Source organism: Chelmon rostratus, chromosome 21, assembly GCF_017976325.1.
Source record: "Chelmon rostratus isolate fCheRos1 chromosome 21, fCheRos1.pri, whole genome shotgun sequence".
Lineage (NCBI taxonomy): Eukaryota > Metazoa > Chordata > Actinopteri > Chaetodontiformes > Chaetodontidae > Chelmon > Chelmon rostratus.
In genome coordinates, this window is record NC_055678.1 from 11819659 (window position 1) to 11939845 (window position 120187).

Below are 120187 nucleotides of genomic sequence, written 5' to 3' on the forward strand. Positions count from 1 at the left end.
TTTGAAGCACAGATGTGGTGTGACGCAGTATTGGTGGCTGCTAAATCATTCATTGTGGAAATGGCCCTTCCATGACAATAAACGGTTCACAACTGCATTACCAGATAAATAGTAACAGTAATTTGCATTACACTGCATTGCCATGTAGATTTTAAGACATAGCCTGATTATGAGCTGATCATTGTTGTTGCTGGAAGCTTGCAGCAACCACAGAACCCTCAACTATGTACAATAGAACAAGGTTCATCCTTATCTCCTGTATTTGAGGGAAGGACTGGGATCTTGTACAAAAGTTCTTAAGCAACAAATGAGATCCATACTCCATGCATTCAAATACTTTATTTATGTTTGTAACCTTCACCATACATGATTATTTCTTATATGAGAGACTGAGATTTAATGATAAGAATCATCACAGACAAGCTAAGGATACAACTGACAAACATCATACACAGCAAACACAACAAAGGGCAAGTGACTTCAACTTTAGACTTTAGTAAGATTTGTTTAGTATGCACATTGCTGTCCCCTACTGTACAGCCAAAATACAAAACACAAGGGCACAAGGTTGAGGCCTCTCAAATAGAAACACAATCCAAATGTAAATGTACAGTATGCTCAGTGATTTCCTGAGGATTCATATTTCACACATAAATAAAAATATCATGTTCATCATCACTAATGAAACATTGCTTTAATGCTAATAAAAATCACTGCAAAAGCCCGGAGGATACAACTCATGAACATTACTAAATATGAAAAGGTGAACAGGAAGTTTCATGAAACAAATGTATATTTGAGCTTATGGTGCCCTCTAATGTTGGAAAGAAAAACTTCACAACTTTAGATGGGACCGGGACAGGATGCATTTCCAAATATTCTGTATCATTTAGAACTTTTTTTGGCCTGCGCCATCACAAAAAAGATGTCTCATTCCACGTTTTATTGCAACACAACACAGAAAAACAACTGACCCTTCTTAAATCTAAGCACCGTAATTAAGCTACTGCTGATGGATTAATATGCTGTAGTGTAATATGCACATATTCATCATCGTCTTTGACCTCTCTAAGTCAGAGTTTTGGCCATCAGCAAACTGACAAGCAGGATCACCAGTGAACCAGTCAACTGACCTGAAGCACTTCTCTGTTTCATCATCATGTCTGCAAGAGAAGAACCAACATTGACACAAAATGTATCGATCAAGATGTATGTCACCTACGAGAGTACAAGAGTTCTGAAAAGTTCAGGGAGCTTTACCTGAGACATCTCTCCTCAGGAGGAGTGGTCCTACTGAGATGTCTGCAGTGGCATGGTAGGATACGTCCCTCTTAAATCGCCTGTGGTGACCTGGGTAGCAATGCTGCAGGAAAACAACATTAGAGGCTTCTGCTGAGGCACCTGTTGATAATCTATTGAACCTTGCTACAAACACACAAATTCAGTAATACTTACAGCTGAGCAGTTTTTATTGCTCAGAAGACACAGGTGGACCTGGCAGTGGATGTAGATGGATGAGAAGTTGGTAAAGGTGAACATCTTGAATGAGAATCGGGCCACAGTGGAGATGCCGTTCTGAACCAGCTCTACTGTATCATCTGATGGATTAGGACACCTGGAAGACAATGAAGGTTGTAGAGGTTATGTTGTTGTCAGGTGGGCTATAGCAGGGTTATATTGTAAAAGAGAGGATCAGTGGAGAAGCTTATTGTTTTTCAGACAATCAAGAACAAGAAATGAGCATGCGAATGCAAGGTGAAGTTTAAACATCTCCTTTACTGTGCACTAATGAGATCCCAGCGGACAGGGTAGTTGGCAATGTTGACCGGCGTGGCCCAACAAGAGTCCAGAACGGTGGAGATCTGCCTTTCATCGACTCCTTCTGTCCGGACCTCCACATAGAACCTCTGGTCAATTTCCATTTCTATGTTCCTGTCGCTGGTCAGGGGGAAGTGGAAGCCAGAATCCTGGTAGGGGATCATCCTCATATGATACAGCCCTTGGCCAGTTGGAAGCTTCTTCCTTACAATGCTATGAAAAACAACATACAACGTGACTACGCTTGAGATGGAACAATTCACTGCCAGGTTTTTGGCAACTTCCAAGCTCAATTTACTCATTAATTAAGATTTAACCGTTGTGCAGTGAAAACTCACTGGGAATCTTTGACAGATTGACATTTTCACTAACAGAACAGGGACAGACTCCACTGACTTATTTATTAATGAAGGTGCAAAATGCAAGTATGGGGCAATTATACGGAATTTCTGACAAGCAAGGGTACCTGTTTCCAATCTTTGTCATTACCAGCATCACAGCCAACCAATGCTTGTCAAAAGGACTGATATAATATACTGTTATTGGAATACGTAAATATTGAAACCTTATTATCATCACAAACACTGTGAGATTTCACCATGGACACATGGTCACAATAAGAACCACTGTAGTAATTTTTATTTAGTTCGCAACACCGAAGTCAAGAAATAAATTAAATACATAGATAGATGTGGTCACCTCTCTACAGGGTTGATGCCCACAGCCATAGACAGGGCCTGGGCCAGAGGGTATTCACAGCAGAAACTCAGATGAATGTTCTTCTGGCGGCTGATTAGACTTTTATGGGGGTCCACATCGTTCTGGATGGTGTTCTCATAGATGAAATGGGATCCGTTGCTCTTAAAATGGAAATGACAAAATGGTATAAGTTGATTATAGTTGTCATATGACTTATAGGGAACATTTATATCCAAAAATCTTGTTAAGTGTTTGTCAATAGTTTATGGACTGCACCCTGAGAACTGTCCCACACAGCTGGTCGTCATTGTCAAACTGGAACACCAGTCGTCCATCCTGGAGAGTCCCTTTGCAGGCGTCTTCCTGGAGGTGGAGGGAAGTAGAGTGGAAGCCGGCCTCAAAGAGCTGGCAGCGCGACAGGGACATGATGCCTGAACTACTGTGACAAGTGATGGACGAGTCTATGAAAGAGAAATGGGGAAAAAAAGTTTTTGTATAGCTTGTCTCATAATTAAAGCTGTAGACAGAATTTTAAGCTCTGTGACTGGATATTTTTTGCTGAAAAAAAAAAAACCTTAGCTGGTGAACATAGCAGAGCAATTAGCTAATAAAGAAAGAAAGATTTCATTTTCTGCGCTCTTGGGTTAGTTTATATTTTACACATGTCATTTTTATTCTTAATGCAATGCAATGTCTGTAACTCATACACATAGCCATTGTCACTTCAGTGATGTAAAAAAAAACAAAACAAAAAAAAACAGTGTTTCAAGAGGAGATGCCCTCACCGTAGCTCTCATTGTTGGGCCGATGGTGGTGCTCATCACAGAAGCAGCCGTAAACACCATTTTTCTCACCACACCACTCATACTCTGTGCAGTTCAGTTGTTCACAGGGGTCTGACTCAGCTATGGAAATAAAGGGGAAAGCATGAGACAAGGAGTGATGAAACTGAAACAAAACAAGAAACAGTCAATACATTTCTTTTTTTTACAAATGGCAAGCCCAAACTGAGGATTTATTTTCTCATGAATTATCTTGGCTCTCCATTAGCCCAGTGCAAACATACCACACTGCAAAGCCGAGCGCCACTCTGGGATGTTCACCCCCAGAACAGAGCAGGTTTTCTCATAGGCTGAGACAGCAGAGCACAGCATGCCGTTAGCTGGAGTGTAGAGGCAGAGATCGTAGACACAGGAACTGAAAAATGGCTCGGGGTCAGACTGCAGGTGACAGGCACTGAACGGGCCGCTGGTGTTGCTGATGACACTGCAGAGCTCAGAGTATTCTTCCTTAAATTGACAGTCATTCAATCCATCGCCACTCTCATCATCTGTGGATCCACATCTGGAAAGGACATATCATGCTGCCATTACTGTCTGCTGCAATAACATCCATGAAATTATCCACACTGCTTTTCATTACAGCTCACCCTGGATGGCTTGTGGGTGCCTTCCAGCTGTGTCCAAAGTGATTGTCATTTTGTGCCAACGTGCCATTGGGCAACACTTTGTCATCTGCAGGGTCACTGTTGAAGTTTCCACACATCCCGGTGACTCTGTTGTCACGGTTTTGACCGATTCTGACCAGCAAAGTACTCCGGCCATCAAACTGGACTATCAAGTCAATGGCATTGACCACAATGTAGCTTCCCTGCCTTTCTACCTGAGCTAATGTTCCTGCAGTGGTGGGAAGAGAGACCTCATTTCCATTTACCTGGAGGGAGGAGAGAGAGCGAGATGGAGAGGAAGTGAGGGCACTTCTTTCCAATGTTTACACCAGACAATTGTAGAAAGTTGTCCATCTTGAAAGTAATTAACAGGTTACCGTGACTCTTTTGTTGGTTCCAATTCTGATTTTTGCACTCTCTGGCTCATTTGAGAGGTATATATCCACTGCTGAGACAAACGACACACGGTTGTTGCCACGGTGATTATTGGTGGCTGCCACCTGAAAGTGGGTTTCATTGGTTCTGTGGTCCAAACTCTCAGTAATGATGTAAGAGCATGTTCCCTGGAAATGAGCCACTGCTCCGTCAAAGGTGATGTAGTGTGGGTCCCCCCACACGGTGCAGGTTGACATGGCATCAAAACAGCCCAGCTGGCCGTTTCTGATAGTGCACACTTGTGCAGGAGTGCAAGGCGCTGCAGAACAGCGCAGGTCATTGGGAGCGTGGCACTTACATTGCTGGGAGCAACCTTCTGTCCAGAACGACTCACCAGCCTGCAGCATAGAGACAAAGAGGTGCATGGAAAATTATGAAATTGAGCTTGTGCTACATTAAAGGGGAATGGGATAACTAAATGTTGGGTATCGCACATTTGTAGTCATGTGATATACCACATATTTCTGGAAAATTGGCTACATTGCTCAGAATAAGACTTCCATCCAAAGTTGTCACTGTTAGTCTGTCACTGTTGCTTGCAGCTAAAACTAATATTTGTGGAGTTCCTCTTTAACCCTTTAAAGTAGCAAATGTTTTTTCCAGGTTTTCCACACTGATGGTGATGGTTGGCAGAGGCAGGCAGATTAAACGAGACAGTGGAATTCTGACACCTATGATGTAGAAGAGCTGCATAATCGCCCTTGATCAAAGGAAACATGGGGGTTTTATTCATTCATAGGTATATGACTTACATTATAGTAGAAGCCATCATATTGGCAGCCACAGCTTTCTATGGGGATGCAACTTGCCCCACTCCTGGCAAAGCCTTCATCACAGAAACATCCCTCCGAGCAAACCTGCTCACAGGTGGCATCAGTGCTGCTGGCACAGGTGTGGCCACAGTCTGTACCACACAGCTCATAATGGCTGTTGGCTGGACAGTCAAGCCCTTCATAAGCAAGGAAAGAAATTATGTCAGTTTTTTCAAAAACACCCCTTTGACCATTCCTTAGACTTAACTGAGTTGTAGATAAACAACACACTGATGGGTGGACTTACTGCAGGTGGTGTTCTCTCTCCAAGGGTAGATTTGAACATTAGCAGACTGACAGGCACTGACATATGCCTGAATGGCCCTGCAGAGAAGATCTTGGCCCTCATTTCCCGACACACAAACATCAAACACGCAGTCATTGAAATATGGCGTTGGGTCCACCTGCTCATGGCAGAAGCTGAGAGGGCCGTCGGCTGCCTGAATCACCTCACATTGAGCTCTAGCAGGTAGATCGTTGGTACATTGCGGGCAGGAGGAACCACAGCCATCACTGCAGGTGTAGTTGCCTTCCACCTTCCAAGCTGTCCCAAACTCATGTGGAGTGGTAACCATCATCCCAGATGGGGTGAGGTACTCATCGTTTGGATTTCCATTGAAGTTTCCACAAAGCCCACATGTTTGTTCACTATTGATGGTAATAAAAAGAGAAAAATCCAGTGTCATTAATCAGATCATGAGTTTGGTCATTCAGTCAATCAACCTTTATTTGCATTGCACCTTTCATATGGGTTAGTGCAATTCAAAGTGATTTATGAATGCACATGGGAAATAAAAATGATCAAAATATAACAAAAGCATAAAAACAGATAAAATGGTTGGGTTTTAAGTTTTCATAAACCTGTAATTTGAAGGCACGGAGATAGACACTGTACTCCATCCATCGTACGTGACACTCAGGCCAAAATCAGTACTGACAAATGTGCGAGATCCACTTGTAAAGATGGACACTAGACCTCCATTCAAGAGAGCTGGTACATTTTTAGTTATTCCATTGACCTATACCATTGGAAAAACAAAATTGAAAGGACAAGACAGTGTTGTTGGTATTAGAACCTGATTGATACCATTATTGGTAAGAGCTTAATATATACCCCTATTCACAGAATTCAAGATTTTTTGTCTTTTCTTAAGATGAAGAATGTCATTGATGATTCAGAAATAATTCCGCTCACCTTGACCGTACCGCTGCTGCCCCTTGACATATGGATTTTATAGCCCCACACATCCACAAAAACTTCAGTTGTGATTGAAACTGGCAACCCATTCCACGGCTCATTCTTAGCTTCCACCGCAAATTCATGGAGTTCATCAGTGGCGTTACAAACTGTCGCCAGAACATAGCGGCAGGTTCCTTGGAAGTCGTAGGCCTTGCCATCAAAGGTGAGGTAGTGAGGGTCTCCAGAGGCAGAGCAAGTGCCATGAGGGTTGGGATGGCAGCCAAATTCACCCTCCACCACACGGCAGGACTCCTGGGGACCACAGGAGTTTGGGGTACAATAGACTGCCCCAGCAGTGCCATCACACGTACACAAGCTCTGACACTCCTCACCATCCCAGAACTGTTCGCCCCCTTGCCGATAGCGTCCTTGGTGATAGCATCCGCAGGATGTTGGTGGAACGCACTGGTTCCCATTGAGGACGAAACCGTTATCGCACTGGCAACCTTCCTGACATGCAGTGTCACAGGAGAAGGGAAAGGAAAGGCTGGGGCAGGCGGAAGGACAAGTGGTTCCACAGAGTTCATAATGGCTGTTTAGAGGGCAGTTTTGTTCTAGAGCAACACAAAAAAACATGATTCAGCAAGGTCACTGGATTTATTTATTTTATATCAAAGCCAGGGGGCAAAGTGCTTACCACAGCCTGTTGCATTCCTCCAGTGTTCAAGGGCAACGCCCTTCTCTTGACACATTAGTGCATAATCTCGTAGGGCTTCACACAGTGCTGATGCTGGATTTTTAGAGGCACTAATGATTTTCACACAGACATCCACTTGCTGCCATGGGTCCACCGTGGCCCAACACTGGGTAAATGGCCCATGCGGTGAGCCAAGAATACCACAGTACTCTGAAGAATTGTAATTTGTTGTTAAATTATCATTCCCACTTTCCACACAGTGTGCAGCAAGGGAGCCATCTCGCCAGCTGTCCCCAAAGACCTGAGAGCTGTTGACCAGGATGCCATTGGGAGTGCGGAAGTCATCATGTGAGTGACCATTGTAATTACCACAGAGTCCACCTAGTGAGCCATTGTAGATACCAGGTGCAGTGACACTCACAAAGTGAGGAAAAACTGTTTGCACAGTTACACCAAAGGAGGTGTGAAGGATGATGCTGTGAATGCTGCTGTGGTAGATTTGGATGTGATTGGATGCTGAGCTGAATGGTAGTCTGATCAGCTGACCGTCAACCTAAAGAGCCATTTAAACAGCTAGTGTCAGATTGATTGGGTGACAACATTTTCAGTTTCTATCACAAACAGAATCCTTTTTTTGGACAAAAGGTGTTTTTTATGCATTAATCAAAGTAAGATTGCTGCATTAAAGACAGAAATAATTATGTTTTTTAGCAAAACCATCCTCTTGTTGCAGCACTATTTTTGCCACATCAGTTTTTGAAATATTTATTTTAGTCACTGACCTGAACTGTGCTGCTGCCTGTCATGTCAATGGAGATTTGTGTGCCCTGTGCCTCAAACTTGAGCAACCGGGCAAAACCCTGCTGGCCTCTTGGGACTTTTTCTGCTGTCACCACAAAGTGCGGGTGATCAGACAATCCCATCACCTTGGCAAGGGTCAGTCGACATGCCCCGGGATACTGGTACAGCACTCCATCAAATGTGTGATATGACCCTGGGCCCCTTGTCCAGCATGTTGCGTAGCTGTTAGGTTTGCACCCTCTTTTTCCTTCCACCACACTGCATGATTCAAGCGGGCCACAATTATGGGTTTCACAGGTCATGGAGCCATAACTGCAGCTGCACTGTCTCCCACAGTCCTCATCTAGTATTACAGTTTGTCCAGAGCTGTAGTAGCGACCCTCAAAACTGCAGCCACAATCAGCATGAGGGACACAGACCCCAGCACTAAGGATGTAGCCTGAATCGCAGATGCAGCTCTCTTGGGGAGGGAGAGGGCAGTTGTGCGTAGAATTGGGGTTGACACAGGTAGCTGGACATCCGGTGCCTTGGGACTCAAAGTGGCTGTTGGACGGGCAGGGGATTTCTAGAGAAAAAAATTAAATCAGTACTGACATCATGGACCATTTACTCAAATAAAATTTTGAGGTTATGTTGCTCGACTGACAGACGTACCACAGAAGCCTTGTCTCCTCCAGCTTGGCAGCTGTATGCCTTTCTGTTGACACTGACTTGCATATGCATTTAGTGCTTGGCACAGAATGGGCTGGTACCCTCCTCCTACACACAGATCATACACACAACTCTCCACAAAGGTCTGTGGGGGAAGTTGTTGATGGCAAACAGCAAAAGGTCCAGAACTGTTCTGGAGGATACCGCAATGGACAGCATTGCTGTACAAAACTGTCTGATCCTCAGTGCAAGCAGCACACTCTAGACCTCCACACTGTGCCTCACAACCTGTCTCGTCGTCATCTGGTGCTTGCCAGCTGTTGGCAAAAACCACATCAGAGCTCACAATCTCGCCCTGACGGGTTCGAAAGTCATCCCCAGGGTGATTGTTGAAGTTTCCACACAGGCCACACGTTGCATTCAGGTAAGAATAGGGCACGCTGATCCTGACGTAATGATTCGTGTCGTAAGAAACCTCCAAGCCAAAGTCAGTGCTGACGATCACAGAAAAGCCTGACTGATAAACCTGGACAGTGCCGTTGCTGAGATATAATGGAGTGGCTGCAAAGTCTCCATTAACCTGTAAGCACACCAGCAAGCATGACATACTTGTAAAAACATGAACTAAATAAAAATATTGCAGTAGGTGGAGCAGTAGTCCATTTTGCTAACCTTAGCCTCACCAGGATGGCCCTTCACCAGCTCAATAGTTTCACCATAGACATACACTTTGACCAGTCGTGTCCAGGAAACATGAGTGCTTCCCCGGTGCTCATTCTTGCCCTCTACTCGATAGTAGGGCAGTTCTTGACCACATTGCTCTGAGAGAACGTAAGTGCAGGTGCCCTGAAAGTGAAACACTGTGCCATCAAAGGTGTAGTAATGTGGATCACCACTAATGGTACAGGAGCGTCTCTGCACTGTCTGGCAGGAGAAGTGATAGCCAGTTGGCTTGCAGATTTGGGAAAAGGAGCAGGGTTGGCTGTGACACTGCAGGCCATATGAAGTGCAGGTGCACTTGTGTGCACAGGTACTGTCAGCCCAGAATGAATCACCCATCTCCACGGGTTCACCTTTGAAAGATATACAAAGAAAAGTGGCATTGACTTTAACATGCAAACACTTACACATATTACTTATTATTTCAAAATCAAGCACGGATTTATCATCAGACTTGTCAGAATCTTCATGGAGTGGTAGTCATATATGTTCATTACTGTAAAGACGAACATATGGTGACCACCCTCTGCTTCTGGCCTTACCATTGAAAGTGCAGCCTGTTGTTCCATTGTCTAACCGGAAGACCCAGCGACCGGGTACATTGACATTGCTGGTCACGCGGAAACTTGAGTAATTGCCTGTTGCATTGTTAGAGAATGATCCAGGGATGGTAAAATGGTGGACGGAGTAGATTGTGTCATATCCTGCCTGCATGTCACATAGATGAAATTCATTTTTTGTCTTATGTATTTGTACATTTACATTACTGCATTTTAGTACATTTAAATAAGCCATGCCAACTTAAAAACACATTTTGCAGATCACTGCATATAATCTTAGTGACTCTGACCTGTACATTGTGATTTGATAAGGCTATTATCCCATAGTTCATCAGCACAAAAGAGTACTGGTCACCAGAGATCAAGACTGCTTGGATTGTAGTTTCCTGGAAAGAAAAAAAATTACTTTTGGTTTCTATAGTGAGTATGGCAATAGGTCAAATACACATACGCGTCCTATGTATTTGCTCATTTAGAACGAGGTGACTTACTGTTCCAGTTGTTGGAAAGTAGGCCACTTTATACCATGTTGCAACAAAGACCCAGGTGGCATTGAAGGTCAGTCCTGGAAAGTACTCATTAATGTCTCTTGTAGCCCGTTGGAGAATATTCCCACTGGTGTATTGGTTGTAGTAGACCAGACCATTGACTCTGTTATCCAAATCTGTCCAGAATGGAGCGATGACGTCTCTGTATCCATACATTGGAAACCTTTGTGGACGGTACTGATGCCATGGACTGTCAAAAGTCATGTGTCCATTGTGGTTCACCTGAAGACAAATAAAACAGTTGTTACCAACAAATAATTTGTAGCCATCGACTACAGTCATTAACAGCCGCATGTTATCAAACTTCAATATATTTATATATAATATTTTAGAACCACATCATAGATACATCAATACATTGACTATAACTAACTCCATTGATTCAACAATACCAGAAAGAATAATTTGGATTCCTCCATGAAACATACCAGATTTTTAAAAAGTCTTCAAAAGATCTGGATTTTGTATTTTGTTGAAATGGTTTTTACATACGTAAATCTGATAATAGGTCTTTCCGAAGTAAACAAAAGGCTGTTGCAAGAGGATTAGAGGCGAACTTCCATCATCTTCTCGCCAGGTTGTCATTCCAGCAATTGGGTAGAAGTTTCCTGGACAGAATAAAACATTGGCCTTATTGGCAAAAGTCATGTTGGCAAATGTCGGAGTGTTTTTTGCGTTTAACATTTTCTCAGTCACCACGCCTAACCATTAACAAACAGATTATATTTTGGCAGAGTGACACTGACATGACATCACTGCTGGGTGTAGCTACAGGTGCACCAGAGCACATTTCGGACCACATCCTAAGTGCATCATGGAGAGGACACTACTGTACTATTATAATGGAATTTATGTTTGGGACTGTGCATGTGAAACATACATGCTGGGGTATAATGATAATGACAAAGAAATTTTATGTGACATAAGTTTGACTGGACTAGATTCACTGAAGTGTTCAATATAATCTGATGCTGAAAAAAGACAAAATGTTAATAGTGTTCACTAACTAAGATAAGACTAAAATGCACAGACATGTACTCAACTAAAACTTGAATGAACAAACAAACCGGATGATGTTGAATAAATATGATAAAAACTAACAAGGAGATTTGACGAAGGACTAAGACTAAAAAAAACATAGTGGACAAAATTAACACTATCCTGAAGTAATAATTGCTTTGAACTACTGATTGAAATGATGAAACTGTGTGTGTGGCCTGTTAATAATATGAACAAATGAAAACTGAGAGGTTATCTAAGCTTCAACTTACCTGGAGTCACTGGAGAAGTCACCTGAGAAGTCCCTTGAGTAGTCGATTGAGTAGTCGATTGAGTAGTCCCCAGAGGAGTCCCTGTGTCTATGAAAACAAATGCATGAATGCAGTTGCATAAATTAATAGAAAACAACAGTAGACAAAAAGTCAGTTGTCAGTAATGTCAAACTATTTCTTCAAGTGGCTCTTAACACTGGCATGAGATCTAAACTGTGACAACACACAATGAGCACAGTCAGGGCTCAGTGAGTGTGTTTGTGTGTGTGTATTGGTAAATGCAATTTTCAGTTATACACTGGAGTTTCTGTGCGTGTGTGTGTGTGCGTGTGTGCATGTCGGTCTGTGTTGCAAGTCTCAGTTACATGCAGGGTGAAACTGTATCGGGGCAGACTGTTTGGAAAATGCTGATGTTTCAGATAGACTGCAGGTTTGTTGAAAGCATCAGTCGGAGCTTCAATCAAAAGCAAGCTAACAAGCTAAAATCCAGAAGGCTTGCAACTATAAACAGCCCAGTGTGCACTAACACCTGAGCAGCTAAATTACGGACTGATGTATTTATGTAGTTGGTGACATAAAAAAAATGTGTTAACCATCAAAATGAATTTGATTTGATTTGACGTCAAAATGAATCTGGATGTATTCCTTAAACCAGGCATCTCAAACCGGTTCCATAAAGGGCCGCGTGGCTGCAGGTTTTCATTCCAACCCAGGAGGAGTACATCAGGCCAACCAATCAACATCAAGGGATCACTTAGTTATCAGCTGAAGACTGAGATCAGCTGATTAATTGATTCCAGCCTGGTGTGTTCCTCCTTGGTTGGAATGAAAACTTGCAGCCACGCGGCCCTTTATGGAACCGGTTTGAGATGCCTGCCTTAAACTGATCCCACTAGACCAGACACTTTCTGCACAGCTGCATTCCTAATCATTCAACCAGTGTTTTTCATCAGATAATGAGAAGAAACTGACAAAATGAAAAAGAAAATTAATGAGCATTTGGCTAAATTAGATTGACTGATCTGATGATGAAAAAAGACGAAAATGTTCACAGTGTTCATTGACTACAATAAGACTAAAATGCACGTGTGCTCAGCTAAATACAGCTAAAAATGACATTGATTAATATGATTAAAAAAATAACTAGGAGATTTGATACAGGACAAAGACTAGATAAAAAAAAAAAAGGTCAGACAAATTTAACACTATCCTGAAGTAAAAACTGCTTTGGACTACTGATTTTGACATGATTGAACTGTATGTCTGACCTGTCAATAGTATGAACAAACGAGAACTAAGAGGTTTTCTAAGCTTCAGCTCACCTGAAATCCCTGGAGAAGTCACCGGAGAAGTCACCTGAGGAGTCCCCGGTGGAGTGCCCGGTGGAGTCTCATGAGGAGTCCCCTGAGGAGTCCCCTGAGGACTCACTGTTAATATGAAAACAAATGCATGTATACACTTGGATAAATCAGTAGAAAACAACAGACGAGATGTCAGTTAGTGAACATCACCTGAAGATCTTCTTTTGTCTAAGTGAACTTTACAACGTCAGTACACGACAACATCACCATTGGGTGTAGTTACAGGTGCGTGAGAAAATATTTTGGACCATGTCCCAGCTACAACCAGAGGGGGGCAGTGAAACACTCCTGTCAAACCGGTATTGAGTTGAGTGCCATACCAGGGCTATACCAGCGGCACACGCAATGGCACATTTGAGGCTTGGTGAGTGTGTGTGTGTGTGTATTGGTAAACGCAAGTGCCAGTTATATACTAAAGTGTCTGTGCATGTGTGTGTGTGTGTGCATGTCGGTCTGTGTCACATGTGTCAGTTACGTGCCAGGGGACGCTGTCGTGAAACTGTGTCGGGGTGGACTGTTTGGGAAATGCTGATGTAGACTAGAGTAGAGTAAAATATCTAAGTTTCAGCGTACCTGAAGTCACCTGAGGAGTCACCTGAGGAGTCACTGTACCTATGAAAAAAAACACATTACTCTTGAGTGTTGTTACAGCTCTCTTAAGTATGTAAGAAATTCAACAGCCTTCAAATTTGACAAGCTGCAGGTAACATCTTCTGTTCAAAGCTGCTCATTCCTGCTAACAAACAAACAGTCATACAACTAGTGGTCCTAAGCAAGTGGTATTAGTTACCTTACCTATGAAAAGAAATGCATAATTCATATAATCAACAAAATTCTGAGGCTGCCAACGTCAACACACAAACAGTCATTTTGTGATTTTACATAAATGCATCAACAGAAATAAAAGTAAATTCAAGTGAATTCAATCCAGTCGAATACTTACTTATCATCCCCAAAAGCAGCAGAGGCAACATGATTTGACTTGCCATCCTCCGAAGCCCAAATTTAAATCCTGCTGACCAAATATAACAAATTAAATTCTAGAAAAAAAATTGACAGTGCATTCCTTTATGTATTCCTATATTCCTTTATATTGCCTATATGGTTTTAATAGCAATTGATGTTTAGAGATTTCATTGCATGTTGATATAGATCATAAGAATGGAAATGTAATCTGCCAAAGATCCTGCATCCAGATCTGCACTAAGAACAAATCTTTTTTTTTCTATTTTTTGAATAGAAAAAAAAAATCTATTTCTTGAATATGTTATTACAATATATCTAACTTATAACCTGCTAATTAGCAAAGACTGTGTTTAATTAAAGGTAATTTATTTTAGCTCTCAGTCCAGTGTGTTTTGTCTGACTGATGCCTCCCATAACATTTAAATTCTGAATTAAAATAATACTATAATCCAGCTGGAAATAAGCGCCACCATTTATCCACCATACAAGTCTGAAGATAATGTCACACAAAAAAAAGAATTTACCTGTTTCTCTGGGCATCCTTTGTTCTTATGTCTCCCATCCATGTGGAACTGCAGGGGCTGCAACAAAACTTTATACGGTACAAACTGGCACAGTTCCATCAAATTGTTGTTTGACCAGTTTCGGGAATTCAGACGGAAAAAATCAAATTGCTTCCTTCTAGCCATTCCATTGTCCGTTAAGAGTAAGGAATTATCAGACTGCATTGAGCAGAAACAAAAAGGCAATGAAATATTCTACCAAAGGCTTTTGTACTTAAGTATGTTGTTTGTTAACTATTGAGGTGTCAAGATGCTTTTAAGATGTTTCATCACAAACAACAGTGGTACCCTTGTAGTCAAACATCGACTCATTTCTGCTTCAATAGAAATGAGACTAATCCCCCTTTGAAGAAAACTATTCAGTACTTGTCTTATAAAATGTCATCAAACAATAAAAAACAAATGATTAACTTGATTTCTGCAGCACTCGATGATTTTCTTTATATGCTGAGAATATATGAGCTGCGCTTTAAGTTATTACCTCAGCTGAAAACAGCATCACATGTTTGTAAGTTATCAGGGTATCTTAGAATTATCTCATCAAAAGACTGGTGTGACTGAATTACAAAGGAACATCGTGGTATCTTCATAGCTTTCATTTTGTTTGCCCGCATGTTTTGAGATATCTATTCAGAGATTTCTGCCTCCGCTCCAGTACAATGCTGGTGAATGGAATTCCTTTTGGGGTGTAGCCAGTATTTAAAAAATGTCTTTCAATGCTTCAATGTCCCTATTAACCTGGATAATCTGCACAACGTCAATGACCATTTATTTGGTTGCATTTTTTTAACCAATAAGGCGATCATTGCCTAACTTTCACCAAGAAGTTACTGACTAACAACTGCTTTGTAGGTCGTTTATAGGTGAGTGCTTTCTGTTGCGAGGTACTGTTGTTTTCTTTCTGTTTTGTTTCTGTTGAAAGGTTAAGAATGGTTCACATACTAAGTTGATTTTTGAATACGCACATCAATAGCATGGTGCAAAAGTGAAAATGGGCAAAGAAATTAGTTTTTCGTGTGAAAAACTTAATTATTATTATTGTAAAAAAAAAAAAAACTGTTGTTTGCCGTACTTTGGTTACTGCAAAATACTGAACTGCACTTTGTGGACTTTCTGAATGCGCATTGTTATTTAGAATTATACAGTATACATTTAAGAATTGAGTAGAAATTTGGTGAATTCAGCCACTCACTTTAATAACTCAGCAAGTAAGCTCAAGCTCAGATAAGATGTAACTTTATTGATCCCATGCCCAGGAAATTATGAAACACTGGGGAAATGATGTACGTTATGTATGTTTATTCATACAGCACAGGTCATAAAGTGAGGGCGTCTAAAATGCATATTACTGCATTCAAGTGCATTCAAACTCAACAGGAAATCTTGTTCCTAGAAATCAAGAAAAAAAAAAAGCTTAAGATTTTATGACTAGTATTATTAATTAGTAATTATAAACTTGAACCACAGACACACCTAAACGATAAATTAATTGTCTGCTGGTAAATCTTGAAAATGGGCGTGCATCAATCTGAAAATGAAAGTATGCCTTACTGAAAAGAAACAATCTGTAGAATGCGTAAGAAAATAAAAACAACTTAAGTTCCCATAACTGGCTTGCAGAACACTATGTGCTTCCTCATATTTAACCTGTTTATGGTGAAAACAGGCAGCTGGGAGGAACTTGTTGCATATGTTGATTGGTATTTGCAGCAGTCGATAGTGCTGAATGTGCATTAAGCAACCCCTCTTCCCCCCAGTTTCACCCAAATCCCTGAATAAATTTATCAAGTTATGTTTTTATTCAAGTTATAAAAATTAGTTCATGTACAGTCATCAGTGAGTCCAGGCCTCCAGAAATAGTCCGTTGTGGCGGCTTCATAAAAATTTAAGAAAGCGCCTACGTATGCAGGATCAGTCAATATGTTGTCAATGATTTTTTGTAAATGATTCCAAAATTACAACAAGAATACCTAAAAAAATGTCTTTTCCTCATTGTGGGGACAGATACTGGTGTAAAGGTGACATATAGCATGAGTTGTATGTGATGGACAACACGTAAATTGATTAATTGATTTTGACTTCATGGGAACTTTAAAGGAGCAATGCCACAGCTGTCTGAGGTGCTGTTACGGATGAAGAGCGGTGCAGTATGTGCAAGACTTTTCTCTCTTGCTGACTTTGCCAAACCTGTGTGGGAGCTCACTGACTGGCAGAAAGATAAAATTAGCATGAGATGTAGTGGCAGTACCGGCCTTATTCACCTATTGCAATACCAACAATTATTCCCTTGGCAAACCTTTAAAAACTTGAAGGGAGAAATCATAGTTCTAACACACACCCCATTAATGAGTAGATGATTTTATATATATATATACACACACACACACACACACAGATCATCATGGCTTAGTCTTGCTGTTAGGACACAGAATTTATTCTTTACCTTGTGTTTTATTTGTACATTGAAAATTATTAACAGCAATTATTTTATCCAAGTTGCATCATTTATGTATTTAAAAGGTTAATATTAAGAATGTCAACTGAAACGGAGACTGACATGAAATTTGTAACAACAACATGCCACAGTGATTGTTGTCATGCTGCCAGATTCAAGGCTTTAAATCTTCCATGACTCATCAGTGGATGACAGCACAGACAAACAAGATCCCGTAGATTGTCACTATAATCTGGGACAAATGGCATGAATAAGATGGCGTCCTCTGATAAAAACATTATGGTGGGGTTGTTGCAGTCATCAAAATGACAAGCCAGGTCATCAAGGAGGTTTCTTGTCTGCAAGAGACCAAAATATACACCATTACAATATCATCTATAAGAGTACAGATTATAAAATATATGAAATGTACATCGACCCAGCGTGGTCCACTCTGTGCAGTTCAGTCGTTCACAGGGATCTGACTCAGCTGCTGAAATAGTGGGAAAAGACTTGAGACATGGAGTGATGAAACAGAACAGGAGAAAAAAAAAACCTACAGCGTGAACGCTTTGCAAGTCCTATTAATGTCCTAAAGCTTAGGAACTTTTATGATCCGGCATCGAGTCGTGGTCAGCTGGCTTCTTCTACAGTAGACTGCAGTGTGAGTGATGAAAGGCCACTCCTCGCCACAGCTGCAATCATCAGTTGATTCAGGAACAGGAACAGGTGTGCCTCCAACCCGTCAGAAGAAGCAGGAACAATGTAACCAATTTCTCCACTAGATGGAGCCAGAGGTGGAGGGCATGACAACTTTCACTCCTTTAAGAAATGCCTTTAAGTATAACTTAAAGGCATTTCTAAATATTTGTAATGAATTTACTGCTTATGTGTCTGTTGTTTGTATGTCTGTTGAACTTTCTACATAAATCAAGCTAACAAAAACTGATCAGAACTCCCTGATATACTAAAATCAGGCCATTAAAAGTACAGAGAATGAAATGGAAGTCAGAAATAGTTTATTATTTGACTGTTACGTCTCTCTTGTCTACTCTGGGCATAAGACAAAGGTGGAAAGACGTCTTACTCTCCTTTGAGAAACGATGTATTCTTGTTTATTATAAAGCACAACAAAAAGATAAGACTTCCCTGGAATTTTCTATTTGCAGATTTCAGGTGAATTGTTTTAGAACCAAAGACACAATCAGTATATATTCAGAAAAGGCATTTTTGAGTTGAAATGTTTAAAAAAATATATATGATATTTCGGGTTGAGGTCCCTATAAAGCCAATTTTATACAGAAGCTAAAAGGGCACTCAGAGAGCACAGTCCTCTGCCAAGGCCAAATAGTAGTAGTAGTAGTAGTACAGTTAGTTGGATGACAAATTTACATTTCCATTACCTTCTGTTAACTTCACCCCTTCTTTCCTGATCACCTTTCTGGTCTTTGCCACCATGCAGTCACACTTATGTCCTTCATGTAGATCCTGGTGAGGCCGATCAGTGAGTTGATGTCTGGCTCCCTCCTGGCATGCAGCTTGATGCCATCCATGTATAGGAGGTGGCTGATGGTCACTCCACCTCTGAATCTGTATCCATAGCCACTGCTTGCTTGAGAAGGTTCAGGCCTTTGCAGAACAGCAGCAGGGACAGTGCATCACCTCGCTATATGATGGTGACTTGTGCAGTGGTCTTGGAGTTGACTTCCAGTGTTGTTTTCCACAGCTGCAGTGAGCTCTTGATGAATGTTATCAGTGCACTGATAGTCTTAGAGTCTTTTGTGATTGCTCCATCAACCAGTTACTGGTGCACTGACCCTCTGATGTTGTTTCCAACGCCCTTTCAAGCTTTACTCATGTGTTGGAGACTCTCAATCACCAGCTGTGATGGCAGCTTCTTCTCTTGATGCTAGATATAGAACAATATCTAACATCAGTTTTTTTGCGTCAGGAACATTTCTATGTCTTAAAAACATAATCCAAACTTTAATTTAATTTAAATAACAAGTTAATTGAGTTTTCTTCACAGAAATGAATGAAATGCTGAGTAACAGGACTTATGTATGTGTTTTAAAAAAGATTTGTTCTACCTTTTATAATCAAGGAGGTCTCCTGACCCACCCCCCGTGAAGCTTTGGCAACCCTGAGTGGGGGCTGGGACCCCCAGATTGGGAACCAGTGTCTGATGAAACAACAAATGAAACAAGCATGTGTTATTTATAAAACATGTTTGATGATTTATGGAATAAAGTGAAACACTGAACTGAGACTGGTAATTAAGCAGACACATTAAAATGATAACAAAACGTACCTATATGAATGAATTCCCAGACAATGCCACTAATTAACTGGATATTAATAATTGCATGTTAAGTATTAGACATTTGCAATGTTGCATTGCTTTAGAGTTAAAGGATAAAACAGCTTTAGGCATTTGTATTTAATCATAATGTAACTTTCATCTCATCCAATGTGGCTGCCCACTTTCAGCTCAGGCTGCACTTTGCTACAAGACCACAAGATGGCAGTATCACATTGTCTTGGATTGGTTTGCCTCCAAAACACCATGAATGAGTGTTTAAAAAATTCATCAGCAGAAACATAATGCACGATGTTTTTCAGTGGCACATTTCTACATATGCTTTTAGTCGGAGAATCATTGTACAGTAATCCCTCGTTTATCGCGGGGGTTACGTTCCAAAAATAACCCGCGATAAGTGAAATCCGCGAAGTAGATATATCTTCATTTTTACTATTATTTTACAATGCAATATTGTACTATAGAATGAAACAAAACGCCAAAACTTGTTTTCACGCCTAAAATGCGTTTAATAAATGCAAATATTAACGTTTTTTTTTTAACAAAAACTATGATACAAAACAGGAAATATTGTCACTCGCGTATTTCACAGTCCATCCAGCTGTGCCTCTTCGTCCTGACTCCGCTGCGCTGTAGCGTCTTTTTCTACTGAAGGCTGCGCAAGAGTCTTTGCCCGAGAGAAGAACATAGTTATGGGTAGTTGTCGGCACTCTTTCTTTTTCTGAGCAAGAAGATTTTTATAAACGGACATGCCACCTTCAATTATATTTGAGAACTGCAATGAACGACTCATCAAAGGGTCCCATTCGTCATAAAAATATCAACTTTTCACTTCTAAACAGTGAAGCCACTGAGCCAAATAGGATTCAGAGCACAATGCACTGTAAAAAAAAAAAAGCGCTGTAAAAAAAAAACACTGTAAAAAAAATCCGCGAAGCAGCGAAGCCGCGATAAGTGAAGCGCGATATAGCGAGGGATTACTGTAAATCAATAACCCAAGGCTGTTTCAGGAACACATCAGCAGCCTCTCCACACAGGTACATCTGGTGTGTATGATTTGCCAAAACAGGCCTCTTAATGATTTTAGTCAGCTTAGAAAATACAGTAACTGCTTAGAAGGTTGAATTTTTCCATCATCTTGCCATGTAGATATTAAGACATAACCTGATTATTGTTGATGAGCTGATCATTGTTGTTGCTGGAAGCTTGCAGCAACCACAGAACCCTCTACTATGTACAATAGAACAAGGTTCATACTTATCTACTGTATTTGAGGGAAGGACTGGGATCCTGTACACAAGTTCTTTTTTTCGATTTAAATTTTTATTTAGAACAAAATCCCAACAGATCTTACAGCACATCATGTAAACATTTTTTTCCTATTTTTCCATTTCCTCAATCCCAGGTAACAGAAAATTCACATAAAAATAGAGTTCAAGTAAAATAAAACAATCAAGATATGACCCCTGACATATAGGTAGCACTGGATGTACACAAGTTCTTAAGCAACAAATGAGATCCATACTCCATGCATACAAATACTTTTTTTTTATGTTTTTAACCTTCACCATACATGATTATTTCTTATATGAGAGACTGAGATTTAATGATAAGAATCATCACAGACAAGCTAAGGATACAACTGACAAACATCATACACAGCAAACACAACAAAGGGCAAGTGACTTCAACTTTAGTATGCTGCACATTGCTGTTCCCGACTGTTGTAAAGCAAATGGACTTCTACTTTTCACCTTAGCCAAATTACAAAACACAAGGGCACAAGGACACAAGGACACAAGGTTGAGGCCTCTCAAATAGAAACACAATCCAAATGTAAATGTACAGTATGCTCAGTGATTTCCTGAGGATTCATATTTCCCACATAAATGACTTCATTTATCATTTTCATCATCACAAATGAAACATTTCTTTAATGCTAATAAAAATCACTGCAAAAGCCCGGAGGATACAACTCATAAACATGACTAAATATGAAAAGGTGAGCAGGAAGTTTCATGAAAACAAATGTATTTTTGATCTTATGGTGCCCTCTAATGTTGTAAAGAAAAACGTAGGAGAAGGATGCATTTCCAAATATTCTGTATCATTTAAAACTTTTTTTGGCCTGCGCCATCACAAAAAAGATGTCTCATTCCACATTTTATTGCAACACAACACAGAAAAACAACTGACCCTTCTTAAATCTAAGCACCGTAATTAAGCTACTGCTGACGGATTAATATGCTGCAGTGTAATATGCACATATTCATCATCGTCTTTGACCTCTCTAAGTCAGAGTTTTGGCCATCAGCAAACTGACAAGCAGGATCACCAGTGAACCAGTCAACTGACCTGAAGCACTTCTCTGTTTCATCATCATGTCTGCAAGAGAAGAACCAACATTGACACAAAATGTATCGATCAAGATGTATGTCACCTACGAGAGTACAAGAGTTCTGAAAAGTTCAGGGAGCTTTACCTGAGACATCTCTCCTCAGGAGGAGTGGTCCTACTGAGATGTCTGCAGTGGCATGGTAGGATACGTCCCTCTTAAATCGCCTGTGGTGACCTGGGTAGCAATGCTGCAGGAAACAACATTAGAGGCTTCTGCTGAGGCACCTGTTGATAATCTATTGAACCTTGCTACAAACACACAAATTCAGTAATACTTACAGCTGAGCAGTTTTTATTGCTCAGAAGACACAGGTGGACCTGGCAGTGGATGTAGATGGATGAGAAGTTGGTAAAGGTGAACATCTTGAATGAGAATCGGGCCACAGTGGAGATGCCGTTCTGAACCAGCTCTACTGTATCATCTGATGGATTAGGACACCTGGAAGACAATGAAGGTTGTAGAGGTTATGTTGTTGTCAGGTGGGCTATAGCAGGGTTATATTGTAAAAGAGAGGATCAGTGGAGAAGCTTATTGTTTTTCAGACAATCAAGAACAAGAAATGAGCATGCGAATGCAAGGTGAAGTTTAAACATCTCCTTTACTGTGCACTAATGAGATCCCAGCGGACAGGGTAGTTGGCAATGTTGACCGGCGTGGCCCAACAAGAGTCCAGAACGGTGGAGATCTGCCTTTCATCGACTCCTTCTGTCCGGACCTCCACATAGAACCTCTGGTCAATTTCCATTTCTATGTTCCTGTCGCTGGTCAGGGGGAAGTGGAAGCCAGAATCCTGGTAGGGGATCATCCTCATATGATACAGCCCTTGGCCAGTTGGAAGCTTCTTCCTTACAATGCTATGAAAAACAACACACAACGTGACTACGCTTGAGATGGAACAATTCACTGCCAGGTTTTTGGCAACTTCCAAGCTCAATTTACTCATTAATTAAGATTTAACCGTTGTGCAGTGAAAACTCACTGGGAATCTTTGACAGATTGACATTTTCACTAACAGAACAGGGACAGACTCCACTGACTTATTTATTAATGAAGGTGCAAAATGCAAGTATGGGGCAATTATACGGAATTTCTGACAAGCAAGGGTACCTGTTTCCAATCTTTGTCATTACCAGCATCACAGCCAACCAATGCTTGTCAAAAGGACTGATATAATATACTGTTATTGGAATACGTAAATATTGAAACCTTATTATCATCACAAACACTGTGAGATTTCACCATGGACACATGGTCACAATAAAAACCACTGTAGTAATTTTAATTTAGTTCGCAACACCGAAGTCAAGAAATAAATTAAATACATAGATAGATGTGGTCACCTCTCTACAGGGTTGATGCCCACAGCCATAGACAGGGCCTGGGCCAGAGGGTATTCACAGCAGAAACTCAGATGAATGTTCTTCTGGCGGCTGATTAGACTTTTATGGGGGTCCACATCGTTCTGGATGGTGTTCTCATAGATGAAATGGGATCCGTTGCTCTTAAAATGGAAATGACAAAATGGTATAAGTTGATTATAGTTGTCATATGACTTATAGGGAACATTTACATCCAAACATCTTGTTAAGTGTTTGTCGAGTTTATGGACTGCACCCTGAGAACTGTCCCACACAGCTGGTCGCCATTGTCAAACTGGAACACCAGTCGTCCATCCTGGAGAGTCCCTTTGCAGGCGTCTTCCTGGAGGTGGAGGGAAGTAGAGTGGAAGCCGGCCTCAAAGAGCTGGCAGCGCGACAGGGACATGATGCCTGAACTACTGTGACAAGTGATGGACGAGTCTATGAAAGAGAAATGGGGAAAAAAAAGTTTTTGTATAGCTTGTCTCATAATTAAAGCTGTAGACAGAATTTTAAGCTCTGTGACTGGATATTTTTTGCTGAAAAAAAAAAAACCTTAGCTGGTGAACATAGCAGAGCAATTAGCTAATAAAGAAAGAAAGATTTCATTTTCTGCGCTCTTGGGTTAGTTTATATTTTACACATGTCATTTTTATTCTTAATGCAATGCAATGTCTGTAACTCATACACATAGCCATTGTCACTTCAGTGATGTAAAAAAAAAAACAAACAAAAAAAACAGTGTTTCAAGAGGAGATGCCCTCACCGTAGCTCTCATTGTTGGGCCGATGGTGGTGCTCATCACAGAAGCAGCCGTAAACACCATTTTTCTCACCACACCACTCATACTCTGTGCAGTTCAGTTGTTCACAGGGGTCTGACTCAGCTATGGAAATAAAGGGGAAAGCATGAGACAAGGAGTGATGAAACTGAAACAAAACAAGAAACAGTCAATACATTTCTTTTTTTTTACAAATGGCAAGCCCAAACTGAGGATTTATTTTCTCATGAATTATCTTGGCTCTCCATTAGCCCAGTGCAAACATACCACACTGCAAAGCCGAGCGCCACTCTGGGATGTTCACCCCCAGAACAGAGCAGGTTTTCTCATAGGCTGAGACAGCAGAGCACAGCATGCCGTTAGCTGGAGTGTAGAGGCAGAGATCGTAGACACAGGAACTGAAAAATGGCTCGGGGTCAGACTGCAGGTGACAGGCACTGAACGGGCCGCTGGTGTTGCTGATGACACTGCAGAGCTCAGAGTATTCTTCCTTAAATTGACAGTCATTCAATCCATCGCCACTCTCATCATCTGTGGATCCACATCTGGAAAGGACATATCATGCTGCCATTACTGTCTGCTGCAATAACATCCATGAAATTATCCACACTGCTTTTCATTACAGCTCACCCTGGATGGCTTGTGGGTGCCTTCCAGCTGTGTCCAAAGTGATTGTCATTTTGTGCCAACGTGCCATTGGGCAACACTTTGTCATCTGCAGGGTCACTGTTGAAGTTTCCACACATCCCGGTGACTCTGTTGTCACGGTTTTGACCGATTCTGACCAGCAAAGTACTCCGGCCATCAAACTGGACTATCAAGTCAATGGCATTGACCACAATGTAGCTTCCCTGCCTTTCTACCTGAGCTAATGTTCCTGCAGTGGTGGGAAGAGAGACCTCATTTCCATTTACCTGGAGGGAGGAGAGAGAGCGAGATGGAGAGGAAGTGAGGGCACTTGTTTTCAATGTTTACAGCGGACAAATGTAGAAAGTTGTCCATCTTGAAAGTAATTAACAGGTTACCGTGACTCTTTTGTTGGTTCCAATTCTGATTTTTGCACTCTCTGGCTCATTTGAGAGGTATATATCCACTGCTGAGACAAACGACACACGGTTGTTGCCACGGTGATTATTGGTGGCTGCCACCTGAAAGTGGGTTTCATTGGTTCTGTGGTCCAAACTCTCAGTAATGATGTAAGAGCATGTTCCCTGGAAATGAGCCACTGCTCCGTCAAAGGTGATGTAGTGTGGGTCCCCCCACACGGTGCAGGTTGACATGGCATCAAAACAGCCCAGCTGGCCGTTTCTGATAGTGCACACTTGTGCAGGAGTGCAAGGCGCTGCAGAACAGCGCAGGTCATTGGGAGCGTGGCACTTACATTGCTGGGAGCAACCTTCTGTCCAGAACGACTCACCAGCCTGCAGCATAGAGACAAAGAGGTGCATGGAAATTTATGAAATTGAGCTTGTGCTACATTAAAGGGGAATGGGATAATTAAATGTTGGGTATCGCACATTTATAGTCATGTGATATACCACATATTTCTGGAAAATTGGCTACATTGCTCAGAATAAGACTTCCATCCAAAGTTGTCTATGTTAGTCTGTCACTGTTAACTAAAACTAATATTTGATGTGGAGTTCCTCTTTAACCCTTTAAAGTAGCAAATGTTTTTTCCAGGTTAAAGTAATTCAATGAAAATTCACAAATGTAGTGTAGTGTAGTGTGCACACTGATGGTGATGGTTGGCAGAGGCAGGCAGATTAAATGAGACACTGGAATTCTGACACCTATGATGTAGAAGAAAAAGCCCTTGACCAAAGGAAACATGGGGGTTTTATTCATTCATAGGTATATGACTTACATTATAGTAGAAGCCATCATATTGGCAGCCACAGCTTTCTATGGGGATGCAACTTGCCCCACTCCTGGCAAAGCCTTCATCACAGAAACATCCCTCCGAGCAAACCTGCTCACAGGTGGCATCAGTGCTGCTGGCACAGGTGTGGCCACAGTCTGTACCACACAGCTCATAATGGCTGTTGGCTGGACAGTCAAGCCCTTCATAAGCAAGGAAAGAAATGATGTCAGTTTTTTCAAAAACACCCCTTTGGTCATTCCTTTGACTTAACTGAGTTGTAGATAAACAACACACTGATGGGTGGACTTACTGCAGGTGGTGTTCTCTCTCCAAGGGTAGATTTGAACATTAGCAGACTGACAGGCACTGACATATGCCTGAATGGCCCTGCAGAGAAGATCTTGGCCCTCATTTCCCGACACACAAACATCAAACACGCAGTCATTGAAGTATGGCGTTGGGTCCACCTGCTCATGGCAGAAGCTGAGAGGGCCGTCGGCTGCCTGAATCACCTCACATTGAGCTCTAGCAGGTAGATCGTTGGTACATTGCGGGCAGGAGGAACCACAGCCATCACTGCAGGTGTAGTTGCCTTCCACCTTCCAAGCTGTCCCAAACTCATGTGGAGTGGTAACCATCATCCCAGATGGGGTGAGGTACTCATCATTTGGATTTCCATTGAAGTTTCCACAAAGCCCACATGTTTGTTCACTATTGATGGTAATAAAAAGAGAAAAATCCAGTGTCATTAATCAGATCATGAGTTTGGTCATTCAGTCAATCAACCTTTATTTGCATTGCACCTTTCATATGGGTTAGTGCAATTCAAAGTGATTTATGAATGCACATGGGAAATAAAAATGATCAAAATATAACAAAAGCATAAAAACAGATAAAATGGTTGGGTTTTAAGTTTTCATAAACCTGTAATTTGAAGGCACGGAGATAGACACTGTACTCCATCCATCGTACGTGACACTCAGGCCAAAATCAGTACTGACAAATGTGCGAGATCCACTTGTAAAGATGGACACTAGACCTCCATTCAAGAGAGCTGGTACATTTTTAGTTATTCCATTGACCTATACCATTGGAAAAACAAAATTGAAAGGACAAGACAGTGTTGTTTGTATTAGAACCTGATTGATACCATCATTGGTAAGAGCTTAATATATACCCCTATTCACAGAATTCAAGATTTTTTGTCTTTTCTTAAGATGAAGAATATCGTTAATGATTCAGAAATGATTTCGCTCACCTCGACCGTACCGCTGCTGCCCCTTGACATCCGGATTTTATAGCCCCACACATCCACAAAAACTTCAGTTGTGATTGAAACTGGCAACCCATTCCACGGCTCATTCTTAGCTTCCACCGCAAATTCATGGAGTTCATCAGTGGCGTTACAAACTGTCGCCAGAACATAGCGGCAGGTTCCTTGGAAGTCGTAGGCCTTGCCATCAAAGGTGAGGTAGTGAGGGTCTCCAGAGGCAGAGCAAGTGCCATGAGGGTTGGGATGGCAGCCAAATTCACCCTCCACCACACGGCAGGACTCCTGGGGACCACAGGAGTTTGGGGTACAATAGACTGCCCCAGCAGTGCCATCACACGTACACAAGCTCTGACACTCCTCACCATCCCAGAACTGTTCGCCCCCTTGCCGATAGCGTCCTTGGTGATAGCATCCGCAGGATGTTGGTGGAACGCACTGGTTCCCATTGAGGACGAAACCGTTATCGCACTGGCAACCTTCCTGACATGCAGTGTCACAGGAGAAGGGAAAGGAAAGGCTGGGGCAGGCGGAAGGACAAGTGGTTCCACAGAGTTCATAATGGCTGTTTAGAGGGCAGTTTTGTTCTAGAGCAACACAAAAAAACATGATTCAGCAAGGTCACTGGATTTATTTATTTTATATCAAAGCCAGGGGGCAAAGTGCTTACCACAGCCTGTTGCATTCCTCCAGTGTTCAAGGGCAACGCCCTTCTCTTGACACATTAGTGCATAATCTCGTAGGGCTTCACACAGTGCTGATGCTGGATTTTTAGAGGCACTAATGATTTTCACACAGACATCCACTTGCTGCCATGGGTCCACCGTGGCCCAACACTGGGTAAATGGCCCATGCGGTGAGCCAAGAATACCACAGTACTCTGAAGAATTGTAATTTGTTGTTAAATTATCATTCCCACTTTCCACACAGTGTGCAGCAAGGGAGCCATCTCGCCAGCTGTCCCCAAAGACCTGAGAGCTGTTGACCAGGATGCCATTGGGAGTGCGGAAGTCATCATGTGAGTGACCATTGTAATTACCACAGAGTCCACCTAGTGAGCCATTGTAGATACCAGGTGCAGTGACACTCACAAAGTGAGGAAAAACTGTTTGCACAGTTACACCAAAGGAGGTGTGAAGGATGATGCTGTGAATGCTGCTGTGGTAGATTTGGATGTGATTGGATGCTGAGCTGAATGGTAGTCTGATCAGCTGACCGTCAACCTAAAGAGCCATTTAAACAGCTAGTGTCAGATTGATTGGGTGACAACATTTTCAGTTTCTATCACAAACAGAATCCTTTTTTTGGACAAAAGGTGTTTTTTATGCATTAATCAAAGTAAGATTGCTGCATTAAAGACAGAAATAATTATGTTTTTTAGCAAAACCATCCTCTTGTTGCAGCACTATTTTTGCCACATCAGTTTTTGAAATATTTATTTTAGTCACTGACCTGAACTGTGCTGCTGCCTGTCATGTCAATGGAGATTTGTGTGCCCTGTGCCTCAAACTTGAGCAACCGGGCAAAACCCTGCTGGCCTCTTGGCACTTTTTCTGCTGTCACCACAAAGTGCGGGTGATCAGACAATCCCATCACCTTGGCAAGGGTCAGTCGACATGCCCCAGGATACTGGTACAGCACTCCATCAAATGTGTGATATGACCCTGGGCCCCTTGTCCAGCATGTTGCGTAGCTGTTAGGTCTGCACCCTCTTTTTCCTTCCACCACACTGCATGATTCAAGCGGGCCACAATTATGGGTTTCACAGGTCATGGAGCCATAACTGCAGCTGCACTGTCTCCCACAGTCCTCATCTAGTATTACAGTTTGTCCAGAGCTGTAGTAGCGACCCTCAAAACTGCAGCCACAATCAGAATGAGGGACACAGACCCCAGCACTAAGGATGTAGCCTGAATCGCAGATGCAGCTCTCTTGGGGAGGGAGAGGGCAGTTGTGCGTAGAATTGGGGTTGACACAGGTAGCTGGACATCCGGTGCCTTGGGACTCAAAGTGGCTGTTGGACGGGCAGGGGATTTCTAGAGAAAAAAATTAAATCAGTACTGACATCATGGACCATTTACTCAAATAAAATTTTGAGGTTATGTTGCTCGACTGACAGACGTACCACAGAAGCCTTGTCTCCTCCAGCTTGGCAGCTGTATGCCTTTCTGTTGACACTGACTTGCATATGCATTTAGTGCTTGGCACAGAATGGGCTGGTACCCTCCTCCTACACACAGATCATACACACAACTCTCCACAAAGGTTTGTGGGGGAAGTTGTTGATGGCAAACAGCAAAAGGTCCAGAACTGTTCTGGAGGATACCGCAATGGACAGCATTGCTGTACAAAACTGTCTGATCCTCAGTGCAAGCAGCACACTCTAGACCTCCACACTGTGCCTCACAACCTGTCTCGTCGTCATCTGGTGCTTGCCAGCTGTTGGCAAAAACCACATCAGAGCTCACAATCTCGCCCTGACGGGTTCGAAAGTCATCCCCAGGGTGATTGTTGAAGTTTCCACACAGGCCACACGTTGCATTCAGGTAAGAATAGGGCACGCTGATCCTGACGTAATGATTCGTGTCGTAAGAAACCTCCAAGCCAAAGTCAGTGCTGACGATCACAGAAAAGCCTGACTGATAAACCTGGACAGTGCCGTTGCTGAGATATAATGGAGTGGCTGCAAAGTCTCCATTAACCTGTAAGCACACCAGCAAGCATGACATACTTGTAAAAACATGAACTAAATAAAAATATTGCAGTAGGTGGAGCAGTAGTCCATTTTGCTAACCTTAGCCTCACCAGGATGGCCCTTCACCAGCTCAATAGTTTCACCATAGACATACACTTTGACCAGTCGTGTCCAGGAAACATGAGTGCTTCCCCGGTGCTCATTCTTGCCCTCTACTCGATAGTAGGGCAGTTCTTGACCACATTGCTCTGAGAGAACGTAAGTGCAGGTGCCCTGAAAGTGAAACACTGTGCCATCAAAGGTGTAGTAATGTGGATCACCACTAATGGTACAGGAGCGTCTCTGCACTGTCTGGCAGGAGAAGTGATAGCCAGTTGGCTTGCAGATTTGGGAAAAGGAGCAGGGTTGGCTGTGACACTGCAGGCCATATGAAGTGCAGGTGCACTTGTGTGCACAGGTACTGTCAGCCCAGAATGAATCACCCATCTCCACGGGTTCACCTTTGAAAGATATACAAAGAAAAGTGGCATTGACTTTAACATGCAAACACTATTACAATTTAAACCATGTTTTTATGCATTTTGCCTTCATAGAAAACAGTAGAGGAGGACAAGAAATGAGGGGATAGAGAGGAAGATGACATGCAAGAAAGATGGGACACCAAGATGCCCCAACCTTTCGACTTGTGAACACTGCAGTACATTGACGTACAAATACAAATAACACATTTTGAAATAATATCTAATGACAAAAAAGTCTAAGAACATACAATTAAAAACCTGTACGTAACGATTTGGGGCACAACATAGTCAGCTGTTAGCATCATATTAAGCATTATTTCAAAAATAAGCACAGATTTATGATCAGACTTGTCAGAATCTTGATGGAGTGGTAGTCATATATGTACATTACTGTAAAGACGAACATATGGTGACCACCCTCTGCTTCTGGCCTTACCATTGAAAGTGCAGCCTCTTGTTCCATTGTCTAACCGGAAGACCCAGCGACCGGGTACATTGACATTGCTGGTCACGCGGAAACTTGAGTTACTGCCTGTTGCATTGTTAGAGAATGATCCAGGGATGGTAAAATGGTGGACGGAGTAGATTGTGTCATATCCTGCCTGCATGTCACATAGATGAAATTCATTTTTTGTCTTATGTATTTGTACATTTACATTACTGCATTTTAGTACATTTAAATAAGCCATGCCAACTTAAAAACACATTTTGCAGATCACTGCATATAATCTTAGTGACTCTGACCTGTACATTGTGATTTGATAAGGCTATTATCCCATAGTTCATCAGCACAAAAGAGTACTGGTCACCAGAGATCAAGACTGCTTGGATTGTAGTTTCCTGGAAAGAAAAAAAATTACTTTTGGTGTCTATAGTGAGTATGGCAATAGGTCAAATTCACATACGCGTCCTATGTATTTGCTCATTTAGAACGAGGTGACTTACTGTTCCAGTCATTGGATAGTAGGCCATTTTATACCATGTTGCAACTAAGACCCAGGTGGCATTGAAGTTCAGTCCTGGAAAGTACTCATTAATGTCTCTTGTAGCCCGTTGGAGAACATTCCCACTGGTGTATTGGTTGTAGTAGACCAGACCATTGACTCTGTTATCAAAATCTGTCCAGAATGGAGCGATGACGTCTCTGTATCCATACATTGGAAACCTTTGCGGATACCAATTACTCCATGAACTGTCAAAAGTCATGTGTCCATTGTGGTTCACCTGAAGACAAATAAAACAGTTGTTACCAACAAATAATTTGTAGCCATCGACTACAGTCATTAACAGCCGCATGTTATCAAACTTCAATATATTTATATATAATATTTTAGAACCACATCATAGATACATCAATACATTGACTATAACTAACTCCATTGATTCAACAATACCAGAAAGAATAATTTGGATTCCTTCAATAAACATACCAGATTTTTAAAAAGTCTTCAAAAGATCTGGATTTTGTAGTTTTTTTTAATTGTTTTTACATACGTAAATCTGATAATAGGTCTTTCCGAAGTAAACAAAAGGCTGTTGCAGGAGAATTCGAGGCGAACTTCCATCAAGTGCTCGCCAGGTTGTCATTCCAGCAATTGGGTAGAAGTTTCCTAGACAGAATAAAACATTGGCCTTATTGGCAAAAGTCATGTTGGCAAATGTTGGAGTGTTTTTCACATTTAACATTTTCTCAGTCACCACGCCTAACCATTAACAAACAGATTATATTTTGGCAGAGTGACACTGACATAACATTACTGCTGGGTGTAGCTACAGGTGCACCAGAGCACATTTCAGACCACATCCCAGGTGCGTCGTAGAGCAGGCACACTGGCGAAAGACTCCATTTCAGCCTGATATCAGCTAACTCAACAGTCAGCTGTTTGTCTTACAGAAAAGCACCCCCTTAGTCTCCACACTTTTAACTTTGCTCTGTTAACATCACATTATGTCTTTAAGTGGCTCTAAACACTGGGATGAGATGTGAACTGTGTATAATTATAACTGTCATAGGATTGTGCATGTAAAACATACATGCTAGGGGATGATGATAATGATAAGGAAATTTCATGTGAAATGACAAAACATGAAGGATTTGTCTGAACTAGATTCACTGAAGTGTTCAATATAATCTGATGCCGAAAAAAGACTAAAATGTTAACAGTGTTCATTGACTAAAATAAGACTAAAATGCACAGACATGTACTGAACTAAAACTTGAATGAACAAACAAACCGGATGATGTTGAATAAATATGATAAAAACTAACAAGGAGATTTGACAAAGGACGAAGAGTAAATAAAAAAAATAGCAGACAAAATTAACACTATCCTGAAGTAATAACTGCTTTGAACTACTGATTGAAATGCTTGAATATGAACAAAAGACAAACTAAGAGGTATCAAAGCTTCAACTTACCTGGAGTCACTGGAGAAGTCACCTGAGAAGTCCCTTGAGTAGTCGCTTGAGTAGTCGATTGAGTAGTCGCTTGAGTAGTCGATTGAGTAGTCGATTGAGTAGTCGATTGAGTCGTCCCCAGAGGAGTCACCGTGCCTATGAAAACAAATGAATGAATACAGTTGGATAAATTAATAGAAAACAACAGCAGACAAAAAGTCAGTTGGTGAACAACACATGAAGATCTTCTTTTGTAGGGGTGAACTTATCAATATCAGTACACCATGACGTCACTGCTGGGCATAGCTACAGGTGGAGCAGAGCACATTTCAGACCATGTCCCAGCTGCAACTGGGGGGAACACTCTTTGAGTGTGAAAAACATTCAACAGCCAGCTGTTCAGCTTACAGCAAAGCAAACCCTTTCCTCTGGCGTCAAAGCGTGGTACCTCCTCAATCTCCACACTTTTATCTTTGGCTGTGCTCTGTGAACGTCACCCACTTTCTTCAAGTGGCTCTAAACTGGCATGAGATGTAAACTGGGTTTACTGGGTGCACACACTGAGCATAGTCAGGGTCCGTGAGTGTGTGTGTGTGTGTGTGTGTTTGTGTATTGGTAAACGCAAGTGTCAGTTATACACTGGAGTGTCCGTGTAAGTGTCGCACGTATCAGTTACATGCCAGGGGATGCCATCGTGAAACCGTATCACTGCAGACTGTTTGAAAAATGCAGATGTTTCAGATAGACAGTTTTATTTAAGACATTTTGATGATGAAAAAAGACTAAAATGTCAGCCTGTGTTCATTGACTAAGATAAGACTAAAATGCACAGACATGTACTCAACTAAAACTTGAATAAAAAACAAACAGGATGACGTTGAATAAATATGATAAAAACCAACAAGGAGATTTGACACGGGACAAAGACTAGATTTTTAAAAAAGTCATACAAAATTAACACTATCCTGAAGTAAAAACTGCTTTGGACTACTGATTGACATGATTGAACTGTGTGTCTGACCTGTTAATAGTTTGAACCAATGAGAACTAAGGTTTTCTAAGCTTCAGCTTACCTGAAATCACCGGAGAAGTCACCTGAGGAGTCACCTGAGGAGTCCCCGGTGGAGACGCTGTGCATATGAAAACAAATGCATGAATACACTTGGATAAATCAGTAGCAGTGTGTCAGTACACTATGACATCCCTGTTGGGTGTACATTTCAGACCATGTCCCAGTTCCAACCAGAGGGGGGCAGTGAAACACTGCCTTTCAAACTGGTATTGAGATGAGTGATACATCAGGGCGAGACCAGTAGCACACACCATAAGCACAGATAGGGCTTGGTGAGTGGGAGTGTATGTGTGTGCATTGGTAAATGCAAGTGTCAGTTATACACTGGAGTGTCCATGCGTGTGTGTGAACTGTATCGGGGCAGACTGTTTGGAAAATGCTGATGTTTCAGAAGGATTGCAGGTTTATTTAAAGCACGACTAAAATGAAAATAAGACTAAAATGCACAGACGTGTGCTCAGCTAAATACAGCTAAAAATGATATTGACTAAATATGATTAAAAAAAATAACTAGGAGATTTGATACAGGACAAAGACTAGATAAAAAAAAGGTCAGACAAATTTAACACTATCCTGAAGTAAAACTGCTTTGGACTACTGATTTTGACATGATTGAACTGTATGTCTGACCTGTTAATAGTATGAACAAACGAGAACTAAGAGGTTGTCTAAGCTTCAGCTCACCTGAAATCCCTGGAGAAGTCATCAGAGAAGTCACTGGAGAAGTGACCTGTGGAGTCCCCGGTTGAGTCGCATGAGGAGTCCCCTGAGGAGTCCCCTGAGGAGTCCCCTGAGGACTCACTGTTAATATGAAAACAAATGCATGAATTCACTTGAATAAGAAAATAACAGACAAGATGTCAGTTAGTGAACATCACCTGAAGATCTTCTTTTGTCTAAGTGAACTTTACAACGTCACTACTGTTTGGGAAATGCTGATGTAGACTAGAGTAGACTAAAATATCTAAGTTTCAGCGTACCTGAAGTCACCTGAGGAGTCACCTGAGGAGTCACTGTACCTATGAAAAAAAACACATGTTACTGTTGAGTGTTGTTGCAGGTGAGAGTACATTTTGGACCACATCCCAGCTGCTACCAGAGGGGGGCGGTAAGACACTGCCTGTCAAGTTACTCTTTAAGTATGTAAAAAAAAAAATTCAACAGCCTTCAAATTTGACAAGCTGCAGGTAACATCTTCTGTTCAAAGCTGCTCATTCCTGCTAACAAACAGTCATACAACTAGTGGTCCTAAGCAAGTGGTATTAATTACCTTGCCTATGAAAAGAAATGCATAATTCATATAATCAACAAAAATCTGAGGCTGCTAACGTCAACACACAAACAGTCATTTTGTGATTTTACATAAATGCATCAACAGAAATAAAGGTGAATTCAAGTGAATTCAATCCAGTCGAATACTTACTTATCATCCCCAAAAGCAGCAGAGGTAACATGATTTGACTTGCCATCCTCTGAAGCCCAAATTTAAATCCTGCTGACCAAATATAACAAATTAAATTCTAACATTCGAAGGCTGCACAGTCGTGCAATCCTATATGGTTTTAATAGCAAATGATATTTAGAGATTTCATTGCATGTTAATCTAGATCATAAGAATGAAATTGTAAGTGCAATTGTTTCAGAGAAAATGGCACAAATGTTTTAACAATTATATCCTGCAATGTGACGAAATTCTGACAAAAATCCTACATCTATGGCAATATTTCTTATAGTTCTTTGTGGCATTTATTTTATTTTATTTTATTTTTTTACATCTCCCTATTCTGCTGGGGTTTTTTTTCCGACTACTGTTGCCTGCTGCCTGTTACATTTTCCCGGCTTGGGATTAATGAAGTCTCATCTTCTATTTCTGCATCTGCACCTGTACCCAGATTTGCATCAAAAACAAATAACTAGCTCAATTTTTTTTTGGGGGGGGGGGGTTTATTTTATTTTATTTATTTCATGAATATGTTATTACAGCATATCTAACATATAACCTGATAATTAGCAAAGACTGTGTTTTATTTAAGGTAATTTATTTTAGCTCTCAGTCCAGTGTGTTTTATCTGACCGATGCCTCCAATAACATTTAAATTCTGAATTAAAATAATACTATAATCCAGCTGGAAATAAGCACCACCATTTATCCACCATACAAGTCTGAAGATAATGTCACACAAAAAAAGAATTTACCTGTTTCTCTGGGCATCCTTTGTTCTTATGTCTCCCATCCATGTGGAACTGCAGGGGCTGCAACAAAGCTTTATACGGTACAAACTGGCACAGTTCCATCAAATTGTTGTTTGACCAGTTTCGGGAATTCAGACGGAAAAAATCAAATTGCTTCCTTCTAGCCATTCCATTGTCCGTTAAGAGTAAGGAATTATCAGACTGCATTGAGCAGAAACAATAAGGAAATGAAATATTCTACCAAAGGCTTTTGTACTTAAGTATGGTGTTAGAAAAACTATTGAGGTGTCAAGATGCTTGTAAGATGTTTCATCACAAACAACAGTGGTCACCATTGTCATAAAACATCGACTCATTTCTGCTGCAATAGAAATGAGACTAATCCCCCTTTGAAGAAACTATTCAGTACTTGTCTTATAAAATGTCATCAAACAATAAAAAACAAATGATTAACTTGATTTCTGCAGCACTCGATGATTTTCTTTATATGCTGAGAATATATGAGCTGCGCTTTAAGTTATTACCTCAGCTGAAAACAGCATCACATGTTTGTAAGTTATCAGGATATCTCAGAAATATCTCATCAAAAGACTGGTGTGACTGAATTACAAAGGAACATCGTGGTATCTTCATAGCTTTCATTTTGTTTGCCCGCATGTTTTGAGATATCTATTCAGAGATTTCTGCCTCCGCTCCAGTACAATGCTGGTGAATGGAATTCCTTTTGGGGTGTAGCCAGTATTTAAAAAATGTCTTTCAATGCTTCAATGTCCCTATTAACCTGGATAATCTGCACAACGTCAATGACCATTTATTTGGTTGCATTTTTTTAACCAATAAGGCGATCATTGCCTAACTTTCACCAAGAAGTTACTGACTAACAACTGCTTTGTAGGTCGTTTATAGGTGAGTGCTTTCTGTTGCGAGGTACTGTTGTTTTCTTTCTGTTTTGTTTCTGTTGAAAGGTTAAGAATGGTTCACATACTAAGTTGATTTTTGAATACGCACATCAATAGCATGGTGCAAAAGTGAAAATGGGCAAAGAAATTAGTTTTTTGTGTGAAAAACTTAAAAATTATTGTAAAAAAAAAAAACTGTTAAGTAATCAAGAGAAGAAACTTGAGTCATGAGGTTATTTATCCACCAGTGACAGTTTGGCGTATAGAATTGCATTTTGTGGACTTCCTGAATGTGCATTGTTATTTAGATTTATACAGTCTACATGTAAGAATTGCACAGAAATTTGGTGAATTCAGTGATTCACTTTAGTAAAGTGGAAGGGCAAAGTAAGTTTAAGCCAAGATAAGATGAAACATAACTTTATTGATCCCATGCCCAGGAAATTATGAAACACTGGGGAAATGATGTACGTTATGTATGTTTGTTCATACAGCACAGGTCATAAAGTGAGGGCGTCTAAAATGCATATTACTGCATTCAAGTGCATTCAAACTCAACAGGAAATCTTGTTCCTAGAAATCAAGGGGAAAAAAAGCTTAAGATTTCATTGCTATTATTATTACTATTATAAACTTGAACCACAGACACACCTAAACAAAGAATTGTCTGCTGATAAATCTTGAAAATAGCTGTGCATCATTATGAAAATGAAAGTATGCCTTACTGGAAAGACTGTAAAGAAACAATCTGTAGAATGCGTAAGTAAATAAACACGACTTAAGTTCCCGTAACTGGCTTGTGGAACACTATGTGCTTCCTCATATTTAACCTGTTTTCGGTAAAAACAGGCAGCTGGGAGGAATTGTTGCATATGTTGATTGGTATTTGCAGCAGTCAGTAGTGCTGAATGTGCATTACGCCCCCCTCTTCCCCCCAGTTTCTGTGTCAATGCCTCTCGCTGCAATTACAGCTGCAAGTCCTTTGGGGTATGTCTCGACCAGCTTTGCACATCTCGAGACCGAAATCTTTGCCCATTCTTCTTTGCAAAACAGCTCAAGCTCAGTCAGGTTAGATGGAGAGCGTTTGTGAACAGCAGTTTTCAGATCTTGCCACAGATTCTCGATTGGATTTAGGTCTGGACTTTTGACTAGGCCATTCTAACACAATATGTTTTGTTTTAAACCGTTCCATTGTAGCTCTGGCTTTATATTTGGGGTCGTTGTCCTGCTGGAAGGGGAACCTCCGCCCCATTCTTAAGTCTTTTGCAGATTCCAACAGGTTTTTTTCCAAGATTGCCCTGTATTCAGCTCCATTCATTTTTCCATCAACTCTGACCATCTTCCCTGTCCCTGCTGAACAAAAGCACCCCCACAACACGATGCCGCCACCACCATGTTTGAAAGCGGGGATGGTGTGTTCACAGTGATGTGCGGTGGTAGTTTTCCGCCACACATAACGTTTTGCATTTAGGTCAAAAAGTTCAACTTTTGTCTGATCTGACCAGAGCACCTTCTTCCAGATGTTTGCTGTGGCCCCCACATGGCTTCTGGCAAACTGCAAACAAGACTTCTTATTGCTTTCTTTTAATAATGGCTTTCTTCTTGCCATTCTTCCATAAAGGCCAGATTTGTGTAGTACACGACTAATTGTTGTCCTGTGGACAGATTCCCCCACCTGAGCTGTGGATCTCTGCAGCTCCCCCAGAGTTACCATGGGCTTGTATAGTATATATATATTTATATATACACATTGTATTTATGTATACACTGAAAACAATGGACAGCAATTATTTTATCCAAGTTGCATCATTTATGTATTTAAAAGGTTAATATTAACAATGTCAACTGAAACGGAGACTGAGATGAAATTTGTAACAACAACATGCCACAGTGATTGTTGTCATGCTGCCAGACTCAAGGCTTTAAATCTTCCATGACTCATCAGTGGATGACAGCACAGACAAACAAGATCCCGTAGATTGTATAATCTGAGACAAATGGCATGAATAAGATGGCGTCCTGTGATAAAAGCATTATGGTGTAGTCATCAAGGAGGTTTCTTGACATTGTCTGCAAGAGAACAACCAAAATATAAACCATTATAAAATCTACATATCATGTATAAGAGTACAGATTATGAAATATAAGAAATGTACATCGACCCAGCGTGGCCCACTCTGTGCAGTTCAGTCGTTCACAGGGATCTGACTCAGCTGCAGAAATAGTGGGAAAGACATCAGAAATGGAGTGATGAAACAGAACACGAGAAAAAAACCTACAGCGTGAACGCTTTTCAAGTCCTATTATTATTAATTATTATTAATCTGTGATGTTCAACCCCAGAACAGAGCAGGTTCTCTCATTGGCTGACACAGCAGAGCCCAGCATGCTGTTGGCTTGAGCGTAGAGGCAGAGGTCGTCGACATAGGAACTGAAAAATGGTTGGGGGTCAGAGCAGGTGACAGGCACTGTGGACAAGCCTGCCAGGCTGGCATAGTGGCACAGGTGTGGCTACAGTCAGTACCACACATCTTATAAAGGCTGTTGGACTGACAATAAGGTTTGTTAAAAGTGAGAAAAGATATTCAAACTCATGTGGATTGGAGACCATCATTCCAGGTGGGGTGAGGAACTTAGATTTCCGTTAAAGTTTCCACAAAGCCTGTGTGTTTCTCCTCTTGATCACAATGATTTAATACATAGAGTCAAAATGATGTTGATGGAGTTCCTTCCTGGTGAATCTGGTGAACCATTGAATCAACTTCACTCTTAATACTTAAAGGCATTTTTAAATATTTGTCATGAATTTACTGCTTATGTGTCTGTTGTTTGTATGTTCTGTTAACTTTTTACATAAATGAAGCAGAAAAAACTGATCAGAACTCCCTCATACTAAAATCAGGCCATTAAAATTACAGAGAATGAGATAGAAAACAGAAGCAGTTTTTGACCTATTTGACGTCATACTGGCATCAGTTGTGCCTCTGGTCAAGCCTGACTGCTGTGGTTGCACACTGTTCTCATTCCCAGGTCGTGAAATGCAGAGTCTGTATGAGACACACCAGGCTTTCAACTAACCCACTCTAATCTGCAGCAATATTAGACGCTCAGAGCAATGTGATGTCGTATAGAGAGCGAAAAAGTCCACATATGGAGGAGGTCAGGGTGAATTGATGGGTCACCCGGGAGGCCGGGGTCCTTGTCTTTTAAGTTAACTAACTTACGCAGCGTACTTAAGTTACATCACATACATAAACGTTTGCATCTTTTTCAAAAATGAGCAGTTTTGGTGCCCAGACCTAATTAAACTACAACCGTTCCGCAACATGCGCCACATGTTAGAAAAGCTTTCTGCCAGTGTAATGTGAGCGGGTCCGATCACAGCTGCAAGTCTGGTTAGTCTGGTTGTGTCTGTGTTTCACTTTGCTTCTCTGTATCATGCATCAGACTCATGATGTACTGATTTTTTATGGTTTGTTTATTATTTGTTTGATGTGAGTGAAGGATGTCATGAAACTTTGTAGTAAAACTAAATATTTTTGTACAGTAAAATTGCAAATTAGTCAGTCTTAACAGCATGACTTGCTCTCTAACTTTGTCCTGAATTGTTTCAATGTGAATGTTGATTCCGTGCATCAGACTTGCGCAATGAGCGTCACTGCTCTGGTATTGAGGTTGCAAGACAATCGGGGGCATGTTTTCTCAGTCACTATCCAACATGCAGAAGATCCTGTATCTGTAGAGACTCTTCCGGTTTAGTGACTTGTGAAACAAAGCACATTTTGTTTGTGACCACATATCTGCACTAACCTACCAGTGCAGCAAGGATTTACATGATGATGAGTGACATGATGGAAGTGTCAGTGACTGTGGCGTACCACAAAAATCTGGGCCATGTCAATATGCAGCCTTCGGGGAAACCAATTCCCTTTTTAATAAACTGTCTCGTCTGTCTTGTCTACTCTGGGTTATATGAGTCATTTACCACAAAATACTACTAATTAACTGGATATTAATAATTGCATGCTAAGTATTAGAGAAGTACAACATTGGTTATTGTAATTGATGCTGGAATGTTGAGACCAAGCTTTCTGGGGATTTAATCATAATATAATTTATTATGCGCGAGTCTCATCTAGTTTGGCTGTCCACTTTCAGCTCAGGCTGCACTCTGCTACAAGGCCACAAGATGGCAGTCTCACATTGTCTTGGATTAGTTTGCCTCCTAAACACCATGAATGAAAATAACTTTGCATTTCTAAAAGTGTTAATTAAAGTCATTCATCGGAAGGAACATAATGCAAGATGTTTTTCAGTGACGGTAAGAAGAGGAGGAAGACTCAGGCCGGAGATACAGTCTGACATTGTTAACGGTGCATATCCTTAAAGGGACTAGGAGAGAGAGAGAGAAAGAGAGAGAGCAGACACAGCAAAACTGAGTGATAAAAATCTGGAGATCTGAGAAAGCCTCCCAGTGTGTGTGTGTGCTGCGAGAGGATGCTGGTCCAACAGTGACTCTCCCAGAGTTTAACAAGGACGGAGATGTTCAGCAACAGAAGTTAACGCAACCTGAATGAACTTCGGCTGAGAGTGGATGGATCTGCAGACAGGGATTTATGCAGGATGGAGATGTTTGCCAGGCAGTGCTTTGTTTGGATGCTTCTGAAAGGAACCTTTTGTTTGGTAAGTTGGGAAAAATAACCCACAAATTAGATGCACATCACATTAAAACGAAGTGTATGTACTCAAGAACGGGTTTTACCGACACTGTGACTCTTGCTTTTAATTTCAGATTATCTATGTGATGCTCTAAAATGATGAGTTACTTTGCAGATTCATCTGCCAGAACACACCAGAAGCCTGTTAACTATGATGCATTATTGGAGTTTCATCTAACGTCAGTATTTGTGTGCAGTTAAATGCTTCGCACAGGCCACTCCATCAGTCAGATTCTACTCCATGAGTCATTTTAGATTTGGTGATTTTTATGGTAGCACTTTCATAGATCAGCAAGTTTGAATGCAGTATTTTTCATCGCAGTGTTTCTAATGAGTATTTTAATTCTTTCTTTATAACATATCACAAGTTTTTGGCTGTGCTGTCTCAGTGAATTTAGATTATTATGGAATTGGAGAGAGTATTAACTGAATCTAGCCTTTTGTTTGTAAATTTGCTTCCAGTAGCACTCAATGTCCAAACTTCTCTCCTGACTTTCTGTCCAGTTGGTCCAACATAATGGCAACTTCAGCAAGAGAGCATCACCTGTCGACGGAGATCAAGACCCTTCATCAGAGAAAAGCTGGGCGCCCCAAACTGGGGGTTTGATTCAGAACACCAAACTACCCGTCAATTCTTTTATTCCTCTTTCAAAGGAGGGAATTCTGGAAGTACTTGGAGGAAAAGGAAACTCCCAGTCGTACTCCAACCCGTCCTTAAAGATAAAGCTTGGTCCCATCATGAAAGTTCATGGCGCATCTAAATTCTCCAGGACGTTCAGTTGGGGGGACTTCTACTCAAACATCAAAACCGTCAAACTGAATTTGCTGATCATGGGGAAGATCGTGGACCACGGGAACGGCTCCCTCGGGGTCTACTTCCGCCACAACTCCACAGGTGTGGGCAACGTCTCTGTCAGCCTTGTCCCGCCGATGAAAGAGGTGGAGTTTGACCTGGAGCGGCAAAGTGTGGTCCCCCCCAAAGACTCAAAGACGTTCAACTGCAGGGTGGACTACGAGAAGACTGAACGCAACAAAAAGGTGATGCTGTGCAACTATGATCCGTCCAAGACGTGTGCCCAGGAGCAGACCCAGAGCCACGTCGCCTGGCTGTGCTCCAAACCCTTCCAGGTCATCTGCATCTACGTGTCGTTCTACAGCACAGACTACAGACTGGTTCAGAAAGTCTGTCCAGACTACAGCTACCAGAACCCAGGAGCCTACCTGCCCACAGGCTAACCAGAGGTTCAACTAAGGGTGATAGTGGAGAGTGACGTTTCAATAAGTCCAGTTTGAGCAGCTGTGAGATATGAGCAAAAAGAGAAAATGTTTTATTCAAGTCTTACAATTTACCAGATGCTGTATAGTATTTGTTTTTAGTGAGATATTTTGCTTGTTGTAGATTACAAGAGTTGTATTAGACTGTTTTTATGAAATGTATATAATTAGGGCTGCAGCTAGTGAGGCTTTTTCATTACCGACTGATGTGATGATTATTTCCGACAGTTTCATTTCATTAAATGACAGAAAGTTGTGAAAAATGCTCATCACAACCTTCTAATTATTCATCTAATTGTTTCGTCTGACCAACAGTTCAAAACCCAAAGATCTTTAGTTTCTGATCACATGAGACAAATAAAAGCAGGAAATCTGTATAAATGAGAGGCTGGATGAAGGAAATGTTCAGCATTTTCTTATTTAAAAAAAAAAAACAGTCAAATAATCAATGTAATCCTTCTAGCTTCACACATAATTCCTCCCACGATACTTTGCTGCAACAAGACATGGCACTTTTTTGGTTTGTAAGAGTGAATGTATCATCATCCTCTGTTGTCTTTTGTTTGTAACGCTAATGACACCAGACGATAGATGTATCAGGATAGATATACCATTTACAACACTCTTATTTTGCATTGCACACTTTTGGCGTATAAAACAGCAGAGAGTGAACAGAAAACGCTGTAAACCATCCGAGGATTCAGTGGGTCCTCATCAAAACATGCCTTGGAACCAGGTTTTCTACATTTGTCAGAACTGAGTCAGTTCTATTTGGTGCGTTTAGAGCTTAGTGCAAAGTTTAGGGAAGATGTTTATTCATCATTCTTTATACAAACTCGCTAAGGCAGAAGTTAAGAATGTCATGTTTGCGATAAACGTGGAAAAGTACAGGTTCAGGCCTCAACAGGTTATTAGCATTATAGGTTAACGTCATTAGAAACATTTTATTTCAGCTGGTTGAGAAAGTTCATTGTTTTCTAAAAATAGTTTCCTTATTTAAAACTAATCACACCTGTAGTTCATCATGCATTGAACATGTGACTGAAATAAAAGTGAAGGTGTAATCCTGAAGTATCAAACAACCCCTGTGACTGTTATACTAATATATATTAATGATCAGATTATTATTACTTATGTTGTTTGGATAATAAAACTGCAGACAAGGGCTGATTGGACCCTCTCAATATCCCCAACAATCCTTTTAACAGCACCCTGCAGGCTAAACATGTGCAATAAACAGCACCTGTAGTTTTCATATCGAGTAATTTCACTTCAGTTCCACACGCTGTGTGTCAGCAGTGCTAGAGGAAGTATTCTGATCCTTTACTCTTTAACTAAGAGTAGCAATACTGCAATATAAAGATACAAAAAAGTACAAGTCCTGCACTTACTTGCAATATTTCACTTATGTGCATAAGTATTATTAGCAAAATTGATTTAAAGTATCAAACTGTCCTCTCTAAGTACTGGATTATTATATACTATTGGAATATTATTACTGATGCATTAATGTCTAACTAACATTCTACTGTTGTACTTGGTCTTACTTTACTTTATATTCTGTCGGGTAGTTTTACCCACAGCAATTAACTAGTACGTAATGCTCTAAAATAAATGTAGTAAGTGCAAAAAGTTCAGTATTTCCCCAGAAATAGAAGTAAATGAGTGAAACAGAAGTAGAAATTAAGAATGGAAATATTTAAGTAGTTCTTAAATAAAAAGCAAAAGCCTTAGATTTATACTTAATTACAGTAGTGGTTGTGGTTACATTCCGCTGCAAACTGCCTTCAGTCTAATAAACCAATGTTTGTTTTATCAAGTGAAGAACAAAACTAACAACTTCACCAAAACCAAAGAATGTTGAGAAAATTAAATGAAGCCTAATGTCCAACGATACAGCTCCTGTTTGTGGAGCAGAACTTAAAGGAAGCAGGAGGAGCTCCTCAGCACTAAAGAAATGGACAAAATGTTTAGATTTTAGATAAATTAGATGCATGCCACTGTTCTGGAACTAGAATTTGGGTTTTTGCTATAAAGCCAAATACAAGATGCAAAGTTTACACTAAATTTGGCAACGTTCACGGTTTTATTCTGTTCCAAAACGTATTTTTGAGTCATCGGGAATCGTCCGTTACACTGAAGTGTGACCTATGTCCGAAGTCCCAGGATTCCTAATGAAACTCTTGTTGCTTTATGTAGCCAGTGAAAAATAATGAATTCAATAGAAACACATAATTCATACAAAAATACCCAGACAAAGTTTGCACTGCATTCAATACAAAATAGTTGTGGTTTATTCTTTTGGGAACAAAAAATGGCAACAACTAAGTGTCACTTCTCATAACCAGCGATATCTACAGGAAAGAAACAACAACGGTTCCTTCAATTACCAATTTCCCACCAGGTTCAAATGCTAACTTCAAATGTATTTGATGTGGTTTGCCTCAGTGTGCATTTTTTCACATTCTGTCTGTTCTGAACATTAAAACGTGTTCATTTCAATTTCATTTCCCCTCAGTCTTCATGCCTGCAAAGAAAACATCTGTCCACTTTTTTTTTTTCAATTTCACGATAATTTCATGAAAATGCTTTTGTTTACACAGCTTCAAAAACACTGGTGTCTGTACAAATTCCTATGAAAAAAATAGAAATGACAGTTCTGAGGAAAAAAAACAAAACAAATGGGAAATCAGTCATAAAAGAACATTAACATGCCCGATTGAATCCTAATGTTACTCTGAAAACTTGTTCTTCTCCTACATTTGTTGTCTCCTGGTTGGTCTGTCCTTTGACACCTTGGATTTCATTTTCTCTCAAGGGCCACAAAGACAGATCCACACACAAATTTCCGTTTTCCCCGTGAATGACATCCAGTTTTGCGTTGCTATTTTCTGTATCCTCACTGTACCAACCCCCCCGACTATTGAAAAAAATGAAAACGGACGCAGATGAAGCTGCACTGGGAGGACATGTTATGTTGTTGTCACTTGCTGATAGATCTTCTTAAAGGGTACTTGTTCTTGGTGGTCCAGCTGGGTCTTTAGTCCATGAAGCTTGCTTCACTGTGTGCTTGCCTACAGTATTTCTACTTTACTGCTGGTAAGTGTTGACGAGGGTGACCTGTGACTTTAGTGCAATGTTTTCCCAGCTTTCTTTGGGAGAATTAGTTTGATAATTTTGTCCCATATCTGCTTTTTTTTAGACTAGCCCTTGGTTGCCTTTCTCAGGGGGCTTCTAGTTTGTAACTAACAGGCCCACTTCTTCTTCTCTCGTCCCTCACAGGCCCATGTGTCCGTTAGCTCGGGGGCTTCTCTGACAGCTCTACTCCAAACGCTAAGAACAGAGCAAAAAGAAGCCTTATGATAAAACAGACAGTTAAAGACTTTATTTATCTGCACTTGTCCTTTAAGCCTCCTAATTTCCAGACAGTTGGCTCTTATTGGGTCGTTGTGTCCAGGTCTTCCTCCCGAACAGGTTCCAGGGTAGGAACTAACAGGATGCCGAAGGATTCAACTTCACACACGGAAAAGAGCACGATGTGAGACCTCACTAAGACAGAGCCGAGGAGAAAAGGAGAGGGGTGTCGTGGTTTCTTTGTAAACGTCAAACATCCACTTCACGAGCCCACCTGCTCCTCTCTGCCACCTCCTCCTCCTCCTCATCCTTCTTCTTTGTCTTCCCTCCATCTTTAGAAGAGACTAAATACAGCAGGTTTGGATGGGGCAGAAGGGGGAGATTCGGGGGAGGCTGTAGGTAGTGTAGTAGGTAACAGCAAGGGGGAAAGTTGTCCCTGTGTGTTTGAGGGGGGAAATCTGTGTGTTTTTGTGTGTATGCATGTGTGTGTGTATGCACGAGTGTCGACGCCTTGCTTGTAAGGCTGTTAGGATTGTTTGAGGCGCTTGCGCGGGGGTCCGAGGAAAGGGCACTGGGCTGAAGCCAGGGAGCGGTACGCTTCGGCCACCAGGTGTGGATGAGATGCCACCATGGACTTCCAACCTGCTGTCTCCATCACCTCTGCAGCATGGCTGGAGGACGAGCATGAGAGAGACAAAAAACACAGATTAGATTTGGGAAAACCGATTTGTATTAATAAATATATACGGCTGCATCTAACAATTATATTCATCATTGATTAATCGACTATCTGCCTGATTACCATATTGGTCCGAATTTAAGATTTTTTCATGGAAATTACACTTGAAAAAGTAGCGGTTGTCTTACATTCTGGCTGTTGACAATTACGTGTTCTCAAAATCAGATATTCTTCTTGAATAGAACAAAGCAGTGTTGCATTGTGGGTTGTTTGTAGTCTCAATGTTGCTAAGATAGCTATTCATGTATTCAAGTTTAATTGGAGTTAATCAGTCCAGTTTAAGCAGTTTAAGCATCTCAAGGCTCATGGAACATGTTTTGCTGCCACAGAGGAAATAAGTTCATGGATCATCTTCCATTCAGGCCAAAAGGGGAGAATCAATTAATTGTTTGGGCTACAAAATATCAGAAACCTGTGAAAAATGCCTGTGACTATTTCCTGAAGATGAAGTCATCAAAATGTTGCGGGTATAAGAAGTATAAAAGTCAAAAATGTTGACTGTTACACTTCTCGTGTATTATATTTTCAAGGCTTAAAGAGGTGAAATTATCCAGTGCTTCACTTTCCAATATTTCACAAAAAAGCTGACAAAGACAAGCAGCAAATCCTCACAACTGAAAAACTGGAGCTGGACAATGTTTGGCATTTTTTGCTTGAAAAACGGCTTTAAACGTTTGATCGATTATCATAATTTTTGCTGACTAGTTTTCTGTGGATCAACTAATTGGCTAACTGTTTCAGCTCTGTGAGCATGAATGATGCACCGTGCGTAGCATGTGCGAGCTGAAAGCCATTGCGGACACAGTTATTATCACACATTGAACAGAAGAGGTGGCAGCGGGCCTAGTGAGGAGTCAGGTTGCCCCGATCCCTCTTACAGCCTCGACGCGTATCAGACAGACCACTCCGCGAGGACACAATGCGAAATTCAATTATTAGCTGTGACACTAAGAGATCAGGCAAGAGGATGAGACTCAGCCCTGGTACCATCAGTAATGATGCCAAGAAGAAGGAGATGTACCAGAAAGAAACATCAACATAGACAACATGTTCAGCAGACTCTGGAGGATCTGTGAGTCTGTCAGGTGACGGAGACGCTCTTGTCTGTGCGTGAACTCACTAGTTGATGAAGTCGACGGCCTGCGTTTTGAGCTGGTCGGCACTGTGCAGGTCGGCCAGGATGAGGATCTCTGCAGCGTTTTCCACAGACAGGCTGGTGCACAGTGCGTCCTCGCACATGACCTTCAGTCTCTCCAGAGCATACTAAAAGAGAGAGGGGACGCAAGATCAGCACACGCTGCCTTCATCAGCATTCATGTGGTATTTGCTCCAACAGCTAAGGTGATATTTGCAAATATCATTTCAGTTGAAACTGACAGTGAAACGTCAGTCTGGCCCTACTGCCTGTGATGCACCTCTAACAAAGACCAGTAACGTATCCGGTTTCTAGGGTATAAATACAAGCGTGGAAAATAAATGTTTCGAGGCTCGACCTCAGAGAGAATCTGTGTCTCTAAGTCAGTCTCCCATTTGGTGTCACGGAGGAGTGAGATCAGTGTGAAATCATCCAACTGTTTCTTGAAATCCTGATGGCTTACTGGGCTGACGTTTAGTGGATACTGTGTACTTGTAGCATTTCGGGTCCTAATGCATCCTAATACCTTTACCTGTGGGAGTATCTGAAAGCTCACGGTGTATGCTGCCAACAAAATAACAACCAACTTTCATTACATTGTGAGAGTTAAGAAGGTAATATTAACATCTGTGCAAACGCATGGTGCTGTCTGTAGTACTGACGACATGAATACCATCAGATCAGTGGTCAAACAGCTCTAATTAATGGATTCTAAATATAATAAATAACTGGCCAATCTCTCAAGTAACATGGTCTCAATGTGCCAAAATATATCAAAGCAGTAGTTGTACTGTTTGATACATGTATTGGTATGTTACCTTGTCAGCTGCTGCCAGCAAGTCATCAGCCATCTTGTCCAGGTTGGGAGCCTTGTCTGTGTAAATGAAGCACATCATCTCTTTGAAAACCTCCGGCTCTACGTCGTTGATCTCCACACGGTTCTGACAGAAACACACGAAGAATAAGGAGGTTAGAGCATTTCACCTCGACGTGAGCTTCAACTGCAGTGCGTTCTGCATGTTTTTCTATTGTTTGGTTTGTTGTTTTTAAGATACCTGCCCATCATCTCATCAGGTTTTTGCATTATGCGACAAAAGCAGCAATTTCTAATGCTGATGTACTGTATAGGAATAAGGGACAGTGAATAAGCAATTTAAGATCTACACAATATACATTATAATGTGTTGTGTATCTCTGCACAGACGTCGAAACCATTTCATGCCGTTTAATTACATATAATAACATGTTATTATTAATATATATAATAATATAGATTTTAAGCTTACATGTTTATCTTGCTAGGCAGCTGCACTGCCTTTGGGGTATTTGAGACTACTTTAAGGGCTGCAAATGAGACCACGCTGCATGACAAAAGACTGGCCGAGGGACTTGCTGTGCAAAGCCACGTGACAGACCTTTAGCATAACAATATGACAGAGGTGCAAGTAAAACTAGTCGCTGAGTGCTTCTGGTTTCAAACTATAAAAGTCAAAAGATGCATAATAATTGTAATCACAATTAGCTGAAACAAGTCTGGACACTTAAAATAACCTTGTTGCCAATAAAGCAAACTCACTTACAAACTGATGTCTTTTACGTTTGGTTTGTTTACTGTAAATTTCTTTGTTTTTATATTTGAGATTCTTAACTTGCACTTTTTTTAATTACTGTATGTTTGCTCATGTTTAATACATCAAGAGTGTCTGTTTTTCAGGCATTTCAACAAGGGATTAACTCTGATTAATACTGGATATTTTGTTATGATTTACTGTATGATTAAAAAATGTTCTTATCCTGTATTTTATCTGTTGCTTTTCAGACTAAAGGTGATCTACATTTTAAATATCAATGGCCGAGTGAAATGTTTTAAAAGTTTGCAACATGAAATCTGAAACGGCCTTGCTTTAAAAAACAAACAAACACCTGGCCAGCTCCTGCAATTTCATTTCTTACAGTCACGTGTGCACAAATGGAAAAAAAAAGCAATTCTGTGCTTCTGCAGCTTTGTCAGTGAAGGATGAATCCTGACCCTCAAGTACGGCAGGACAATTTCATTTCAGGTGTGCTATCATTCAGTTTCACCAAACAGCTCTGTGCTGCAGCCGTCTGACAGCAAACAATCCTTCACTCACTTTAACCCCTCAGCACAGCAGGGGCAAACTGAACGGTTGAGCCTCTGAGAAACAAAAGGAATTCATTTCTAAGAGTAAAAAAAATAAATTTGGGTCCTTGGGCTCACCTTTTTGCTCTCTTCCATCTCATGCTCAAACATGGCGCTGAATACAGGAGACCGCGCTGAAAGCAGTGATATGGAAAGATATTAAGACAACGGCAAAAACGTTCATATGTAAGTAATCCTCGGAGCAAGCAAAAGCCAGAAGGCAAACTAATATACATATACACTGGCAGGTTTAAAGCTGGAGGGGCGAAAAGACAGAATAAGACAGTACACGGGGTGTCTGACTCATGTCTGTACCTGCCAGGATGGCTTTGTGGGCCTGAAACTCCTGGCCGGCCACACACAGGGAACAGTCTGTGAAGCGGGAGTTCTCCCACAGGCCCCCCAGCTCATCTGCTAGCCGGCAGTCGGGCACCTTCACCATGTTCATGGTGTTCTGCCCGGATATGTTGACCGAGTCCTGCACCACACTCACCTGAGGGAGAGGAATGACGTTAAACGCAATACTCCGAAAACAAATTTGTAATGAGAAAAGGTCTAAACCAAGAAGACTGCGCAGTGTACCTCACAGAAGAGCGTGAGCTTGTCATCGGGTAGAAGACCGTTGGCTTCATCTAGGAGGAAGTCTCTCCGGATGAACTTTTTAAAGCCCCAGTCTTTCCCCTGGACAAACCGATATGCCCTCTGGCTTTCTGCACACGGCCGGGACACAAATAACAAACCGATGAATTCAAAATAAAGGTGTGATTTTCAATTGTCACATCTAGAATGTGACTCTTTCATGGTTTCTGTTGCAGTCAAACGTCGGTGCTGCCCAGTCGACTCACCCATGGCTTTGGTCTCCTCTCCCTTGGCGTTGAGGATGGAGAACTTGAACTTGGCGCGCACCTCGGCCTTTGGACAGCTGACCAGCAGCAGGTAGAGAGACAGGTAGTCTTTGCTCTCCTCATCCAGGCCCTTGGGATTCACTCGCAAACACCTGAGGGTGGCAACAGTTAAGATATCTCATGAAGGGGGTGGAGGTAATAATGTATTAATACTAATTATTACAAGTCTGAATCACTCGTGGCGAGGGGTGTTAACATTTTGATTCTAAATTGAACATCAATCGAAATAAGCTTTTCATTTCGAGAACTGAAATCAAAAGCAGGATCAGCGATATTCTGCTTTATATACATATACAACAGTAATATAGTAATAAACTTTATTTGTAAGGCACCTCTCATACAGGAGCTGCAGCTCAAAGTGCTTCACAAGAAATAGATACATAGAAAAAACAGAATGGACATTAAAACATAAAAATGAATGTAAAATATGATGGAGAATAAAACCCACTTGATGTTGATAATATAGATAGATATACAGATGACTGGACTATGTGATATGCCACGCAGAGCACAGGTTACACACCTGTTCAAATTAATGATCTGTAAAACTGCATTCATGCTTTTGTTTACAATTTTAAAAAAATCTTAGATGCAGTAAAGACCAATGCAGGTTGATATTTCTGTCATCAGGGTTGGAATACATCCGTAAAGTAATTGGTGGTAATTGCTACAGAGCATGGTTGACAAATTAAAGCATCACAATGTTTGTTTAGATGATGCACATGAAAGGCAGCTATTAGACAAAGTACACTGGTTGATTGAGTGACCTCAGTTTTATTTTGAAGTGTATCTCCATGTCAGTGACATATGGGGGGCTTTTCTCTCGAGTGGTTTTGAGGATCTCATTGACAATTCACAAGGTTCTGCTGTTAAATGTTGCCTTGCAAGATGTTATGTCTGAGTTGTTTGCTTGATAAAGGCGTCTAAATGTATGTTTTAAAAAAGTCTGATAGGACTGAATGCAGTCAGTGTTTGTAACTCTCAGACAGGATGGGACTTTCTCAGGTTTTGTAAAGTAAAGATTACAAATACTGGAAATTAGAGAATGATGAAACAGAGCAGCTCTCTTGCTCACCATTTCAGCTTGTCATTGGCCCCAGAAGAGAAGGTGGAGCTCTTGATGACCTCACCCATCTCCTCACGACAGAAGCTGAAGTTGTTGATGGTCCACATGTAAGAGAACTTCACCACTTTGATCTGCCGAAGGAAAAGACGTTGGGCAATGGGCTCAGAGTGAAAACGTGAAAAGGTGACTGTGTTACTGAGTTCAGGCTGGTTGATCAACAGTTCACCTGTCTGCGTGGTCATCTTACCTGTGTGTAACACCAGCTCTCGGCCACAGGCCCGCTGGACATTTCCGCAGGGGGAGGGGGACTCGGGACTCTTGACATTGCCAGCGTGACAGAAGGTGTCGGGGGCAAGAGGGTGAGGTGGAGGAGGAGGAGGAGGAATCCGTCACTTCCACTTGTCAGTGTTCAGTCGTGACGTCCATCTGCATCAGTACACACCAGATGGAAGCAGTTTGCCCCCTAGAATCAGACAATGTGAGAGTGATTCACTGATTGGACTAGAATTTAGATTCCATCACTTTGAAGTTCCTTAAAAATCCTGAAATACATCCTTCTAACAAAGAGGCAGGCCACCACCACGCAGAACACCATGTTCCAAACGAAGCTCAGCTAATTGTGATGCATCGCACAGGCACTGTATCTTTCATTAATCCAGTTAAGATTCAATATCATTTAATTCATGTGACCGCACTGCTGCTATTGAGGTTTGTGGTGCTGGGGCTAGATGAATTGTCCCTGACCCATGAGGGGACAGCAGGAGATCGATGGCCCATGTCTGTTCTGAGATCAATAGCCGCTGCAATTGCAATTAAGTCTCAAAAATGAACTGTAAATAAACAAGCTGCCTCCCAGGACTGTGCTGGGGGGTGGAGCCCCCGGCCAAGTCCAACATTCCCAAATTACCTTCAAGCCACACTGGGAGATCGTGCAGATTGGTGGTTCCTTCGCTCCTCCAACCATACACACACACAAACTGTCAAACTTCAGCAGCATGATCATATACTGTACGGCGGTTATTCAACCCTGATGCCTGGCTCTCTTCAAGAGCTTAAACTGCTCCACAGTGGCCACAAAAAATTCCATCCACCATAACGAAATACTGACTTTTGTCCCCTTCTCTTAGACGCCAAGCTCCTTTGAATGAACATTATAGAAGATGCCATGAAAAGCACCTGTCAAGACCTGTAATCCTTGAAAAAACAGCTCTTTACCTACAGGATCTTAGCCGCTTCTAAACTGCTAAACATTAAAAAAAAAAATCACAAGGAGTTTCAATCTACTGGGACCTCCAACATTTCTGCACAGATCTGCACAGGAAAAGTCGTGTGGGCAGATCTATTTTGAAAATAGATAAAAAATGTAAATTTGTTCAGTGTACATTTAACAGATGGGTTGGTTGGATGGTTTTCACAGACTGGACAGATCAGTCAGGGTTCAGACTTTGCATTAAAATTCTCTAGCATGCCTGAAAACTTTATAATCCAAACATTAAAGGATAAGACCGGTGACATGTGAATATATTTTATGTTTCTGTCGCTAAATCCCATGAAAGACCAAAACACACAGACAAATGTATTGTCTGTGTAGCCAGAGACTGATATAGCTTACTCCTCCGTGCCGTACACCTCTATTGTTGTCCAAAACTTACTAAAAACACAACAGTGAGCCACACTGTTGCACAGGGTGATATGGGTGAGTCATTCACACATACATCGTCCTGCTCATGCTGTAAATATTCACTAGACTGTACGCTCTAGCGACAAGAGCATCAAGAGTGTATTAATCTGCCGCTGAAAACACTCCATAACAAATGTGCATGGTTTTTTAAACTACAGTTTCCAGCAGGGGTGTGACATATCATATTGTTCAAGATAATATTGGTATATTTTTAAATAAGCTGAAAGTGAAAGTATCATCACTATCAGCTCCCCAGCGGGGGAGTTATCTCCAAAAAGAGGAGCGACCACACCAGTGTGGAAGTGGTTTAGTTACAAAAGGTGCAGATGCACAACAAACCACAGTAATTCGTATAAAGTACAAGAAGACAGCAACAACGTAATATTATTATTATACCCGGAAATATCAGTTATATTATCATATTTCACACCCATAGTTTCCAGCTGTTTTAGGAATTTATTGATCTATTTAAAAATGAAAATCTGTATTTGTCATCTCTTTTTTTTTTGTTTTTCACAATGTTTTTCACTCCTATATAACAGCCCGTTTCTTTCTGAGCTTTTCTGAGTGTGGACATTTTTTGTCCACTGTTCAATGTCTTTCACCAGTCTTTTCACCATTCCTGTAACTCTTCATCCGTCTCTACCTTTCTCAGCGCACCCCAGAGCCTTTAGAGTCTTCATCCATAAATTCAATTTGGCTCAAAATGCAGTGTAACAAATTGTGACGTCTGGGAGCTAGGCGCTCTGTTCCTGATGATTACACTGAATGAAGGCGATGCACTGACAGTGATGCTGCGTAGAGGCTGTGAGGCACGCGTTCCAACAGACAAACCGATTTTAATGCTACAGTGGACTCCTACACTTTCTGCTAACAATCCCACAATGCAACGTGTCGCATTTTACAGATTTGAAAATTACCATTGTGCAACTGCGATGACACAAAACGATGATGATTCATATGTAAGCAAACTACAACATGTCTATGATACAGGAAGTGGAGAATGATTGAGTGAAGAAGTGATTTTAGACTCAGCCTGTGTCTCAAAAGGCCTTTTCTCTGAAGACATTTTGACATGTTACAAAGGACAGGTGTAAATAATAAAACGGATGACAGCTGAATAACATTTAGCTGCTTCGCTTTCAGGGTCCTTGCACTGTGCATGCAGGCTCAGTCACAGCTTACCAGGATGACTGAACAGTGCCATTGTTAATGTTACTAGCAACACCTCTGCATTTCCTGATGACAAGTCCAAATGTCTGCTGTGTGCAAGACCCGTCCAGTACGACACCAGTCTTAACTGGAATTTGAGTATGCAGAGTGATCACACTCAGAGGTTCAGAGGGAGTTTAGGAAACAAACAGATGTCTGGGACTTCTGTCATCTAAACCAATGTAAACTGTGGGCAACAGTGATAGAGCCTTAGAGACACCTCAGACAGTAAGTCAGTACAATAATGTTTAGTAATTTTTTTTGTTTTTTGGTACGGGGTCTTTAACAAAAAAACTTCAAAAACAGCTGACTATAGTACACACTGTATAGTATTTGTATTTAGTATGGAACTGGAAGACTTTTGTGATCCACTATGATACCTTCTATACACTAACACTGTAGTACAATTAGACAGGATGTACATAGCATGAACATCCTGTTAAAAGCTGCTGGAGCTGAGTGATACTGCCAAGTCACAGTCAAAGTGGACAACAAGCGAGGCAGAGAAGGAAAAAAAACTGCTCTCAAGGAAAAAGGGAAAAATGTGAGCATAACGAATGAAGTATATCATAACATTACCACTTTGAGTATGCTTAGCTTGACTCGAGTTCAGCTGTTAAGTCGCAGCCAACATAAAAAAAATAAATCCATGTCAAAAGCTTAGTTCAGCCCAGGTCTAAGACTGTCTTTAAAAAATCCAATGAATGAAGAACCAACCAATCTTCTTTGTTCATTAACAGTGGGAACCGGTAAGATGGAGTAACAGAAGGATGAAGGACGAGGGTACCGGGAAAGAAAATGAAAAGAAACGTGATAGAAAAGCCAAATGGAAAAACAGATGGCAAATGAAAGATGGGCCACCGTCCGTGGAACCATTCACACAGATAAATTGCCACAAAAAGCAGCTAGATGGAGACAAAAGAAAATCAAGCAGAGGTATGAGAGAGAAATCAAATAGAGATTCCCGGACAGGCGGACTCTGATGAAGATGCACACCACTTTGAAACAGTCCCGGCACCTTTTTAACAGTTTGTGCTCTATGGTTGCGTTCTGAACTGCCCATGGACTGAGACGTGAGCTTAACCCAGATTTACGGACAGGTGGACCATTAACAGTGAAACAGCTGAACACACATCAGCCATAGGTCCCAAAGATATCATCCTTATGAGTCTCATAAAAATCAAAGCCCATTTCTGACACCATTCCTGGTCAGCATTTCTTCTACTACAGTCATTCAGTGTTCTAACATTCAGCAATGATTTCTCTGTATCGTAGTTTTAATAGGAAGTGGCTGAGTCCATCATTCCTGCGCTGAACCAACTCCTCCTGCTGTTTCACGATTAAAGTGTTCTGGAAAAACATCACTGTGAGTAAGCCAAAGTCAACAGAATGTCGCATATCAAGATGCATCTAAAAGTCAAATGCCAAAAAATGACATTTTTTGGGTCAGCGAATCAGCTTTAAGATTCTCAATGGAGTCATGGAACATGATGGGGACGCCACAGTGAGCTGTAAGATGAAGAGCTACAGCAATAGGCTGCACACCTCCAACTAAAAACATAACCAGCTTTACTGCATCCTCCTGTGTGAAAAACTATTTCAAATCAGATTGTGGTTGGCTAACTTCTTTGTTAAAATGTGTTTGTTTGGCTGCACTTTAAACAGCAACACTGCATTTCTTACAAAGTAGCTGCTCAAGGAGAGTTTGCCGTACTATTAAACTGCACTTGGTGTAACCACGGTAACCACAGGTGTCTGGAGCATACTGGCAGCTCACCTGGTCACATGTGCTGAGTCCTCAGTGGCCCTGGTTCGACTTAAAACCGTGGCCCCAATTTTCTGTCTCTCTGAGCTGTTCATATCATAAAATGAGAGCTCAAAAAGTCTAAAAATGTATATATAAAAGAAGAAAAAATTAACAATAAAAACAGGTGTCACCCAATCAATCAGGAATTAAACCTTTCAGACTCTGAATTTTCAGACTTTCAACTTTTTTCTCTTGCAGTCTGTAGCAACCTACATCAACTCTGGAGGATCTATCGATCAGTGCTTACGTTTCCAAAAGCAAAACACAAGCTACCACCAACACAGGGAGATAAATTCTTTAAGTTGTCATCTGAACTTTCAACGGACAGTGTTTACACTTATCACCAATACACAGCGCGTAGATTATCTGTGGCCAATAATCTAAGCAAATACAAATACCTCACAAGGTTTTTTAAGTCTATACTCAAAATTAAACAGCAAAAACATTTAACAAAAATCAATTGAAAATCTAGGAGATGGTAGAGGAAAGGAAAACGATCTATGCTCTCATTCAATGCAATCATAGTGACAAGCAATCTTATCTTTTTCCAAATTAATTCTGTGAAGACAAATCAGACTGAATTTCACAGCAGTGTTTATCATCACAGCAGCCACAATAACATAGAATTAGAAATGCTAGTACAATGTATGGATGCATATCTGTGGAGATGAGATACATAAGGTGCCAGTTATGACCACAATGCTTTTTCCTCCTCACATTTCAGTCCCCCGACCGAGAAAAGGAGAAATCAATCTCTGCTCTAAATTAAAGACTGGGGGTATGGAGGCATTTCAGACAGCAATATCCAAGGGGGATGAAAAAATTGCAACCCTTGTCGAAGTGTCAGTGAACACAATGTCTATTTCCAAAGCTTTGGTCTTTGAGGACTGCAGTAAGCCACAGACAAACCTTAAAAGTATAATTGGTACAGGGAGCGGGGATCGATTGCACAGCGCGTGTCGGGCCTCTGTGGGACTGATTTCATATTCTGCCCTTGGTCATGGTGCTCCTCTTTTCCTAAAAACTCAATCTCAGAGAGGTATGAACTATTGATTTTGCTACAGCGATCAGCTTGCCTTGCTCTCATCCCTGACTTTGTGCAGACCTGCAATTAGATTGAAGGGGATTTGACAGGGCAAAAAAAGCATTAGCAACCAGGCTTCACCTCCTGCCTGTACTTCCTCACTAAAACCCTCCTCACCTCACCGGGCATGGGAGGTTTAAGGGGGGAGGGACCTCAATGCATATCAAATGTCTCCAGTCACCTGGTTCATACAACTACCAACAGTTACACTTGACATGTTGACCTCTTAGGGCAGACACTCCTGCAGGCTGCAGAATCCTGCAAGTAGTGCAATCATTAGAGCCTTTAGAGGGAGCACTACGCTATTAATATTTTTTGATCTGGTTAATTTTTTAAATTGTGTAATTGCAGTTTAAAAAGGCATGCAATAATTCAATGGCTGAAGACAGGCTCGGTGCACACGAGGGCTGTATGATGTTTCAGTTAAAAGTCATTAATCAGCATTGTGTGAGACACGGTTGTTGTGTAAGCCATTATGATGGGATGATGGGAGAGAGTCTTTGCTTCTGGCTCCATTTGTAAGTGAAGAAGAGTGCAGCTGGACTGTATCATATCAACATCACAAAACACTCCAAAACATTGAATATTATATTACAAAAAGGCGGCAGAAATCAAACTACCCTGACTGACCATGAACGACAAATTCTGATTCTAAAAGACGGCTGAGCTTCTTCAAGTGGCCTTTTTTATGAAGTTATGACTGAAATTTATACAGCAAATATGAATATGTTGGCATGAGTCAGCCCATTGTTCATGCAACTACCAGATCCCTCTTGATACTGTTAATGCCAACGTGAGTCTAATGACTACTGAAAACATTGACTACACATCTGATTTCTATTTTTTCCTAAGATGCACAATGTATCTACTTAAGACAGATAACTCTAAACTCAAGTTCAAGTCGGAGAACAAGTATTAAAATACGTTACCAACCGGGGTTTAAACAAAGATTTGGGACTCAGTTTCATGATAAAAAACGTGACTGCAACAGAGTTGAAAACTGATTTGGACTTCAGTCGTAGTTCATCATTTCTGCATTTCTTTTCTACACAGTGTGAAAAATGGAGAGCGCAACCGCAGTGGATTTCACTTTTTTCATCACACTAAAGGTGAGCTCAGCTAAACTGCGTTATGTATACTCAGTGTATCTGGAAGGCAAAGAGACGGACTCAGGAAAAACTTCAATTGCAGACCATTTTAAACCTGCTGTGTGGCAGCACTTTGACTTTCAATATCAGGCAAAAATGTAGCAACCAAAGATTGCAAGTGCTGCAAGAAAGCTGTGACTCACAGGTTACACTTATGTCCTAAACCATCACGATAAAGAAATACAGTTGTCAGTTCCCCTTTGGTTGCATTTAAGTTAGAAATAGTGGTTATATATTCGAAATATAATCTAAGGGCTCTTGGCTGGAAGAACATTTGTTTCTCCTTGTATAATTTTCCTGGTAGCCTAGATTTACACACAGGACTAATATATCGAACATCTTACTTACAACATAATATTTTGTCTTCGAGCACCACAAACTATGCACAATTTTGTAAGTTGCATTAACCTTTCTCCAAAACAACTGTGCCCCAAAAATTAGCATTATAATCCCCAGAAACTGATACCAATGTTTATGTTGTATTCACTGCCTGAATGGCTGCATGAGATGCACAAAACCTCCCATTAGTAAGACAAAAAAGAGGGATTATAGGTGAAATCGCGGCTGTGGTGGTTGGTCTGTTTCCAACGAGCCTGACTCATTTCCACCACTATATATGTACTGATGAGCAAATATTGAGAAGATAACACTGTTCACTGCCTCAGGGTCACAGAACTTAAACTCACCCCAAACAATTATACATGACAGCTGGCCAACGAACCGGTTTTTGAGCAGCTTGGAGGGAAAAAAAATACTTGTGAAAACAAATAACATAACATGAGCATTTCTGAGGCTACACTTACCATATCAAAATTACCCACTACAGTATATTAAATGATTCTAATGAAAAAGTATGATGGAGGCCCAGAACCTAAATCTTGTTCCTGACATCTATTTATTAGCCACAAACATTTGCGTTTGACCAGAAGTTTAAACGTAGCCATATTAAACGTGTTACTGTTGAGTTATCCTACTAAGATTTAATTTGTATCAGATGATGTAGGCGGTGACAGTAGCAGGTAGGTAACCTGCTAACAATAAAGATAATCGACAGCTGTATCTCACTTTAAATTGTCTCTTTACTTTAGCTAGGCGCAAAGACCAGTGTGCCCATAAAGACAATAAAATCCCATACAGTTATGACAGGGTCTCATACCGTTAAAAGCAATTTGGCACTGTAAATGATACAGACAATCTCACGATAGCACACGAGCTAACTCGATCAAGCTAGTTGGCTAGGTAGCCCCATTAATGTAGCAGCTAACCAAAGCCAAACAAAAAGGTCGGGGAAATTGCCACAAAAACTGCGACTACAAATACGACACACCAGCATCCGTCGTGTGATTTTAAGTCGTTAGTCAATATATTTCTGCTTTCTGTTTTATTTATCGACGGATTTACCTTTGTCTTAGTTGAATTATAACGCTAGTTGTCCGGGATCTTGTGTTGTTGTTTGCTAGCAGGCTAGCTGTCTGTGGAACTGGATAGACGGGAAGCGCACCCCCTGCTGGCTCGGAGTAATTTCACAGCCCATGACTGAAATTAAAAATTATACTATATACAGTACATATATACATTTCTGTCTAACTTCTCTTCATTGCCTGTTTGTAAGAGGTGAAATGAATAACTAGTTATTATTAGCTAGCTCTGTTTTGTCCATAGTTCATTCACATGGCTGCTTTGACCCATGTATAATTTTGCCACTACTGGAAACTAATTTATCTTAATTTAATCAGCACTGTTTGAGCTATTGCCTTGCACCAAGATTGCACACAGCGTGTCAAGATTAACAGATATCAACCTTTAAAGGTTGAATTTAATTAAAATGTAGATAGAATTAATCTCTTGATTCATCCACTCACCCTGAAAGTGTTTTTAATGCATCTTTAACCTCTATTGTTCACAAACTAATGTCTTTGTAGGGACAGTTCTCTTGCGGTAAACTGCACAAACAACTTAGAATGTCAAGGGATAGAGGTTTTCCATTAAAACAGCTAAGGTACTTTGGATATGTCATTAATTAATACGTTTGCACCAGCTCAACTGATTGTGATAAGGCTTAGTTATAATGAATTTGGCCCATCAAGTGGACATGGGTGAAGCACTGGACAATACGACCTCTGCAGGACGTCCCTCATAAATCCCTCTGCAAAAATGTTGCTTTCTTTTCTAATATACTATTAAAAAACATAACTACACCAGCTTTTTACCCAAACTCTATTTGATCACCCTGTAAATGCACAATTTAAATGTTTCCACATTTTTTCCTCGAGATGTTATGAACACTGTAGTCTAGTCTAGTCCAAGTCTAATATACGGAGGGAAAAACACTCATAGTAGTCAATAGTATTCATCTGCATTGTCACCAGTTTTCAGTGAGATCCAGCCTGAGAACTTAACTTATTTCTGTATTTCTTTACATGGGTCAACAAAGCCACTCAATAGTACAGTTAAATGCTATTAATCAAGCACAGAAATATGAACAAGAACTTTATTTCAAGATTTGTTATTTTTAGTGTGCAAACCCTCCTTTGCTCCAGACTCAGAAAAGAAAGTACATGCATAAAAAGATAAATGAAGAAAGTGGACACGTTCTTCTTCTCATGCAATCCTAATTGATAATGACAATACACTGTTGTCAACAAGCCAATGCTTGCATTACATACAGATACATACTGACACTGGACCTGCACAGTATAGTAATACAGATAAGAGAGACAGCAAAAAGCAATGAAGACATCACACGCTAAACTTTTGATAAAGAATATGTTAACAAATATTTACACATTTACAGAAACATCTACATTCTGATTAACATTAAATGGAGACTTCAATTGTCCAGATCAAATGCAATGTAAGTCAGATGTCTATCAGTCCATAAGACAAAAGAAAAAGAAAACATGCAGCCCTAAAGAAAACATTCATCTCCGCTTTTTAGGGACGACAACATTTCCACTGGTTGCAATGGGGATCAGGAGCTTGCGCTGGTCCATACGAAGATATTTTTCAATAAGCACTTCCACCGGCACTTTGTCATTCACATAACCCTGCCTGCACAGTGCAAAAACACACCGGTTAGATAGATAGATACGATAGATTAGATAAGACAGATAGATTAGATAAAATAGATTAGATAGATAGATTAGATAGATTAGATAGATAGATACTTTATTAATCTCCAAAGAGAAATTTACAGTTCCAGCAGCTCCAAGGGTGAAAACACAAGTATATATAGATAGCTAGATACTTTATTCATCTCCAAAGAGGAGTTTCCTTTATTATGCTTACTGCCCATTACAGAGTCACCTGTGCTTTTCTTCAGGTTGGACATAGAGCTCAAGATTGCCATCTAGTGGTCAGTATAATTCTAGTGTGGCAGTTTTGTTTGGCCGGTTCTGCTCCAATATTGCGTCATACAATGTCTGTCTCTGTAATGCTTGATCTTCTTCATTGTGAACTGATGTGTTTTTTTTATTAAAGCTGCTCTCTGATATATGTTACATTAACAATGGGTCAAATTACTGTGTGTAACTTTAAAGGGAATAGTTGTAGGTTTGCAGGTTTGAAGGTTGTGTAGTTGATTAATTTCATTCAACCCTAAACAACAGGTTGGAAGTCCTGCATAAAAGAAAATAAGGTATGGCTGAAAGGGTTCTACACTGAAATAGCCATGCTATGGCATTTTATTATATGTGTTGCATGCAGAAGTCATACAGTTAACGTTTTATCATTTATTTTTTAAAATAACCTTTCAAAAACAATTAGATGCAAATTCACTGGAGCACACAACACGCCTACCTTTTCAGCAAGAGTTCAGCATCTTCAACCTCGATGGTTTTTCTCTTTGCATGGACAGCATACGTCTCCAAGTCGTCTGCCAGCCGCTCGAAGAATTTATCCATTCTGTTAAAGACAGCGAAGTGTCTTCAGTGCAGGTAGTGAAATACGTTCACCATATTACAGTGCAAAAAAGAAAAAAGAAAAGGCATAGGCATATGATGTCAAAACCTCTACAGTCGTGGTTACTTACGTTTCTTTTAGGACAGGGTACACATCTGCAGAGACCTTTGTTTTGGCAAAGTGCTTGAACACGCTCATAAGGTAGCTCTTAGGAAGGCCTCCTTCCCTTTTAGCTGGCCCTGTTCTCTTTCTCACCCGTGTTGGTTTAGGTGCAGGCGACCCTTCATTTGTACTGCTGTTGGCAAAGCACATATTAGAAGAACTCAGCAACATAAAATATATCAATAAAATCTGCACAGATCTGCACCAGCTAGACAATGCTTTATCAGCCTAGGACTACATTGAACATTTTCGTATTTCTATAAAGTTTAAAAGAATAAGGTGTTTAAGATGAAGCTTGCCTGGCTTGAACATTCTTATGAACTGACGGCGAGGCCAGAGGATCAGGGTGAAAAATTTCCCTTTTCTGTCGGACAAATGCTGGAGTCTTGCTGGGGACTTCTGAAGATTTTAGAAAAGAAAACGTGTTTTACTTTTATTCTAATCACATATATATAATTAATACTAATATAAAACACACACACGGGCTGACCTTCACTCTCTTCATCATCATCATCCTCCCACTCCTCCTGTTCAGCGGGGTCCTGTGCAGCAGCTTCTTCAGGTGAATAGCCACCCAGCTGCCCACTGTCCTCAACAGATAGATGAAAGGAGTTCTTTTTATCAGCATCAGCCTCGGCCTCTGTATCTGCCTGTGCTTGGGTTGAGGACTCTTTCATGTCAGGGGTCCCAGGACGAGGCTGACCGCTCTCGTGGCTTCCCATTTGTACGTCAATAGCGCTGTGTGCTTTGGACATGCCATCAGACCATCCTACATGCAAACATCAACACAGAGTTGTTATACTTGACATGCATTTTTGGAGAGCTTACTTAGAGCTGAGAAATATTTTAACCTGCAATTATCATCCAACAGATTCATTATCAATCAGACAATTAGGCAGCATATTCTAAACCTTAACAACATTGTGTGAATGTCAGTATTATCAGAATGGCTTCTAGATGTTATGAATCTTTTCCCCACCTATCCCAGCGGAGTGTTTCATTTCAATTCATCATACTGCGAGGGCAAAGCACATGACATATAGTCAGTGTCTTTTAGAGACAGCTGACAATAAAAACATAGTATTATCCATACTAGAACTGATATGATAATCAAATAATAAATTAGTCGATCAACAAAAATGTAACTGCCAATAACTTTGATAACTGATTGTTTAAACTGTTCAATAAGCCAGAATGTCAAATATTTGTGAGGACCTCTTTGTAAGGATTTGTGATTTTGTCATCACAGAGAATCAAATATCTTAAGGTTTTGAACTGTATCTATAATCTATTGAAGACATCAGCTTGCAATGAGAGCCTGTAGTGGTTTATTTTCTATATTTATTTTAATTATAGATTCAACAATCTAAAAAATTTGTTGAGATTTTTCAATAATAGTTGTTAGATACAGCTCATACATCCACAGTGAGAGGTTGTATTTTTTGACGTCCTCACCTGCCTCTGTGGCGTCTGCCAAATCTTCCCCTGCTCCTGTAACAGCCATGACTCCACCCCCTGAGCGATGAGCCCTTCGACTGATGTGTTCCAAGTCACGCTCCAGCTGTTCTGATGCCTCCTCACCATCTTCCTCATCTGGCTCCCCATCACCCTCGTCTTCAGGCTGAGAATCAGCCAAACCGCCCTCTGCAGAATCCTCTCGATCGCTTTGATATTCTGTAACGTCCTCCTCTTCCTGAGGCTGAGAATCAACACCTAATTCCTCAGTTTGAGAGTCAGCTGCACTTTCTTCTTCTTCTTCAGTTTGAAAGTCTGGTGCAACCTCCTCTTCCTCAGACTGAGACCTGACTGCACCATCCTCTTCAGGCTGGGAATCAACTCCATCTTCTTCTTTGTCTTCTTCGTTTTGAGAGTCAACTGCTCCCACTCTGTTCTCCTCTTCCTTAGACTCGGCCGCATCATCTTGTACAGTAGTCCGAGATTCAGCTGCGCCTTCCTCTTCCTCACATTTCAACATTACTGCAGCCTCTTCAAACTGACCTTCAACTTTACTCCTCCCTTCCTCTTTTTTAGATTCATCCACATCCACACCATCATGGGACAGAGACAGAGAAAAACATTCTTCATTCTCAAGCTCTGCCACAATTGTTTTTTCAGTTGGAAACAGATACATTGAGCTCCCTTTCCTCTGCTCGCGCTGCGCTACTTCCATCTGCTCCTCCTGCTCCAGTGCTATCATCTGTCGCTGAAGCTGAGACGCCATCACCGTGGGTTTGTCCTGAGTTGCAATGATGGAAAAGTTGGAGGTCGTGGCATCAGGCTCGGCATAGAGAGCCGTGTTGCAGTGGATGATGTCAGTCGTCATATCAGGTTCACTGAGTTTGCTTAGGCCCAAAGGGAAGCCTTCAGAGCAGGTGGTCTCACTGAGACCCTGCATCACAAAGCTGTTCACTCCTTCACAAAGGAAAAAAAGAGCATAAGCAACAACACTGAGGACAGCAGCTTCAGATAACTCTCAATTCTTTCCATACATACTGCACCCTTTGCTACTCCCTTCTAAAAAGTAACAGCTATGTCTGCCTCCTTCCACCCGCTGATCATGTACCTGCTACTACAACAGGTCAGAATACACCAGAGTGGGACAGTTCTAAGCTTAAAATAGCCTAGTCTAGCCTTGAAACTATTAGCCAAAGAATTCATCAGTAAAAAATATATTGTTTGTATGATCAATTATTTGTGTTCTGGTTGTAGTTATGCTTGATTTTCCAGTTCTGTATCATTAGGTTGTAAAACTGTGTTCTAGTTTTTGAGAAAAAAAGTTAACAAATAAGTTAATAAGCAGCGCTCTTGTGACAAGTTATACATATGATCAAAGTTACAAAGAGTATTCTAGTAATCATAACCACCTCCCATCTGCCTTTTATTTACAGCGGCACCAAATTCTTCCTCTGTGATTTTTCGACGGTTAGAAACTCTTCTCTGCAGGCCTCTTTTCTCTGTCCGAACATCCACAAAGGGCGTTTTTAGACTCAGAGAATTGGAGCTGGAAAAACAGATTGGACAGGACACATAGCACTATTCAGCCAGTAAAATTGTAAAGAGTAATAGAATTGTCAAATCACAAAGAGAGATTTACTTATTAAGGTCACTGACCACAAACCAGACAATGCCTGATCAGAGTCAAAGTTTTACGTGTAAACTACACAACAGTATAGTTTTCATGCAATTTACCTTGATAAAGAGAGCGACGTGTGGTCGCCTAATGATTCTTCATTTTCCTCCTCAACATCTGTAAGCACAAACATCCATGTAAACATATACATTTTCAATGGCAAACCTTCTATGGATCTTACATTATCCCATTAAAGCCTATCAATAGTGTCCTTAACCTTACCATCTCCATCTTTAAGACGCTTCTCAAAAGCTGTTACATTAAGGCTCCGACGTGGTCTCTTTCTGCTCAGCCCCTTTGCGATGCTTGCAGCATTGCCAACAGTTATGTCAGGCAAGTCCAACCCTGACAGCTCAATGCTGAAAGTAAAGCAAATACAAACCTGTTAGACTTTTTTAAACTTTTTGGAGGAAAAGGTTGTAAAAAGTTGATTCCTCACAACTAACTTTTGTGCGGTTATCTAAAATACTGTCGAATGTACATCTCAAATGTCAGCAACATGAATTCCTATTACACGCACAGCTCACCTTGGACGCTTGCTGGTAATGCTGGAGTTGGTTGAAGACGGCTGTGGCTCTTCTGATGCAGCTTCCTCGTGAGCCACAGGGGACCTCACTGGGTCTGGATCACATGGCAAATGACATGGTTAAACGAACAACAAACAGCTGCAGCGTGATGTGCAAATGAAGGCAGGCCCATACACAAACCTGTCTGCATGATGTTCATGAGTATGTGCCTCGGTGTGTCCCCATCATCAAACAGCATCGAGGCTGGGGCAGGTGTGGTCATCTTTCGGAGCACGGCTGAGGCAGTCCTCCTTTTAGTAGCTGGCAGGGATTTCCTGGTTATACTCTGGAAAGAAGGTAGATATGTCATCTTCAACAGACTCTAGAAAATGTCCATCATCAGGATTAACTCTGCTCGTCCTGCTCACCTCACGGATTTTATGTCTCAGACTGCGCCTCAGGATGTCCACTGGAGTTTGAGAACCAGCATCTCTGTTAGCCACTCTACTGCTGCGCCTGGTCGCGCTGGTACTCTGTGTTTTGGACGCACTAATGACAAAAGAGCTTGTATTTAGTTCAAAACTGGAAGTCAATGAGGCTCATTTAGAAAAGTATGAAAGCCAAGAATTTCTACGGCAACTTGGCACATCTTGTATCAGATGTGTTAGGTGTAAACTTCAACTTTTTAAAGTGGATTCCCCCCACCCCCCCACGTCTTACTTTGTTAAATTCAAGCTTCGCAATTCAACATCAGCAACCAAGTTAAAGCTTACTAAAACGAACCAAGGATGCGTAACGTTAGCAATGTCTTAGCAAGCGTCAATTAGTTAGCTAGTCAGCTAAAGCTGGAAACACCGAGTTTGACATAGCTAGTTCGCTTCGAGAAAACTTTATAAAGGTCCATGTATTGTTGTGGTACCTGCGTGTGATCGGAGTCCTAGGTGGATCGGTGCTGAGAATATTTGTCAGCAGGAACCGAGCAGACAAGTCCTCCGTAAGATCCATTTAGACAGTCAGCTGGTGTTAGCTTGCAGCAGTTTACGAAGGGTAAACAGCAGTTACAGCTGTGTTAACCTGCGGCTTTTTATAAACAGGCGATTTTTTCGAATTTCACCGAGTCCAACAACCGCAGCTTGTCCGATAACAGTGTCATTTATTCGATGTTTTATCTAGTTAATCATTATTTATCCTCTATTGACTGTCTAATTTCAATCGTGGACGTATTTTCAACGGATTTATTCCTCACGCTGTCCCGCGTTATTTTTAAGTGAAATCTCGCGAGACGACGATTTCTTCTTCTTCTGTTTTGGTTAAATTGCGTTTTGCCACCAACCAGGGTGCTATCGCCACCAACCGAAGAATCAGGGTAGAACACATTAAAGTCGATTTTAAATATTATTAGCTGAGTTGTGTGAGGCATTCTTTTTAATTAAGTTCTCTGTCTCTTTGTTTGTTCAACAAATCGATTACGATTTTTTTCTTGGGCCTACAGAAAATACAAATACATAATACCAGTAACATTTAATGTAAGACACAGTGAAACTCTCTTTAAAAAAAAGGCAAAAACAGTGTTCTAGCTTTTTTTTCAGATGTTGAGATGACTGATTTGTGATTATCCACCAGTGTTTCATCTTATGCTTTTGTATATGTATTTATAAAACTTACCCGACAAAATAAAACATTTCGTGAAATCTTATTTTTCTTTTTGTATTTGTTAATGTAACAGCACACTCTGAACAGAAATTGTTCAAATCAGACACCAAGAGGTGGAGAATATAATAAAAGAATAATCACCATGGCTGAAAAAGATAAGTACACCCAAAGTGAAAGTCACGAGGACCTGGGCAGATGCAGAGGCATTTTCATTCTGACGAAAAGTGAAAATGTCAAATATTATTCCAGAGTGGTTGTCTCTCTGTGGTTTGAGAGGATGGTGTCGCAAATTTGTTGCAGCATTTTTCGAAGAATTTCTAAATACAAGAAAACATTTTTGGGAAACAAATGTTATTCTTAAAAGAAAATGTGAAATTTCTACAGGGCAAAGAGGTTAGATTTAAAACCCACGTTCCAGGAAAGTTGTGACTTTGTGCAAAATGTAAAACAGTGCAATTATTTGCAAATCAACAGTGTTTACTCCAACGGTTTTACCACAAGAGCCCATGTGGTAACATCCTTTATTCAATCATGTGTTGAGAAAGTGATGAACCTCACTCCATCTCTGCTTGTGAACGACTGAGCCTTTTGAGGATGCTCCTTTCATACCCAATCATGATACTATCACCTGTTACCAATCAACCCGTTTACCTGTGGAATGATCCAAACAGGTGTTTTTGGCGCATTCCACAACTTTCCCAGTCCTTTGTTGCTCCTGTCACAACGTGTTGCTGCATCAAATTCAGAATAAGCAGATATTTACAAAGATCAATGAAGTTGATGAGGTGAAACATTAAATATATTGTCTTTGTACTGTTTTCAATTGAGTATATGTCAAAAAGGATTCAAAAATTCTTGGCAATTTTTAAAAAGACTAAAGTAGTTGAAAACCACAATCATTTAGATATATATATGTTAATTTATCTCCTTAAAAACATTCTAGATCCTTGCCAGTATGTCAAAGGTAAAGTGATTTTAATGCCATTATAGAAAAGTACATGTGGCTAATTAGAGATGTTTGCTATATGTGTCCAGTGTTTGATGGTAATAAACTGAAGGTTTGTGATGGTGCTCACCTCTCCTGACCTGCTGTGGTGTCCCTGACGTGGACTACAGTAATCTCATGAAAACCTCATTAAAGCAGCTGCAGTTTTCAGGCACTGCTGTCCACAATGGATGCATTCCCCACGGACCGTAAAACCTCGGTACGTGACGGGAAATGACAAGGCTTCCGCTGAGCTATGAGCTCATTACTCTAATTTCTTAGAGGGCTGAAACGTGTTCCTGGGGTTTTCCATGCTAACCTAAATGGGTATTTAGTATTGTAATGGCTAGTAAAATGTTAACAATGTTCGTAATTTTACCAAAAAAGACTTGATATTTTATCAGCATTCAACAAGGGCAGCTCCAGTGAGGAATACGTTTAACATATACATTTTTATTATAAGAGTGGATTCAGTGATCACCTCGTTTTCACAGCAACTTGTCCCATGTTCAACAGCCTTCAATCACAGTTTTAGTACCATTTTTTTTTCTTTTGTGTTCAAACCAAATGTCAGGCGTCAACAGCAGCCATATAATTTAAAGATTTAGTTGTTCAAATTGGTTTCTACCAACAATTAGCTGACAGTGAGGACGAGCAGACGTCCAACCAGGGTGTTCGAGTAACCTTTGCCTAGAATATTCGAGAATGTAGGCCATAGTGGGACTTTTCATGCCACTTGCTCTTATAATAATGGTCTCAAAACAAACATTTTAATGTATTTCTTTGCAACTCAATCATCACTATACCACTAAAAAATACTAATATAAACTTTGGCCTATGAAACTCTAATCTTGCCCTTTTCACAATGTGCAAAAAGTACACATGGAAGTGAGGAGTGTGATTGAAATGGCTTTAATAATTTACAACAACATCAAAAATAAATTCATCAATTATTAAAACAGGTGGTTGCCTGTTTTGTTCATACAGTCATTGATAAGTGAATGATCCCTTCCCCCTCCACACTGCAAATGAAACAACTGAACGAGTGCAACGCAGAGTGCGTGTGAATCAAGCTTCACTCTGCGTCGCGGGTTTGTTTCGTATTTTGGCAAAAAAAAAAGTGCAAAGGCGCCTCACGCTGACGACAACATCAGAGACGGAGGTCGACTTAGAAATCAGGCCTGTCCTTCTTCAGCTTGGAGTAGTCCATGTTAACCGTGAAAAGCTGGAAACACACACAAGAGCAAATGCACACAGTCAGTATGAGGGAGGCAGTATGGACTTTGAGGCAAGATAACAGAAGAGATATGGCTCGCTCTCCACAGAAATATGCTTTCAGTTTAAATTTAACCAAAGAGCCACATAAAGAAACCTGAAAAATGAGCAACCGTTGAGGTTCTTTGTGCAAAATGTGCATAAAAACACCTACTTTATACTGCTGATTGGGCTGCAGTTTGTTCCAGGGCTCTGGGTTGTTCTTGCGATCCCATCTGTAGGGCAAAAAAAATGAGAAAAAGGTAGAAGATCATCATCATCATCACAGTTTTTCTTATTAAACATAAGACTTTAACACACTGAGGTCGATGGGAAACAAAGCCAGGTGAGGGCTGAAGAAAACAGGTTAAATCTGCAAGTTTCTATCAGCGGATACTCTGTCGTGATCGAGACTTACGAGACATCTGGGTTTTTCAGAGCCAGCCGACCCAAGTACATCATGCTCATGGTTGCCCCGCCACCGATGAAGATGAAGAGGGGGATGAGCTAGTGGGAAAAGAGCAAGATAAATGAGTCTTAATCATACGACACAAGCAACGAGGATCTGATGTTGTTCATCTTTGTTCCACTTGGCTTGAGACCCTTTCAAACGAAGGACTTTCTAATAGCAGTTGTCTTTGGTCACATGTCAACCTGTTTTCTTCTAACATTTAGAAGAACGGTTAAAAGATTATAAGAATAATTCAGTGTCTTGTATTCAGATTTGTCTTGTGAGCCTTTGGTGGGATGTAAAGCGCTGTTTTATTCCCTCCCAGCAGCAAAATAAGGCAATAAAATAATCACACACTGCATCATAACTGTTTCCCCCCTGGTGACAATATCAGGATCGTTTAGCAGGACACAAAAACGCCTCTGCCCAGTGATCTATTAATATGGAGGCTGCCGTAAAGCGAGCGCCCTCACCCCGCCGCCCTTGGACAAACGCTCTCCCCGCGCGTCTCTCTGGCCTTGAGCGGTGCCAGTATGGATGCCATACAGTCCTGTACGTGCTGCGGCGACCCTCAGTCATGGCTGTGGACGTCAGGGGACGTCAGCGTGCGTTTCCCCTCACGCACGTTAACACACAGATTATAACCGCATCGGAGCAGGTGGCTTCATTTTCAGAGGCGCCAGTGAGCATAAAAATAAATCCCGGCATGAACATTTTGTGGGTGTCGGAGCTGAACTATAAGCCCCAGCAAGAGGAAGGGTAGTGACAGGAATAGAGCGATGAGAAAGGAAGATAAATGTGGACAATAATGTCGATTTATCAGACACGCTCATAGACCTGGAATACAATAATCAGCCGGGTGCTGTAAAAGACCCCAAACATCACACTCACAAAAGGAAAGCAGCATTAGCCTAATACATAGTAATAAATGATAACAATAATATTGAGCACGTCAGATAATTAAGAGGGGAATTTGGGGGACGGGCGCGCGCCTCCACACCGCGCGTCCTCCTCTGCGCTTTCAATGTCAGCGGGTCGTTCGCGTGTTTTAGGGAGAAACGGGGTTCAGGACTTACAGCTGGGTGGCTCTTGAGCTGTTTGGCGACGAGCCCCAAAATGGACATGGCGGACAATCCTACCGCTGACGGAGTTTGTAAAGCGAAGATCTGCCGGCGAAAAATGCGCGCTTCTGCCGAGGGTCTGGTGCTGCTTCCTCCAGGCCCGGACGTACACTGAAGTGTACACCACCTCCTCCACCGTCAGCCAATCCCACAATGCAACGGCAACAGCTGTATGACCGTATATCACAGCAGCTCTTAAAGAAAACTGCTCACCGGGCTCCGTGAGCTTCTTCACGAAGCAGGCAAAGAAAAAAACTGAAAGCCCATTTTCTGTGTTTTCAATATGTAGTAAGGGACCATTTAAATAATTTAAATCATCATGAAACAAAAGTATAAACCCGAAGTAGAGGCTGCAACCTAAACTTTGAGGAGAACAGTTTCAACAACAATCGTTTAGTAGCTCTTCTGGAGCTTTCAGTCATTGCACAGTCTTCATCAGTCAGTGACAAAGCTGGAAGAAAACACAGTTCACAGCTGTAACTTATTATTTTCATTAGTCTGCTGATTATTTTCTTAATACATTAATCATTTTCTGTATAAAATGCCAGAAAACAGTGAAACATTCCAGTCACAATTTCCCAGGGACCAAGGTTTATATTGAAACCATCAAGTTTTCATCAAGTCACATTTCTAAACATACTCAGCTTACAACCACATTAGAGATAAGGTAGTTACTTCTATTGGATTTACCTGTTGAATTTACTTTTTTCCCCCCACTTTAAAAGACTACAAAAGACAGATGTAAGAACTATAAAACCTGATCCAGGACAAGGGGAAAAATGCCAGACTCTACATGGTCACAAGTGTATTGTATTTTTTTTTTTTTTTTTTTTTGTTTTACTAACAGCGAACATCTGGATGATCCAGATCAGACCAATTACAGGTACTACACCTCTCTGCAGACACAGGAAATACAGACCAGAGCGTTAAGAGCTGGGACTTAAGATCAGTTTAATAAGTCACAAAGACAACACGCCATCAATCGTATATATTTATGTGGACAGAACACAGAACCTGAGATAACAGCACGTCCACAGCATCCACACCGATTCAGAAAACATTGATATTGAGGCTTATTTGGAAAGAGACAATGTTTCAATAATCAGCATATCGCCCGGATACTAAAACTAGAAGTCAAACGATCAGACTAGTTAACTTTCCATCCACGTGCACACACATCAACAAAACTCCTGTCAGAGACAATAAACCCAGGACTAACGTATGGAAGAAACGTCTCCTCCTCCATACAAAACCCTCTCCTGGAAGTGCATAAAAATCCACCCGATACAGTATCTCATGTAACACCTGCCTCAATTATACTGACAGAACAAAACTAAAAGTAACAGGGTTTTTTTTTTTTTAGCTTATGTTGCAGGTAACTGAAAAAGATGTAGAAAATACACATTACTACTCTTAAAGTACAAAAGTGAATATAAAAATAAGAATTGCGACTCAAAAGTAGCAGTTCAATTTGTGCAAACATGTCTACCAGAAATAAAACTATCTGAACATCAACTTGTCAGCTTGGCAGAAGAAGAAAAAAAAAAAGTCTTCAGAGATTAACAAAACATTAAGGATGACAAATCTACACCACTAAAACTGGTTAGGTAGCCGACAAGGCTGTGAAACCTCAAAACTATAAACATACCATCAAGCACGCTTCTATAACATCAAGGAATAACAGGTTTTCATCTGTTAACACGTGCACAAGATACTTTTTTTTGGAAGTAAACAAGGTAACAAAAATAACATCTGTAAAAGTTTTAAAGCAGGAATGCGGGAGCTGAAGACTTTAGGTATCGACGCTACCCAAGTCCAACCACTGGAAAAATTCTCTCTCGTCTACAATAATCAAGATGTGATTTCATTGTGTCCTGTTTTGTGTGTGTGTGTGGGTGTGTGTGTGTGTGTGTGTTTGATCAGGTAAATAAAAAGTACCCAACTGATTTGTCATGCTTTGTACACCAGCAACAGGTGTAGGGTCAAGTTAGGCAAAACATTTAAGAGGAACTGCAGATATATATCTCTGTATACTTAAAAACAACCAAACTTTTGAGAGAAGGGCCTTTTTTTTCCCCTTTACTTGACCCAGACTGCTAGCATTCTGTCCAGAGATGACACACCACGGTCAGAGTTTAAAAATTGGTCTTGATAGTAAGTGTACGTCTTAGCGTCTTTAGGGGAACAGAAAAAAAAATGTGCGGCGAGTGAGGCTGACTCCCATCTCAGGTAGAGTTAAAAGTAGAACACGAGAGACGTCCTGCCATAAGACGGTCACAGTCTCTTGCACTCATGTTTGGCCAAAAATACATCTTTGGATTATGAAAAAACAAAACCAAAAAAAGGGCTTAATTTAGGAATGTCAATGAAACCCAGAACGAGCAGCTCACAGAGCATATCTATTTTGATTGTGTAAAAGTACGATATTAGTTCCCCCCAATATTCTTATTTTTCAACATAAGATTACTTGAAACCTGTATAGAAAAGGAACGTCCTTCCCTAAAATAAAGCAACATCAACAAATCTGTCCCAGAACGCTGAATTATTTGCGTCACGCATTTTCCGCAGGAAAGAATCCACAGCTGCGATCAGAAAGCGAGGCCCTCTCCTGAGCTTTCACCCACGGCAGCGGCAGCGGCCGCAGGATCTGGGGCGGCGGCGGCCCGGTTGCCGGAGGACGTCGCCTGGCAGGAGCTCGTCCCCTGGCTCGAGCAGCCGCCTGCTGGAGAGACGGAGAGGCTGCGGAACAACAGGTCCATGGAGGGCAGCAGGGGCTTGAGGAGGCTCACGGGGCAGAAGGCGGAGCCCCCGTGGGGGCTGAAGTTTACCTTGTTGGGGTCTGGGCAGGAGGAGATGAGGGCTGGCTTGAGTTGGTGTGGAGCGCTGCAGAGTGAGAGGAGAGAGGCTGTAAGAAACTCATGACTGAACTAAAACCCCAGCCGCCTCCCTATGAGGACTTTTCTCGACCTTCATACTACGTCACCTGACTGCGACGGCACATCAAAACTTTAACTCCAGAAATGATGCTGGTGGAGCATCTACAGCGTCAGAGTTTAAAGCGTATGGCCACTGACCACGCTGCTGTATTTGACGCGTTAGGATTAAGAACGGGTATATATACAGACATGTTCAACATGTCAGCAAGTATTGTGACTGCCTGTGTACAGTACAATAATATCAGTGTACTTGTCTTGAAGAGAAGCCACTTGTTGCTAGTGTGCCAGGCTTTACTCTACATAAGACTCCAAGGTATCGCAAGTTATGGACTTGCAAAAAAAAAAGTGCAAAACCATGCTGTTAACTGCAACTGTAGTAATAAAAGTACTAGGGGTGAAGTACTGCCACATAATATACAGGTTGAGTAAAAAGCAGAAGGATACATAAATACCTTTAATTTCCTCCAGCTCTATTAGAAATTAGTTTCAGTTTCATTTCATTTTTGACTAAACCTTTCTGTAACTGTAGCACATTGATTAAATGTCTGGTCATGGCTGTAGAAAGCAGAAATCAAGGGTAAATACTTGTTCTTGTATGAGGACAGAGTGAAATGACCACCAGAGGGCATCCACACACTGAGTTTGAATTCATACACTACATTTGTACTGATTTTACTCATCATGGTCTTGATTGCAGGCCGTGGATAGCGCTACTGCAGGTGGAAAAAAGCTGTATAAAGCCTCTTGTGGGTTCAGAGGGTCTTCACGAAGTCTGATAAACTGCCTCGAGTGTCGGCTGCCTCTTAAAGAGGCCTGACAATGAACAAAAATCTGAGGGTGTTGAGTTAGACGGAAGTGATGCAACCAGACCTCTGTGGCCCGCTCTTCATCTCCGTTTGAGGGCATCAGCTCTGGGCAGCATAAATACAGTGAATTCTGTCAGCTATTTTTATTGAGCCTGTGCCAGATGGCCTCGTCAGTTTCAGCTCTCGACATTTCAATCTTTTTTAGTCATCAGATTGTTTTTCAATCTAGTCTAGCCAAAACCTTTTATTTTTTTGTTATTTTAGTCAAACGCTTCTTGTGTGTGGTATTATTCTCACAATGAAAGCACAGAACTTTCCGCAGGTGAGGCAGGCTGGTTACTGCAGAGGCGTTTTTTGAGATATTCTTTTCTAGGCAATTCATTTTCATAACAAATGCAAATTCATTTTAAAGGTGATGTGAAGGACAAATGAACACAGCATTTTTATGTCACAAAGACATCAGTTATTAAGTTAGCAGCTCAGGGTTATTGTTTATGATTGAAAGGCTTTTAGCTCGTTAGCTCGCTAGTTCTAGACTGTAGCTCCTACTGCTGCTGTAAATAAACCTGCAATCTAGCTTAAACATTAGCATTTTCTTATGTAGATGCCAGGGTTAGACTAGAACGTAGAATGAGTGGAACAAAAAGACAGTTTCTCTGGTTCAGCAGCATCGATTCTGACACTTGAACCAGTCGGTCGTGAGTCTGACGATATTAAAAGAGCGCAAAGCTAAATGGGTGGAGCGCTCTTAACAGCTCCTTCAGGCAGGTGGATAGCGTCGGGAGTGTGGTTAAGAGCAAAGAGAAGAGAAAGTCTGTCCGTTCTGTTCAGATACAAAACAAACATACCCGGTTTCCTCCCAGACTCGGACCTTCTCGCAGCCCTCCGGAGGCTCTCGCTGGAAGCAGCAACTTTTGTTGGGTCCTGGGGAGGATGACATCGGCAGAGGCAGGGAGTGGTCAGCCTCATTCTGGGAGGAGAGCGGAGACAGGAGGCACATCTCTGCACTGTCAATCAAACCTGGAAACAGCAGGGAAGTAATAAATTAGTATAATGAAAAATTCGATAAAGCAAAACTTCAGGACAGTTATTAAAGTTTTGGATGTGCACACAGCACTTATTGAGACAGCAACGCTTGACTGTTCTCAAATTATGCTCATCGCTATTCTCCAGTAATGCAATTTTAGATTAAATGCTCATTAAATCATGAATTTTGCCACCAGTATCAAGAACACCTTTAGTTTTGCTCAAAGGTTTCAGGTAATTTTAAATATAAAAATGAATCTATGGCTCAGATAAGACAACCTCACTTCAGATGCAAAAAGGACAAAATTTGCACTGATAAACTAAAACCTTTACAAATTTACCCATTTACAACATTCAATATTTCAATGGCCAAAGTGTTAGCACACACAGCAAGTATGCACGTGTCATTTTTCACTTAGTAAGCAGCAGACTGTTCCTCTTGGTTGTTAAGCAAGTGCGACTGCGATCAGTGTAACACAAGATATGGAAAATGTAATCCTTATAGTTCAGCAGTCCGTATAGCTACACAACCATAAACATGAACTACGCCACATGTGGAGTTCCACAATAAATAAAAATCAGTGCATAGAAGCACATTCTAAAAGTTTGTAACCTCTACATTTCATTTCTTCTTTTTGACAACATGTGTAAAAATAAAAAAAACAGTAATAAAATGAGCAAAACAAAACTGCCCTTTAATATCAACTGATAAATTATCTGCTATTATCGCACCAATAAGATGGGGGTCAGTGTAAACATAGACATTCTAATCGTGGCATGTGAGGTTTCTGACGCAAAAAATACAGCAGAAAGTGTGTTCTTCCGGCCAATTACGTGTCTGATGACTGTCAATCAGTTGTAGAAAGGAAACCAGGGTTACAGTAGGGTAATTCCTAGTACCTGATTAAACACCCGTGCCTGGATATTTAATATGCTACTACATGGCTGGGGCTTGAAAAAGTGCTGCAGTTGGCTGGTCAACTGCTGCAAATGAGCTTCGATATTATTACCTCCTGTTTAGTCATGATAGCACTGCGATGTTGAGTTAAACCCCAGAAGCCTGTGTGAAACGTAAGTGCGTATGTGGTTTTCTGATTTTAGGTTGCGCCTCAGTAGTTTCTGATTTTAGGCCATGTCTTGAGTGGCTGCAGCAGGTGCAAGTATCACACAGCAGTCCACTTTCCCTTTTGTTTTCGGGCAATTACCTACTTTAATACTAATCTAAATGTTTAAAGTCGAGTATCAGCATTTGGCTTAAAACTGGAACTACCATACACACTAGTTCCAGTGGTCAGTACCACTGTGAAGGACAAAACACCATGAAAACTCTTGTGAATCCTGGATCCAGGGTACTGACACATTCTACTTAGAAGCTAACCTTGGTGCAGATCTGGAAGTGCATCTTCAGAGCTGGGTGGGGAGGTGGAGATGTAGGTGGGAGGGGAGCTGGGTGAGGAGGAGGATGAGGACAGGGGTGTGGTGGCGGGGTCACTCTGAGATCCACTGCTGCAGCTCTGTGGAGGGACTGGAGCCCGGTGACCATCTGGAACCTCAAGGAGCTGACAAGACATTTAATGTCAGCCACATCATGCTCTTTGTAAGTAAAGCGACAATCGTTCCATGTGTGTATGCTGTGTGGAGGTGACAGTTACCCTGTGCTGGGGGTGCTGTGGCTGGCAGATGAACATGCCTTCCAGCTCCTGGTTGAGGCCCTCCACACTGCAGCGCAGTCGAGGGACCAGTGTAGACAGGGGAGCGAGAGGGATGGGAATTGGCTGAGTCTGAGGACACGAAAACAACTGAAATGGAATTTAGGCTGCATTTCTCTTGAGAAGCAACTTCAAGCAGATCAGACACTTGGTTTTTTTTTAAGTTCTCTTGTCAGTTTTACTTGTTTCCTCTTATTGTGATGCACTTTGAGCTACATTCCTTGTAGGAGGAGTGCTAGAAAAAACAAAATTAAGCACTGATGCAGCCCCCAATGGGTTAAGTATTAAATGTTAATTAATATTAAAGTCCATGTACTTGAGATATCACTCAAATTCCCCCACTTCCACACTGATCATCTAAAATGTCAAAGTGTGCAGGTCCTTATTAAAATCTTATGAACACTCAGGTACAAATCAGCTGTTATTGGTTTGTCATGTCAACACACTTCGGTCTGAAACCGCCTAGCCCAGTGGAGTGTGGCACCGTGCAATGAGACAGCGCAGACCAGCTGTGCTGAAAAGCAGAACTACGCATTTCGCTCTGAAAAGCAGAAGCATGTGATGTAGTGGTCTTCCTGTTGCCTCTGGGTTTTATTTCACTTGCTTCCTGCGATGAGCTGCACCGTTCAGCTCGCTTTGATGAATAAGATCAGCGACACTCGTCTGGAGGCAGACAGGTTACACTGATAAAAAAAGCATTCTGCATTTGTTGTCTTTGTCAACTTTGCCTTCAAAAAGTGTGCACACACATGCATGAAGTGAACAGTGTGTGTATGTGTGGTGATGATGCTATGGTACCTGAGTAGTTCCTAGGCTGCAGCTCCCCTGAGGATAGCCACGCTGGCGGTCTTTGTCATGCCCCCCTGAGATTGCAGGTTTGCTGCGCTGCTGCTGCAGCTGTTGTTTTAGTTTAGCGATCTGCAATGAACAGAGGTTATTGTCAGTCAATCAGCTCGCACACACAAACACATAGAGGAAGTCCTTTAATCTTAGAAATGTCACACACTTTACAACAAGGTCCCTTTAGAGGCGTGCTGTGAACATTTTTATTGGTGTTAACCTGATTATTTCATGGTTCAGATAACAGATATGATGACAAGCGAAGCTCTGGTGAAAAAAAAGGGAAGTTTCTTCAAAGATGAGATCATTTGGTCTCCTGTTGCTCAATGCTGTTGAAACAATGGAGTCAGGCCTTTTTCAAGAGCTTGCCCTCTTTGATACAAACATGTACAAAAAAAAAAAAAAAAAAGTTCAGCTAGTCTGGTTTTAACAAACCACTCACCTCTCGCAAATTCTCAGCGCTGCCCCATGACGCCGATCGTTTGTGGTTGGTGCTACCTCTCTCGCTCTGGGATTTATCTGACCACGAGTCTGGAGTCTGAGGAGGAAGAAAGCAACCGTCAGAACTAATACTCTTCAAATAAGATCACACATGACAAAAAAAAGCACATTTATCCACATTGTAGCCCAAAGCTGCCTTATAATCACGCTAAAATCTGGAAACTGTTGGCTTTAAGTCACGCATTACATCAGGAATTCACACGCATCTCACCAAAAGTTGCACACTTAGCACATCTTTCTATGCTCAAAAGGCTGATCTGCATCCACATCACACCATCCACACCCACAGATTCTCTCTTCACACTTAGAAGAGCGAAAGAGCAGGAGAAACTGAAAAACAAAAAGAGGGGGGGAGGATGTGGGCAACCAGAGAGCAGTGGCGAGTGCCTGCACACAGAGAGCAGAGAGGATGGGTGCAGCCAAAACGGCCTCATCAGCTGACTTCAGAGACTGTTCTCATCGCTGTGGTTCTCACTCTGTAATAGCTGTGCAAGCACCGGACACTCCCTCCATCCTCTTGCAACTTGCGCAAAAAACTGCAAACTAATCTTCTAACATGGGCCGGCCCCTTCTGCCCTCCACTGCATAGACACGTTAATTATTTTAAAAATTAAAACCCTAAATGTGGAAATGTCTGTGATAATGGGTCCATTCGCTTTTTTCGGACAAAACAGCCCCAATTTGAAATTCAGCAGCATTACTATGTTCACACGTCTTCATCCGGAGCTGACCTGGGTGGATTTATCCTTGCGTGACGGGCTGCTCAGGCCCTCCGGTTCTTTCGGCCAGTGTCCCTGCAGGTACGGCCCAATGATGGCGTCAAGAGACATTGTCCGCCTCATGCCAGAGCTCAGCTGGTGCGGTTTGGCCTTTCCAGCTGTCAGACACAGACAACTTGTTATTCAACATGCAGCAGTGACAGGTTCAATCATCCTGTTGTTTAGTTGTCGAACTTTGAATATGTCGCAGCTTTCTGCTCTTAAATATCAAACGTAATTCATATTGCTCTAAAGGTGTAAGCTACTTTGGCACCATTAACAACATCTAGAGCTGAAATAATACTCTGATTAAACAATCAGACTGACAGAATTCACAGGCAACAATTTTTGACACGCATTTAAGTCATTTTTGTTGGGAAAATGACAAATTTGCTGGTTCCAGCCCCTAAAATATGAAGATTTCCTGTTTTGTCTGATGTGATTGTAAACTGAATACATGGGTATCGAGCTCACAATTGGAAGACGTCACATTGGGCTCTGAGAACTTCTAATGGTTATTTTTTACCATTTTCTGATTAAAATCGATATGGCATTTGCCAGATTAATAAATAATATAAAAAGGCATTTGTGGCAGCTATAAACATCTATAAATCTATAGAGTGCTGTACTGGTACGTTGTATTATCTGTATGCCTATATTTCTATAAAATACTGTTATATTATTTACATTAAGTCACTGTATTTCTATTATTTTATTTTTTTTCAATTCCAGTGGAAGTACGATAGGCAAACACTTTAATACACACATCGCTCAATGTACATAGAGAACAATATAATACAACCCTTGATGAATTACAGAGCTGCAATTCATCAAGGTGACTTCGTTTTTTAACATTGATTGTTTTATGATCGGACCCTGCTACAGATGTTTCACTGGGGTCAACTAGGTCATCAATCTCAAGTTTGAAGCCCATTAGTAATTAATGAGTCCTTTTCTTGCACACTTAGTGATGGGTATAACTGGTGTGGAACCATGTAAGTCTGGATTTTAAGTAATCCACTTTACCTGATATTCACATTTTCTGCCAAGACATCACACATAGGTCTGTACACATGTATCAGAGGACATAACTATAATGTCTGCAGGTGTTGAGTTCATACCTGACTTCCCATCTCTCCGGCTGGGTCGAGGCTTGCTGGCCAGCTGATAGGGAATAGTAGCCTTGAGGGGCTGTGGACCCAAAGTAGCTCCCCGGGTCTGTCCAACTCCACTTCGGCCAGACATCGCTCCAGTAACAGATCTGGGGCTACTTGGCTCCTGACTAACTGAAAATAGTAATGGATGTGCTGCCTGGAAGAGACCTGGGGGCGCTGTGCGGCTGGCTAAATTACCAGCTGCAACCCTTCCTCCACTGGTGATGATGACTACTCAAAACCGTTACAAAAATCTGTCTTGAGTCATTTAGAAAACCATTTCGAAGTAAATGCAACTGCCAGAAACACTTCAGTCGACAGATGAGACGCGACTAACAGCTTGAGATCAAGTCTTCGGCGTTGATCATACTTTTTTTCGGGCTTGTGTGCGAGTTAGCAGCCTAGCAAGCAAAGTTTCTTTGTGAGGATGTTCAGATATTTCACCCCGTTGCCGAACAAGGAAGCAGCTCCAGTTTCAAAAAGCGACTTTAACGTCAACTCCTACGTCTTCTGAGAAAACATTGAGGTGTATTTCATTAGAGTTTTTCGGGCAGGAGCGTGTTTTGGTGGCCCCCAAAAGTTGCGAGGTGGTCACAGTCGTTCTCCCCTCGGTGTTCTCGTCTTAACGTAAACTCCAAACACTTCCACCACCACGCTGGTGTGGATTTAATTATATAGGGGGGCGGGCCCGGTTCCGGAGCTCACTTTTGATTGGTTCGTAAAACCACAGACTTCCATTCTATTGGACAGTCCGCCATCAATCCGTCAAACTTTGGACAATGAAATGTATTGTCACCGCCCCCAATTCATATCTCGTATCAACTGATTTTCGGCAGTAATTTCGTGTTGAAAAAACATATTTAAGCTTTTTAAGTCTGAAAACTGACAGTTAACTATCAACCATGACACTGAAAGAAACATGGCGTACTTTTTAAAACTTCATAAATGGTCGAAGCTGTCGAAGCTACTGTAGTCCATGTATTTAAAGGGCCATACCAGTGTGTTTGCAAGTTTTAGCTTTTCCAGCTCAAGTAGCCTTTACGTGTTTGCTGAGCACTTTGAAATGCATGCTTCACAATTTGAGATTTTTCTTTTTTTTATGTATTTTCCCCCACCTTCATGGGTTTCTATTCATTTTAGTACACTGCATGAATATTATGCACACTCCTTAAGCTTGATTGTCGTTATATGGTGATGCAATATAAGAGCAGATTGATTGGAAAAGTCTGCGCTGCATTACCTCATACCATAATGGGATTTGACAAAAATTAATGCAGACTTGATGTTCGCTGTGATGGATCACACAAAGCACAAAGCAAGTTTCAGGAGTCAGCTATATAGATTTTCATACAGTGTGAAATTAATGGAAACCAGTGCATACCTAACAGCAGGAAAAATATGGTCAAATTTCTAAAACGCTGTTGCATGTTTTGCAGAATGATTACCTGTGATATAAAATATATGTGAGCTGCAGAAAATCAGCTACGCTATACAACAATATATATGATGATATACATTAATCATTGCCTTCATTCATTCATTCATTTGTAGGCTAATTATTTCATCATACTAAGTCACCCCAGCTGTGTGTGTGTGCACCATCTGGGTGGACTGGGAAGTGGTTATGGGTGGTGTGTGTGCATATGTGAGACAGTGTGCATTGTGGGAGATAAATGTCCTGCCCCTGTGTACAAGGGAGTGCCAATGGTGGGACAAGAGTAGGGCGTAGAGATAACATGACAAGCACTTCTAGATGCAGATCTTAGACCAGCACCCCCTCACCCAAACCAAACTGGCCCTAAACGTGCAATTACACAAGACCTCAGCCCATGTTTAGATAACGCGCTCGTGTGTCTGGCACACCAGAATGGGAGTGAATATGCTTTATCACAGAAGGCTGAAGTGCCGAACCATGTGTCCAGCAGCCTGCTCATCTATCTAGTGCAGCTCCACCCAACAATTGATGTCACTTTCACAAAACAGCCAAAGACAAAGCTGGATAACTAAACCCAACTTTTCACACCCCTCTGGTATCCATTCATTTTACAGCCAAGCAGTTAATTGGACAGTATGCCAATCTGGAATGTGTCTCCCACATAATGCATTTCCAGCGTTTACCAAAGGACCTTCAGCTGCTGTTTGTTTAGCTCCGTGTATTTGTCAGTGTTAATGAATGAATGATCCTAACCTATGACCTCATGTGAGCTATTTCAAACCCATCCGAAGAGAGACGATGTCATGCTGCACAAAGTTAAGCTACAAAGGGGGGATGTGAAAACAAAAGGTGACTGAGGCACAGGGGGAAAGAGCGCGTGTTAGGTTTCTTGGACCTACAGTAAATGAAATCACAGTGATGTCAGCAAATTTTAGTTTGCTCCCCATTTTTTTGTCTGATCAGGTTTGTAGCAAGTTGACACAGCAGTTTCTGACTTAATATGACTTGCAGAAAAAAGATATGGTTGGATGTAGATGAGGAGGAAATTCATGAACAATATGTGCCCGAAGATGAGTCACGGTCATAATAACATCTCTGTAACATCAGGCACAGCAGTGCTTCGAGCTAAATGCTAACATTGTCATGCTAACGACACCGCTAACATGCAGATGTTTAGCAGGTATGATCTTTGCTTTCCATCTTAGCTTAGTGTGTTAGCATGCTAGCATTTGCTAATTAACACAAAACACAAAGTACAGGCCGAGGCTGATGGAAATGTTGTGCTGATATTTGAACATAAACCAAAGTACTGGACAAACTGAAGTTAATGGCAAGCAGTCCATCTAGTTGTTTAGATACTCTAGTCTAGTCCCAAATGGTGGACAGAATGCAGCATGCTAGTAGTGTAGCTAAATAAGGCTAGCAGTGTGCAGCCATGCTAGCATCACTGTGAGGCTTTACTTTGGCCCAGTGAACTAAAAGCTTTCATGCTCACAGTGACAATGCTAACATGCTGATATTTTACCAACTAAGTAGCATTTGTTGATCATTAGTAAACACTAAGTGCAGCTGAGGCTGATGAGAATGTCATTAGTTTTGCAGGTATTTAGACAAGAAGTATTTTTGTATTGGACAAATATAAAGTAACTGGCCTGTTGAGAAAGTTACCAAAGTCAACGTCTGTGCAAAGAATCATGATGATCCATTCAATAATTGAAAAGATATTCAAGCCCGGACATAGTGTGAGAGACTCCGCAAAATACACATCCCTTGCATACCAGCATTTAATGTTTCAAAAAAGGCAGTTTTATTGCAATTTTAAATAACAACAACATATCCCAACTCTGAACAACACTGCATGAGATTGCAATTTACATGACGATAAATGACAGAAGTAAGTATGTCAAATTAATTATAATACCGTATAAAAAGAACGGATCATAAGAAACAAAATGAGGGCAAAAAAAATCAAATGACACACATACGCACATTCACTATTCTTCTCCTGCTCATACTCTATCAAGCCAGGTTTGTAGAAAAAGACAATGAAAACATTCATTCTGCATAGTCACAATGCATTTTGCATTTGTATGCAATAGATATCATGTCTGTTTTTTTATGTTCACATTGTAATGGCTCTGCAAACCTTGACTCTGTATCTAACCTACTGTATGATTGAATAAGGCCTAAACTGTCATTCGCCCAAATATCATGAAGCTGCATCTGTTAATTCTTATATAATCTTCATCATAAAACAGTCTGGCCACTTTAACTCAGCACATTATGAGCCTCTCTTTTTATCTCTCTTATAATAGTGTAATAGATATGGCAAAACATTGTTTCTGTTCCCTAAAAGGTTATAACAGCTCCATCCTGCACTGCCATTATTATGCAAAAGACAGAATAAGATACACTGACAGACTGCTAAGACACAGACAAATGGACAAGTACATACAGAACAACCCTACAGTGAGTTTTGATGAATGTGACCGGTACAGATACATGACTGTAAGTGCACAAAATCGAGCATTGTGATGCAAGAGAGGTCAAACTTGAACCAGTTGTTTGCATTTCAGGAGGCATAAACATGTCAGGACAATTAAAGACAGTGAAACTGAAGGAGGACGTCAGGCAGTACAGCAGCTATTCCTGCGTCTTTGTTGGTCAGTCTCAGACAGGGAGGCTACTCTTTCCATTAAAAGGAGTAAGTTGAGAGAGTGCTGGGCTCAGAGCGTAAAGGTAAAGGGACTCACGTAAGGGCCATGAAAGAGAGCGTTTGTCCGCCTTCTAAAAGTAGTCTTTTTGTGTTCATGTTGAATTGTCTCAGTGTCTGTTAAGTGGTTGGCAGTGTGTCTTTGGCGCCCCCTAGCTGGGAGAGAGGGCAGGGCTGTTCTCTGTGCTGATATTGACCAGGCACTCACTGGACTTGAGGCTAGCCAGAGACTTGCAGCTCGGGAGGGAGGCCAAGGACCCACACAGGCCCATCATGGAGGGGGTGTAGTCCTTTTCTGAAAGGGTGGGGAAGATATTAAGGGTTATTCAAGTGTCTAGCTTCGTTTACTTACCTATGATCTTTCAAAAACTCATTGTGACAAAATGTCACCTGTGCACCAGGCACCTCCATTCTGTTTCCCCTCCATCCTGTGGGAGTCTGAATCCAGGCTGATCTCCACTGACAGCAGCTCTGTGCTGGGGAAACTTCTCCTGCAGGTCAACACGAGTTAAGGCTTAGGGTTAACAACACAGTACAGCCTAAAAAATACAATAAAAATTGGCATGTATTAAATCTACATCAAAGTTGGTTGTTACATCAAAAGTCCGTCAATATATTGAACTGAAGTTGCTATTAGAGCTGAAATGATTAATTGGTTGTTCAGTTAGTGAATCAATTGAAAATTTATGGGAAACTATTTTGATAATTAATACATTTTTTCAGTAATTTTTCAAGTAAAATGTCCAACATTTGTTGGTTTCAGCTTGCCAAATATCAGGATGTTAGTTTTTTTGTAGTAAAATTAATATCTTTGAAATGATCAATCTATTAACTGATTATAAAAAAAAGTCTATAATTATTCTGGTAGAACACTACAAGCTCCATATCTTTATTGTTTTTTTTATATGACTGTGCAAAAGCAGGAATGTAAAAACAGTAATGTGGTATGAGACAACATGCAATATCTGTATGAGTAGCACATGCAGAGTGCTGTTAATTACATATGGTAGCTGTACATGTGCTGTGTATGATGTATGAGTAAATTACCTTTAAATAATAACTTAGAGAAGCAGGAATGAGCAGTATTGAATGCCATATCCTTGTCCATATGGCAAAATGATTCTCGTCTATGATAATTGCTTCTTGACAGAGTGTTCTCTTTTCAGTAAACAGTAAAATCAACTAGCTGCTCGTAAACTCAGTTATGCCAGGAGACGGACACTCAGTCAAACCTGCGGAACAGCTTGACGTCGTCTTGGCTGTTGTATGGCTGGAGCGTCGGCCACTGGTTGACCAATGGGATTGAAAGGTTTTTGGCCAGGTGGCTGGAGTCACATGGAATCAAGCTTGTCCTGACAAACATAAGGATCCAGTACATTATCTGGTACAGACACACCCACACCTTCATGCTACTAAACCAATGAAAACGCTGACATCATTCGGTGTTTCGTAGGTTGTAAAATGTGATTTAAGATGCTGATCCTCTCTGCCTCCCACAGTGTTTTGCAGCGGGTGAAACCTTGACACTCCCCGCTTTCTACATCACTCACAGTTGCTCCTGAAGCTCCAGGACTATGGCCTCCAGCTCCTTCTTCTCCTGCAGGCTGTGGCTCTGCAGCTCCTCCAGTCGGGTCTTTAGCCTCTTGTTCTCTGTTTCCGTGTTCTTCAGCTGGGACTCACGCAGGCGCACAAGCTCCTCCAGGTAACCCTGACAACGCACATCCACACATATTAGACATCTGTGATACTGCACTACAGAAAATATGTGATGTACAAGTAATCTCCTCCAACGTGGAAGCTAAAAAAACACAAAACTCAATATTGATCTGTGCATGAACAAATTATAATTTCACCTGTAGCATCTGCCCTTAAACACAAATCTTCAGCTTCATGCTTAGCTTAGCATAAACACTTGAAACAGCTAGCTTGGCTCTGCCAAAGGGTAAAAAATTTCCACCAGAGAATTAAATTACAACTTGTCATTTCTATATTTTTTCACAGATGAAACAAACAGGATATAGAGTCTTCATTGATTAGCTTCAGAGATGATGGTATGTTGATTTTCTCACCTTTGGACAGAGCTAACTTTTCCCCCTGTTTCCAGTCTATGTGCTAAGCTAAGCTAATCAGCCGCTGGGTGTGGTTTAAAATTTAACGTAATGAGATATGAGAATGGTATCAAGCTGCTCATCTGACTCTTTGTAAAGAAAGCAAACAAGCCTTTTAACAAAATGTTAAACTCTTTCTTACATTCATACAAAAAAGGATGGCTGCACACCTTCTGAGCATTGACGATCTTGAACCTCTGCTCCATCTTGCGACACTTTGTGCTCAAGCTCTCCTCGTCGGTGACAAGGGGGATGTAGGGGTGTTCAGGGACGCTGTCGTCACTCGTGCTGCTGTCAACACTCTGTCGATCGTCATCATCACTCATGTAATCATAGCTACAACAGAAGCGATACGATAAGTGATAGTGAGTAAATGATTGAAAGTATCGTTAATGTTGTCAGTAGCGCCTGTCCTTTACTATGATTGGTCACAATGTCTGCTGTGAAAAGATATGCAAGCAAGATCCCTAAAAGAAATTCAGCTCCTATCTTGTGTGGCACAAAGTGAATAATTATTTATCAATGACCATACCTTTGTGTGAATTTCAAGTATGGTGTGTAGTCAATCACAGCAGAAGATTTCCCATCCAAGGCCTCCCCTTTCAGACAAAAACTATGGAAGACAAACAACACCAAAAAAACCCTATAAATACTCATCAAATTAGATCCTGTTTGATATGAAATATCGGTGTATTAAGGCCAAGTCTCCTCACTTAAAATCTATGGCTCCAAGACCTATGAGCATCCCCGTTAGGACTGTGGCTTCCTCTCTTAACACGATGGCTCCTTCTGCATAGAACCTCCTAAAGCACAGAGACAAACACAGCCAGGTGGGAACGTGGTTCTAGCAGGGGCGGGGTGATGCTGTACTGTAAAGTCTGGTGTGTAGGGGCCTCTAACCTGGTCGTTCTGCCGTCCCTCAGAGCGGTGGCGATGTATTCAGACAGCCTCTTCTCCATCAGGGCTACTCTTATCCAGGCTCGCCCCTGAAGGAGTCACCGGAGGTTCAGAAATTAACTTTGTGTCCAGAGTGATGCAGCATGCTCGTGCACGGCTGTTTGTTTACATTATTTTTTCCTCTCTTCCTTTAATTGGGAAAGCTGAAAACTCAGATGCAATTATTTGCTTCAATTTATACATTTCAGCCAACTGCCATCTCCAGGATCAAATCCAGCTGTCACCTGATGAGACAGGTGTTTCAAATCAGGCCAATCCAGGGAAGGCCTTAAACAACAGCGTGTCCACGTGTCAAGAAACCAACAAACAAACAAACTATACTGCTGTGACTGTATGTGGGACTTGCCTTGGCTCGTGAGGTGCTGATGTTTTCCATGCTCTCGATGCTGCTGATGCAGCTGTTTGGGACTTTGGCGCAGGCCAGGCGGATGTAGTCCCAGTAGCTCCTCTGACCATCAAACCAGCTGCCGGAGCCTAAAAGGAGAATGTGACACAAATACCGTTTGAGAGATTTTAGAAGTTACATGTATAAACTGTATTTATTTCTGTGAACAGAGGGTGGAGTTTCGAGCCAGCGGGTGCAGCTACAATATGAGAAACTTCAGATTCAAGGAGCAGGTGCTGCTGATGGAAGAAATCCATTTTATTTGACCCTTAAAAAAACTGCTGCACCGGACACTGATTTGTTATTTGCATCTGAATTTGCTGCAGCAATGTTTAGCAGTTTAGATGCTGCTCATGCAGGGGCATAACAAGTAACACAACATTAGACTTGACTTAGTTCTTGTTTCCCCCTCTTATTTTTCACTGTTATTTTGAGTTTCTTTAACATCCAGTCAATTTAATTTTTATTAATTCCTTGTTGAGGTTCGTTACCTTTGAAGCGGTGGCTGAGGATGTGTTCAAGGATGGCTGCGAAATTGATGAACTCCTCAGATGAGTCATCAATGGGCTCGGCCGTGTATTTCTCCAACAATGTCTTTACTGAAAACCTATGTGCAGAACAGACAGACAAAGAGAAGTTTTAAACAAAGAGTTTGTTTGCCAGTAATAAGGTCATCAAGGGAATAGATCAGGGAGCAGATTAACTGATTGAATACTGCTTTCTTTCTTTCAGTTTACTGTAGGAGGAACACGTCAGAGATCAAACTATAATTAAACTCTTCTCAATAAAAGGAAATCAACAAAGTTCCTCCTATATGTTTGTTGATTTATGCCCACAGTCTTTCCATTTCCAGCTGACTCTCATCTCTACACTCCAAGCTAATGTCGCCCATTTACTGTGAGGAAGACGTTTATGGAAAGCTTTCAGGAAGCTCCAACAACTCAATTTTCTTCTTACTGGACAGCTTGAATTTATGACTCCAGTCTGATGTAATACGCTGGCGGCTGTAAGGACGCTTGATTGTGATGCACATCGCTGTAGCTTATAAAGTGAGTTTTGAGTACATGAATAAATATGGAAAACAAATTCAGCTGTTTCGAGCATAGTTACAGTCAGTACAAAAATATTAGGAATAGCTCTTAACAAAGCAGCCTGTATTACAAATTAATGCAGCATGAGGCACAAAATGGGTAAACGTATACCTGATACAAACTGTTATGGCCCCAATCATGTTCATAAATGCCCCATCTGACAAGCATGCTGTGTGATTTGGCTAATATTCCTATGGACTTTGATGTGGTTTAATGCAAATCCTGGTAACTGTTTGGTAAATGTTTAGATCACTATCTCACGTTAGTTTGTTAGCATGCTAAACATAAAGTACAGCTGAGGCTGAATGTCATTACTTCTGCAGGTATTTGGTCACGAACTGGACAAATTTAAATTCTGACCTAATGACGGCGCTGGATGGAAAAATCGCAGAATCACCGAAGCAGTTAGAATTGGGTGACCCCCTGCCATAATATATACACACTCAAAGACCCTGGAAACCTGTGGTAAGCTTATTTCAGGCAACATTTGCCTTCTCCTGAAATAACCACTCCTAAACATTTTCCTGGAGACTAAATAATTCAGCACCTCTATTTGCTGCAAGAACACCTGCCAAATGCTATTTGTCCAGTGACACGTTGACACGCTGTGGGGTGAAAGGGGCCATATGGAAAAAGGAAACCCTGGTAGACATGCTGCAGAAATGATCTCTGATGGATATTGGCCATGTTTTGCCAACTCAGAGGTTGAGTTTTAGTTGTCAAGTGTTTCATAAAACATACCTGAGCACTTTATATTCAGTTTGCGTGGCGCAAGTGTCCGTAAGACAATGCTTATCCTAACAGAGGCCACTGAGGCAAGTGATTTCACTCCCCATTGTTCCAAAGGCAACAATGTCTCATTGAGCCGCTCTGACTGTGGCCAGATACTGGACAATAATTGGCTGCTTATTCTCAAAACGAGCACAATCCTCTGTGTTTTGACTGTATTACAGACAGCAGGGACGTGACATGACCCAGATAGGCTTGTCAGTGGCTCAGCAGAGGTGCAGTCTTTTGTCCACCTGCACAGACGTCTGCATAGTGTTGGTTTAATAGGTGTTCCACATACAGTATGACAAGAACATGATGTAGGACTGGACATGTGACTGGAGTCCGCATGTCCAGTCTGTAGACTCAGATCACATGGCTTAAAATGGATGTTCAGAGACAGAGCAGACACAGTTAACACATTTGCTGTGCCTTTGAATGAATGATTGTAGCTTTATGGCAAGATTTCTTTAAGGTGTCTACTGTATATCTGTCAGGAGAGAGGGTTTAAGAGGGGCTGTCCAGCAGATTATTGATAGTCTTTGTAAGGAAAGACATTAAGTATTCTGAACTAGATCCTGCTTATATTGTTTAGTTTATTGCCAGGTTCAGCAGCACTTGTTTTGCTTTGAAAAGGCCTAAATCGAAATTAATTCATCACTACAGTGCAGTTGTTGTTGTATACCCACGTCCCCTTCAAGCAGACATCTAATAATCTAATGAATAAGAAATATCTGTAAATAAATATCTAATAAATAAAAGAATCCCCCTTTGTTGAGAACAGTACAGGGGTGATTTTTTTTTATAGCTCACTTGTTTAAATTATATTAAAGCTTTAAGTTATGCATAATTATGGTCATGGCCGGTTTGAGTGACAGCTATCCGCTAGGTTTCAGGAACCAGGCTTTATTCACTCACCTGCCCGCCTTAGCTCCACCCGTGCTCCACTGCTTTGCCCATTTTTTTGGATTAGCCGAGAGCTTGGTGCAGGGCGCTGCAAAGATGGCGCCACCATCACTGAGCTTCACAGTGGCTCTACAGAAACCTTTGGGTGAAGTCATGGAGACTGCATCCATGCTTTATGTAGTCTATGCAATTCACACATCCATCTGATAGAAAATATTAGCATGAATTTGGAGTCGTTTTTGGTCCCCTGACACAAGCAAGTCCAATATTCACTCTCCTTTTAGCTCAGATTTTGGTCTCCATCAACTCCATTAAAGTTGTGGGTTGGAAAACAAAAACAATGATCTTAAAGACAGAAACTTAAACTTTCATGCATGTGTGTACAGTATGTTCATGTCTGTATGTGTTTAGGCTCTGCCAAAGGGAACTGAAGTGCCAACCTCAATCCAAAAACCCCACAAGGTCCAATCAGGACTTGATGTTCAGGCCTCATATCGCCTCCCTGCCCCGAGTCCCTGGGGTGCCAGCTAGTCCTTGCCCCAGGAAGGTTGTCGTCATAGCAACCACGCCATCAGCGGGGAGGAAATAAATCGTACTGACAAAGATGACACCGCGCAACTCACACAGAGGAGCCAGTCTGCCTGTCTGTCGGGTTTTACGCATCAGAAAATGATGTAAGGAAAGGTCGTTAACGCGCATAGAGGCTTCGCAACCGAACAGGCCCAGCGCGAGCACAGAGTTCAAACAAATGACTTATTATGAGGGTGACGTCAGCGCGCGTGTCAAAATATGTCTTCTGCAATTGTTCTACGGTTAGGATAAAAACAAGCAGGACCGGCTCGCTGTTAGAGTCATCGCATGGCCATTCAGAACAACTGCAGCATTTCAAAATCTCCACTTAAATCAGAGCACAGGCACCTAACCGAACACACACACTCTTTGACCACCGACTGACCTGCAGACAGTGATGAGGTTTTTGCGCTCCACCGCCACGTTCCGGGTCGACGCTTTCTTCGAGACATCTCCCATGGCCATCGCTGCCTGCAAACAGCCGGACTCCATCCAGGAGGAGGCAGCCCCTGAAATCAAAGGACCCCTCCCTGTCGGCCACCGGCCCTCCTCATTCACTTCTGGATGCCGGAGAGAGGATGCTGCCTGGCCGCATCAGAGCCGCTGACAGCCGGCGGCAGCGCTTCGTCTTATGGCGGAGGATGTGCAGCTTGAGGCATCAGCTGCACCGGAGGAGCATGCAGTGCGTTGATCTGTTTTTATTATTACTCTTATACACAGAGGACTCAATTACATCTGCCCTCTCTCTCTCTCTCTCTCTCTCTCTCTCTCTCTCCCCGCCTATTTTTGACGCCACCCCCACGTCACCGGATCAGCTCTCATCATGCAGACTGAACATGACGAGTCACCCCCGCGGTCTGAGTGACATGTGCACTTTCAGTAGCATTACGCAAATGAAAGATGCTTCTCAAAGGCTTGTTAAATATATCCAGCGAGTCTAATAACCAAGTGGAACTGATCAAATATTAAAAACCTCCTCAGATTCGCACACATGATGGATCAGTCATCACAAATATCAAAGAGAAGATGACCACTTACTAACCTCCAGTAATGATTTTATTATTGAATACACAGAAAATCCCAAATTTGGGGATTGTGTCAGGATGAATTTGGGGGAAATTTATATAAAATTATGTACAAAACATCTAGAAAACAATGGTACAACTTCTATGAAGAGTGAAAGTGATATATAATACTGCCAGACAGTGTTGCACAACAAGAGTTAATGTATTTGCAATATGTTTTAGAATATTCTAATAATTGCTGCTTTTATATATTGCAGGAAAGTGTTTCCTAATATATGCAGCATTTTTCTTCTATCTATGATAGATGCTGTATGGTCATGTGTTATTAACAGAAAATGACAATAAGCTCATGTGTGTCTCTCCATCAAAGCCCTTATTGTACTTGTAAGCACTGTGGTTATATGTCAGCTATAGTCTTGTTCAATAGCAGCCTCTGAAAGCAGGCTTACAGTACAATAAGGGTGATATCATCAACACCAGTAGCACCACCACAGTCATCAGGATGGATCATTTCCTCCTTCTGTAATTTCCGATCAGCATCCTGTTCAATCTCCTCCCTCCCGTCTTTCTCCTCCTCCTCTCGCTGAGGAGGTTGCCGTGCATCTGCAGCCTGGATCAGCTGTAAAGTGTCATCAGACGGGGACACTTCGGTCCCCACCTTCTCCTCTCTAATGAGCTGACAGCTGGTCGCCACCATGTATTGTTGTGGGGGTTGGGGTCATGTTTTTTTTTTTTCTCTCGGTGGAGGTGGAGGAGCAATCACTCATCCATATCTGTGTCTGGAGCTCCATATGTCTGAATGCTTCATATCGTTTTGGCAACAACAGAGCTGTGAGATGCATTAGTCTGTAATCTAAAATGAGATTCAGACATTAACAGATGTTATATGCACCAAACATTAACAATACCTCATTGTTTGGTTTCCCAAAAGACAAAAAACTGATCATTATAATTTCACTGTCATATTGTTTCATGTTTTATTGCTCATTATATGAAGATTTATGAGCTAAACTTTTAATAATTCCTGATGAGTTCTTCTAGTTGAATGTTTTGTTTTTTTTTCAAAAACAGGTGTATTTCAGGTAGGGAACCTTCCTAAAGTTCATTTTTATTGCCATGTAGTGTTTTATAAGCAGAAAGTTATGTTCATACCCGACCAATGTTTCACTGCTGCAGTGGTTGGTGTCTTTAAGTCCATGTGGGCGTGGAGCTTGTATGTTCATGGCACAATAAATATAAAATAAGATAACAAACTAATCTTCCTTCAGCGTAAGAAGAATGTTTATATTTCAAATGCCCCTCAAAACAAAGCTCAGCAATGCAAACTATGTTCTAAAACTTTTGTGTGTTATCTTAATTTCATCCATCGACTACATGTGTGTTATGGGTCTAAAAGGGTCCTATGTTTATCCTATGTTCCTATGTTTATAGATTTTCTCTGATGGTCGGAAAACTACTAGACTATTGATTGATTATTGTTTCCATTTCATTTGACTCTTCATGCAGCAACAACCAGTGAAGACTCTTTAACGTGCAATGTTTTCATTCATGCAGCAGAGGGCAGAGTTTTATCTGGTATCTAACCACTTAAAGGGGCAGTCCACTGATTTTATGTTACACTTGCAGAAGTTTGGGCGGCTCACAAGAGACGGATAAAAGTTTGTAAACCCAAACGACTTCATCAGGATTTTCCTTTTCTTTTTTTGTTTTTGGACTTAAGGCTTTTTTTTGGCTCCACACGGCTCCATCTTAAGAGCAGCTTCACTTGGTTTATGGACAATGATGGTGTTTTCCAGAGGTCATGCAACTTGTACCAAACAAGTAGTATTGAACCTTGAACCATACTCGTTATGGTTGGCTTTCAGCAATGTTGGTGACACATCTGTTCTACAGACAGAGAAGGAAAAGAAAGCCTGAATGTCTCCTACTCTCCAGCCCACTTGGAACCCTCTGCAAAAGGAAATTTAGTTGATGAATCTGATATCTCTGGCAGAAGACGAGACCAGTGTAAACTCCCATGATGAATGACTCCATTCTTAATTTAGACTGCTTTTCGTCATCTTCTTTGCAAAAGACGTTTCCAACTTCAGTGGGACTCACCAGGTTAAATCAAGTTCAAAAAAAGAAAAAGAAAGGTAACAAAAGTAAGTGATAACTGCTTCAAAGGTGAGTGTAATTTTGTGTTGGGGGAATTTGCATTTCAGAGATTTTGGAGATGTTGCAGTACGAGTCGGCAGTAAATGCGTGCACTGACTTAAGTTTTTCCTCTAATAACAAACAAAGCCTTTTACAGCTAGAGCTAAGAATAGTATGCAAATCAGTTCCATTTGGCTTAATTCAGTTTATTTCACTTTATTCAACTTAAATTATCAGTTTTCTTACACTGTAGATAAACTATAAACACAGAACAGTCGGCTCTATTTATGGACGCCTAAAGTACAAGCACGATTTCCTGTCTGTTTATCTTGTGAATACTGGTGGCTTGTGCTGCAGGTTTGTTACTCATGCTCGAGGTCCACAAGCAGCTCAGGTGCCTCTTCGCTCCGAGCCGAGGCCTGAGGGGAGTGTGTGAAATTCTGGACGGTGTTGTTAGGGCGTTGGGGGCAGAGGTCACGTGGAGGAAGGAGCATGGGGTCTGGTCTGAGATGGGTAAAAGGTTTGTGCATCAGCCCTCGGGGTCCCGTCAGGCTGATAAATAGGGCTGAGTAGACAACATGGACAACAACAAAGGTGCAGGGAGAGACCCGACCTGTCTAGACATACTGTCTGGACACTACTAACTGTTAAATAATCAATCAATAATCAAATGTGGACAGTTAGGTTGGTAGAGCAACTAATAGAATAATACTTCCTCCATCATAAATGTGCAGCTGGTATGTATGGACGTCAATATTTGGAAAAGGGAGGATTGCAGCAGATTCACAGACAACAGCAGCTCTCTCTCTCCCTCTCTCTCTCTCTCTCTCTCTCTCTCTCACACACACACACACACACGTAAGTGCAGTTTAAACTGGGTTCAGCCAGTCAGCAGTCAGGCCTGGAAAATCCGACACAGGAAAGACATGAAGAGGGAGACAGATATCTCCCTGTTTAAACATCCAGGTCTGTCCTCTGCAGCATCACTTCTTCACAGATCATTTAACCTCATTTATCTGTTCACATTTCTTCTCACAGCAATTGAAAGCATATTAAATGCATGTACAGTTCATGTACGCTGACAGAAATTAAACAGATCCACAAGATATCTGTAAGTTGAGAGAGAGGAGATTGTAGCACAACAATCCCACCCACTGAAGAATCCAGTGAACCACAAAACAATCTCACCACGCGGTCTGCTCAGGAGCTGTTCTGGAGCTTTCAATCACATCACATGATCTTCCTCAGCAAACAGAATTCATCCAACTCCTTAAAAGTTGAGACTGAAAGTTCTCTCTCTGAGGAAGTTGACAAAACAATGTCAAGACAAGTAAATCCTTGAAATGTCGAGTTTGGTGGGTCTTCAGTCTTGTTTTTGTTGTAAGTTAACGTGGAGGTTTGCACAGATGCCCATTCTCGTCAGACGAAGCCAGAAAGATTCATTGTCATCGTCTGGTTTGGTCTGCATCAGTCCGGTGCTTCGTTTAGCTCGGCTGAACATTTATCAAAACAATCACAAGATGGTCTCCAGCTCTTTCAGAGATAAGTAGCTGTCTGGATCTTCTCCAGAGGTTTGTGGAAACGCTCCCTGACTTCTGGAGTCATTAATTCCTCTGCTGGCTCTGGCATGCCGGGCGAAAACTCCACACTCCGTCCCCCCTGCCTTCCACACAGCTAGCTCCTGTTGGGGGCTGGAGGTCTGAGTATCACAGGGCACGTATCCGGGCAGGCTGGTCTGTGGGTGGAGAGAGCCGTGGCGTGGCGGCCTGACCCCTGACCCTCCACCAGCAGGTCCACCTGAGCCCACCACACCTCCAGCGAAGGAGAGAGCTCTGGGATTGGCAGCAGACAAGCTGACACTGTGGGTGGTGGTGTGTGACATCATGCCGCCATAGTAACAGCTGCCTCCGCCGCCGCTGCTGGTTATCCTGGCTTTCTGTTTGAGGTCCAGCGTGAGGTTGCGTCTTAACCACGCCTTCTTTACCTCCGCCTGCACCTGAGTACAGGAAGGAGACGAACGGAAAATTAATTTTGTCTTTGTAAGCGTAAAATCTGAGTTCACTCTTGAAAACTGAATGACAGCTGTATTACCTCCCCATTGCAGAAACAGTAGATAAATGCCACAAAAAAGCCCTGAAAGATGAAATTGAGATTTTGTTAAGAGGTCTGTACCACAGTTTTTGTGAATGTATTGCATGCATGCAGAATTGTATTCTGTTATCGAAAAATGTTTAAAGCAATAGCTCTGCATTTCAACAACATGCTCATTTGCTTTCTTGACAAATGTTAAATGAGAAGCTTGATACTCCGCTCATGCTTGTATGCTAGATATGGAGCTACAGCCAACAGACAGTTAGCTTAGCTTAGCATAAAGACTTGAAACAGGTGGAGTCTATCCAAAGCTGGTAAAAAGCTGCCTACTCTAAAGCTCACTAATGAATATGTTCTATCTCACTCATTTCTCTTGTAAAAGAAACGAAGTGTAAAAACAACACATTGTGGCTAAGCTATCCCCCTGTTTATAGTCTGTATGCTAAGCTAAGCTAAGTGACTCCTGGCTGCAGCTTCATATTTACCGGATGCCTTTAAAAGTGGTATCAATCTTCTCGTCTAACTCCCAGCAAGAAAGCAAATGAGTGCATTTCCCAGAATGTGGAACCACTGGGGTGTCGACTATGTAGCACCCTGACTACACACATTTATTGAAATGTGTAAAAATGATCAGTTGTGCAAAATGTTTAGCTTGCAAGTGAAAAATAGGTGTTGCATTTGTGTACAGTTTTTCTGAATATTATAGTACTTTTTTCTTTTTTTCACATTGATCAGAAAAGTGAATAATAATGGGTATAATATAGTGGTTGCTTGATGCTCATGAATGCTGACCTGGGATGAATTGAAGAACATCTCATAATGCATTTGCACTTGCCACAGCAGCCCGGTGACCTCGGTGTAGGGAAGAGCCATGAACACCATGTAATGGACTCCAAACAAGGGCATGAGGACCAATGTGGACTTGAGTAGCTTTCTGCAGATAGAGAGTGGAGACATTCATGTAGTAATTTAAAACCAATGGCAGCCAACAGTCATTTTACACTAAGAGGAAAAAATTTAATAAAAGTCAGTTCCTCAGTTTATCATTCTTGGAGGGTTTAATGAAAAATTACCGGTATTGCTGCCGAGGGTCCAATTTGCCAGTGTTTGTTTCCCACAGTTTAGAGGCCAGTACACGTATTATGTTCACGAAAAGCAAGAAATTTACCTACAGGACAGAGGGGCACAGTGAGACCCTATTCAAGTGTCAAATATCCTTTAATAGTGTTAAAATGTGAACTCCTTTTTCTTACAACAATGGCTGCCAGAATGGGAACTTGATAGATCCACTTTAGGTTTCCTGCACTGATGTCCCAACATCTGAAGAAAGAGGCAAAGAGTTGAAGTGAGAATTTGTGATATAGGCGTCATGTAAATATTAGACATGTGAACACATCACGTGACTCACTGTGTGTCTGCCAATGAGGCTCGTGCACTGACCCAAACGGACACAAACACAGCTGGAACACCTAAGAGGAGTGGAGAGAGGCAGCGTGTTAATTCACCGTCAGCTCAATACGTGGCAACACAGTGTCTGGTCCGCCGCCGCTCACCCCAGCCAATGATAGTGAGGGCCCACAGGTAGTTCTTGTCGGAGAGGAAGGCCATGAAGATGAGGCTATGTAGGTACAAGCCCTCCACCAGGATCCAGTAGTGATTGGTGGCCAGGAAATAAAGGAAGAACGTCACGGCAACTTTGCAGCCGGCCTGAGGACACAAAGCAGCATGTAAATGAAACAGTTAAACAGGTCAAAATTACTGAGAATGATTGACTTTTGAGTTGTGTCAAGGTGTGGTCAAGTTAACCATCTAGCTGTAGTTTCATATTTAGCATACAGACATTGGAGGTGTATCAATGTGCTCATCTCATTTTTGGCAAGAAAGCAAATAACATGTTGGCTTTGTTACTTTTGGACATAGAAAGGTTAGCTGTAGCCCTATGTTTCCAGCCTTTATGCTAAGCTAATGTAACTGGCTGCTGACTCCAGCTTCATACTTACTGTGCAGATATGAGTAGTAGAATTTTTCTCATCTAACTCATTTGAAGATATTTCCCAAAATATTAAGCAATTTCTACTACTTCATACTGTGTTTCACCTCTAAATTTAATTTCATAACAAAGAAGTACGTGAACATGTATTGCATCCTAATGTAGAGTGTGCTGACTGCCATACAGTATCTTCATGTGATGTTGAAACACTATGAAATAAATAAATAAAGCTATGGATAAGTGGTAATAAATAAAATAATAATATATATATATATATATAGTTTACCATATGGGGCTTCTGTGCAGTGAACTCAGGCTCAGCATTGCTGTCTTCAGATATGGTGTAGAGGACAGCGTCCTTCACAAAAATGCTGACTGCTCGACATATGAAGGAGGTGAAGAGGTGAATGTGGATGTAGTTGCGTGTGCAGTGGAGACGCCTGGAAGGACAGACATGTTAGCATTAAAAAAATATCCATGGTTTTTGATTATCTCTTCTGCTGTTAAAAGGGCAAATATTTTTACTCGAATTTTCTGCTTCTTACTTGAAATAGCAGAGGATGGAGACTGCCACCAGCAGTGACGCCAGAGAGATGGAGTAGCCAACAGTGTACATGAGATGGAGCCTCTCGAACACCTTCTAAAGCAAAACAAAAACACGCTCAGAGTGTGCATGTGTGCAGATGCATGGAGAAAGAACACCAGGTTAGCATGACTGAAACTGAACACACAGGCTAAACAGCGGTGCATTATTATTCTGGAAACGTCAACTAATGAACATATTTTATATGGCAAAATCAATATATATAAAGTTTTAATGTGTCCACACTGGAGGCGAAACATTTTTTGCAAACACGTCTGAAACTTTTTGGTAGGTGACAGTATATTTTCATTTTTATATGGGGAATATTGTATAGGGTACTTCCACTTAAACCAGTTTCTGAGAAAATACAGTGACAATTTGTAGCCTCAAACTTTTCTCTCTTTTATGTCAATCCACACGAGTGCACAAACACACACACTCAACCAACCACAAGAACACACTGTGTCTGTGTACTGTAAACACGTATCTAGACAAACACACATGAACATACCTCCTCTTGGCTCCTGTGGTTGGAGGTCAAATACGTGGTGCACTCGGTGTAGTTAGCCCACGTGCGGTTGATACTGGGCACCTGCTCCCAGTTCCCTGACGCATCACACTGGCGGTAGGCTCGTCCTGCATCACAGCAGAGTAGGACACAGTCACAACGTTAGCATAACGGTCTGCGATATAGTAGAAATGCATAGAAACCACACGTCAGGACAAAGCTGCTGTATTCTGCAGGCCAGTGTCTCCTGAGCTCTCCTACCTCTGTGGTTGAAGTCGTAGATGTACTCTGGACACAGCACTGAAACCAGCTGACCTGCTCTGCTCTGGGGCCAGCAGATGATCCCATCCCATTCCGGGAAACAGTCACCTTCTTCACAAACAATAGGAAACAGTTGTTACCTATTTGAGGATTTTACCTTGGGTTGTTTAATCTGCAGCAGTGCAGCATCTCTGATAAACTCATATGTTTTGGATGAAAACTTCAGTCTCAAATGTAATCAGGAGCATTCAGTTATTGTCGTGCAGTAAAAAGTACCTCAAGATTTAACTTACGTGCAACACTTGAGTATAATTTCCACTTCTGAATCCTACTTAACATCGGCAAAGACCTCAACATGAAAATAGAACCTGTGTCACAGGTTTCTTACAATCTAAACTATTTAATGTAATGTTTCATTGAGCATTTTGTATCTGTGCCTCTCTTGGACTTCAGACTGCAGCTCCATCTTCAAATCAAATGTCCCTGCAAACAGACCATTGAAGCAACTTATCATCAGCGTCTGCGTCATAATGTGAATGAAAGATGTCCCACTATTGTCTGCACCTATATCCAGCCCTGCAATCACACAGATACTGGTCAGCAGGACATTGGATGGCGTTATATCTGATCAGAAATAAATAATTGCTGTAATAAATAATGTTTCTGATGATATATTTGGATGTGCACTCACTGACCTGTTGTGTTTTTTTATATTAAAGCTGGATATGCTTGTGGAAGGATTTTTCTTTCCTGCAGAGTCTTATATAATATTTTGAAAGGGAAAATAGTTTTCAACCCAGTTGATATACTCAATGTTGACCTGCAGAAAGGTTTAAATTTAGTTTAATACACAGATCATGTGTTTTGCCTAAAAACACCCTGAAATCATGGAATCAATCAGTATAAAAACGAGTTTTCTGCAGTTTATTACACTGTGGGGGCTTTAGCTGACATGTCTCCATGTGGCTTTTTGATGTCGGATAACTAGGCAGCACACAAACCTTTAACCAGGGCCATCTGTGCCTGGATGTTCCTTTCACACTTGGCATGAGCACCAATCAGGACGTAGATCTGCTCATCTCGCGTGATGACGTCATCAGAGTCTATCTGTAGCGGGTGAATGAAAGAGAGATGTGAAACTGTTAAGACAAATATGCAGGATATGCAGTGTGGTGATGTGGAATATAGACAAGCAAGTTTTCTTACTATGTATAAAGCATGAAATATAAATGTAAAGAAAAGTTAGGTAATAAAGGTAAATTATCTGATTCTTGACAGGATAAATCCTCTCATGTATCTGCTATAGCTGGTTCACTAACATCTTAGTGATGCATTAAAGGCTTATATACATGTTTTTTGCATGTTTTAACCTCTTAATGACAAAATATGTAACATTTGAGCATCTCAAATGCCTGCCATGCTGTTTTAGATTTTATGTATGATCCTTTAAGAAAGACCTCATTTACCCAATCACAATGATGTATCTGCAGAGGTGTCATTGGGTTGTTTGGTATCTGTCAAAGCCTGAAGAGCAGCTTCAGTGGGTTATCTTCTAAGGTGCCCACAGACATTAGAAGTTTCGTTAAAAAAGTCTCTCTGAAGTCTCTCTTTCCAATACGGAGATCTGTCATCCAAAAGCTCTGCCATGGATCTGATGTGCTGCCTCCAGGTGTTGTGAAATAGTTGCGTGAGGGTGCGGTATTTGATGATGCCTCACCAGCCCCCCCTTTTTTTTTCTAAAAGGTGGGGCTGCCGCTGGCCACACGGGGGCCTTGTCCTCTCCACCTCAGCCACGCTGGTGCAGCCTCGTCCACACAAGCACCTTTGTGTTCCCAGGTGCATTTCACAACATAGCAGCAAAACTAGCAACTAGAGAGCTCACATGAGGATTGTTTGCCCATCAGGGGAGAACAGTGGGGGGAGGGATGATGAGGCAGAAAGTCCGGTAGAGAAGACAGCATCCACAGGAGTTTCCTCTGTAGCTCTGAATCCTCTCGCCAGTGGCAGAAAGTTACAAAACAAATTTCTTCTCTACCACATCTCAGAAGGAAATATTGTAGTTTTACTCCACTACATTTAGCAGGTCTAATTACTAGTTAGTAAAAAACATAATCTAACAATACCTTCTTAAACCAGTGGCTCACAACCTTTAGGATTTAATCTCTTTATGAACACAAGATGAAGACTTTATGTTAGCAGCTGTGAGGTTGCACTCAAGCACAGCGGTGCTTTGAGTTAAATACTAACAGTGACAATAATATGCTGATTCGCATGTGTAATGTTTATTTTGTTTCTCATCTTAGCGTTGCTGCAGAGCTGATGGGAATGTTGTTCGATTTCAGATATTTGGTCATAAATCAAAATATTGGACTAATTGAAATTTTGAGCTGATGGTGGAAAGGTAAAAAGGCAGAGGATCAACAAAGTTATTACATATTATCCTAAGGAGGAAGTAATATTTTTTTTCCTTGGATGGTGACAGAATCGTCCAGTCGTAGCAAATCCTTTAAAGCCACTCAGCCCTCGACCCTAAGCCTATAACCTTCTTGGGTTTGACATCAAGAATGTCCGTTTGGTGGGGTGAACAAACACGGCAATGATAATAATCCATCCAGCAGTTGTGAGATATTTCAGTCTGGACCAAAGTGCTGGACCATCCACCGGACTACCCGACATCTAGAGCCACACTACTGGCTACTGATCAAGGCCTCTTGTCATATATCAGATGTCTCAGATTGTTTCATTTAAATTCTGACTGTTAAAGACTCAGCGAAATAAAGAAACGTCCAGAGATGAACTGACCGGACCAGCACGTTAGGAACCACTGAACAATAAACTGTCTACAAAGAAGCATTAAAAAAGTTACATCAGGTAAACCACATGACAATATGTCCATCATAACTGCCGGAGAGTTTTACTTATAAAGGATCTGAGTACTTTTTCCACCACTTAGAGCAAGAAGCAGTGGTGGCAAACTTCTCACTCTTGTTAAACAGACTAAAATCCAGCTGGACCCAGACGGATATGTAATAACTAACATTCTTGGCATAAGCCATTAAAATAAACCACCAGTGGGCAAACAGCGTATCCAGTATTGTAGCACTCAGATCGCTGAGCAGCTATCATTCCCTACAGTGATCTGTTTTGGGAGGAGACTCTCAGCCAAAGTCAATAAAGACATATTGAGCCGCTTAAACCACTTGTTGTTGTTGTTGCTGCAGTGGACTGTGGACACACTTTGGCCATGTTGACACTTCTCCCAGTGTATATGTGTATGTCTGTTTCTGTCCACAATCCCATTTAAACACATGCCGATTATTGATGGCCCTAATTAGGTATTCAAGTTTCCAGTCAAACACAGTCCTCCACCTACGCCTCAACAAAACATCCTCAAAAGTGAATAAAGTGCATCGACATGGGGCATAATTCAATACACGCAAGTCAATAGGGAGAAGTCGCTTTTCTTTGAACGGGAGGGTTTTCTGCTGACGGACAGGGAGCGTTAGCAAAACAATCAGGTTAAGACATCTCCTCGGCTTTGTGTCGTAATTGAATTTGCTCTTGCAGGCCTCTGCTTCATGTAAAGTGATTTTCAGGATGACTGAGCAGGAGGCTGTAAGTCTGCCTGAGGGCGACACTCAGGATGGACCCAGGCGGCGGAGGTCAGCGTGAGCTGCAGGAGGGTCGTGCTTCAGTGAGCCAAGGGTGAAGGAGGTCAGAGCTGATGGATGTCTCTGAGGTAAAGCAGACCACAGGTGTCTTCTGACGGAGGAGATTGAGGGTTTCTGGTTTGGTTTTGCTGATGCTGTTGTTTCCACAGGCTTTTGTCTCAGTCAGTGAGATGTCTGGTGTTCATCTGAACATCTTTACTCCAAAAAAATAACCCCAAGTGCCCTTTAAAAAAAAAAAAAAAAATCTAATTTACAAAGAGACTTACTCTTTGCATCTGTAAGTGTGTGTGTGTGTGTTCGTTATTTCTTACATTTTTCAAAGCAATATTCCTATGTGGACATAAGATTCTGCAGGCAAATTTGCAAGATATCCTATGATTTATTGGCTATTTTATTGTTAAAAAGTAGCTATTTGTTAGTTATAATTCCTGTTATTTAAAAAAAAAAGGTTAAAAAGGCTTGCAAAGAACCCACAGCTGTAAACACTTAACGAATTAACTGGCTTTTAGGTCATTTGGGGCTTCATTGTTTCCTGATTTGACCTTTTTTTACAGTTGAAAATAAACTATAAAAGACATATATAAATGTTTAAAAAAAATTTCCTCAGCACCATAACTTAAAAGAAGTTACTCCACGTCACCACATTTATTAAAAAAGGAAGAAAGTTACACCACTCGTCTACAGTCAGCCTTGCTGCTGAGTGGTTGGCACGTTTCCCGACATGCGAAATAAATCTGTGTCCAAAATTCAAAGGATCAAAGAGAGTCACAGATGTATGAAATGTTCTGTATTTGGCCCAAGGTGCAGCAGTACGGGAGTGTTATTTTCTGACTTGGGGTCAGATCATAGTGTAAGATGTGATGCTACTGTGTGAAAAGTTTAAATTTAGCACATAAAAAAACATCCTGAGTTAAGTTTACACTGGACTGAGAGTTAAACCTCAGCCGTGTTGGTGAGTTTTTGTAGAACATGAGATGCTCAAAAAGATCGATATTATTTGAATCAAATAGGATCCAGTAGAACTTAAGTTTGCACAAATTATAAAAGGTAAAAACTGTTCAAGTAAAAAGCGAAGCAAAGAGAAACTGTGGCAAAATTTTGCTGAGAAACTGAAACACATTTCTGAAAGGCAAACATGTAACCCATTTAGTCAATGAAGTGATCCATAAATCAATCCGTGAAGTAATTGATAACTCAAACACTCAGATAAATACACTTACCAGTGCAGTCACTATTAGAACACTGTGGAAAAGAGCCAAGGCAGCAGTTCCCTGCGCAGATAACATGACGTCTTTTCAGCTGTCGGCTTGAATGGGACGTTTCACTAACATCAGATCATCTTGTCCTCCTCAGGTTGCATTGAAGGAGTCCCAAAGTTAAGGACTGTTCTGCTCTGGGGTCCCATCAGTGCTCCTGGTGTTTCATCTGTCAGTAAGAGCTGCCTTTGTAGGTATCTTCTTGAGCTTTGTGGACTTTTGACATCCCTTTTCAAAATGTCTCCTGTCTCCACTCTTCTCCTTGAGGCTCAGTGGACATCGCTGATCGGGTTTGAGGGACCATGCGGCAGTCAGCCTAGAGTGAGAAGGTTTCTGACAGGAAGAGAGGGAGAGGGGAGCACTGTGGGTGAAACCTCCTCCTTTTACAGTTCTTTGGACTGTTGCCTATCAGAGATGGGCTGGCCTTGATTGGCTGTGCCTTCCATCCCACTTAACTCTTTGTGCTACTCCGGTGTGGACCGCTGTCTCTGTCATCCTCTCTGTTTATCGGTTTGTCTTATTTGTTGTTTTTCCCACTTGTCTCCTTTTACAGTTTTCCCTCTATTAGACAAAGTGATCTTAACTTTTACCATCCTTGTGACAACTACGCACAAATTGATCACAAATATGGTGTCCAGGGATTTGGTACAGACAGTTTGTTCCTGTTCATTGAATCCGGGACAAGAGACTGGGTCATAAGCCTATTATTATTATGTCCCATCATCATAAATAGAAGCAGTATGATTTAATAGACTTTGGTCCCATGGCAAAAGACCAACATTTCATTTCCATTTCCCACGCTGGGACATTTTGGAGGACACACTCACATTGCCGACTGTTTGTGCCAGTTAGTTATTGTGTCATTATTATTGTATAATCTCTACAGTGCTAACCTACCCAACACTGACACCAGCAGATGTAACAAATACACAAAGTACATGGGACCTGATGTTCTAGTTGTGTGCCGATATTCCGCTGTGGTTCCCAATCTTAACCAGAAACACCCATGGGTCCTCAAAGAGATTTCAGGTTCCCATGGTTCAGGATTTATAACACATTTCCCTCCTTCAGTACAACTTACAGTCAGGACAGAGTCTTTAAAAGAACAGGAAGGACACGTATGAGAATAACTATACATGTATGAAAATGACTAGTTTGTAAGCAGAATTTAAATTCTGCATTTAAGATCTTTCAATTATGATTTTTAGATTATCATTATTTAGATGGTGAGCTAGCCTGACACCTTTAATGATAGCTCCACCTATTTCTTAATCAGTGAAATCATTTTACTTTAATAATATCTAAATCTAAATATTTTACTGCATATACATATTCATTGCACATACTGAACACAACAACAAAAGCAACAGAAAAGCAACATAACAATAAATTATAATGAAAATAATAGTTTTTAAATGTTTTCTTTTTTCATTCATGATATAGAAAAAAAAATACAATTCAAGAATAAAGAATGTCACTTATATTACGTTTCCATTACCATGAACAACCTTACAGTGTTGAAACACACTGAAACCTAAAGCACGCTGCTTGGAGGAGCTTTTATTTTGAAAGGCCGATTTCTGACGTTGTCGGAATCAGGAAGTGCCGGGTTCACAACAAGGACAGCAGCAGCTGTGTGCTCTGCTGACTGTCGAAACTTAGCAAACGTTAGGCTATTTAATTTGTTTATCGACCTAATAAAGATTGATTTGTGAAGCGAAAGGACTCGCCTGCAGACGGAGGCCTACGAAGACAGTCTTTGTTCCACATGTACGTCAGGTTACTCTAACACCTCACTTGTGTGTGAAGGGCATGGCGGGGGCGGCGGTGCTGTGGGCTCTTCGGACCCTGCGCCCCAGGACCCCGGCCGCGACCTCAGGCAGGTTCCCGGTCCACGTGGAGCCCGTCCTCCCGCTGGCTTCATGTCTGGGGTGCACGCCGTGGCGGACCCCTCCTGTCAGAGCGCTGCAGCTGCGCTCCGCCCTGTGTGCAGGACACAACAAGTGGTCAAAGGTGAAGCACATCAAGGGACCTAAAGACGATGCGCGGGGCAGGATGTTTATGAAGCTAGGCATGATGATCAAGATAGCTGTGAAAGGTGAGATGAGAACTGGCTTCAAATCATGCATTTCAATCACAGTCGGAGCGTTTTCTTGTCAACTATGGCTAATTTCAATTATGTTTTCAAATGCAGAGGGTGGACCCAACCCGGACATGAATGTGAACTTAGCCCAGATACTGGAGCAGTGCAGAGGCAAGAACATGCCCAAAGCGTCCATAGAGGCTGCAATCAAGAATGCGGTAGGCTGACAACACACTGCCACATACAAATGGGTGAAACATGACTTAAAAAGTAAGGTGTTGGATGTGAAGAGCTTAAATACCCCAATGTGCAGATTTCTAAGTCTCCCATTCCTGTCTTTTCCCCTGGCTGTACAGGAAAAGGCTAGACCACTGTCCCAACACATATTTGAAGCTCGGGGGCCTGGCGGATGTCTGCTGCTCATAGAGGTCTTGACTGACAACAACTCGCGCAGCCTGCAGGAAATTAAACGGCTGCTTATCAAGAACGGGTCAGAACTGACTTTCTATTACTGATGGTTAATCCTTAGTGTCAGGGAGTGTTTTTCCCTCTGTGTCTTTCCCTCTGTGGCATCCTAAACATCTGGCACTTAAGTAATGATGAAACAAACACCACTAGTTGCACATAAATACTATTGAACTGGTCTGAGAGGAATACCTGAAAATGTACATGCAATAAAAAGATGTATGCATTTAAAGAGAAATGATCACTTCACGTAGTTTAATGTAGGATCGTGTTGTGTCACAGAGGTGTAATTCTGTACTCATCCACAGAGGGATGCTATCAGACGGAGCACGCAACAACTTCAGCAAGAGGGGTTTGGTGGTGGTGCCAGGAAAGAACATCTCGACGGAGCGAGCTCTGGAGCTGGCAATCGAGGCTGGAGCCGAAGATGTCGTAGAGACTGAGGATGAGGAGGAGCAGCCGCTCCTGCAGGTCAGACATGAAGAGGCATCTTGTCTAAGGAGAATATTTGTCTTGGTTTTATATGCATCACTTTCTTGACATAAATGTGTTTTAATGCACACAAAAATAGCTATCATTGTATATAAATGTGAAACAAATCCATTTGTGAACCTGTCCCTTATAGTTTGATCTGTTCCTCCTTCATCAGTTTTTTTGCGACACGACGGAAGTGAGAAAGGTGCGGGCCTCATTGGAGGAGCTGGGACTGCAGATTACATCTGCTGAGTTGGAGTTTGTTCCCCGCACCCGCTTGTCTCTGAACCAGGACCAGCTGGATGCCGCTTCAAGCCTAATAGAAACCCTCAGTGACTGTCCAGATGTAGTTCGAGTGTGGGACAACATCCAGGCGGACAGCTGAGTGCGCTTATTGGTGGACACGGAATATCTTACATGTGGAGTATTTGATTTTACAGAGGAACAACTTGTTACCAGATACCCTGTACTGCTCATCATTATCATTATGAAAATATGAGTGTGTTTTTTCTGCATGGGCAAAAACATGGCAGCAAAATGAAACTGTGGTCCTTGTGAAGTGTAGAGTGACATTTTTCATATATGTTGAATTGTCAGACTGCACTTACCAGAAGTTCATTAACATCAAGCATATTTCACTAATGCAAGGATCAGAAAATAAATGAGGAGTTAATTTAAAGGTCCCCTCTCGACTGTAAAATACTCTGCTTAGAATAATAATTTTTGTCTGATATGGATTTTCCACAAAAACGTTCAATTACCTCTTGAAAAAGTATTAAAATGACTTCTTCTCTGTCTTAATCCAAAGTCTATGAATATACAAATAAGTTTAACTGAACAAGGTGACTCTGACTGCACTGAGAAGTCTATTTGCACTGGAGGTTTGGGGATTTGACATGACACTAGAGTAAGTTGCAAACTGGACCATGATTGGTTGAAAGGTAGTCGTGATGTCACAAAACCATGCTAGTCTCAAACTCTGATTAAGGTGAGCACAGAGACACTTCCCCCCTTTAGCAGGTAAATGTGAAAACAGACTTTAAGTGTCAAACTCTGCACAACGGTCTGCACAGTGAAGCTCAAACATCAAAGTGAAGTAACAAGAAGCAAAACACATTTTTGGGTGAAGGGAACTCAAATTTTTCCCACAAAAGTGTCGATGCAAAGCTTTAAAAATATATAATGATCGCTGAAGGTTACAGCTGAAGGACATGTTGAGCAGATGTCATCACGGGTCATTAACCCCTTATATTACTGTAGTGTCAACATTGCAGTCAATAAGCTCCCACATCAGCAGGATGCATGCAACATATTGAGCGGGCCTGTACCTTCAGCCAGCCAACTTACTTTTTTACATCACAGTGTCATGTATGTCACAGCCTGAACTATATTTTAGACCCGCTCCACCAAACTGAACCGCATACAGGAACGTTGAAATGGTAATATGGCATTAACTGGGAAGTCCAGTGATATGGCTCGGAGCCCATTTGCTCTGTTTATCAATGCTTGTCTTCGATTTTCCTGCCACTTCCTCTCAGCTATAGCATGGCATTGATTGGTTTCCAGTGTTGGCGAATGTTGCGCGGCAACATGCGAGCTGCGGGCCAGTCCTCTGCCCCGTGCCAGAGTGGAGAGTTCAACATTGACGGCTGATTGAAAGAAGTTCATTTGTTTTGCCTCAATATGAACCATGATAGAGGAGCGTGAATGTTCTTACAAACACGCCAAAAAAGTGTCCTGAAGGGTGGATATTTGAGTCATGGCTGCCTAGTGGTCAAGACCAAGAAGGATCCGACGTGGTTTCAAATCAGGTATGTTGTGTTTTATTTACTGTCACCTTAATCAACTAGTGAGAGCAGAGATGCAACTGCTGCATTCCCAATGCAGTAACACTGTGAGAAGACTATCCAGTATTCAAGTGCAGAGTATTTTTGGGAGGGGCACAGCTAGACTGGCATTCTGGGAAATCAGAGCAGGGAGAAATTTGTTTGGGGAGGAGGGGGTTGTCACTGAGTGCTTTCTTCTTTTCATTGAAATTGAGGTTTTCCAAGGCAAATTTAAGTCCAGTTCAACAAGAAAAGTACATCCTGATTACAGTAATGTAGCTCACAGTGTTATTGAATACTCTTAATTGCAGTAATAGTAGTAGTAGGCCGAATGTTTTTATAGAAAGCAAAAGAAAAAGGCAGAAAATAAGTACAAAATAAAAGAAAAAAACTGTAAAAATACAGATTTCTAAGGATCTCTTTGGCCTAAACATAAGTACAAACATGTTTCCGGTCACCGTAGGCCATCAGAGCTCCATGTCTGACTCTGACCTTATGAAGAGTGGGGGACCAGCCAGCAGGGGCCCCGAATGCCGCTCGCCTCCAACTCCCAGGATGGAGCTGCTTAGTCCCTCCAAGGTGAAGGACCGCTCTCAGAACGTCACAGAGAAGGTCACCCAGGTACGGGGGTTGAGAGCCTCATATGAGCCAGGAAGTCGCATTTAAGACCATTCACCACCAAATTTCAAGTGAAAAATCTGACTGTAACGCAGCATGATGCATTCACTGTTTGCCAGGTTCAGTCCAGCAGCAAAGAGCTCGAATTAGTCACGTTCTGATTTCTAAGAAATGAAGAGGCTCCCAGGAAGACTGCTGTTAATTAACCCACAAGTGGAAAAATCAGTAGGTGGCTCGGTGGCTGGATGTTGTCCTTCTGGGTGTGAAAAGCAAAACTACATTGAGCCACAGTTCAATTCAGACCTGCTGTTGTTACTGTTGGAGCCCTGGGGCTCTGCATTCTGCATCACTGCCTCTGTGGGATGGTGTATGGTGGATGTAAAACAAAGGCAAGGAAATTTTTCTGTAACGACCGTGACCTGGCTGCATGGGGTTACTTCTTGAGTCCTGTGTGTCCATCTGACAGCCTATCTATATAGCTACCTATTTATCTACCTGATTAATAGATATATGTGTTTGCAAGGTCAGTGAGATTCATCGGATCAGCAAATATTAATTTGAAACTGGGTTAAAGCGAACATGAGACTGCGGCAGCACAGGAACTCCGTTATGTGAGTGTGACACCCAACTCATCATTACAGCCCACCAGCCCACCAGCATCCTGCACTCAGTCAGCTCTTGCATGTCTGATTACAGCACACTGTCGCTTTAGCTTCTCCCCCTCGAGATATTTTAACACCCTGGATGTAATCTTTACCCAAGTCTCGCCTCCGCTGGAAGCCACCAATGACAGGATGGTCAAGGATTTGCTGGACCTACAAGGTCACAAAACCAGAGCATGCGGCCTCCAAAAAGAACTTGGTCAAAACAGTACGTCTTCTAGAAAGGTCTGTAGGTTAGAATTAGTTCAGAGAGAAAGAACTGAAAAGAAAATGCTGTTTTTTTTGTCGTCAGGCAATATACTTGTTTCATTTTCTTCCATTTAAAGCTAAAGCTTAGCTCTGTTTTATGTTAAAGTGAGAAGAGTTTCATGAATGGTTAACGTAAGAGTATTCATTTGCCTAATGGGAGAGGGAATTGTTTTCCCAAAATCCATCAAAATGAAACTAAACATTAAGAAAGAAAGATACATAATTGAAGGGATGTTAAAAGCACTTGTTCATATGGGAGAATTGCTGCAAACTGATGCATTCTTTATGCTTAGGTGCTTTCTTTGGAGTCTGATGTACTGCCTGAATACAAACTCCAGGTGCCGGAGACAACATGGTGGATCTTGCTTCACTACAGCCCTTTCAAGGCGTTCTGGGACTGGATTATTCTCCTCCTAGTCCTCTACACAGCTGTTTTCACTCCTTACTCGGCTGCCTTCCTCCTGGATGAACACGGGGATTTACATCAAAGGAGTTGCGGCTACACATGTAACCCTCTGAATGTGGCGGACCTTATGGTGGACGTGCTGTTTATTGTGGATATAGTCATCAACCTTCGCACAACGTACGTGGACCACAACGACGAGGTGGTCACACAGCCGAGCCGGATAGCCAAGCACTATATCAAAGGCTGGTTCCCTATTGATCTGTTTGCAGCGATCCCTTTTGACCTTCTCATTTTCAGATCTGGCTCAGACGAGGTAAGAACTCTGCCTCTCTGTGAATTATATTACGTGAATTTATTCAGAAGAACCCAAGTTCACATTGTTTATAATGAAACTAAAATTATTTTAAAAGTAGTCCTGTTTCATAAATATACTGTCATCAAGTGTGAAGTTCTCTAAAACCATAAATTGAATGGCTATTTCCCTGCTTAACATCCTCTTCCCTGTTGTTAATGGACACCAAAGATGGCAACCTTAACAAGTCTGCTGAAAACAGCTCGGCTGCTGCGATTGGTCCGCGTGGCAAGAAAGCTGGACCGGTATTCTGAATACGGGGCTGCTGTCCTCTTCTTGCTTATGTGCACCTTTGTGCTCATCGCCCATTGGCTCGCCTGTATTTGGTACGCCATTGGCTTTGTGGAGAGGCCATACACGGAGACCGGTTGGCTGGACAACCTGGCTGAGCAGCTGGGCAAGTCATACAATGACAGTGACTCCACCTCTGGTCCGTCAGTCAAAGACAAGTACGTCACTGCACTTTACTTCACCTTGAGCAGCTTGACGAGTGTGGGGTTCGGTAATGTCTCTCCAAACACCAACTCAGAGAAGATCTTCTCCATCTGCGTCATGGTCATTGGCTGTGAGTTTAATAACACTGTTAAGAACTGTTAGGGACTGTATGAAAATTATTTGGGTGGGCATTTTCGCTTCAGTGTTACTAATGTTATACTTTATTTGAATATTCCCCTAAAGAAATCTGCAATACCCTCGCCCAATATCTGAAAATAATATAATGGTACAGGTATTTAACATTATTACATAGAGAACTTTTAACCTTAATATGTCATTGAAATAAGAATTTTCATTGTTTTGTTTGAATTTGATGTTATTCTTAATAATTAATCTGTAAAGAAAGGCTGAAAAAAAATCCAGAAAAGTGACACTGCCTTCTCTCCCCTTTTTATGACCCCATCTTTCTCATAATTTTCATATAGTCCTTAATGTGCAAAACATAATCTCTCCCTATTTCCACAACCAGCCAATATTGCAGCTGAGTCACCTTGTTGTTATCTTGATGTTATCATTGCTCCTTCTTTCTCAGCTCTCATGTATGCAAGCATATTTGGGAATGTGTCAGCCATCATCCAGCGACTGTATTCCGGTACAACCCGTTACCACACCCAGATGTTGCGAGTGAAAGAGTTCATCAGATTCCACCAAATCCCAGGTAGCCTTCGCCAAAGGCTGGAGGAGTATTTTCAGCATGCCTGGTCCTACACAAATGGCATTGACATGAATGCTGTAAGTAAAAAATGACACGACTGAGTGTTATTGTATTTGTCAAAGGTCCTACTCTTGTCTTTCGCTATACCTATTGTTTTTTAATCTAATTCCTGATATGTTGATGGTCTTGTCTTCCCATATTCAGGTGCTGAAGGGATTTCCAGAGTCTTTGCAGGCAGACATCTGTTTGCACTTGAACAGATCTCTGCTACAGAACTGCAAAGCTTTTCATGGAGGCAGTCAAGCCTGTCTGCGCGCCTTGGGTATGAGGTTCAAGACAGTCCACGCTCCTCCAGGAGATATCCTGATCCACTACGGAGACATCCTGGACTCTCTCTTCTTCATCTCACGTGGTTCCATTCAGGTCATCCGGGATGATGTGGTGGTTGCCATACTAGGTAAAGCCATCCAACCATAGACAATATGATTGTGGTCTCTCAAAAAATTCTCCAAACCCTTACCTCAAAAACATCATCTACTTGAACAAAAAATGTTAATGCTTTTGCAGAAAAGAATGACATCTTTGGGGAGCCCATACACCTGTACGATGAGCCAGGGAAGTCCAATTCAGATGTCCACACCATCACCTACTGTGACCTGCATCGCATACTGAGGGACGACCTGCTGGAGGTCCTTGATATCTACCCCAGCTTTGCAGACAACTTTTGGAGGAACCTGGAGATAACTTTTGACCTTAGAGATGTATGTTGGCAGTTGATTGCTGGAAAAAAAAAATTGTACATCTTGACTAGCATTCCTCCTAGAAGAAAAAATGTAGAAACTCTTGCTAGATGCATGACACAAAGGTTCTAAGGATGCTCCATGTTCGCTTCAGAACCAGTAGAGACACTTGTCCTTGAATGGAACTACTGCTAGAGTACTGGTATCTTATAACATAACCCTCTTGGTAGTCTAGGGGTTCAGGTATAGACCATGAACTGCAACATCACTGGTTTGCATCTGTGTGGAGACCTTTGTTGCACGTAGTTCTCCATCATCACACTACTGTCGACTGTCTAATAAATGCATGAAACACCTAAAAAAGAATAATTAAAAAAAAATCTTCTTGTACCAATTTAGAAATTGTATATAATCCTAATTTTTCTGTGTTCATCAGGCTGACCAAGTACCACCAATAATTACAACTGATGACTCTGGTGACGACTGTGTTTATCGCCACAAGCCAAGACACAGGATCCACTCCCTGGACTGCCGAATCAGGCCAGGTGAGATATCGGGTATAACAATCATGCAGGTTGCCAATCTCTCTCTTTTTTTGTTGTTGTTAAGTGTGGAGACAAGTCAATAGATTTGGTCTATGTGTGCCAACAAAGACAAAGAGCCCAGTTTAACAATTGCAGTGCCGGAACCCATCAGCTAAGCTGTGCACAAGTAGCTGTATTTTATTAGCACTGATACCTTATAACGATGGAGCCCCTGGGGCCATTAAATCAGCTGGTACTATGCAGAATTTGAGTGTTGTCTCTATGTTCATAGAGGGATCTGTTTTTTCCCGGTGTCCAGTCACATTCACAGTTTTGAATGCCCTTTAATCGATTGTTGACCTGCTCTTTAACTTCCATTGTAGGCATGCTAGGGACAGGGTCTGGATTCTTGACACCCTGAATGGGGTCAAAATAGAAGCATAATTGAATGCCTTCCTGTGAACAGATGGAACTGATCATGAAGACTCGTACCCCCTTCAGTCCCTCCGCCATCGTCACTCACCTTCTCGGGCCCACTGGGATGACCGCTGTAGCTGCGGATCCCTGTGTTCCCAGTCAAGTGAAGACCTAGCTAAGCCTCTTGCCCATGGTGCCAAAGTAGAGCTTTACCCTTCAGAAGATGCCAGACGGGACTACTCCCCTTCAGTAGTGCAGCTGCTACCCCCGAGTGGCCCCACAGTGGGGAGGGAACCCGTGTTGGACCTCGGCCACCAAGGTAGATAGATATGAGTATTGAATTAAAGTCTTTGCTGTAAAGAAATACAGGGTTTGTTTGCCCAGTGTTTTGAAGTTTCAAACAAACTAAAATTAACTACTGATACTTATCTTGTATAGTGGACTGAGGCTTCAATGTTAAAGGTACTTATGGAGTTTTCATTGTAAAAAAAAACATTAGTTTACTATATTGTATAGTTTACTATATATATAATACTATATTACAATATAGTATTTTGTATGTATCCTACAGCCATACGTACACATTGAATATAATCCTTACTTCAAAACATTGCTCTACAGCAACTCTAGTGGTCAAAACTCCACAACATGCCTTTAATATATTTTGTATTTTTGTGTGTATCTTTGAACATTTTGGACATTCCCATAACTTAAATGGGTAAAATGTTTATATTTTCCCTAGCTTCATCTTTGAATGTGCCGGGAATGTATCGATACTGGCCAGACCAGCGGTCACAACAGTTTTCCAGTCGCGCCTGGCGATCTTCTTCTGTTCGCAACTCGTACCATCCACCACCATTCACAGAAGAACGGCCGAGTGAGCTAGAGTCTCGACTTGAGGTTTTGCATTCACAGCTCAACAGGTGAACTTAATTATGCCCTCAGCTGGTTTTAAGATATTGATACAAGAGAAATGAGAGTGGCTGATTAGTGACCAGGCAGGAAATGTTTCCAATCCCAGAGTTCTGAACTACCTTAGCAAAAAAAGGAGTTTCCATATGGAAAGGTACAATTGGAGATAATGCTGTTGACAATTCAGCAGTACCACTTTATTTGCCTTGGTGGATTTGTTCTACTCCAATAAGGCAGTCCCTATCCTTCTTGTCCATTTTTCATCAGCCAAATAACATTCCTGAACCCCAGAGAAAATATTCAGGATAATTGGTCAGTTTATTGGTCAGAAATCATCATCTAAGTGGGCAGATTCAAGAGGGGGTTGAGTCCTGAGGACCATCCTGATGGAACAGGGCTTTGCCCTCGTGGAAAACAAACAGGTGCAAATACATAGACAGGTGTGGATACAAATGTATACAAAGACTGTCTCTTAGGCAAAACAGGAGTTGTGGGTAACTCAATGTGCTGCCATGGATCAGGGTCATGGCAACAGGGCAAGTGTAGCAATGGCCAGAATGTTTCCTTTGGCTCCTGATGGATCCTCAAAGTGTTTTTAGGTCTCCTTGAATGTATAATCTTTCTAGCATGTTTTAGGTCTGCACTGAGGTCTACATCCAGTTGCCATTCTCATAACAAATCTAAAGGGTTCTACTAGGTTCCCAAACAACCCAACCTGGTGCTTTTCAGTGCAGAGGAGGATCTACTAGATGTTGAGGCCACTTTTCATGAAGATTCTTAGATGCTGTTTCTGATACAACTAATCGCTTCACTATAAAAGCCTCTGCCATTCACGTTGTCTCTTATTTCAACCAGACTGGAGACTCGCATGACAGCTGACATCAACGTCATTCTCCAGCTTCTCCAGAGGCAGATCGCTCCTGTACCTCCTGCTTACAGCACTGTCTCGTCTAGTACCCTCCCGACTGACTCACCAGGCATTTATGGAACTGGGACACCAGTGCTGCACAGCATGTACCCCATTTCCACCATACAGCTGGACAGCCGGGCACCCACACAGGTATGGATAATACCAAATGACACAGTGAAACTTTCATTCATAACAGAGATTCGTTTCTAACCTTTTACTTCAGAAATGAAATGTAAAAGTATGGGGTTTCTTTAATCCAGAGCTCTACCCAGACTGACCTCAAATTCACCAAGAAGTCCCAGGAGTCACTGTCCAGTGGTATCCATGTGACTGTGGCATCGGACGACACCATGTTCATGACCGTCACCCCTGAAACTGAGACCCATAGAGGGCTGCCCCAGCCGTCAGTCAAATCCTCCCTCATGGAGAACCCCAGGCTGTGCGGCAGCCTCCGCTACCCCTCACTGCCGGGGAACCTGGACATCACATCAGGACTTACTGAGATCCAGAAACACCTCTCAGACCCTGTACTGCCTGTCATCTGAAGACCTTCACTAAAAGAGTTTTCCTGGCAACCAGCGTGACTTTCATGCTCTGCTACTTACAGACTTTTTGAAGGAACCATATGACTAGTCCAAAAATCAGGTATCATAACACATTTGGAGAGTGTGTAGCTTCTCAGAATCAGATAGTGGGCTACGAGAACTTTCCATTGTTGGCACAGGATTACATTCAAATCAGTTGAGATTGTCACACATTTATCATACATTTTAAAGGACGACTGCTCATTTACAGCATGTGGACACATTTCCTCGACATCTTGTAGTCCTTTTTTGTCTTTTTGTTCCATCCCAGTTCCGTAAATCTTGGAGGTGTCATCCGTATCTTGTCACGTTTAATCCTAAGTAACTGTTGACCAGTACAGAGCTTCTGTCCCAACACTGGATTTGTGAGGCCTTTACTGATATTGTTATTTGAGAGTAAAAGACATTTTGGGAATGATGCTTATTTGCTTTTTTCCGAGAGTTAGATGAAAAGATTGATTCCACTCTCCAGCAGTTGGTTATCTTAGCTTTGCATAAAGACTGAAAACAAGGGGAACAGCTAGCCTGGTTTTGTCAAAAGATAAAGAAATCCACCTAACAGACCCTCTGCAGTTATTGATATGTTTAATCTGTACAAAAACAGAAGTGCAAAAATGACAAGTTGTAGTTTTATGGGAGGGGTTTGCCAGATTGATTGCTGTGTATGAAATCGCTCCATATTCACCGTATAATGCACTATGTTCACTCTCTGCCATTTTGAGTGTTGAGTGTATTGTATTGTCTTTGAGTGAGTATGCAAACTCATCCAGAAAAAGTAGCTTCCATGACATGCACACATCTTTCTGCAGCCTTTCTTCAACAGTCTCACAAATCAACATGCTACACTTTTCTAGATGTGATAATTACTGTGCAACTCAACACCCCATTGATGATGCAAAATGGTAAGTTTCTGTAGTGTCAGTGAATGACTCCTTACACTATTGAGCGTCTATTATAAAGGGATCGTGAATGAGGGATTGGTTTTGGACAAGGCTGATATCTTGACTAGGAACAGTGACTTCCTCAAGTCTCAACTGGTCGCCTGACAACTGGTTCAGACTAGCAAATACGTCCAGCTCGTAAACCCACTTATTATCAGGCTACCCGTTTTAATCTTTGTACTAAAATAAGCCAAGATGACTGACTGCTGGTTGTAGCTTCATATTTAGTATACAGACATGAGAATGATAAACCTTTCCATCTAATTCTCAGCATAAAGAAAAAAAAAAAAAAAAACAAATGTGCATGCTTCCCTAAATGTAAAACTCTTCCTTTTAGAAACCATGATAACTGTTTTTAGAGTTTTAACAGACTCTAAATGCCGAAGCTCAGACAGAGCAGACCGGAGTAAGTTTAACAGTTTAATGAATGTTCAGCAAGTAACCAACAAGGAGTTCAATGGTGAACTGAATTCACTAAGATTGAGTCCAGGGAGCGACTGGTCCGGGTCTCC

General features: G+C 41.5%; 10 protein-coding genes across 12 annotated transcripts; 3 read left to right on the plus strand and 7 right to left on the minus strand.

Annotated features, from left to right (window-relative positions):
* Positions 1-475: 475 nt before the first annotated feature.
* Positions 476-35872, minus strand: LOC121625294 (IgGFc-binding protein-like). The gene is made up of 56 exons (XM_041963382.1): positions 35836-35872; positions 35063-35134; positions 34620-34658; positions 34324-34440; positions 33641-33697; positions 32589-32723; positions 31665-31780; positions 31116-31394; positions 30915-31010; positions 30607-30772; positions 29749-30149; positions 29080-29656; positions 28407-28990; positions 27625-28177; positions 26943-27541; positions 26609-26766; positions 25995-26395; positions 25688-25884; positions 24846-25241; positions 24451-24734; positions 24088-24365; positions 23806-23925; positions 23296-23480; positions 23022-23182; positions 22284-22535; positions 21960-22119; positions 21766-21868; positions 21584-21668; positions 18432-18592; positions 14491-14514; positions 13944-14015; positions 13574-13612; positions 12962-13066; positions 11640-11726; positions 10861-10976; positions 10312-10590; positions 10111-10206; positions 9803-9968; positions 9213-9613; positions 8544-9120; positions 7871-8454; positions 7089-7641; positions 6407-7005; positions 6073-6230; positions 5459-5859; positions 5152-5348; positions 4342-4737; positions 3947-4230; positions 3584-3861; positions 3303-3422; positions 2794-2978; positions 2518-2678; positions 1780-2031; positions 1456-1615; positions 1261-1363; positions 476-1163 (listed from the first exon to the last, which is right to left on the minus strand). The coding sequence occupies exons 1-56, from the start codon at positions 35849-35851 to the stop codon at positions 1069-1071; spliced, it is 13236 nt and encodes a 4411-aa protein (XP_041819316.1). The 5' UTR covers positions 35852-35872; the 3' UTR covers positions 476-1068.
* A 5198-nt stretch (positions 35873-41070) lies between these two features.
* LOC121624993 (neurexophilin-1-like) lies at positions 41071-43125 on the plus strand. The gene is made up of 2 exons (XM_041962994.1): positions 41071-41414; positions 41954-43125. Exons 1-2 carry the CDS (start codon positions 41355-41357, stop codon positions 42683-42685), a joined length of 792 nt encoding a protein of 263 aa, XP_041818928.1. The 5' UTR covers positions 41071-41354; the 3' UTR covers positions 42686-43125.
* A 1865-nt stretch (positions 43126-44990) lies between these two features.
* LOC121624692 (speckle-type POZ protein) lies at positions 44991-60491 on the minus strand. Its single transcript, XM_041962520.1, has 10 exons — positions 60418-60491; positions 52332-52547; positions 52094-52215; positions 50959-51110; positions 50696-50823; positions 50429-50606; positions 50192-50247; positions 48771-48893; positions 47938-48080; positions 44991-46749 (listed from the first exon to the last, which is right to left on the minus strand). Exons 2-10 carry the CDS (start codon positions 52407-52409, stop codon positions 46605-46607), a joined length of 1125 nt encoding a protein of 374 aa, XP_041818454.1. The 5' UTR covers positions 52410-52547; positions 60418-60491; the 3' UTR covers positions 44991-46604.
* Positions 60492-61493: 1002 nt separating this feature from the next.
* On the minus strand, positions 61494-67954 carry cenpt (centromere protein T). The gene is made up of 13 exons (XM_041963098.1): positions 67634-67954; positions 67143-67263; positions 66916-67060; positions 66736-66829; positions 66431-66567; positions 66268-66325; positions 65943-66079; positions 64534-65490; positions 63569-63847; positions 63378-63477; positions 63047-63211; positions 62815-62919; positions 61494-62067 (listed from the first exon to the last, which is right to left on the minus strand). Exons 1-13 carry the CDS (start codon positions 67717-67719, stop codon positions 61938-61940), a joined length of 2514 nt encoding a protein of 837 aa, XP_041819032.1. The 5' UTR covers positions 67720-67954; the 3' UTR covers positions 61494-61937.
* A 2294-nt stretch (positions 67955-70248) lies between these two features.
* On the minus strand, positions 70249-72313 carry ndufa4b (NDUFA4 mitochondrial complex associated b). The gene is made up of 4 exons (XM_041963163.1): positions 72134-72313; positions 71025-71113; positions 70782-70842; positions 70249-70577 (listed from the first exon to the last, which is right to left on the minus strand). Exons 1-4 carry the CDS (start codon positions 72179-72181, stop codon positions 70521-70523), a joined length of 255 nt encoding a protein of 84 aa, XP_041819097.1. The 5' UTR covers positions 72182-72313; the 3' UTR covers positions 70249-70520.
* Positions 72314-73490: 1177 nt separating this feature from the next.
* LOC121624779 (protein FAM117A-like) lies at positions 73491-82535 on the minus strand. Of its 2 annotated transcripts, none has more exons than XM_041962665.1 (8): positions 81876-82535; positions 80728-80873; positions 79938-80033; positions 79454-79573; positions 78599-78727; positions 78325-78505; positions 76769-76940; positions 73491-75061 (listed from the first exon to the last, which is right to left on the minus strand). In XM_041962665.1, the coding sequence occupies exons 1-8, from the start codon at positions 81997-81999 to the stop codon at positions 74767-74769; spliced, it is 1263 nt and encodes a 420-aa protein (XP_041818599.1). In that variant the 5' UTR covers positions 82000-82535; the 3' UTR covers positions 73491-74766. The 2 variants fall into 2 exon arrangements, with proteins under 2 accessions (XP_041818599.1, XP_041818598.1); XM_041962664.1 differs by having other exon boundaries at positions 78599-78745.
* Positions 82536-86208: 3673 nt separating this feature from the next.
* On the minus strand, positions 86209-93344 carry rundc3ab (RUN domain containing 3Ab). 2 transcript variants are annotated; one of them, XM_041962957.1, is made up of 12 exons: positions 93227-93344; positions 89998-90113; positions 89694-89705; positions 89468-89595; positions 89065-89150; positions 88878-88967; positions 88697-88777; positions 88335-88500; positions 87607-87764; positions 87289-87408; positions 86447-86547; positions 86209-86351 (listed from the first exon to the last, which is right to left on the minus strand). In XM_041962957.1, the coding sequence occupies exons 1-12, from the start codon at positions 93331-93333 to the stop codon at positions 86209-86211; spliced, it is 1308 nt and encodes a 435-aa protein (XP_041818891.1). In that variant the 5' UTR covers positions 93334-93344. The 2 variants fall into 2 exon arrangements, with proteins under 2 accessions (XP_041818891.1, XP_041818890.1); XM_041962956.1 differs by lacking the exon at positions 89694-89705.
* A 2940-nt stretch (positions 93345-96284) lies between these two features.
* On the minus strand, positions 96285-106392 carry pth3r (parathyroid hormone 3 receptor). Its single transcript, XM_041962704.1, has 13 exons — positions 106327-106392; positions 102437-102542; positions 101436-101546; positions 101178-101302; positions 100629-100723; positions 100370-100523; positions 99647-99800; positions 99502-99562; positions 99347-99413; positions 99167-99261; positions 98886-99027; positions 98094-98135; positions 96285-97998 (listed from the first exon to the last, which is right to left on the minus strand). Exons 1-13 carry the CDS (start codon positions 106390-106392, stop codon positions 97516-97518), a joined length of 1701 nt encoding a protein of 566 aa, XP_041818638.1. The 3' UTR covers positions 96285-97515.
* A 1581-nt stretch (positions 106393-107973) lies between these two features.
* Positions 107974-110169, plus strand: LOC121625066 (translational activator of cytochrome c oxidase 1). Its single transcript, XM_041963106.1, has 5 exons — positions 107974-108460; positions 108557-108663; positions 108802-108935; positions 109219-109381; positions 109560-110169. Exons 1-5 carry the CDS (start codon positions 108175-108177, stop codon positions 109767-109769), a joined length of 900 nt encoding a protein of 299 aa, XP_041819040.1. The 5' UTR covers positions 107974-108174; the 3' UTR covers positions 109770-110169.
* An 805-nt stretch (positions 110170-110974) lies between these two features.
* LOC121625295 (potassium voltage-gated channel subfamily H member 6) lies at positions 110975-118695 on the plus strand. Its single transcript, XM_041963383.1, has 12 exons — positions 110975-111018; positions 111648-111831; positions 113033-113457; positions 113662-114062; positions 114525-114724; positions 114852-115109; positions 115220-115408; positions 115824-115932; positions 116378-116647; positions 117071-117251; positions 118096-118300; positions 118411-118695. Exons 1-12 carry the CDS (start codon positions 110975-110977, stop codon positions 118693-118695), a joined length of 2751 nt encoding a protein of 916 aa, XP_041819317.1.
* The last annotated feature ends 1492 nt before the right edge of the window (positions 118696-120187 follow it).

Coding starts and splice junctions, on each gene's coding strand:
- LOC121625294 (XM_041963382.1), bottom strand. Junction 9,121..9,212: donor GCCATCCTGGTGAGGCTAAG/GTTAGCAAAATG, acceptor GTGTGCTTACAG/GTTAATGGAGACTTTGCAGC. Junction 5,349..5,458: donor GAGAGAGAACACCACCTGCA/GTAAGTCCACCC, acceptor TTGCTTATGAAG/GGCTTGACTGTCCAGCCAAC.
- LOC121624692 (XM_041962520.1), bottom strand. CDS start 52,409: ATGTCAAGAGTCCCGAGTCCCCCTCCCCCTGCGGAAATGTCCAGCGGG. Junction 52,216..52,331: donor AGAGCTGGTGTTACACACAG/GTAAGATGACCA, acceptor TTCCTTCGGCAG/ATCAAAGTGGTGAAGTTCTC. Junction 50,824..50,958: donor AGAGGAGACCAAAGCCATGG/GTGAGTCGACTG, acceptor GGCCGTGTGCAG/AAAGCCAGAGGGCATATCGG.
- ndufa4b (XM_041963163.1), bottom strand. CDS start 72,181: ATGTCCATTTTGGGGCTCGTCGCCAAACAGCTCAAGAGCCACCCAGCT. Junction 71,114..72,133: donor AGCTCAAGAGCCACCCAGCT/GTAAGTCCTGAA, acceptor TTTTCCCACTAG/CTCATCCCCCTCTTCATCTT. Junction 70,843..71,024: donor CTGAAAAACCCAGATGTCTC/GTAAGTCTCGAT, acceptor TTTGCCCTACAG/ATGGGATCGCAAGAACAACC.
- LOC121625295 (XM_041963383.1), top strand. CDS start 110,975: ATGCGAGCTGCGGGCCAGTCCTCTGCCCCGTGCCAGAGTGGAGA. Junction 115,933..116,377: donor GGACTGCCGAATCAGGCCAG/GTGAGATATCGG, acceptor TCCTGTGAACAG/ATGGAACTGATCATGAAGAC. Junction 116,648..117,070: donor GTTGGACCTCGGCCACCAAG/GTAGATAGATAT, acceptor TATTTTCCCTAG/CTTCATCTTTGAATGTGCCG.
- LOC121625066 (XM_041963106.1), top strand. CDS start 108,175: ATGGCGGGGGCGGCGGTGCTGTGGGCTCTTCGGACCCTGCGCCCCAGG. Junction 108,664..108,801: donor AGGCTGCAATCAAGAATGCG/GTAGGCTGACAA, acceptor CTGGCTGTACAG/GAAAAGGCTAGACCACTGTC. Junction 108,936..109,218: donor CGGCTGCTTATCAAGAACGG/GTCAGAACTGAC, acceptor ACTCATCCACAG/AGGGATGCTATCAGACGGAG.
- rundc3ab (XM_041962957.1), bottom strand. CDS start 93,333: ATGGAGTCCGGCTGTTTGCAGGCAGCGATGGCCATGGGAGATGTCTCG. Junction 87,765..88,334: donor AGATCGTCAATGCTCAGAAG/GTGTGCAGCCAT, acceptor GTGCGTTGTCAG/GGTTACCTGGAGGAGCTTGT. Junction 86,352..86,446: donor TGGAGGTGCCTGGTGCACAG/GTGACATTTTGT, acceptor CCACCCTTTCAG/AAAAGGACTACACCCCCTCC.
- pth3r (XM_041962704.1), bottom strand. CDS start 106,392: ATGTTATCTGCGCAGGGAACTGCTGCCTTGGCTCTTTTCCACAGTGTT. Junction 102,543..106,326: donor TTCTAATAGTGACTGCACTG/GTAAGTGTATTT, acceptor CACCCGCTACAG/ATAGACTCTGATGACGTCAT. Junction 100,724..101,177: donor ACCACAGGAGCCAAGAGGAG/GTATGTTCATGT, acceptor GTTTTGCTTTAG/AAGGTGTTCGAGAGGCTCCA.
- cenpt (XM_041963098.1), bottom strand. CDS start 67,719: ATGGATCTTACGGAGGACTTGTCTGCTCGGTTCCTGCTGACAAATATT. Junction 66,080..66,267: donor ACGTCGCTCTCTTTATCAAG/GTAAATTGCATG, acceptor CTGTTTTTCCAG/CTCCAATTCTCTGAGTCTAA. Junction 63,212..63,377: donor CATAAGAATGTTCAAGCCAG/GCAAGCTTCATC, acceptor CTTTGCCAACAG/CAGTACAAATGAAGGGTCGC.
- LOC121624779 (XM_041962664.1), bottom strand. CDS start 81,999: ATGTCTGGCCGAAGTGGAGTTGGACAGACCCGGGGAGCTACTTTGGGT. Junction 80,874..81,875: donor CCGGAGAGATGGGAAGTCAG/GTATGAACTCAA, acceptor TGTGTCTGACAG/CTGGAAAGGCCAAACCGCAC. Junction 78,746..79,453: donor GCAGCCTAGGAACTACTCAG/GTACCATAGCAT, acceptor ATTCCATTTCAG/TTGTTTTCGTGTCCTCAGAC.
- LOC121624993 (XM_041962994.1), top strand. CDS start 41,355: ATGGAGATGTTTGCCAGGCAGTGCTTTGTTTGGATGCTTCTGAAAGGA. Junction 41,415..41,953: donor TGAAAGGAACCTTTTGTTTG/GTAAGTTGGGAA, acceptor CTTTCTGTCCAG/TTGGTCCAACATAATGGCAA.